At 33.0% G+C, this 115,169-nt stretch overlaps 5 protein-coding genes and 1 non-coding gene across 7 annotated transcripts; 3 read left to right on the forward strand and 3 right to left on the reverse strand.

The window, feature by feature from the left end:
* Positions 1-6,311: 6,311 nt before the first annotated feature.
* Positions 6,312-9,727, reverse strand: LOC132730123 (uncharacterized). The gene is made up of 5 exons (XM_060715978.1): positions 9,488-9,727; positions 9,175-9,355; positions 8,105-8,317; positions 7,010-7,129; positions 6,312-6,616 (listed from the first exon to the last, which is right to left on the reverse strand). Exons 1-5 carry the CDS (start codon positions 9,641-9,643, stop codon positions 6,396-6,398), a joined length of 891 nt encoding a protein of 296 aa, XP_060571961.1. The 5' UTR covers positions 9,644-9,727; the 3' UTR covers positions 6,312-6,395.
* A 5,431-nt stretch (positions 9,728-15,158) lies between these two features.
* On the forward strand, positions 15,159-37,932 carry LOC132730109 (phosphatidylinositol 4,5-bisphosphate 3-kinase catalytic subunit alpha isoform-like). Of its 2 annotated transcripts, none has more exons than XM_060715963.1 (21): positions 15,159-15,418; positions 22,748-22,963; positions 24,145-24,230; positions 24,811-25,017; positions 25,449-25,557; positions 26,725-26,849; positions 27,155-27,319; positions 27,822-27,954; positions 28,335-28,471; positions 29,112-29,209; positions 29,631-29,715; positions 30,299-30,469; positions 30,993-31,096; positions 32,347-32,509; positions 33,014-33,123; positions 33,698-33,816; positions 34,524-34,602; positions 34,981-35,145; positions 35,411-35,528; positions 36,153-36,304; positions 36,793-37,932. In XM_060715963.1, the coding sequence occupies exons 1-21, from the start codon at positions 15,322-15,324 to the stop codon at positions 37,076-37,078; spliced, it is 2,925 nt and encodes a 974-aa protein (XP_060571946.1). In that variant the 5' UTR covers positions 15,159-15,321; the 3' UTR covers positions 37,079-37,932. The 2 variants fall into 2 exon arrangements, with proteins under 2 accessions (XP_060571946.1, XP_060571945.1); XM_060715962.1 differs by lacking the exon at positions 15,159-15,418 and adding an exon at positions 21,065-21,499.
* Positions 37,933-41,409: 3,477 nt separating this feature from the next.
* LOC132730099 (fibropellin-1-like) lies at positions 41,410-58,273 on the forward strand. Its single transcript, XM_060715951.1, has 22 exons — positions 41,410-41,519; positions 42,442-42,675; positions 43,127-43,324; positions 46,035-46,142; positions 47,302-47,415; positions 48,201-48,314; positions 49,431-49,544; positions 49,753-49,866; positions 50,158-50,271; positions 50,872-50,985; positions 51,495-51,608; positions 52,170-52,280; positions 52,601-52,714; positions 53,357-53,470; positions 54,151-54,264; positions 54,524-54,637; positions 54,846-54,959; positions 55,764-55,877; positions 56,250-56,360; positions 56,709-56,897; positions 57,222-57,292; positions 58,172-58,273. Exons 1-22 carry the CDS (start codon positions 41,450-41,452, stop codon positions 58,271-58,273), a joined length of 2,676 nt encoding a protein of 891 aa, XP_060571934.1. The 5' UTR covers positions 41,410-41,449.
* A 10,838-nt stretch (positions 58,274-69,111) lies between these two features.
* LOC132730106 (cation-dependent mannose-6-phosphate receptor-like) lies at positions 69,112-80,664 on the reverse strand. Its single transcript, XM_060715960.1, has 6 exons — positions 80,487-80,664; positions 75,791-75,954; positions 75,177-75,286; positions 72,270-72,409; positions 70,096-70,222; positions 69,112-69,735 (listed from the first exon to the last, which is right to left on the reverse strand). Exons 1-6 carry the CDS (start codon positions 80,633-80,635, stop codon positions 69,610-69,612), a joined length of 816 nt encoding a protein of 271 aa, XP_060571943.1. The 5' UTR covers positions 80,636-80,664; the 3' UTR covers positions 69,112-69,609.
* Positions 80,665-87,203: 6,539 nt separating this feature from the next.
* Positions 87,204-87,276, reverse strand: Trnaa-ggc (transfer RNA alanine (anticodon GGC)). Its single transcript has one exon. It is a non-coding gene; the product is annotated as a tRNA-Ala (tRNA).
* A 6,119-nt stretch (positions 87,277-93,395) lies between these two features.
* On the forward strand, positions 93,396-99,373 carry LOC132730113 (uncharacterized). The gene is made up of 4 exons (XM_060715968.1): positions 93,396-93,886; positions 94,114-94,152; positions 95,039-95,146; positions 95,631-99,373. Exons 1-4 carry the CDS (start codon positions 93,487-93,489, stop codon positions 96,056-96,058), a joined length of 975 nt encoding a protein of 324 aa, XP_060571951.1. The 5' UTR covers positions 93,396-93,486; the 3' UTR covers positions 96,059-99,373.
* The last annotated feature ends 15,796 nt before the right edge of the window (positions 99,374-115,169 follow it).

Consider the following 115,169-nt stretch of genomic DNA (forward strand, 5'->3'; position numbering starts at 1 on the left):
AGAAGTACTCGTTGTTTTAACCATATAGAATATGCATGTATGCTGACAAACTTATTCCTTATTTCTTACTTGACTTGACCATTTTTTCATTATGTTAACACGCGCCTGCTTTATGCAATGATTTAAATTATGTAATTATGCAATTCTTATGCAGATTTATCAGAAATTATTGAAAATAGTGTCTCTAGTTGCGTATTGTCTTCTTTTCCTTATTCGGAGTTGAAAAGGAACAAGGAACTGGTTCCCTATTCCTTATTCGACTTTAACATTTATTCTCAAAAAAGTATGTAGATGCTTTATTTCATGATTTTAATGATTGATCCATGCATTTCTAATGCAGATTTATCAAAAATAATTGCAACTGCTGTCTTTCTTTACGTAATTCTTTCTGTTCCTTATTCGGAGTCGAATGAACCTGAACATTTTTTTTCCAAAATATTTTTATGCTAATGCTTTATTTCATGATTTTTATGATTGATCCTTGCAATTATAATGCAGATTTATCAAAAATAACTGCAACTGGTGTCTTTCTTTACGTAATTTCTTCTGTTCCTTATTCGGAGTTGAATAAGGAATAAGGAACTGGTTCCCTATTCCTTATTCGACTTTAACATTTTTTTCAAAAAAAATTATGTAGATGCTTTATTTCATGGTTTTAATGATTGATCCTTGCAATTCTAATGCAGATTTATCAATAATAATTGCAACTGCTGTCTTTCTTTACGTAATTCTTTCTGTTCCTTATTCGGAGTCGAATGAACCTGAACATTTTTTTTCCAAAATATTTTTATGCTAATGCTTTATTTCATGATTTTTATGATTGATCCTTGCAATTATAATGCAGATTTATCAAAAATAACTGCAACTGGTGTCTTTCTTTACGTAATTTCTTCTGTTCCTTATTCGGAGTTGAATAAGGAATAAGGAACTGGTTCCCTATTCCTTATTCGACTTTAACATTTTTTTCAAAAAAAAATATGAAGATGCTTTATGAAATGATTTTAATGATTGATTCTTGCAATTCTTATGCATATTTATCAAAAATAAATGCCACTGGTGTCTTTCTTTACGTATTTCCTTCTGTTCCTTATTCGGAGTTGAATATGGAATAAGGAACTGGTTCCCTATTCCTTATTCGACTTTAACATTTTTTTCAAAAAGAAATTATGTAAATGCTTTATTTCATGATTTTAATGATTGATTCTTGCAATTTTAATGCAGATTTATCAAAAATAATTGCAACTAGTGTCTTTCTTTACGTATTTTCTTCTGTTCCTTATTCGGAGTTGAATAAGGAATAAGGAACTGGTTCCCTATTCCTTATTCGACTTTAACATTTTTTTCAAAAATATTTTTATGCAGATGCTTTATTTCATGATTTTTATGATTGATCCTTGCAATTCTAATGCAGATTTATCAAAAATAATTGCAACTGGTGTCTTTTCTTTACGTATTTACTTCTGTTCCTTATTCGGAGATGAATAAGGAATAAGGAACTGGTTCCCTATTCCTTATTCGATTTTTTTTTCAAAATAATTTATGCAGATTCTTTATGCAATGATTTGAATGAGGTATAAATTTTATTTTAAATAAATACTAATTCTGCTGTTCCTTATTTAGATTTGAATAAGGAATCAGGAACTAGTTCCCTATTCCTTATTCGAAAAAGGAATAAGGAACTGATTCCTTATTCCTTATTCGAAAAAGGAATAAGGAATAAGGAATAGGGAACTAACTTTATGTACATAAATTTGGTTATCAGCACTGTATCTGGCTTATGCTTTGAAGTATTATGCTTAGTGGACAGAGGATTTAAGCCTGCTTGCGCTGAGCTTGACATAATTGTCAAAATGGATGTTCAGTGTTTGCGTGTGCGTGCGTGCATCCAAATTTGTCCATGCCATACCTTCTTTGTGCATGAAGGAATTTTCAAATAACATGAGTTGAGTTTTTTCTGCACAAATGTTCATCATTAGACTTCGTGTCTTGCACATGAACCAGGTCACAAGGTCAGAGGTCAAGATCGCCTTAAAAGATGCAATGTCAAGACTTTGCCTATCAATACATTTTGAAACTAAACTATGTTATCAAGTCGAAAAAAGGTTAGAGGTATTTTCCATCAAAACATAATGAAACTTAACTATGTTAGTAAATCGAGATCTAGGGTAGAGATATTCGCTATCAATACATTACTTTAACACATCTAGAGTACGATGCTTTATAACTTATTGCTATCTTTATGTAAGTCTTTTATTAGATATTTAGGTACCAAATCTGTTGGAGGTCTGAACTTAAAAATAAATATTATATTCAACTATTATGATTTTTTTTCTATATTTTACAAGTGCAATATTGATAAATCCATGTACTTCTTTTTTAATGAAGTCGCTTTTTTATAAGAATTACAAATTTACAAGACCAAAACGAATGTATATTGTTTGTTTGATTTTCTGCACGACAAAACTATTTTTAATTATATGAATAAAAAAAACTATTTAGAACTTTTACTAAACAACTGAAAAGGTTGGTTTTTTTTTTTTTTTTTTTTTTTTGACCAACCAACGGCGTTGTTGGCGTTTTTTTTATATAAATAACCGAAACAACTAAAAAAATTTAGAGGTTAACATTTTATTATCCGTATATTAATGAAACGATTTACAGTCGTCTTTAATTCTACCATAAACATTCAACATTATTACATATCACTGCATCACTGTATGATGCATTTCCGATGAAAAAATATATCATCATTAAAGGGACTCCACTGAGTTTTTTTTTTTTTTACATAACGAGACTTGAAATCTGGAAATATTTTGATGGGATTTATGTTCCGTTTGATGTAGGGCTTGACAAATAACTTTTGTGCAAAATGTTAGATAATTCGCTGACTCCATTTGACAAGAATAATTATTCTTATCATGAAAATTGACCATAAAATGAAAAGCGTTACGAATATCACAAAATATGATTTTCAATATATTTCATATTAATATATTTCATGATAATCTTTTGCATATCTTCCTGTTTTAAATGCCCGACTGTTTTTTTTTTTGTAAAAAAAATCAAATATATACATAATTTTATGTATGTATTGATGCTTTGGACCTCAGTGGAACTCCTTTAATATATTTTTTCAGTCTTGATTTGATGCTTTGGACCTCAGAGGAGTTTCCTTTAATAATAATATTTGTTTTCAGCTGGAAAGTGAGGAATGTTATATACATTAATTCGTTCAGACGTCATCTAATGGAAATAACATGTCTATTTTACGATAATTTGCCAAGTGGCTGCACACTTATCGCGATACAACCTTTGATGTCAGCTACATTGTATATTGGTTTGAAAAAAAAGAAAATTTGTTGTTTACTTTTTTGTGGGGAGGGGTGTGTTATTGTTTATTTTTTAAATTTACTGTGTCGGTGTGACTTCCTCCTGTCATACACTCTACCCCTTTCGTCCAATAAGAAAACATGCTGTCTGGCTTGTCTTGGAAATAAATTTGATACACGAAAGCACGAATCAAAAATCATACGTTGACACAATATACCTGGCATAAGTGGCATGCTTTGAATGACGTCATTTATGGAGAATTGGGTTTTTAATATGACATCATTTTGCCGTTATGAATGAAGTAGTAAACTCACGCTTCTATAAAAAATGTGATAAATGAAAATATTAGTAATAACAAATAGGCAAGAAACAAAATCAATCACCGGCTAGTCTCAAACAAGAATATCTTGGAAAACTGTTTAGCGGAAACCCGGTAGAGCCCGGTAGTTACCGTCGTTACCCTCCTGTACCGGCAGCCTGTGTAAGATTCTTACAATATACTTTCCATCTTTACTGTTTTCAGAAAGGTAGATTGAATATAAAAATTAATAACCATATTAAACTGATGTGTATCTTTTAAAACTTATATCCAGCGGCAAAAATTCTTGAATTCTAATAAAAAAGAACTTCATAAAGATAACAAAACGTTTATAATCCTTGAAAAAACATATAATTTTAATCTTTATGATTTATTTTATTAAAGTTATGTATTTATTCACACAATTTATTCTTTTTCGCAACCATCTTACATACTTTAATTCTATTTACGTATATTTATTAATTAAAACATATTTTATCTTTATGCGCTTTGTATCTGATTTGTAATGGTATGCATTTTTTTCTATAATGCTAATGGAGATAATAAACGCGAAAAAGAGACCATTTAAGATACTTACATATGTACATGTTTCACGAGTAAACTAAGATTATAGTAAGTAAAAAGGGAAAGGACGAGACGGTCATGAAGGTCTATTTTCACTGGACGAATTAAACCATAACTTACTACGGAAGACATATTGGATCACATTAATCCCTTTGTTATAAGGGCTGATGTGATCGTGTTAAATCGTTCTCATGATTTGCCAAATCGGCATCAAAATTGGCCTACTCGGCATCAAAATCGTCTAATACGGCATTGTCATTGCAAAATTGTTATCGACATGTAGATAAATCTACAGGTTATCGTATACCATAAGTAATTCACATACATTGGCATTAATATAACTTCATTTTAAGATTTGGCTAAAGTGAAGAAACAATAAACAAGGGACGTAATTCTTACAGTAAACATGACACGCCTGAGAAAAGTTACTTTTCTTGCCATTTCAAACGAACAGTGCGAATGGACTGTCAGGTGCTACATATTATGCCATTAAAATAATGAAACATAGAAAAGCTATAAAAGAAAATGCTTCCTTTACAAGTCTTACTTGCTTTTTAGTCCAAAGTTTATCATTATAAGTCTCGTTGCAGGGACACCGTGTTTAAAGGATCCACTGTCCGTTTTGGGATATTTCAAAGAACAAGTAGTTCGAGTAAAGGACTGCAGCATTAGATACTACCCTTTTGGTGACAGTTAACGGGGAAAATACAGTCTTACATATTTGTAATTTAGACAGACGAAACAAGTAGGGCCAAAATACAACATATTAGACCAAGCAAGAGATACGTTTTTTAGGTAATTATGGATAGAAAAGACGTGTTACCACACATATACATATACTTGCAACAAATATATGGTAAGGAAAGATCTTAGACTGGTCGTGGAATTGGTGACGAGACGATGGGGCCATATAAACGTATTTTGGTGCAAATGAAAACGCCTGAGTATTAGATATTAATAGAGCATTTCTGTATAAGTAGGGACGTTCCTGTGCATACAAGCACAGTAGCACTCTTGCATAAGAGAAGGAATCGGCCGTGCGACCACATACATGCATCAAAGATTTTAAGTAGGAATCGACCGTGCGACCACATACACCCATCAAGAACATCTGTGCGACCACATACAGGCATCAATAAATTCCGTGCGACCATAAACGCGAATCAACAACATCCGTGCGACCACATAGAGGCATCAAGTGACAGTGCGACCACATACACGCATCACTGTAGTCCTCTTCTTTATTAATCAGGACAAAGGTCAATCATCCTTTAAAGCTCTACATTTTTAAGCAGGCTTCATTGAATGAATATGTCAAGCCTGCCATTCCACTTAAAGATAAGGTCAGTAGCTTTTTTGCTGCTAGTTATATACATGTATTGATCCTAGATTTGACACTGAATTCGCGATATTTCAATTTTGATCTAAAAGCTGGCTCTGTATTCGAGGTCAGCACGTTGTTCGCGTTTGATATATTTAGAATACCGACCATAAAACCAGGTCTGATATGGATATGTAGTCGAAATTTAAAACAAGCCTCTAAATCGAAAAATGAATTTAGTGCCGGGTCAAAGTTCAAATCTTGTTGGAAAATGAATTTCGATCTACGAGCTCACTTCTTTTAGCTTAAAAGTTTTAATTTTTTGTTATGTCGCACTAACACAGTAGAAGTCATATGGCGATTTTCCAGCTTAAATTGGTGAAAGCAACCCCGGGTGCATTATTTTAGGCACGAACGGGCACCTGATTAGAACGACCGATGTTCTGTAATGTAGCTTCAGACAATACGTAGAGGGACGTCCGTAACCGAGTGGTTAAGGTCGTTGACTTCAAATCACTTGCCCCTCACCGCTGTGGGTTCGAATCCCGATAGGGACTTTGGATTCTTTCATGTGAGGAAGCTATCCAGCTAGCTTACGGAACGTCCTCCACCAGTAAAGCTGGAACGTCGCCAAATGTCCTATACTGTGTCGGTGTGACGTAAAACCCAAGTAAAAAAAACAAAAACAAAAAAAAACAATACGTAGAACATTGTTGTATCATATAACAACTATCAAGACAAAAAATATGTAAGGTTGTTATCAGATTTATTGTCCAACACGTCATGTATATACATGTTCTAGTACTAAGTATACAAAGTTTTGTACTAATGACATATTACTACATTAATCTGGCTTAATAACTACCAAGTACGTGGTCCTTGGTCCCCACCACAGGAACAATAAGTTAATGGACAAATCTTAATGGCTGGGTGCAGGCAGTTGAAGGTGCACCACCCATCCATGTAGGCGAGCCCTGCAAAAACACCTAGAGCTTGGCATCCCCAATTAGGCTGTGCTGTAGGACCATCAGTTTTGACAGGCGCGTTTGTTGTCCCCTTCGAGGTGGTAACGGTCACGCTGTCTGTAAAATCAACGACAGATTACATGATAAAAATGTCAAAGAAAAATCCACATATTGGTAAGGTTTTGATGTTGTTGTTGCTGTTTCTTTATTTGCGGAGGATACTGATACTTCCGGTTGTTAATGAGGTTATTGCTTTACATAAAGCCACTATGTCGAGGTTGTACTGTACACTTTAATTTGTCTTGCCTTTGTTATTATTTTCAATAAATTATATTATTTATTATTGTTTCTTTAATATCTGCAGGCGTGTCGCCTTTATAAAAATGCCGTACGTCTAGCCTCAACAGTGCGTATAGACTAGCCGTACGTACGGCTAGAAGTTTTGGGAAGTAATACGGGTCCGTATGGCTAGTCACTGCCTAAAAATTATATGTCAAATGAAATGTTTACCTGTAGTGGCTGGTACATTGTTACAGTCAGGAATAATTGCGATGTCGGCACAATTGATAAAATTTTCCTGTTTTCCGAATCCCATTCCACAATCATCATCATCGCAACCCCAGTTGTTTCCTTTACAAAAGAAAGTTATTAAATATGTATCAATATATATTGCGTATGATTGGTTTATATGGCGGAATGAAAAGGTTAGGATTATATCTTTGAATTTTATGGCATTTAGCACATGTAGTTTTATTCATGTGCGGATTCAAAGGGATTTGGCTCGATTGTGGAACCCCTCTGAGATATGGATATCACTTACATATTTTAGCAAAAATCACGCAAAAAACTAGTGGCAATAACCCGAGAACACTCTGAAAAACTAAATTGATTAATGTAAAGCCTCTGTGGAAGGTGCATTACCCCCTGTTGAACCCCTCATGTATCACCCCTTGTTTTACCCGTCATGCATTACCCCTTGTTGAATCCCTCTAGTGATATTTTGCTTATTCAACAGAACCGACGTGATTGTGTTTGACCTTAATACTGTTCAAGCGTGTAGATATATCATTTTTTTCATAAAAAGTGACATTGTGATGTAGGTACATGATTCACAACCGTGTGATTGTTCGTTCGGGTCCTCTTTGGCTCACAAACAGTTATTTCCACACGTCATTGGAACTGCTATGTTCCAAGAAGCGGAAATAAGTTCAAATATCATTTTAATAAGCTGAAAAGTACCTGTTCTATCGCGAAAAGTTTCCAAAATAAGCTGAAAAGTGCTTTCTATGCGCTTGTTTTCTCGGGCGATTTTAATTATTTAACGCTAAAACATGCGAAATGTGAAATTACATTTATGATTAATAATCAGACGCGTGTTTCTGTCTCAGATGAAGGTTTGTACATGACTCACTGTTTCATGTATGATGTTAGCATCGCTTAGCTTTTTAACACTTTGTATTTTGCAGGTACAGAATGCTAGGATCTCAAGATGGCACACCATTTAGTTGATGGCCTAACAACACTTACGGCAAACGATACCGCTGTAAAAAGTACTTCCAAAAACTACCATTTAAATAAAATGAGCAAAGGAATTATAATTAAAACCTGCGTTGTACTTCCATTGGAGAATACACTGTGTACACACAATACCCTGAGGCATATCTAGCTGAAACGTGTAAAACTCTTGTTCCACGTTGTTGATGTCATAACGCGTTGCACCGTAGGTCCCTGCGATTGTTAATAGCATCCCTTCTTCTGCACAATCTTCATCATCTGACGTCATATCGTTATTGACACATAATCGGAATTCAAAATAACCTGAAAGGCAGTTTGATTTTCCTTCTTGCATAAGCATGTAAATAATGGTAACGAAAATTGAACAGACGATTTACATTGGTAAGATTGTTTCTGTAGTCAACAATAATAGGGGATAGTGTTCAGTAGCGAACAATGAAATAAGGACGTTTTCCGTAGACAACAATAAAAGGAGAATATTTTCCGTGGTCATAAGTGTAAAGAGGATGTTTTCCTTGAAAAACGTTTTAAAAGGACGTTTAATGTAGTGAACGTTGTCAAAAGAATGTCCTAAGATACATAATTGCTTCCCATGCGGACGCTAGAAACTTTCCGTAAGCTTTTGGGAAAGCTTCTGGTAGTGACGGAATCAAATTGAATGACAAATGACTAAACCACACAGTGGTGAACGGCAAATGACTGGAAGTCAACCAATTGTCTTGGATATTATTTTACGTGAAGTCGGCTGCTTGAGACAATCAACGCTCAGAGGTACTTGAAGTCAGCAATTAATTCGTCAACGGCTGCAGGCAAGACTAATGACTAGAAGCAGGCGAAATTATAACAATCAACGGTGAGGGGCAAGTCACTGGAAGTCGGCGCCTATAACCAAACAACGGTCCGGACAAGTTTCCGGATGTTGGCGACTACATTTGTATTATTAACCAATCAACGGTCCGGGGAAAGTGACTGGAAGTTGGCGAACTTTAACCAATCAACGGCCCTGTGCAAGCGATAACAGGTCGGCGACTTTAATCAACCAAGGTTCAGGGGCAAGTCAGCGATATTATCCATTTACGATGAGGGACAAGTAACTGAAAATCAGCGGCTTTTACCACCGGCCGCAAATGCCAAAAATAAAAAATAAAAGATGCACATACCTTTATGGTAGGCTGTGATTCGTACAGTTATGTCCATCACGTTATCTCGTGTATTATAACACCTGCTGATTGGTCTGTTATATGGCGCGTTCATGCCGCCTGCTTCGTGGTCACGTGGCATTAAATTCTGCACAGGATCCCCGCACAACCCGCACTCGCCGTCATGTTTGTCCCATTGATTCTTTCAAGCAAATGAAAAGTAAAATTTATGTTGAAGTTATATGCAGATATTTATCATAAAGCATAAGATAAATAAATGTCCACTGCTTCAGATTCCGTGATAATAAATAAATACATTTTACATTTTACTTACGCTATATCCACCGCAGTTTAAACCCATATCGTTGTAGTTTTTAGGCGTGCTGAACCCTTCCCTCCACATCGAATTTCTTGCCGGTGGGATCGCAAGATAACCGTGACCCATCACGTACGGCACAAAAACGAGGACAAGAAATGCGAAACGACTCATTTTTTACGAAATGTTATAGAAAATATGACTCGCCAGGCACGACCGTAATCTTTTTATAGTAGGTGGTCAGGTTCTTGCCAGGTATTTGTTTACGACAGGAATGCAAGATTAATTAAAAAGGGTCAATAGCAATATTAATTTGATATACTGATAATATTCTAGCCTTAGTAGCTTAATATGTAAGTTCGTAGATTAATATATCAATAAAGCAGATCGGAAACAAATGTTCTGACCTCTGTTTTAATTTGTCTTCGTACATGAGACTAAAGCCGAAACAAAAAATGCGCGTGCGCAGAAAATTATAAACATCCGATATCACGATTTCGGTTAAACCACACTACGGATACTTTTTTGTTTGGTTTAATGTGAATGTATTTCACTGAGGAGAGGCATATCTGCTACACTGGTACTTCTTTCTCCGTGGGATTTATCATTTCTTACTACAACTGATGACTACGAAAGCGTAATAGTATCAAATTAAACAAAATTTAAAAATGTAAAGGCGCTGTAACGCGAATAAAGGCGTTATAACGCGAAACAAAAGGCGTAATAACGCGAAAAAAAATGCGTAGCAACGAGAATAAAGGCATAGTTACGTAGTTAGTCATTTTTATGATGACCATTGCCAAGTAGGATAGTTTTACTGAACGATATATCTCCGATCCATGATATATAAGCGACTTATTATGTATCAGAAATCTACATTTGTTAAATTCTTTCGAAATGTGAAATATAATATATAATTATGTAGTATCTGTCAGCCATCAAAGTTTGTTTACTTCTAAAATGTCTTCCAGAATCAGATTTTTATCATATTTTTCATAATACTAATCAAGAAAGCCTGAAGCCAGATGATACAGGCGTCAAATGACAACAAAATTACCTGATTATCTTCTTTCGTAGAGCTAATTAAACATCTGCCAAAAGTCAACATCACGTATGGAGTCCTGTTTGGGACATTAAAAGAGTTGCAGGACAAAGAAATACGATATGATCGATGACTAATTTTTCATAATTATGATACCAGTAAACCAATCAAAATCAGCATATCAGTTGTATATATGACAATAGATTATTATTATTATTATTACATTTTGTATTAGATCTATTATTATTATTATTATAAGTTATCATGTAAGAACATGAATTTACAATAAAAGCATGAGTGAATAATGATAATACCACCCGTATCATTTAAGTTATGAACTATAAATACAGAAAAATGATGTTTTTACTCACTTTTCATAATTTTTATGTTTTGATTTGTAAAATACATGTACGTAAGTATGATCGGATCAAAAATGTAACTGATATTTAGGCTGTGTCTTTGGGCACATATGCGCATGCACAGCATGCATACGCACTGTACTTATCTCATTTAAATCAGGTCAAAGTCAGTTAGGATATGATTTTAAAGAGATTGAAACTGTATAGAAGAACAATATTTTTATAATCAAAAACCGGTATATCAGGTGTCCTTCCGTGAGTGTACGCGTATTGGTTTCCCAAATCAAAATATTACAGATGTTTAAACGAAATGCGTAATACCCATGTATGTAAGAAATATGTATGACAATAGTTTGAATGCTGATATACTGGAAAACCCCAGCGTTATCTTTTCGTATATGTATAACATTACAAATTTAAACAAAACGTCGTGAAATAAGATATTCGTAAGATAACGATTTAGGTACAATAAAAAGTAAACAATAAGTATTAACAATAAGTAAAAGTAGCGCATCGTGACTTTGCGCAGAGCGCAATGCGGAAGTACATGGGTTTATATGCCGTGATTGGATAATGCACCGTTATTAATATACCAGTATAAATATATATATATAATGGTCATTCGCGATAAAAGTTATCATATATTAAAAGATGCTAGTATATATTAAGTAAGGATACATTGAGTGAACAGGTGATAGTTTGTTTGCCATATTTTAAGTATACAGTTGTAAGTGTCAAAATGAATATTCTATTCTATATATTATAATGACAATTACTTAGTCTACTGTAAAAATTAGATTTATTATCGACTGAAGGGAACTTAAAGTGATCATGATTATAATGTTGATGATTATGACGGTATTGTTGTTGTTGTTGTTGTTGTTGTTGTTGGTGGTTATGATGATCATTATAAGTACATGTATAACGGTTATGATGGCAACGTTGGGACAATGATGGTGTCTATGATGATGATGATGTGCTTTGTTGTTTGTTTCCATGATTATGATTGTGGTGATGATGATGATGATGATGATAATGATGCTCAGTGTTGTTTATTTCGATGAGGATTTTGTTGATAATAATAATGATGATGATGGTGATGATGATAATGGTTATGATGATGGTTATGATGATGATGATGATGATGATGATGATGATGTGCAGTGATGTTGTTGTATTTTTGGGTTTTTTTCAACGATGATGATTTTGTTTATGGTGGTGATCATAATAATGATGGTGAATATTACCAAACACTTTTGCTTTATTAATTATATACAATCGACCACCTTTAAATTACAATTTTGCCTCAATAAAGGGTCGTATTATTTATAGGTAATTGATTGGTAGAACAAACACAATACCCTGTTTATTGATAATACTTATATATTTCATAATACCATATTTCATTTTGTTTTATGATATATAGATACGACAGGAAAATAAAACAGATGGCAGATCAGAATTTGTTAGATTTGAGAGACTCTGGATTTGAGGACGTAAATGTGGACTTCCTACTTCCAACTGGTTTCTTAGTAACGCTCCCATGTAACAGGCAAGAACTGCTATTTACTTCTAACATACATGTGTATTTTACAGTATATTACGTATTTTACAGTATATTATGTATTTCACAGTATAAATATGTATTTTGCATTATATAAAAGTAGGGCTAAACACAACTTAAGCACCAACTGTCAGCAACTACCAAAATGTTTGTACCTATTAGAATTAATCTCTTAAAATTGCTCTGAAATATTAAGCAGAGCTGTGTGCGGTGTATCACCGCTCGTGTTTTAATATTGCACGTATATGCGTGAATGGCACCTTCTTCTGTAATAAGTCGTTTTGGTATATATAAACGAAAGAAAAAATAGAAGAAACTATAATATAAAGACAATATACTTATACATCTTTTAAATTTAATTTCAATGCTACGTTTAAAAAGGCTGATATGGTAATATTTGTTATCTCAAGGTGTGTAGATAAGTGAAAGTTGATAATTTATATAACAATTATCATTGTTACATTATCATACTAGATAATTTATCTATAACTTGTCTTAAAGTACATCATAATATATAGGATGAACCTTGGGTATTCCCTTGGGTTTCGCATGTCGTTCTAAAATTTTCCGACTGATTTTAAAAGAAAACAGAATACATTCTTTTAATTAGTTTAGTTTAAACATATTTATTTATGCTCGATTGCGTAACAAGTTCTTGCAACTTATATTAATCACTTTCGAGTCCTTTTCCTGGAACCTACCAGTACGGGTGTCATATGAAGAAACATGGTCGTGACCCGAGTAGGGCTCAAACCCATGATCTCTGGGTTGAGAGGCAGACACCTTAACCACTAGGCAACTGCTCCCCTCGGTGTACTAGACATACCATTTAAAGTGACTTCACTGAGTTTGTAAGACATGACGGCACTGGAAATACCATTTGGAGATTTCGTGCTGTTTTTTCAGAATAATTACTTTTATTGTTAAAAAAGACCCCAAAATGAAAAAAGAAACGTTGCAACGTTTTTCAATCAAATCGGGCTAAAAATCGCACAAAAATTGATGTTCAGTTTAATTCTGAGTGTATTTCTTTATTATATCTTGCAGAAATTCCCATTTTAAGTGCTGAACTTGATCTTTGTAAGAATTTCAAATTTTATGTTTCTAGGCTTTTTGACCTCAGTGGAGCTCCTTTGATATACGGTGGTCACAAATTATTAGCTTTGATGATTAGCTTTATCATTAAGCAAAAACCCTGATAACTCTCAGTAATTATAAAACATGATATAATTAACTAAATATATTTTTTGTTATTTTAGCGCATATTTATTTATTATTTATACTCACTTGTAATCACTGTTTGATTAATAGATTCATTCTTAAACATAAAAACAGCTATGTTTTGGGGCATCAGATATATAAATATCTAATTATCAATATTTCAAATAAAATATGAAACATGGATTAAAATGAATCAATAGCAATCAATTTTTAACAATGTTATATGATACAAATATGGACTTTATAACTGGTGAATATGATGTGATATGTACAGATCGAGGCGATAGTCTCGGTCAATATATATCACGTCATATTCACCAACTAAAAAGTACATATCTGTTTTATCATATAATTTATAAATCGCTTTTATATGGATTATCAAATCTGCCATTGAGTGCAACGAAAATCGACACTTTTCAGCTCGTCTTTGTCAATATATATTTTAATTATCTTTCCAATACATATCACATCATTATTCACCAATCAAAAATTCCATATTTGTATAATATCACATATAAAATAGGTTCTTTTCTACAGTTCCCTGCACGTGCCAAACGGTAATGCATGTAAATGCAATTAATGTGTATACTACAGTCGCCATATATGTGATCTTTTAACATCGTCGCTATATCGTTTTCTTGAGTTAAGGTCTAAAAGACCTTTTTTCAGTTGTTTTGCTGTACCGGCCGGTTGAAGAAGATCGAACACGCCATTTCATGGATTTATTACATGTATTAAGACACGAGCGAGCACAACATTATTGCTATGAATAATAAAAATAATGATGATAATAATATAATAATAATAATAATAATAATGATGATGATGATGATGATGATGATGATGATGATGATGATGATGATGATGATGATGTTAATGACGATGATGATGATGATGATGATAATTATAATAATTATAATAATAACAATAACAATAAAGAAAAATAAGAGAGAAAATAGTTCAGAAAAAAAGAGAAAAAGAATATTTTGTTGAATTGAGATGAAATATCATAACATACATAATTATTTAGTATTACATTACTATAAGCGCAATAAAAATTTAACGCCATGTGTAGGCACGTGAATTTCATGAAATATTAAACTTATTTACGCATGTATCTATTACGGAAGTGTTTTGTTTGAATGAATGAATGAATGAATGAATGAATGAATGAATGTACGAACGAATGTGCAAATCAACAAACCATCAAAGAACTCACTTCCTTTTCCGATCAATAGTAAGCTATCACTTTCCATATTAATACAAAAGTAAAACAGGTTTGAAAGCTATTTTCAATTAATTGGCATTCCTAAGTGACATTTTACGGAAGCGTATTGACACCGTTTTTAGAAAGCGCCGTAACAACGTCAACACGCCAAATGCACTCGTCGTTCTGTCGTCTTTGCAAGCGTGTTCCATTTATTTTTTTGTCGATATATCACACATTTTGATTATAAATGAATAAACAATTAATCTATTATTAATATAGTCTTAATCTAACAGATGATCCTTTTTTCTTCTCAGGCGATCGTCACTGTCAGAATTAAAGCCAACATTATGGGATAAAGCCCTGGACTTGCCGGCATCAGAGGGTCTGCGAGATTCCGTGCATTATGTGTTCATAGGTGTGACAAAGGAGGCGGTGGAAGAAGAACTAGATGATAGCATGACAGTAGACGATCTTAAATTTCTCATCAAGCCAATTTTAGAAGTTTCCTTTCCAAAACTTACGAGAGATTTGAACCGACTCCGCCACAAAACAAGTAAGAACTGTAGAACTAGTTTTATTCGCGTTATATTATTTTTCGCAGACATTCGCGTATTAATATAATCGATGGGATTCGTAGATATCGTGAATGACGATAACGCGAATTCATGAATACACAAATAAAGGAAAAGACAAACATTAGCCCCCCCCCCCCCCCCCCCCCAAAAAAAAGCAAAAAAAACAAACAAACGCGAAATTATGACAATGCGAACTTTTTTCGGTTTGTGTCACATGTACCGTCACATTTCGTTTATCTATATGTCCATATTTGTTATAATAGAGAGATCCGGGGTAATGCATGGATGCAACAGTTACCCCGTTCAGGTAAAACATGTTTGGTATAGAACAGCGATGCAGCGATCTTTTTAGGTCTTTTCCGACCGATCGGCTCAATCAATTTGTATGTACGATCCTTTTCTGTTTCCCGTCATTTTGTTTCCCGACATTTTGTTCAAAGACATTTTGTTTCCCGGTAGAATTTAGACTCACACGCATACACATTCAGACATAAACGCTGCTGCGATACACAGTTTATTCATTATTTTATTCAAATTAGACATATTCAGTAAGAAATATGAAGATTTCAATATAATTATTTATGTGACAAAAATATTTTACTCTGGAATGAGCATAGTATATCGTTAACATACAAAACTCCAAAATCTTATAACTGTACTAATTGCTTAAACGTAACAAAGGCAAATATTAGTTTATATGGCCAATTAGTAACTTTATGGAAACTACAACATGACACCAAAAATTAAATTAAACATAAAGGATTTCTGGGGCACACTTGGCTTTTAAGTTTTAACAAACAAGGGGTTAGTGATTTGATGTAATAACACTTTAAATGCATGCATATCTATATAAGTGAAATAAAATATGATCTGAATAATTGTTGTAAATTAACTTCCAGATGTACATGTATATATATGCAAATGTTCTATAATAAATTTAAATATTTATATTCATAGAACACTTGAACACATCATAAACAACTTAAACTGTATGTAAAATAATGTAGGTGTAAAATATAGTTTGTTAACTAGGACAGATTGCAAGCATGATCCGCAAAATTCAGGTAGAAAATAAAAGATGCACAAATTAAAGATACATAATATTATATTTATGTATGAATATCTTTTGATTTTGCTTGGGTTTTATGCCATGTCTACAGTTCAGTTTGAAGAAGATCTCGGGTGCCCTTCCGTGCATTATTTCAGTCATGTGTGGGCATCAAAGTAAAACCACCGACATTATATTACATATAAAATGCTAGACTTCGCACGTGTATAAGATACGTACACGCGTTCAGTATATCTACATGCGCAATACAAATAAAGTCCGGTATTTCCTATATATAGATAATCACTGCAAAATAATCCCTCTTCACAAAGGATAAGCTATAAATATAAAAAAGTACAAAACCAGATGTGCATAATCATTTTGTTATCAAACATGTGACCTTGTCATGTTGCGTGGCACACTTTATGCAGCAGGAAAGAATTCCCCTTACTTTTTTCACATTATACAGGTCACTACCGGGATTTTGAAAGAAACCCGAATAAAATAATGACAAAAAAGTTTATGTTTTTAAAAAAAACATATCAAGTGTTAGGTAGGTATAGTCGTCCTGAAATATGATCCAGCCAATTCTTTATCACTACAGTAGGTTTTAAAACTTCAAAATGTCTTTTTAAAAGTGATTTAGATATGCATACTTCACTTTATTGACAATCATCACCAAAAGTGATGTTTTCACTCTCTACTTATCTCGATGCCCTCATATCTCGATATTATAAAACACACTTAAAAAGTTAATAATGATAAAGCAATAAATATTTCAAAACAATCTAATCGTGTGTTGAGGTGCGTAGATAAATATTAAAATAGTTGTCTTACAGTTTTTTTTAAATTCAGATTTGAATTTGTTGTTTTTTGTTGAATGTTGGCGGTTTTTTTTATTCGTTTGTTTTGTTATTGTTGTTTTGTTGTTGTTTTTTGTGGGAGGGGGGAGTATTTTTTTTTCTTGTTTTGTTTCTTTCGCTGTCTTTTTTGCTGTTTATTTTTGTTTTTATTTGGTCTGGGGATAGAGGCATTGTTGCTTTGCTGCTGCTGCTGCAGTTGTTGTTGTTGTAAACTGCCGATGATGATTCTTCAAATGAATCAGTGAAGATTATTAGTTCATTCAATACTTCTTTAGTAATTGCCAGGAACATGAGTGCTGTAATTCCAGTTGCTATGCAAGACCAGCTCTGCTCTAATAAACCAAAGAATTAAGGAGAGTACTTCTAAAGTTTCGATTTGTGCCAATGACTTTTATTATTTTTTTATCTCTAATGTGATGAGAAAGGATGTACAATTGCTTTAAGAAATTTTAATGAGATTTTGAAGAGTACATATATATGTATATAACCGTTTTCGGATGGCGTAATTTAAAACTGAAAGAGGATTGCAACTTTTGCGTTTTGACAGTTTTGCCCGTATCAATTCCCCCCGTTTTTTTTTCTTGTTGCTTTAAATTTCAATGTTTGGGCAGGTGAAATCTGATGAAATCTATATTCAGCTAGGAAGTGCGACAGATGCTGGTATATATCAAATTAATTCGGGTAAACTCGGGGACTTCCCTTAATCAATAAGGAGATATAATAAAATGCTAAATATTTACCAGACAGCAAAATTAGTTTTACTTTGTTTGAAGAATAACGAAAATTACCTTATACATTGACAGCTGCAGCCTTGTATTTAGATTATGTGAACGTCAGAATTATCCAGTGAAAAACGACGTCACGAATGACAGTTTTATTAAAATTAATAAACGACCCTCCAAGTCATTATTTGTAACGTGAAGATTTTCAAATCTCATAGTTTGAAGGAAATTCTGTAACTATAAGGGATTTCGAAATCTAAAGGACTCGAAGAGACTAAGATTATGATTATACGTGATTATAAAAAAAGTGATTGTAAAAGTAAAAAAAAATGTTATCATTAGATAAATCGTTTCATATAATACTCAAATTGGTAAAAAATAGAATAGTTAAACAATAAGGAAACCCCTCGATACCTCTCATAACTGCAAATCGGCTCTTACTCGGCAGTAATTAGTGTATTAAACCGCTTTTTCATGAAGAAACCAGTGCTGATAGTGAAATTGTGATTTGCATATTTTGATTAGCCATGTCAGGTGTTTCTAAAAAGGCTGATAACACTGTAATAATGTGAGGATACATTCAAATTTATTACATAGATAATACACGTGGAGCTCAGCTCGCAGAGACAAATGAGTACACAGTAACTTTTTGACATCCTTTTAACTCTAAGAAAAATGTCAATTATCAATTGCATGTTATGTGCTATTAATGACTGATTTTGCAGTATCAATCACTATATTTCTACTGCGTTACTAACGCAGTAGGAAGTATTTATGTATATTGTGACCTCTTTTTGTAATGTACGTGGATTATAACTGCCGTTTACGTGTTAATTACTTTTTTGTTCATTTCACAATATTTTACTTTTAAATACACTTTCAAAATTTTCATGAAAATTAGCATGAATCTGGAGGCATGCTGCTTTAAAGCGGCCTTCGGCTTTCATTTTTGGTGGAAAAAAACATTCTGTGTTGTTTCAAACTAAGAATACAGTAATTTTATCTTTGAAAAGTCCATCATAACTCTGTTAAGTCTTCTTCAAAGCAGCGTCCCGAGAGCTATTTATAGCACGCCAGTGACGTTCGTTGTATCGTCCGCTTTGCTAAGTATATGGGTAAGAGTTTGTATTAAGACGACCGTAGGGAGTCAAAGTAAATATTGAGTAATTGAATGATTTTCAAATTTTCTTGAAATCTGATTTTTTTTCGTTACGTTACTGCATTAAAATACCCCGACTTAATCTCAAGTAGACAGTTTTTTACATACACTATTATAGTTCAAGTTTTGTTTAAACAACATTTCACTTGTATACGTGATCTATATTGTGATAGAATAACATTCGTGTAAGACGTTATTTATCAAGCTTTTTTGGGACACCACATGCATTGCTATTAATTAGCTCTATAGCCAATAAACCTGCAATGAAATAAAACTTCCGTTTCTTATCTGGTATTATAATTGTTCCTGGTTTTAAAATATTCATTTTCAGTTGGCCATGGTTCGTTGAAAAAAAAATAACAAAAGAAAAATACGAAAAGGAAACTTCTTTTTACAGTTGACATATTTATTCTTTCCCTCTTGGACTGATAGCTGCAAGTGTTTGCCCAGACTAGTTTACTCATACATGTATGTGCAGTCTGACAAGACTCTATACTGTAGGTCGCTCAAGTTTTGTATAGTTGTTCTTAATTAAGTCAAAGCGAGGTGATTCCATCACATATGCGTCATCTGTATATATAAATAGCAGGACGTAATGATTTGCCAATGAAATTCGACATTACGTGCAATCAATACCAAAGACATTCGACATTTAATACCAAGACATTCGACATTACATGCTTTTGTAAACAAAATATACGCACGTATTGAACAGTTTGACCTGAACGTGATTAATTTAGATTCCGTCTCTGGTTGTAAAAGAATTTAGAATATGTACAGAGTGTCACTATATTTCTCGTGTGAGTACTACATGATCTATCAAATAGACAATAATGGTATACGCTCTATTAGAAAAATGCTGTATACTTAGTTTTTTATTTAAACTTATTTTAATTGGTTCCTGTTATAAGACCAGTAAAGCTTTTTTAAAAAATGGTAAAACTTTTATTACACTAATCTAGATCTTTTTGTGTGTATGTCATGTTACAGTTACCAAAACGTTACTCATTTGCTATAAAACCGAGCTTACTTTTGACTTTTAGTACATGTAAGACATATTGGATATTTTGCAGACGTCACATATGACGTCACTTAACAAATTGACGCAGGAAATGGGTATTTTACTGAATAAGTTCCAATTAATTTTAATTGATTCCGAATATAATGAAATTATCTTTTTGTCCCTATATTTTTAATCAAACAGTTTATCTATAAGATGGTTTGTAATAAGTTCGTACGTATAAATTATTTTAGCGCATGCGCATCTGAACTCTGACCGGGCAATATTTGTAGGTTAACCAATTTTTCTTAACAGCCACAAAAAACAACATCTGACAACATTAATCAAGAACAAAACAATAATAACAGCCCAAAAATAACAACATCAACATAAATCAAGAACATAACAACAACAACAGCAATAAAAAGAATTTTCTTATCAAGTTGCGTAATCCTTCTCGAGTATCGGAACCCCTTAACGTTCAACATAAGCTTTGTGATCAAAATTAAATTGCATTGTCACCAAAAAAATAATAAGAAAGACAAGTAATTTAATGTAGACAAGAACTATTTTCTTCCTTATTCTTATCACGATTACACCATTTGACCTACATTTGGAAATGAAAATGAGTTTTTCTTAAATTAATTAACTGATTGTTTTTTTTCTTCAAGAAGACCAGGAAGACATGAACTACGTTATGACTCGACAATAATCAATCGATATCGTCATCACATTATAACCAATGTTATTTCTTTTTCTTATATACTGATAACATTGATTGTAGAAGTGCAAGAATGATATTATTATTTGCTAAACGCGTAGGATCGTAGCTGCGTTTGTAATTCGCAAATATACAATTTTGATAAATATTTCCATTATAGTATTGGATTCATTTCTTTTTCATTGTATTCGTTTTCCTATTCTCGTATACAGAGCAGACTTATTTTTCTTTTATTCGTAACCATGCAAGTTAACCTAAGTTATGTTTAAAGCATCTTGGATTTTGTCGTCTTACTAAAAAGAGTCATAAACAAAACAAGTGTGAAACATAACTTGAACATAGTTTGTTATGTGCAGTTTTATTTTTTGGTGACAACAACAAAATTGATTTGGAATATCTAGACATAGTGAATTAAACGAAGTCTTCCTAACTCCGCTATGAAATATTGCGTAATGTTACCAGGTAGTTTCACACGCCTGAACTCGTGTAAAGGACCGAGGACGGAATCCGGTATAACTGCAATCGAAGCGTTGTACGAGGATGTTGGTAATGCATTTTCATATTTATTGTTTGGTGTCATGATTTAAATGTTATGTCATGAAAGTTAAGTACCTCTGGCGTTTAAAGTAACGTTTTAATGACATTGTTTTATATTTGATACAATGCGACTTCGACAGTTGATAGCTTGAAAAACGTAATAAGGAAGCAACATTTGCAAAATAATATTTCAAAGAATAAAAAAAACTTGTTTTAAATAAATAATAATTTTGTCCAAACAATCTAAGGAAGTAAAAGGTATTAGACGGCGAGAGAGTATCGGTTTCTTTTTTGTTTTTCTCTGTTTAAACAACAGATTTATTTTTCTAACTTACAAAAAGAAAGATATCCGACATCATAAATTCATAAATGATAACCTTAATGAGAGTGGGGGGCAAACAAAATGGTGATTATGTTACAAGTTGGGCTATGTATGTGTGCACATCTTATCCTATACATACAACCTCTGAAATATGCATCAAAAATCCATTCTTTGCTTCAGTCGCCTAAAGCACTGAGTTTATTTGCTTTTAAACCAGTGACTGCGGTCTGCATTTGCATCTTACAGTCCCAAACGTTGATAAAGTCACGGATCTTCATTCGGCCTTCCCGGGTTCCTGGACTTATAAAAACCGAAAACGATTTAAGAGTAGTTTAAGCATTGATTGTATTGCTGATAGCGAATGTGATTCACATATTTAATACTTATGATGACGATGATAATGATGATGTTGTTGTTGTTATTGTTGTTGTTGATGATGATGATGATGATGATGATGATGATGATGATGATGATAAAGGTGGTGATAGTGAAAATGAACATATCATCATTGAATCACTTTGTTTAAGTTATAACAAATTTATGGTCGGCATAACCATGATTCAATATTCAATTATTTTAGGTATTTTATTCTTTATGTTAATGATTAATTGTTTTTGCGTAATAAATCTTGATCTTTATCGTGTATTTACATGAATCTTTTATTTGTTAAGCAATCAAGATAACATTTTTTTCGGGCCATCTTAAACGACACGTTATAAGTACTGCATAGACTAAAATGATAACAACTTCAACAATTTTATCTGTGCCAAGAGAAGTTTTGTCTTCTGTATTTCTCATCATCATCATCATTATCATCATCATCCCTATTGTTATTATTATCAGGAATAGCAGCATCGTTTTTGATATTAGTTAATTAATTAATTAATTAATTAATTAATTTATCTTTTTTATTATTTTTGTAATTGTTAAAACAGGTCAAATCGCTGGATTTCCTCTTCAAACCCTCGACAATATGTCAAATAAAGATGAAGAATTCAAGACTACTAGAATATTATTAAAGCAGATGTGCCATATACTTGCAAAAGACCGAGAGGAAATGACAACGGACGAGAAAGCGTTCTTCTTTTTCCCGCCAAAACTTGATCGAAACGAAGATCTCCCAACATGCACTGCGAGAAAGATCATGAAAAGTATGTATCTCTATTGTTCAAACATTTATTATTTATGCCATATGGTTACATACTCTAATGTGCATACATGCGACACGCCATAAATAGTATATTCTTACATCGTGACATCATAGTGGAAAATACCCGCTCATGTTCTAATACAGATAAATACGAAAACCGTCGAAAAATCGCGATAGCAACAGCTTCGGGGATATTGTATTATTTTTACGGAATTATCCGATCTTTACCGACTTTAATGGGTTTGCTATCTTCAAGACATTAGTGGATACAGATTGACATACTTCTATACAAGTTTATTACAGATAAATTGTGACAAACAAAAGCTTATCATTTACTTACTTTCTTTGTCACCTTCCGGGTTGAAAATTAGTACATCTTGACCCGTTTTGTTTAAGGTTGATAAATGACTTCGGTATATGCTTGATATCGTTAAATAAAAGAGATATTCTACAAATGTACTAGTGTACCTCATTATTCATTCTTATTGCTGCAAATCAATTTATATGAAGTGAAGAGCACATTAGTTACTTGAGTATATTAACAAAATAATGAAATTATTGAGGAACTCAGCAAGTGTGTATGAAAGCGATAATCTTCGTCAATTTTCGTACAATATTTCTTTAATAAGCGTTCAAGCAACATGCCTCTATATTCATGCTAATTTTCATGAAAAATTTGAAAATGTATTTAATACTAAAATTTTGTGAAGTGAACAAAGAAAGTAATTTACACATTGCAAACGGCACTTACAATCCACGTAAATTACCAAAAGAGGTCAAATTATACATAAATACCTCTTACTGCTTTAGTAACGCAGTAGAATTATGGTGGTTGATACTGCAAAATCAGTCATTAATCGCACATAACATGTAAATAATTAATCAAATATTGAATCTTTTTACATTTCTTAAGATCTTAATACATTCTTCTAAGATTGAATTTCTCAAAATATTTTGGCTCATATGGAGGCGTGCAGCCTTCAGTTGTCAAGATAATTGTTGTTTCAAATTCATCATCTAGCTTTTGTTATATAATATCTTTCTGTATAAAACGTTATCAAATTATCTACGAATTTCAGCAGCCTTTTAATTCAATATCAAGCGCTTTTTTTCCTCTTTTGTTTTCGAAAAGCCTTTTAAATAAATCTGATATGCTTTCATGTGCATGGTTCTCTATTTCAGATCCCGAGTTCAAAATAACAATCAATGTATGGATTCAGGACCCAAGCTTAGACTCAGACAAACAATTCATATGTTACACAGTCAAGGTAAGTGAATTTTTGAATTGATATGTTCACTCTGTTGAGCAAATGCTTTATAGGAGCTCCACTGAAGTCAAAAAGGCCTAAGAAATAACATTTGAAATTCTTACGTAAGTTAAACACTTAAAATGAGAAAATCTGCAAGGGTAAAAATGAATAAAAATATCAGCCAAAATCATCCGTCTCAAGAAGCTTGTTATTTTCAAGAAAAGGAAATCAAATTTAATAAGTGATATACAGTTGTGATTTTCATTTCTAATTAGTTGTTTTTTACGAATTTACAAAAATTGTCAATACAATATTTCACCAGGAGGATATGGGGCATATAAACTTCACAATTAAATTTAATATCGGTTTGTTTTTGTGCGATTTCTAGCCTGATTTGAGTGAAAAGCATTTGAACAATTTGCATCTTTGGCTCGTGTTATTATTTTGGAAAAAAAACGGCGTGAGTTATTGATCTGAACAAAATAGCTAACGAATCATCCGTCCAAATCTAGATTTGGTTCTGTTAACATCTGTAAAGATGTGCTTTTTTAAACCGTTGTCATGGTATGGAGATAAAATAATCCTTGCTGTTTTATAGGTACCCGCACCAGATCCCCCTCACTGTGTAATAGAAGCAGCTCTAAACGCACAGTACAAATCACAAATGGGATCGATAGAGAACGACTTTGATATGGATACAGGTTACAAAGACGATGAAATGAACAAAGAGCGAGGAAAGTATGTGTTGAAAGTATGCGGCAGAGAAGAGTATATGATGCGAGAGTGCTGTATACATACGTATGAGGTAATTTATTTTCTGAAAGTTGATTGGTCTACAATGGGCATATCAAACACCATAAGTATTCCAAATACTGAATAAAACATTCGCATATTCTTATGAAATATTTCTGGAAAGCAAATTGTTGCTGGAGTTCTAAAGTGATTTAGTATGAACATATTATATAATGAATAATGATATTTTGTTCTAGAACACTGTATTGTCTGCTATATATTTATATGTCATATCCGATCATGTATCTAACACTTGCCAAGATCCTCCGTTTCAAACACCTTGTAATTTTAAAGAAAAAGAAATCAAAATTAACATGTGATATAAAGCTGTGATTTTCATTTCTTATTAGTTGTTTTACGGATTTACAAATGTTGGCAATTTAAATATTTCGCCAAGATATGAGGCATATAAACTTCCTAAATCTAATTTTATTTCTTTTTCAGTACGTAAGATATTGCATTGACAAGGAAGAAGTACCTCAGTTACAACTGGCATTAAAGGAAAATATACTCAAGTCGATCCCTGACAACAAATGCGTTATCTTACAAAAAGGTATTAAATATTTCATCAGAGTTCTCTTGCCCTTTCAACCCAACTGTACAATCTTTCTGTACACTTGACTCAAATGATCTTTTCTTAAGATTTTAATTTTGTTTCGTCAGTTCGGTGTTATAGTTTTGTTTGCATTGAAAATAGACTAATTTCAGGAAAAGATTTTCATATAACCTGTAAGCTTTCTACTTAATCCTGGATGCAATTTATGTATTGTAATTTTGTTCGTAAAAACGGAAGAAGAAATAGATATTGTTTAAAACACACTAATAAGAACCGCAAATGTCTTTGATTTAGATCTTCTCGAGTGTTACACTTTAGATGCAAAAAGCTTGTCCATTTGAATTGGAGATGATTCTGCGCCTGCATGGAGAAACGATTTAACGTTAGACATATAGACATGTCATAAGTTTTATAATTCTTTTATGCTATGTAATATTTTCTATTTCAAAAAAAACGTTTTTTTCTAAATCATACTATAAATATCCTGAGTTGCAAAAGAAAGAAAGAAAGTGTGCACGTAGTTACAGGACGATTCTGTATAATTTACAAAATATTGGCATTTGCAGAAATAAATTGACTTCACGATCGTTTATATCTAGTTGAAATGAATTTATTATAATAAGAAAATTGCGGAAATGCAAAATAAAAGGATGATTGTTTCTTTTTGTTAATGCTTATTTGCCTTTATGTCAGGTTCATGCAGTCTCTTACACTTTCATTGATAAATAGATGAGATGAACGTAAAGATACTGATTAATGGTAACGTAACGCGACAGAAAAGGCGTTAAATGTCACAATATTGCAACATTTAATTTTTATCTTTCGCTATTTACACGAAACCAAACTTCTGATAGTTATCGAATTTCAATACAAATGAAACCATCGCATGTTCAATACATTTCTGCCAATTTTGATACCAAATTTGCCACTCTTTTGCTCATTGCTGCATACAGAATTTCCAAAGTAACCAAGTGCACACTTTCCTTTTGCAACTGGGTATAGTTAATATTGCTGAACAGTAAACAATCGGACAGTGTTCTCAGAAAAGCTCTCGCCCTTGCTGATCAAAGCCTCAATATGCTATACTTTGATTCTATGAAGACTTTATCATTATTATTTTTGTATTTGGAGAGGTGAATGATTATTTTCTTTCTCATTAATCAGAGCCCCCTGTAATGAATGCGTGTCCGGCTTCGGAGACTCGTAAAACATCTTGGGATCTACCTGGCGATCATTTGTATTCGATCAAGATTAGATCTTTTCCAGCAAAAGGCACTTTTCAGCCAGGGGTAAGTGTTTATAAGCAATTACAAAAATTCATTTACTTTAGTCAGTAATATTTACATAATCATGAAAAGAAGGAAAATTTTAAACAGTGCAAAATATTTTCTTGAGCTTTACATGGTTGAGAATTAAAAGAGAATCATATTAACTGAAACATGAAAAATGTGGACACACGTCCAACCTTTTGAGCCCTTGAAATTGTTATAATTTTTTAATATGACTTCTTTCCGTTAAGAGGGCAGTCTCACCTTTAAGGTACGAAGAGTTATTGGCAAATGGTTTATATATAGTTTCTGACATTTACTTACAGTCGTATGTACAAGCGCAATTGTTTCATGGAACACAACCACTGAGTAAAGCAATGAAGACGTCGGAGAACGATTTCAACCAGACATGGGAATTTGATATACCAATAGAGAACTTACCTAGATGTGCACGATTATGTTTAGTAGCATGTGCAACTGAGAAAAATAAGGTACTGAATCGTTAATGTAAGAGCCGTAAAAGCCTGTGATTTGGGGTGTGACAGATCTTATTATATTTTTCTGGTCCTTCGGGATCATTTATGCAAGCACGTTAGTGTTAAAGATTAAACACCGCTCAAGCTTTAAAGGGATCACCCCTTTTACAGATTTTTTTTGTACCATTCATTTTAACCCATGTATGATCAAAGCATAAGATCCTTTGAGGTCGCATTAATCTCGATAAACTTAGTCTCTTAAGTTAATCAGCTATGTAAAATAAAATCGATATAATTTGTTATTTGAAACGATCTAATGTTATAACATTTTAGAGTAGCATAGGGTTCACGGTTTGTGAATTTAATCGGTATAATGCCACTTAATAAACTGAATCCTTAAGTACGGGAGAACACGTACATATATTATGTATTTTCATCGTTTATTGCTTAAACACTTGTTTATAAAATCTACTTAGTTTGACTTAGTTTGAAAACTTAATTTATTCTGTTTTAATAGGCTACCGGTATTAACTGGGTTAACATGCAAGTGTTTGACCATAACAGAAAACTCGTAACAGGACGACAGGTTCTCAAAGTCACAAACTTCCCAGAAACTTGCAATCGCACAGAATATCCTATCGGATCTCCAGGTATGTTAATAAGAAATGTTAGATAGCGTTTTAAACGTTAACGTTACATAACGTAATATAACAAAACGATATCATGGCATATCATAACCCAAATATAATATATGTATGAATTCAAGCGTCAGTGTTAGATTCTTCAAGATTTACCCCACGCCTGCTTGCAGCAACTGATTTCATCGGAAAGGCAGTTTTCTTTTGAAGTTGGTGTACTCATCAATAATATGAAAAAGTGGATTAAGATTATTTCTAAATATTAAGATTACACTTTTGGCACATCTTCAAATGTTTTCACTCCCGAACTATCAATAATGTTTTTTCTTTCAAGGAGCACTTTCAATGCAATAAGACTAGTATTCATTTGTGACTTACGTTTCATATTTTAGGTTCGAATCCTGATAGAAATGCGAATGAACTAGTGATTGAGATTATGCCCCCTTGTGAAGATGACGTGTACTATCCAACTAGTTCATATATTGATTCTAAAATGAAGCCTGATGACCAGTACCATGTCCCAACTGAGGTATTTATCTTTTTACTAGTTTGACAAAGAACCCGACAAAGAGTGATTGCGTTCCTTGAACGCCGCCCTTCCATGTTGGTCCTGTTTCTTTTCTCATACTTTTTGCATAGCTTATAAGTCCTTTGTGTAGTTTTGTGCTGAATTTCACAATATTCATCAAACTTTGAAATATATAGAAGACAGAAATTTTTCATCTGTCACAATTTCTTTGTGCACGTAAATGTTAAATATCAAAATACATGTACATGTATTTCAAGAAAAAAAATCAACAATTTCTAATATCCCTTTAATAAATTGATTCAATTTTGAATGATGATATTTTAATAAAGGGTATAAAGCGTTAACATGATAACCATACTGTAAGAAAACACAAATTTAACATCAATTTTTATAAATATTTTGGTCATATTTGGACAGAATTAATTCAAGCATTCAATCTGTAATTCAACGCTTTAACTATTTATTATTTATTTTAATTATGACAAAAAATCAGAAAACACTCCGGTGACACGGAAGTTTAAGTAGGTTTTAGCAAGGAATGCCAGTTAGGTACACAAAATACAAAAATCAGAAAGGGCTCATAGAATTTGTTATCCTAAGTTTAAAACTGAATAAACTATCAAAAGTAATTTATCTTCAGATGCAACTTAAGTCATTTGAAATGATCGATCGAATTGTGCACAAAGATCCTCTGGAACAAATGGGCAACAGCGAAAAAAGGTTTCTCTGGGAACACAGGTAAATGACATAGGTGATATTTTTTCATCATCCGTGCAATCATGTCTTGATTCAACAAAGAGGCACTTCACGTAAATCAGCCTAGTTAATAACGCTGTCACTTATTTAAAATAATACATCGATGTTTTGACTTGAATAATGCTTCAATTGCTATTTCTTTCTACCGAGCCATTTTATCAATAAACCATTAAAATTTGAATAACTTAAGGAATTTCGATGTTTTTGTTAATGTCCGGCATTTCATACCACGTGTGATTTATTTCTACAAAAAGTAAACGTTCGATGCACTCTTTACTATTTCCTGACTCTTTTCTGTTTGATAACCTGGCATTTAGTTACATCTTTAAACTCATGGTGCACAATTCAGATTTTATCATTGTACTTTAATCAAATGAAATTACATGCCTCTTGTCTTATACAGAGAACTGGCAATGGACTATCAACCTAACATTTTGCCAAGAGTTATACAATGTGTGAATTGGTCAGAACGGCATGATGTTTTCAAGGTATATTATATTTTTTATACAATATTTTCTATAAGTTTTACAGATGTTATTTCATTGCAAGGAGATAATTGAAGTTTTTGTTAATTCGGAAAATTGGAGGTACTCAGATGGCACAGAACATGATATTCATTAGTCAAAATTACACAATGGAAGATCAGTGTTAAGCCACAAAACACACAAAGTCAAGTTTGGTCTTCCGTTCAAGAAAATAAACCCTCATAACCAAATAATGACAAGAAAGCAGAAGATAGTTCAGCTATATAAGTAAATATCTGGCCACTGAAGAACGTTTAGAAATTGGAACTTACCACCTATAACAAAAGGCTTTGAGAAAAATAAGTATTTCGGGGCTTAATAAGCTTAATATATATTAGAATTATCAATTTTCAACATGAAAGTTTCATTTATGTTTAATACACCATAATAGGTCGTGCTTGATTTGTGTCACATTGTTGAAATTATGTTCAACAATAACACTTTTTTTAATATACCTATATTATTAAACTATATAACTTGCTGTTAATATGATAACACTTAAGCAGATCCTCTTTAATTATAATAATCACAATTATAATTTAAACAGCTTTACGGTCTGCTCAAAGTGTGGCATAATGAAGACCTCTCTTTGGTGACAGCATTGCAGCTGCTGGGACCAGATTATCCGGACAAAAGAGTTAGAGCTCTCGCTGTTAAAGTACTGGAGAAGAAACTCAGCAATGAGCTTTTTGAGCTATTCATGCCACAACTAGTCCAGGTAGGTTGGTAGACTTTTAAGTCTAAACCGACATTATGGTATGACAATTATTCAGCATTTCACTTGCGGACGAACATCTTAGATAGCACTCAGTGTATTTTAGAATTATGTCAATGACAATCGGGTAGAACTACAGCCTTCGGTATGTAAGCCTGAATGCCTGCTTACGCACGTAACATTTCAAACTCCCTGTCCATATGCGAACCAACAGCGAATTTGTATTGAGAGTAATATCTGAAGTAATTTGTTTACTTTTTTCTGTGCTGATGGTAGCATACTGCAGGCTAACATTGATGACTTTGACATAGTGTTGTTACTGGACAAAAGTATTCTATTTCATTTTTGGTTTTCCTCTCTCATAATTTCAATGATTATATTGTTAGACGAAGCATAAGGAACAGCAACATATTTTAAAGATATCATTCCAACGTATTTACTCAGTCCAGTCCACATTGATGAAATTTTAGTTCTAAATGACCATCATGAAAACGCATGTTATACTTTGTATGTATGTTCTAAACAGGCTGTGAAATTGGAAAGTTATCAATACAGTGACCTTAGTTGTTTCCTGCTGCGACGTGCTCTTTCAAATAGGAGGCTTGGACATAGATATTTCTGGCATCTGAGGTATACAATTGATACAAATAAGAATAAAATTGATACCTGGTCTTCACAGTTTTTGCTCAAATTATCGCTAGAAATGGCTTTATGGCGATGTGATTTACAAACTTCGTAAGATTTTGGGTCATGGTAATTTTTCTGCTGTTTTTACTAAAATCATTAAACGTTTTATTAAAAGAGGTTATGACCCTACTATTTTAAGACATACTGCATGTTTAGTGTTCAACCCTTTTACAGTTGGACACTACGCTTTCCTCTTTTGATTGCATCTGACGGACCAAGTGGGAGACTCTATGATGGATAGTTCGTAAAGCCCTTTGGGACTGAATTGTCTTAATGTTCGTCTTCTGCCTTGCTTCGTCGGGCCCTTGTAGGTGATTTTCTTGTTGCTCTGTCTTCCTTTAGGACATTGAGTACTTTTGTTATGGTCATTGGGTTTACTTTTATATGTTTCTACATGATCATTTTAGTGTTTTACTTATTTAACCTTTTGTAACCATGACAACTGTTAGAATTTCACTTGGCGGGGATTCATTTTATTTACACTGTCTCGTTTATAGGAACATGGTGGGGCTAAGAGCGAGGTTTGGTGCACCATTAACCGGTTTAAACTCCCCAGCAGTCATTATTATGCTGCTGACCGTTCCAAGGCGGCGCCCCACTGTGTTCCTCAGATGTATGTCTTATGTTGTTTCATACTGTTTTGGTGACACTTTTGCTTGTGTCCCTTGTTGTTTTCTCGTCTACGGTAAGTATATTCCCCATTGCCTCTAGTTTTTATTTCTTTGATTACTCCCCATCCCCTCCCCCGGTCTCCTGTCCCCTTCCCCTTTGTGGGCCTATTTTTATTTTCTTTGGAATTCCTAATCAGTTACAAATTAATTATCATTTAATGATTAACCTGTCCGTGCTCTGTCTTTGCCCTGTCCTGTTTTTGTTTGGGGTCCCCCTGGGCTCCTTGCCATTGGTTCTTGTTGCTGGGTCATGTGGGGGTTGCGTTCATTGAACGCCGCCTTTCCTTGTTGATCTTGTTTATCATATTTTGGATGACAAATTGATACTTTTCTTAGAACCATCTTATTAAAAAATTTCAAGAACTGTGCGTTCTAAATACTTTTCAACAGAGTTTTTTTTTAATGTACCTAGACCTATACCTATTTTGAAAATTACCCAAAATATATCTAAATTGAAAGATTTCTAAGCCATATGGTTGAAAAGCAATCAAAAGAACATAAGATATGTGATATTTCTTACAGATCGGAAGTACACAACCCAATGTCTCGGCTCAGGTTTGCTCCACTACTTGAAGCATATTGCCTCTATTGTGGATCATACCTTTTAGATAGTTTGTACAAAGAGGTGAAGTCATTGAATGAGTACCGCACATTTTCCAGGAAGACCAACAGAGATTCAAGCTTAGTGAGTTTTCAATTACATCATTGCATATCTACTCGAATGAGTCAAACAATTCTTTGACTTGACAGTATTTAAGTAGCAAGAGCATATGATGTAGTAAATTATGCTAATTAAAACTAATGTTTAATTGGTTTTACATTTATTTAAGGAAAGATAATTTATGTACTGGTAAACCTTTCCGCGCATTACTTAGTATATAGGCGCTAGCTTACACCTAAGTAGAACTAGAACTGCGTAAACTTCAAATGAAAGCTTCTTCACATGAGAGAATCGTAAGTCTCTGCTTGGATTTTTACCAACACCGGTAGGGGAAAGTGATTTGAAATTGGCGACATTAACCGGTGGTTTAAAATACATTTAATTTATCATATATCTAAAAAAGACTTATTCTTCTACATTGTCCTTAATTAGTTCTGAGATATATGTGTATCATGTTTATAAATTCTTCGAATGGTATAACTTTCTATAACGAGCAATTGATATCATTTGAACAATTTTACCCAACAGGATTTACAACTGAAAACTATGAAGAGCTGGTTAGAAACAGAAGAAACACGAACTGTTCTTGAAAATCAGACGGCAACTCTTGACCAAAATGTAGAACTTGGACAAATAAAGTAAGGATTTTGCTTCCCTTACACAAGAGCAAACCACTATTTTACCTTGTGACGAATTTAAGTCTTGTGAACAGTCTCAGTCAATCCAAGCCTGCTATATTTTAAATTTTGTCCTTTTATTCGATCTTTAGGAATTCCGTTTTTCTGTATTTTTTTGCGTGAGTTTATTTTGATATTAGAGTGTTTTATTATTACAAACTTATTCTTACATACGTCGTTCTGATTTTGGACTGGTGGCATATGTATGTCATTTATGTTGACCAAATTCATAAGGTTTTGTGCATACTGTTGTTCCCCCTTCTGAAACAGTAAGCTTTGAAACATTTTTTTGAAAGATTGTTCTAGCTAGAATTCAAGTTGCTTACAATTAGCATGTTCATACCATTATTACTAGCTATCGACCAACAGGTTTCCACTGGTTGCATTCGAATGCCATAAATGTCCGCTATCGTTCAAACAATTTTCAATTGTCAGCGCATAAGTTTTTCCGCTTGCGCTTATAATTGGGATTTCGAAGATCTTTGCTCCCTTTTATAATCAGATTTTCAATTTCTATTGAATTTTGTTTTTACAGCGTAGAAGACTGCAAAGTGATGTCATCCAAAATGAAACCATTGTGGTTAAGTTGGAAGAACAAAGATCCTAGCTGTAGAAATGGAGGTGATATAAGATACATCATTAAAGACGGTGATGGTAGGTTTGTTGTTAATAATCATAAATAGCCTCAAAGTAAACAACTATCTAATAACATTCGGTATGCAATTTGAGTTGATAAAAGCGGTTGGAAACTCTAATACTGATCGAATAGTTACTGTTTTGATATATGTCAAGATTTTATTTTCCAAAAGATAATGGTATGCCAAACACGCCTGTTTGTTTTCTCGTTTCATTCCAGTATATAAAAGTAAATAAAGAGCAAAGGACATGCAGGTAGTAAAAGGATAAATAATAAAAGTTTCAATGTAAACAATTTCATTGTAGGTAGTCTGTGTTTATGCCCATATTAAATTACATTCATGATTGGCCAGACTTGCTGTCGGTAATATATACCATTTCAATTAAAAATCATAGAGTTACATTACTTGCAGTTCAAATCTATCTGAAAGGTCGCTACTAACGAGTTAAAACCCATTTATCCTTTCTCTGCCCATGTGTCATCAACAGGTTTTGGTAATGTGTTCTAGTCAGTGTCTTGTGATGTAGGTGTGGCTTGGTTTTGTCGGGGACTACTTTTTTTATGAAAGTCACCTTTCCTTGGGGACTACTTTTTATGAAAGTCACTTTTCCTTGTTTATCATTATTCTCGATTTTGTACCATTGCAATTTTACTGCATTACTTAACACTCTAAAATTTTATATGACCATTGTAATACAACGCAAATTTTGGATTGCTATTTCAGACCTTCGCCAGGACATGCTTGTATTGCAGCTGATACGACTGATGGATATGATCTGGAAGTATACATCCCGAGATTACTGGTAAATAGAAAAATATTTGAATTTTGATTTTTTTTATTATTATTATTTTCATTTCCTTATAAAAAATAACTTTAGAATTATTTTAGCTTGTTATCAACTTAATGTTTCTGACGTTATTTAAGATTTATTTTCACTTGTTTTAAAGCATGTATCGAAATTGTTCTGTGCCATTCTTCCGGACATATTCTATACGAAATGGTGCACGTTATTTGATTTTGTTCTGAAATCTTTAAAATTAACATTTAACTGTTTCTTATTATTATGCAATTGCATGTAATCTGCTGGAAAAAGTATATAACTCGTCTTAGTTATATGTGCACTATTTGAATGTGCACTATTTGAAAACAACTTTTAATGTAACTTGTTTGTTTCTTACAGTATAACATCATATGAATGTATGTCAATGGACGACCATTTTGGAATAATAGAAGTTGTGAGCGGAGCTAAAACTGTTTGCGACATAGAGATGCACAAACAAACGGGTGTCATGGCAACAACGAGTATGCATGAATGGGTCTACACAGAGTCAGGAGGAGGAGTAAAGTATGCATTTTGATGTCCTACAACTTGATCTGAATTAGACGTTTTTAAATCATACTAAAATATGCTGAATTGATTTTTTTCCGATCGACTTTTTACGGAAGTTCTTTAAAAAGATACATTTTCAATTATTATCAGTGTTTTTAGATTTCTATTCCAGATACCATATCTCTATGAAACTGCATCTTTCATGATGAAAATATTATATTTATTTATTTTAATGACAATTCATTCAACAGATATTTCTAATATTTTATTGGTATTTCAGGTATTTGGAAGCAGTGAAAAAGTTCACTCATTCGTGTGCTGCGTTTTGTGTCATCACTTACATACTTGGTATTGGAGACAGGCATTCAGATAACATCATGCTTAAAGTGACCGGAGAGGTAACACTCCCTTGCTTTACACCCTTTTTTATCCTTAATTCATCTTTTTGCGATCGGTAGTATTATTAGAACACGTAATGATAGTGCCAAACCTTTAGTAGCCTTATTTTTTTATTTTTTTTTGATAAACGAAAAGTGTCGTGAATAATAAAAGCATGCGACGTAATGTCATCTTTAAATGACATTCTTTTAAAAATCCGTGTCTTCCCTGCTAAGTGCCTTTGCGGTGGACTTTTGCAAGATGTGTTTAACCAAACACAGAACAGCCTTAATTGATTTGTATAACAAATTCAATCATATCGGATTTTTTGAGTCTATAATTTGATATAACAATATCTTAGTATCTTATTCAGTATCATTTAAAATGACAATGCAAATCGATTTATGTGCAACGGATCTTTTTTGCGCATTATGTTTATTTATAGGTTGAAACCGCTTAATTAATACCATGATTAGTACTGTACATTATTTTGAGAGAAATTACTAAATACGGGGATATGCTGACAGAATATCGAACATTGCAGACAATGATCAGACGGCTTACGGTTGTACTGGTCAGTCTACACTGGTCGAATTGGTAGAGTCTAAGCTTCAAATCATACATTTTTTTGTCATTTGTTTTAGTTATTTCACATCGACTTTGGGCATTTTATGAACCACAAGAAGGTAAAATACGGCGTGCAAAGGGAAAGATCGCCATTTGTCTTAACAAAGGATTTCATCTCGGTCGTCACAAAGGGTGAACAGAAAGTCAACAATAATGAGGAATTTAACAAGTAAATTATTTAAAATTTCAACAAGAAATGTTGTTTAATTAGCAATTATAATTCATTTTGTCATAAAAACATGAAACGCACGACTTTAGGTGTTAAAAAATTATATATAAAGGACATAAAATAAACTTTTATTTGTAAAATAATGAATACGTTTAAATTTCAGCACTTGTAAGTTCAAAAATTAAGGCTTTTAAAATAAAAGATTTTAAAGATTGAAGATTTAATTGATCATTCAATATATTTTATATGTACATTGTTTACTAAATATTTTATACAGTCATTTGCAAACTAAACATTTATTTTTTGCAATGTTACAATAGTATCATCTTCTCTAATGGCTACCTCTTGGGCCAATTAATATTGCTCCCTTATAGTGAACGCACGTCGTATCTAGCATAATTAAAGTGTATAATTGTATTGTATATTCATATATAACGAAATGCAACATATGCTTAAGAATACAATCATTTTTCTGTATATTTCAACAGTTTTCTGTTCATCTGCTTGGACGCGTATATGACAATCCGACGGAATGGAACACTTTTCCTTACGTTACTTAGCTTAATGATGCATTGTGAGCTTCCCGAACTACAAGAGGTTACGGATATAGACTATTGTAGAAAATGTTTGGCATTGGACAAAAAGGAACACGTGGCGGCCAATAACTTCCTCATGGCAATTATGGAGTCGTATAAAGGACAGTGGAAGACAAATATTGACTGGTTTTTACATCGTGTGAATAGGGTCTGGCAAGGCATGGGATCTGGAAGCTAGAGGACAGGATTATTTGAATGAACTTTATATTTTGACCACGGCAATAGTGACTAGTGTAAAACGCGTGTCAATTGCTTAGTCTAAAACCGTTTGCTCGAATAAAACCATACAGAAATATTTTTTGTCAATGACTCATACTTTACAGTCTGTGTGAGTCATACAAAAAGTGTTTGTAAATGAACCCATTCAAAAACAGTTGTTTATTTCAATTGCCGCACCAAAAACTGTTTGCCTGTGTAAATAACCCGTACAAATTGTTTGTGCTAATAACCTGTACTAAATATCCGTTTGTGCAAATGTCCCTAAGGAAACCGAGACTTTATTTTGTGCCAGTGGTGTGGGCAGAGTCTTGAAATGAGTGGATTAGCTGCTTGCTATGTGGTCGTGGGAGAAATTAATAAACATATTTCTATCGGCGGTGAGTTTTGGGGATAGTGTGAGCATTGTGATGTTGACATTCATGTATTACTGACATTGTTTTACGTTCGAATTACAAATAACAACCAGGCCAAAGACTGAACTTTATTTTATTGTTGTATCTTTGGTTTAATTTATCAATTAGTATTAAGTGTCATGGTATAGTTCTTCACTTTTTATGACTATATCTGTTATTAAGTATATCAAGTGTTTGAATTCTTCTTCCAAAATCCTCAAATTTAACACTTCCAAATTTGTACCAAGGCAGTTCCATTATATAAAAATAGTAACTAGTGCTCTGCTGAAAAGTGTTTGATCTTATTAATAAAACCAACATTGCAAGGTTATTCTTAGACAGATCAATTTGTAAATTCGAAAATGATAACATTTTTGACAGTTCTTGTATTTGTAAACAAATTGGATGAAAACGTTTTTTATTTGTTTGTTTGTTGTTGTTTTTTTTTTCGATGATGACAGAATTAACAGTATTATTGCTCTTGGAATACATTGTATTCACATTGGTAATCACATCATTTGCTTATATGTAAATATGTTTATGAGGTATGTGTGTAACATACATATGTATATACATATATTTTTATTGAAATCATACCATTCAAGTTCATTTTTAACATGAAATACTAAGATTTAAGTGTACATTACCACGAATACTGCACCATTTCATTTTTATCCTAAAATACTTTGTTAATATTGCCATGTTTATTTTACCATTTAATTACATTTTTAACACAAAAAAATTATTGAATATTTCTATGTGTGTATTTTACTACTTTATTCTATTTTATTTTTTTTTGTTTTGGATTATTTTCTTTGTGCAATCATACAATGTGTCGGCCGAATGCAATCATTTAACATAACTACCTATCATTGTGAGCGGTAATTTGATATGATCTAAGTACATAACATTCAATTGTTTAATTTTAGGAACGAAATTGTACTGCTGAACTGTTGCTTTTAAAAAATATATGTCACACTAGAAAACGTATGGTCAATTTTGGTCCAAAGATCGAAAACTGACATGGAATTTTTGCCAACTAATCAATAGCTTTTTAATATATTAATTATCTTACTTCAAAAATAAAAAGAAAACGTTAAAGGGGGAGTTATGACGTCATTTCTATGAATTCTCTCAATCGATTAGAATAACCAAAAATGCAAAATGATATAAGGGTGTCGCAAGAGTTATGACATCATTTTTTTAATGTATTACCTCTGCATTTAATTAATTCGTATCCAAAAAGTAACGGAACAAAGGTGCTAAATGTGGCTAAAGTAAAATAGATTCTAGTTTTGAGCACGAAATTTCTTTATACTTTCAGGGGAAAAACAGTTTTCTCCATTCATGTTACTTGTGTGAATACATTTAACTTGAGTCCATGACTCATTAAAGTATTTTGTCAACAGTATAGAGAGAGGCAAACCTTTGCATCTTTGCAAGTCTACAAGGTCCTTTACAGTTAAATGCTTAATTTAAATTTTCTTGATGTTAAAACCCCTTTATCGCTAATGGACTGCTACAAAATTGAGAGCAGAACAAAGTCCATCACAAAAAAAAGAGAAGGGTAAAGGTCTTTTTAAATCATTTGACGTCTAGCCTGTTCTTTTACCCTCGTGCCATTTATACCGTGCCACGTGTAAGCTTGCGAAAGATAGAAACGAGTACTGTTTTAGGTTACTCTGTATTACTGGTATTTGTACAATACTTTGACAATTGAGATTCTATTTAGTATTATATTATGAGGGATAGCTGTGATATACAATGTTTTATAAGCATATGAATATATGTATGTTATTTTTAACTGTATTAATAAATAAAAACTAAATTTTTAGAAATATCTTTTTCTTTAGTAATCCTTCAATTCAAACACATTCTGGAAAGAGGAGATCGCTTAAGAACAATGAAACAAACAAAAATGTAATGAAAAGGTAATTGAAAGAAAATCAAACTTGATTAAATTGAGCGTTTTAAAAATGGCAGAGGCGATTTTATTGATTCTATTCTATTGTTCAGAGATAACGTAAAAACAACTTCTATTAAGGCTCCTTCAGACTTAAAGAGACTAGCTTTTATTTTATGTTGGAAAAACAACTCTATGTTGTTTCAAACTAAGTGTTCCCGTCATTTTAAGTTTGCAAAATGCATCATGTCACTACAGCATCCTGAGGACTATTTATAGCGCGTCAGTGACGTTGTTTCTAAAAATAGAAGAATCGTGGACCGTTTAATTAGAGGTATGGAGGGGTTATTACTTATTGTAATGTATTTTATCGCCGGAAAATTTCATGTTCAACTTTTATTCTTTTGATTTGACAATTATATGAAACGATTTATCTAAAAATTTTGTTAAACTTAAAAAGAAATAAAAGTCGCTTTAAGCACTTTACTTTTCTCATGCTAAATGTATTTGCGTACACAAAATGTCGGTTCTAATGTTGCATAAATTTAGAATGATGTGTTCATATGTGCAATCGCTGCACACCTGTGTGTACTTCACGTGACAACAATATAAATTTATCACTTTTCCAAGATAAAATTACTGAAATACTTAGTTTGAAACAATACAGAATTGTTTTTCCAACAAAAATAAAAGCTAAAGGCCGCTTTAATGTTAAATGCCATGTGACTCACAAGCTTGTTTTTAAGCTGTCTGGCTATGTCAGTATTAATGTTAATATGCCTGTTTCTAAGGACGCCACGTGCTCCTTCCGTATTTCAATTAAATCATATACAATGGCTCTTTTTTATGTATGTGCGTTTTACTTACTGGTTCAAATCGATTCAAATTATATATCAAATATAGTAAAATACAAAAAGCACACTTTTGTCATTTCGTGGTATACAGTTTTTACTCTGTCAAATGGGCAAAACATGTTTCAATGACATTAACACGCGCGCAGTAACGGCTGAATATTTACTACAGTATTGAATTCAACAACTTTATATAATTCTTTATTAGCAAGGTTTAGCATTGAAGAGTGCATTTATTTATTAAAAATTAAGATCATTGTTTGCCAAATGAGGTTAAACACCGACCTCACTGAATTAGGATTTTAATTACGTTATATATATATTACTGACCTTTATTATGGAAAACGGTGCCAAAAATCCAGTAATACTGTTATTGGGTTTCGGGTTTGATTGTTCTGTGAACTTATGCATAACATATTATAATCTGATTTTCATATTTAAATGTTACCTCAAACTTGCACAAAATAATCTGTCTCAAATAGAAGAATCTGCTCACCGGGGTAAGTCTCACAATATTATTCTTCTGATAATTTATTTCAAAAAATTAAAATGTATTCTGTAAGAAAGCAAAAGCATTCAATACTTTTTTCATAGAAATGAACTTAATATAGAAATTAACTTTGTTTACATGAAGCTGAATTTTACAAATTCAAACTTACGAAAACTCGTTTCCAACTGACTAAATCACGATATCATCAAGATGAATTCGCGATTTCAAAATGCTAAATATATGAATTTACGATTTTCAACTCAGGATTAAGTGAATTCAAATTCATGAATTCACTATTTCAACTTCACGTGTGTATGCCTATTCTCATTTCTCAACGAGCAATAATTCTTTGGATTGTGTTATAATTTTCTATACTCATTTTAAAAAAATTAATGACACGTGTAAAATCGCTATTTAAACATAATTAATTCATGAATACACGATTTCAACTTCATGAATTCGAGATTTCAACTTCATGAATACGCGATTTCAACATCATGAATACGCGATTTCAACTTCATGAATTCATTATTTCAACTTCACATGCGTATGCCTATTAAAGCCTTACTCGTGATTATTTTGAATGGCTCACAATTCACTGTAATGCATTATATTATGTTTTGAATTTCTAAATTTAGTTGTTGTTTTTTTATCACAGTTTCCAAGATTTCCTGCCATAAAGGGGTAGAAGATCATGGAGTCGGTTGCTAAGACGAGTTGGTCCATCTTTCTTGTGGTTCTTACTATGAATGGATTGGTTACAGGTATGTTAAAAAACTGTCTAAATATTGCCAACAAATTATTCTGTCCGCCCAAACCTCATCGGGTTAATTTGACAAATATTTTTGTACCTTACAGATTGGTGCATTCCATGCCGATTATTTAAAACTATTTTACTTATTCTAATGTAGCAATAATTATAGTATTAATATAATAATAAAACATGTTTTAACAGAATGTTTGATTTTCGTAATAATAACAATAATAATAATAATAATAATAATAATAATAATAATAATAATAATAGCGATAATAATAATATCAACGATGCTTTCTTTTTGCTATTGACTCCCTAATTTACTGAGGAATTACGCACGAGAAAATAGCTTGATGTCCATGAAGATAATATTTTTTTCTATAAAATTCTTACATTTATGGTAAAAGTTGACAAGAATTTCAAGATGAAAGGAAGAATTTCATCGAATGTTTCCTTAAATTTTATAAAAGAATGGTTCCTGATCAGACTGTTGCAAACCCATTATGTTGGTTTTGTCATGGCGCGGCTCAGTTATTACAACTTTAGTAAAGGCCCATTATACCTTTTTTTATTTTGACGTACTTTAATAGTTTCAAAAAAGATATTCATTAAACAATTACCTGAACCATGTTTTTTTTTTTCTGTTGTTGTTTTTTTTTCATAAGTACGATTAATTGGTAGTTATTTAGGTAATGGAAGCCCCCCATACTAAAAACAATTATAAATGCCTAAAACGCCTTATTAAATCATTATAGAACTCATATGCAATTTCTAAAGAATTTTAAAAAATCGTTTCTGAGGAATAGTGTGCCATTAAAGTTCAGTAGAACCTCTGTTAATGAAGACATTATTGTTTAAAGGATGGTCAATAATGTGATAAGAGATAAAGAATGTTTCACTTTTAACTTTATTTATTCTGGTTCTTTAAGCTGTACCAGCATCAAGGAGTCTGGCAGTAGGAAAACCGTCGTCACAGCCAAATTTATGGGGTGGACGGACAGACTGGAACGCAGACAAGGGGAACAACGGCAACAGAGACCAAAATATCTATAACAACCAATGCTTTCATACATTGAATATGTGGGAGCCCTGGTGGATGGTCGACCTGCAGGCGGTGTACACGATCACCCGAGTTGACATCTACAACCGACTCGATTGCTGCAGTAAGTGAATAAATCACAATGACAAGTAAAATAACAATCTTCAGTAGAGCAAAGTGAAAAATATAATAGAATTAAGCCTTCAATGAAAAATATCAGTTAGATATAAGTCATATCACACTTAGTGAAGTATATAGAATTATACATTAAATAGCATAGTATAAGGCCAAAGACAGACGTAATGTATATTTGGCGTTATTTTATCATGATGGTCACTCGCGCATTCGCACTCTTGAAACATAAATGAATTAACATTACTTTGATTATTATCATCATCATTATCAACATCATCATCAATATCATCATCATCATCATAAAGATCATCATTATACCAATCCCCACTATCATCATCATTTTATTTATCACCGCCATCGTCATCATCATCACTACCATCGAACATCGAACTCACTTTTGGAGAAAAAAAATGTGAAAATAAATGTGTTTTCCATTTTAGTTAATAGGGCTAGAAATGTTGAGATAGCTACAGCAACAGTGAATGGTCGATGGTCCAGAGCTGCCTATCATTCTGGGGAGATAGGCAATTCGAAGTCGTTAGCGATAAATAGCGTTAAAGCACGTTACGTTAAACTGACGTTGAAAGGCATTTCCGAGTACCTGCAACTGTGTGAGGTGGAAGTGTATGGATATAACGGTAAGTGGAAGCACTGTGGATGTGTTTTTGTGTTGCTGTTGTTGTTGTTGTTGGTGGTGGTGGTGGTGGTGGTGGTGATGGTGGTTTAAGTGGCGGTGGTGTTTTTATTATGGTATTGATGTTTGATGTTGGTTTTAGTTGTTTGAGGTTATTATTTTCTTTTGATTTTTCTTTCTCTTCCTCTTTAAATTATAGGATGGGGTGGTATGTGGTTGTTGCTTATTTGCGCAATTTGAAAAGCTTGAGGTGATGCAAAGTTTCAAAATATGTATTCAATGTATCATGTCGGCCTTCTTTCTTTCTTTGTTTCTTTATTTTTGTTTGTTTGTTTGTTTATGTATTTACTTTTACAGTTTATGTGCCGTATTTGTGCCTATTTTCCCGTCTTTTCGCTTTTGCGAAAAAAGGTACACAGGGCAAAAAGACGAAAATAAACATGGTGTTATTAAGCCACCATAGTGTTTTTATATCGTAACATGCAGGATATAAAGAACCATGGCAAATGTACGGAATACACAAATGTCCTCGGATTTTGGGTGAGTGTCTCATCAAAAAATATTTTGATAATGGTTTATAGTTAACGTTGAGTAGAAGGTGAATATAACTTGCGATAAATTGCAAATGTGCGGGATCAAAATCGTGCAGTCTGATTAAAATCAGCTCCTAATTAACGTTTAACCTATATTGACTAGATCTGAACTATAGTCAGTTTGGCCCGCTGTGATTAGTAAAATGAAGTAAAAATGTTATATATTAAAATTGGCACGCGTAAACTCAATGTGTAACAATTAAGCTAATCTTTGGCACTTAAAACACAATAAATATAATCCTATGAAAGACAGCGTTATATAAATTTGATTTGTTTCACATTTACACACTCGGCATTTAAGTAATTAATTCGCTCATATAAAGCAGAAAATCCAGTTGGCAAAAGAAAAGATTGGGATTAATGGTTTAAATTCGGCTGTTTTCAAACTTATGTTTGACCTGATCTATTTTGGAATTCGTTCAATCTTTTTAAAAATATTTTTGCTTTGGAATTATTAAACTTTATACCTGGAAACTAAGAGATCAATATTAGCGCTCTAAGAAAGTCCGCTTATGGACCATACCCGCTTATGGATCATTATCTAAATGAATAATTTATTTATGTTGTTGTTGTTGCTGCTGCTGTTGTTGATGTTGCTGTTAACTGTTGTTGATGATGTTTATCTATTTTTGTTTTTTGTTTATTGGTGTTGCTGTTGTTGCTGTTGCTCTTCATTGTTGTTGTTGTTGTTGCTGTTGGTGACGATGATGATGATGATGATGATGATGATGATGATGATGATGATGATTATGATGATTATGATGATTATGATGATTATGATGATGATGTTATAGACCGAAGAACCGTAAGATCAATGCATACGCACAACAATGTAGTTTCAATTCAAAGAAATCACTGCAAACTAAAATCTCAAAAATATGTATACCGTAATCAATTTCTTAAATGTCCTTAATTGAAATACAAAAATATGTGATGATTGAAAACCGTAACAAAACCGTTGCCTGCAGTATCGAGACTGTAAACTCTCTTATTGGTTTAAAGATAGTTTACGCTCATTTTCGAGTAAAATCATTTCATCGCAGAAATTTATTGAAAACTATGAAGTTCTTACTTGAATAAAAAGAATGTACAAACTATGCATAGGAAACTGCATTAAAAAAAGTTGGTTCTTTCTCGAAGAAACTGCCAGTTTTTGTTTTAATGGCAGTATATATATTGTGGTGAAGTTTGAAACATAACATATCTATACTTTATGTGAAGTCGAAATATGTTGATTTTATATTTACAAAAAAAAAATTTGCAATAGGAATTTTCAATTTCAGCATAATACATGTATAACTTTTAACAGCCAGGAAGGTTGAATTCCATTCAAACTTATTTACACTTTATATCAAAATAGCTGATCGAGTGCAAACAAAACAAGAAATATCTTTAAAAAAGATATTTGGCCGGGGTAAAATTGGTTAACTTGTATACCTGTACGTTTTATTTTAGATCTTTTACAATTCATTATGGCAAAAACTATCATTAACATTTTATTTAAAATGGCAAGAACTATCCATGAATGAACAATTTTTCGCTTTTTTAATTTGTTTTTTCGCTGTTTTAATGTGTTTTTGCAACTCTTTTTAATGTGTTTTTGCAACTTTTTTAATGTTTTTTTGCAACTTTTTATAATGTGTTTTTGCAACTTTTTTAATGTGTTTTTGCAACTTTTTTAATGTGTTTTTTCAACTTCTTTAATGTGTTTTTGCAACTTTTTTAATGTGTTTTTGCAACTTTTTCTGATGTGTTTAAGCAACTTTTTAAATGAGTTTTTTTATTTTTTTAAATGAGTTTTTACAACTCTTTTTTAATGTGTTTTGGCAACTTTTTTAAAATGTGTTTTTGCAACTTTTTTTAGTTCGCTCCTGATGTTGGAAGAGAGTTTTTGTTTCGTTTTTGGTATTGCTGTATGATCATGGGTAATTTATGCAGAATATATGACGTATCGTATATAATATGTATTACACTGATTGACCCCGGTGCCCGGTATTTAAGGTCACTTATATTATTGCAATTCTGGAAATAAATGTAGAGTTAGATTCCATTAAATGGATATTAGTTTAATGTTTTCATCTTGAGTTATTTCCTGGTTTATCATTCTTCATTTTTTTCTAGATTATTGTGCCACAAACCCGTGCCAAAACGGCGGTGCATGCACGAGTGGTACAAGCAGCTACACGTGCAGGTGTGCATCTGGATACACTGGTTCGACTTGCAACCAAGGTTAGATTGATTATTAATCTAAAATAAATCAGTCATTCAGAACTAGATAAATCAAAAACACTTATATTTTGACTCTGCGTGATACAAATTGTATATGTCCGCCTGTACGGTGTGCATCAAACGGGCAAGGTGCCATTATATGTAAATGATCAGTAAACAGCTTAATATCACAATACTTTGACATGTTTGCTGTAATTGTGATTAATTCTATAATTTACTATGAAAAATGATGTAAAATTAAGCCACGTGACTAACGGAATAGTTCTAAAAATATCGTTTACACTGTAACGTTCAATTCTAATAAAAAGTAAGGCAGTCTTTTCATAATATATAGGTCGTTTTTTATATAATAACAGTAACATCTTCTATTTAAAGTTATTGGTCAATCGCCGTTATAATTCATTATACTGTTCAAAACGTTATAGTTTATTCATTTCTTGTCTGTATGACGTCAAATTTGGACCAAAATTTGTCACAAAAATATGATAAAATGCGTCGGAGAAAATATATGGAAAACCAGACAACAAATTATGAATTAACTTTAAGAACAAATTAACGTCAAAAAGGTTTCTGATGCGTTGCACCGGGTGCGTGTTACCATGGTTATACAATATCATAGTGAGCATGCGTTTAGAAAAATAATTCAATAAACGTATGTTTAATTTGTAGGAAACAATTAACTTTTGCCGTGCATATGAAAATATTCAAAATTTAATGGAATATGAAGACGTTAGACGCTTAGTCCAATTACTTTTTGAACAACCCTCGTATGTCAAAATTTTTAAATATATTACTAAAATTCAACTCAACATGACAGTGACGGTCAGTTTAATAGATCAAAATTGCGGTATTGTTAGTGTCCTGGTTGGCAAAGAGGGTGTTACACAAACTGATCACAGAGGCTTCTGCCATTGATCAGTACTATCAAACTCCTACGTAGTGGTACCCCTTTGCTTCGCGGCAGCCAATTAGATTAGTGCATAGAGCTTTGGAAGAGATATGTATGTCATTCAATCAATAGTTTTAAGAAATAATTATGCATTTTTGATTCAGTTATTAGTTTAACCACTGTCACACGATTAAAAGATTGTGACACTTATTATTCAAACTGATTATTTAAATTTAATTAAATCTCATAAAATTAAATTAATGTTTCCAGATGTTAACGAATGCGCAAGTAACCCATGTAAAAATGGTGGTGCATGTACAAATGGACGGAACCAATTCACCTGCTCATGCGCGGCAGGATATACCGGAACTACTTGTAGTCAAGGTAAGGTTACACCCCGCACTTAATTTCAAGTTCATGCCGTTAATATGTTCTACAAGCAATACGTCTTATATATTCTGATTTCAAAATACGCAACCTGGAAACACACGTTTTGTTGAGAATATATATACAATAACACTGCAAATCTACAAAAACATAATCCAATCAGCAATAGTAAATCAGTTAAGATAGTCGCCATTCATTCCGTTGAAGCTTAATATACACTGTGGCCCCAGACCCAAAAACAGCACATTACGTCCCTCTGGCAAAATATACCAACAAATATACAGGCTTAAGAAACAATGCCTCTGCTTGAGCAACTCTCTTTACATGCAAAATATCACAAAGGAACAGGTGTTTCGCCTTGTAGGTTTTTTTTCTATTGCCTAAAGTTTGTACCCGCCCCCGTTCCCTTCTCACCCCGCCCTGCCCCTTTAAATGACTTGTTTTACTGAGCATGTTGTTTACAAAAATGGCGGCCTTGACATCTCTAACCATTAGCATTTAAAAGCTGGTCATGTTTTCGAATTTGCTAGTCATCATAATAAAATTCACAAAAACAAGTTTCTGCTAAAGTGCTCTTTAAAGGTAAACAGTCATTTAAATGCAGAATAGTCACTTTATCCGGCCACTCAAAGTTGTGAAGTCAGCCATTGTATTTAAGCGTTGCGTCAAAACCCATAGTGATTTATAATGATAAACTGTCTAAAAAAGCTCCCTTCTTTTGTTATATATAGAAGCTCATTGTAAAAGATGAACCTTTAAACAGCTCTTTGTATCTTTTTTAGATGTGAATGAATGTTCGAGCAACCCATGCAAGAATGGTGCCACGTGCAACAACCTTGTAAACAGATATACGTGCACCTGTGCTTCCGGTTGGACTGGAACGAATTGTGACCAAGGTACAGTGTACATTGTTTTTAAAAATATGTTGCGCAATCGCGTTTCAAGTCAATTTATATTAGGTGGACTTTTACTTGATATATTGGAAATAAACTATTCCCAGCATAAAATTACTATTTGTTTACATGTTTATAGTTACTAATTAAGCGTAGGTTAAGACCGAAATACCGCATCCGTTCTATGTATTTTTACTACATTGTATTGTGTTCCTGGTAAGGGCCGAAAAGTTGCGATTGAGACTGATCACAGAGGCTTACAATCAAATTCCTACGCAGTGGTCCTCTTTTGCGTCGCGGCAGCCAATAAGATCAGTGCATAGAGCTTAGGAAGAGACATGTCTATCATCCAATCAATAGTAATAAGAAATAATTATGTATTATCTAATTTTACCCATGAAATATGGTGCTATATCAGTCAAATATATTTCATATTTTTTTAAAGATAAATATGTAATATAAATATGAAAGTGGGCGGAGTCAAAACTCATATTTATTTTAAGGGACTTCTTTCGCCATTTTGTTTGAAAAATCTGATAAATACAAAACAACTTTTTGCTGAAATTTGTTTTGAAAACTATCTAGAATGATAGAAAATGGTCTCATTAAGAAAATTATTCCGAACACCAATATCATTTATTCAGTCATTAAAGCTGTACAGACGCTTTTAGAATTGTTTTCGTGACGTCACAATGTAGCGCTAAACATCGCGTGCAAAACAAGACAATAATTATATTACTGCGCGCTGTACAATTGCAGTTGCGTAGCAAGCAAAGGGGTTCGTAACCATTTTTTTTTTGATAATGAAATTAAATAAAAAGGTTAGTTTTTCGTTTTTCGTGAAATATGGTATATATTTTCACTCAACATGATAAAATGCCACATATTTTCGTTCGCCGTCCCGGCTCGTGAAAATATGTGGCATTTTATCATGCTTCGTGAAAATATATTCCATATTTCACTCAAACAAAAAAATATCCTCTTTTTAATTAAGTTACATGTATTAGTATAACCACTGTTTCAAGATTAAGAGATTGTTACACTGATTATTTACACACTGATTATTTACACACAGATCATTTAAATTTAAAACTCATAAATCCTAATTTATGTTTCCAGATGTTAACGAATGCGCAAGTAACCCATGTAAAAATGGTGGTGCATGTACAAATGGACGGAACCAATTCACCTGCTCATGCGCGGCAGGATATACCGGAACTACTTGTAATCAAGGTAAAGTAGCACTCCGCACTTCATTTCAAGTTCCTGCCGTCAATGTCCTATAAGCAATAAATCTGATAAATCTGATTCCAAAATACACAACATGGTAAAAGGAAACGTACCAAACAATCAAATCTGCAATAGTCAGGCTTATGTTATAAGAATTTGTTGTTTCGTTGGAAAAGATGAACCATTAAACAGCTCTTTGTACCTTTTTTAGATGTGAATGAATGTTCGAGCAACCCATGCAAGAATGGCGCCACGTGCAACAACCTTGTGAACAGATATACGTGCACCTGTGCTTCCGGTTGGACTGGAACGAATTGTGACCAAGGTACAGTGTACATTGCTATTAAAAAGTCTGTTTCGCAATACTTAAACTATATTAAACATGTTCCCAGGGTAAAAGTAGTGATCGCGTTTCAAGTAAATTAATTCAAAAGTATCGGTTTTGGTCAAATTTTTCAGTTACAAAAATAGGTCAGTAAGATTCAAAATATTTTATTGGATTAAGGTAGCATTAGTGTTCTAGTCTTTTATCAAATTATATCAAGATCTCAATAGAAATTACAAAACACTCAATGTTTCCAGTTGTAATAAAACTTAATAAACTAAATGTTTTCAGATGTTGACGAATGCGCCAGTAGCCCTTGTCAAAATGGCGGAGCGTGTACAAATGGACAAAACAGATTTACATGCGCATGCGCGTCAGGATATACCGGAACTACTTGCAATCAAGGTAAAACTTAGATACTGGTGTGAGAAATTATTTCTGTTTAATATGCCCGTAAGAATAAGACTGGAAAAGGAATTGGAGCATCGCACTAAATACCTTATTCCGGTATATACCGGACAAGGCGGTTGAATGATTACATCCTAAATTCTCGCCCTTTTACCAAACGGAATGAACTTTTAACCGTCCAGTTCATCTCATATACTCAAATGAATGAAAAATGTAAGAATCGGCGAAAGAAAGGCCATCTTTGTCTAATTTGTGATCATGATTTCTGCAACGTTTGCCACAAATACAGTTTTTGTGAAGATATTCTTTAGATAAATCTGTCTAACTCTTTTTTGTATTTAATTTTTTATTACAAATATCAAATGAAAACACTTCATTGAATTTCATTCTCTGTATAGAGCTACGACTAAATTAAGAAAAAGCGTCAAGCCTTTAGTTTTGTTTCCCTTTTCTTTAGCAGTTTTTTTTTTATTGCGTATGTAATTAACATTGTCGAATTAATAACCATGGAAAGAAATCAGAAGCATGGGTACAACATTTTCAGAAATCTATGTCCCTGGTAAAAGTAACCATTATTTCTTAATGAATATTCCTCAGATTTCAATGAATGTGCTAGCAATCCGTGCCTGAACGGTGGAGCATGCGCAAATGAATTCAACAAGTTCACCTGCACATGCGCAGCGGGTTATACCGGAACCACATGCAGTCAAGGTAAGCACGTATTTTATTTAGATGTTTATTTTTTTTATTTAATTAATTATCTTTTCATTTATTTATTTATTTATTTTAATTATTCATTTATTTATTTATTTATTTAATTATTTATCCTATTATTTACATGGATAAAAATGGAAATTTGAAAAAAAAAATGTATTTTGAGATTTCTTCTCTGGGCAAGAGCTTTGTGTCAGCTCAGAAATTCAATACCTTAGATGTTAGGGAAATCAGTTAAAGGCTTTTCATTGATGAAAAACATTTTACGTTTTTCCGGAATGTTCAGTCTACATCGTATATTTGCTCCCTGTTTTTTTATGTATATATATATTTTTTTATGTATATACATTTGTATATATATATATATATATATATATATATATATATATATATATATATATATATATATATATATATATATATATATATATATATATATATATTTCACTTGAGTGAAATATTTACCTTTTATTCTGTAAGCATTTACAATATGTTTCTAAAATTAGATATCAATGAATGTGCGAGCAACCCTTGCAAAAACAGCGCTGTGTGTACCGATCAGGTGAACGGATACACGTGCACGTGTACGTCTGGGTGGCAAGGAACGCATTGTGATCAAGGTACGTGAACGCTTGAATGCTTTGCGTTGTATCAGATCAGTGTGAATTCAATGTACGTTAATTTTTGAATGCTGACCTACATTTTTTTTTGATTTTGCCTTTTAAGAAATTTCCGAAGCTTCCAGTTTCCCGCTTCTTTTCCCTGTCGTCAACTAAAGTCAGCCAATCATAACCTTAAACATCCATCATATATAGAAATGCCGAACTTTCATTGGCAAATGATAAAATTATGTTTATGACTCGATTTGATGTTTGTGGCAACATTTTGACGTGTTATGAAGAATTTAGTGGCTAAATGAAATTAAATATTGAATGCATTTAACACTGTTAAGCAGCTTAACAGTCTACTATTTACGTTTAGCCTAGTTTCGTACGATTTTTAAAGCCACGTGCGTAATGCTTCCATCGTGTCGCTTTTTTAAACTTTCATAGTCACGTTTCTTTGACCGCGTGCTTTAAACTTCCATCAGCGCTTGCCAGGCTAAACAAAAAAGAGATGTTCAAATGCACTTTCTACATTTATTTCACAAAATATTATCCTTCACAATGCATTTTTGTCAGATGTGAATGAGTGTGCCAGTAATCCATGTGTAAATGGTGCGTGTACAAATGGACGTGACAGGTTCACATGCTCGTGCGATCCTGGATATACCGGAACTACATGCAATCAAGGTATTTACCATGTGCTTATTTTTGTTGTTGTTTTCACGTGTTTTCAAAAACTGCGTTAACGATTTAGAAACAAAGAAACCTTCTTTTATGCACGAGAAAAGCCATTAAGTGCATATGGACCAAAAATGAAGGACATAATAACTTACGTTTCTTTATGAATAAATGATTTCATTATTGCCTAACAACACAACTAGAGCTTAATAAATTTTAAACATATGGTACACAGGAACAACAACATAGATAATAACAACAACAGAAGATTATCCAAATAAAACATTAGGGGACGTAACTGATGGTTCGTTTACAAATGCCTATTTCAGATATAAACGAATGCGCGAGTAACCCGTGCCAGAACGGAGCGGTATGCAACGATGCTGTGAACGGGTACACGTGTTCGTGTGCTGGCGGATGGACTGGCACACACTGCGGTCAAGGTACGGTTAAAAGTCACACAATTCTTTTATTTATTACATGCCATATGTTATTACAGGGGTTTTTACTTAATTGTTTTTATGAAATGAATCAAAAACTATTTGCATAATTCCAAATACATCAGTAATATTTTTTTTAATTTTTGTTATAAAAAGGTGACTTGATACTTGTGCCTCAAATGCATTTGGTCGTATTGCACAAGCAAGTCAAGTCAAGTCGAATAATTTATTGGCAAAAACATATACATGTTCATTACATGCATTGAAACACTATTTATCGGCTGATTAAAGTGCTACCGGAAGTTTGTTTTGCCATATTGTATCTGAATATAGTATATTCTCGTGTTATATTGCTCTGTACCTTGGAAGGAAATAAATGTCATAAGTATTGTCTCGTATTCTATTATTTATATTAGAAATGTGTGTTTATGAAAATCTACAGAGACTTTATTACATAAACCAATATCTAATTATTATAACATTTTAAAATTGAAATTAACATCTGTGTCGTTGTGTAATAATTTCTTTCTCTATTGTATTCCGAAAAATGCCATAATACTATTGACTGCGAATCCAAACAATATATTTGAATTGGAGAAAAAAGTTTTTAAGAAGTAAATGTGTACAAAATCACTTAATTTCCAGACATTGATGAATGCGCAAGCTCTCCGTGCAAAAATGGTGCCGCTTGTACCAACGGACAAAACAGATACACTTGCACGTGCACAGGAGGTTGGACTGGGACAGATTGCGATATAGGTAAGGGGTGTCGTAATCAGCTAGTTTTTTGTGAAATTCTTTCCTTATACAGTTGTGTTTTGAAAAAGTTAAACTTTCATATAATTATTTTATATAATTATTAATCTTCTCTGTTTGTTTTTTACGCTTACATTATCTTTGATCATTAAATGTTACAAATAAATGCATTTTATTTCATTTTTTTATTATTTTTTTTAATAAATCATTAATTGTTACATTCAAATCATTTTCAGTAAACTTATTTAGATTGAATGTTACATTGGAATCATTTTTAGAACACTTATTCCACAGCTATTTCGCACATTTTATTATATTGCCTTTACACATTTGGAGAATAGCCTTTATATTTTTACTATTCTTCTTAACTATTGAGGTATGTATGGTGGCTGATTTACGCCATGTCGTGTTTTCGCTTTTTTTCGTTACAAAAACAAAATGCGAAAATACGAAGATACAAAACGAAAAAAGACAAAAACCACAATAATAAAACGACAAAAAATTTGGAAAAGTGATGATTAAAAGCAAAAAGCAAAAGGGACGGTAAATTGGGCTTTTTTGTTAAAAATTTGTCTTCACTTTTCGTTTTTCGTCTTTTTTGCGAAAAAACGATTTTGGAATAAATCATCCCCATAGGTATGAGTGATACAAGTTTCTTTACGTTATCCTATCCTCTTTTGTAGATATCAACGAATGTGCAAGTAACCCGTGCCAGAATGGTGCCACGTGCAACAATGAACAAAACAGATACACGTGTACATGTGCCGGCGGTTATACCGGCACGAACTGTGACCAGGGTATGTAATGACATTTTTTCCATAAATAATCTGAAACTAATTATCAATTAAATAAGTACCATGACATATTTTCTTTCCACTTTTCGGATAAAAAGCAGAGATATTGCCATGACCCATTCGTCTGGGTAGGCGTTTGTTAACCTTTTAATATATTCGAATGTTAAGATAATCAATTCAAATAGAAAGTTATTGATTATTCATTGTGTAAAACAAACATATCAATCTATATTTCAATGATATATTTATTAACTTCTTTTAGACATTGACGAATGCGCGAGCTCTCCGTGCATGAATGGGGCAGCGTGTAACAACCTCTTGAATGCATACACTTGTTCTTGCACTGGTGGCTGGCAGGGGACAAACTGTGATCAAGGTAAGACTTTGAAAATATTAAGACAGTTTAAAACGTATTTCTTTTTAAAAAAATCTGTCATTTTCTGAGTCTTTTTAAAAGAAATAAAGCGTTTATGTAACCATGAGTAATTTTTCATCAAAAACGCTTATTTGAATATAACTGTGTATAGAAATTGGTTGAAAATGTAAAATATGTTCTGACTACTTTAATATTGTATAACAAATAGATATCGATGAGTGCCTGAGCAACCCGTGCCAAAATGGTGCCACGTGCAACAATAACCAGAACAGCTACTCGTGCACGTGCGCTGGTGGATGGACCGGAACAGACTGTGATGAAGGTCAGTTTATTAGCACTTACGTGTGTATACGTGTGTTAAATGCATAAAATCGCAAATCCAACCCATTGCTGATTCTTGTCGCTTGAGTTGCTAGCAACGCCTTCCAGCCTCATCTTTAAAGGCACATTATGTCGAATTGTCTTTTTCCTTTTGTAGAATGGATAATTATGTATTTTGTATAAACGGAGTTCTTTTAACCTAGCTGAATAGCTTCCTCATTTGAATCCACGGACGGAGTGGCAAGTGATTTGAAATCGGTGTCATTATCCACTCGGCCACGGACGATCCTATGTTGTGTTTTTATTACTTTGTGAAATTGTGTGTCCTCCCTTATCTATATCATTGGAAGAAAATTTAAGATTCCAGTTTTAATTTTTAATATACGGTGAACACTGTGTGTACGACCACCTTTAGAAATTAGGAAAATACTAAGTTCTTTGTTGACAAGCTTTATTCAATCATTAAAAGAAACAAAATTTATATACATTTTACCATAATTGAGCAATATTTGAACCAAGAAAATTTGTATTTGTGAAATTTTGTGATATCTTTATTTAAGGGATGGTCTTTGACACTTTACTTTTACATGTTTTACTGGACGTTTGCAATGTAAGGAAAAATACAATCAGAAATGAAAAAACCAAACATTATTTTTCCATTGCTTTATTATTTTGTAACATTGTTGTTTTTTTTTTAAATAATTTGATTGCAGAAATTTGTTACAATTTTATGTATATGTCAAATTGTATATCATTTATACATGTTTATTATTCAGAAATGCTTTTTCTTATGTTTTGATATCAGATATCGACGAATGTGCCAGTTCCCCGTGCCAGAATGGCGCCACGTGCACAGATTTTGTAAATTACTACACCTGTGCATGTACAGGTGGTTGGCAAGGCGCTAACTGCGATCAAGGTTCGTAAAGATCATCTACACAGCTTTTCATTTTTTTCATATTTTCTCAATAATATTTAGATCATTAGAATGTTGACCCCCAAAGAGACTGCCACTTTTGGCAAGGGAGATAGAAATTGTAAAAAATCGTGAACTATATTTAAAGAACTATTTTTTTCAGAAACTGGTTTAACAAGTCGTCTAACATAACATATTTGTAAGGAGTAATTTGACAATGCCATAATAGTTTATTGGTGCCTTATGTAAATCTTTAAAGCGATTGTTACAAAATACTGTGGCAGAACTTCAAAATCAATAAGTATTAAATCTTTCGAAGAAAGCATATGTGTAAAATGTTTTTAGACAAACACTTACATTTTTTTTACTTTACAGATATCGACGAGTGTGCGAGCAGTCCGTGCATTAATGGCACGTGCTCTAATCTTCAGAATGCATATTCTTGCACGTGTTTCCCAAAATACACTGCAAGAAATTGTGATTACTGTAAGTGTGAAAATAAAAAAAAATACGCATTTTTTTTTAAAAAGAGATCATTTCATAATATATTGTAGTATAATTAATGATAAGCAAAACATTTTGGATTTAAGTTTTCCTAACTTACACTGTAAAATACTGAAAAATGAACAAAGACACTTTCCAATCAAAAAATGCGAAAACAGACGACTCGTAGTCAGAGCTATGTAAATATTCATGCTAGTTTTACATGGAAACTTTGGTCAAGATACAGTGTTGCATATACCGTCAATATTTTAGTATATTGTCTTCTTTTAAGTTTTGTTAATTTAATGTCTTATGATAACTTGATAACTTGAAATTTAACAAAACTTGCAGTGATCGGGACACCAATGGATGGCAACTGGGGCTTGTGGCAGTCATGGCAGGGCTGTAGCGTAACATGTGGCTCAGGTGTGCAGAGGCGGTATCGAGCCTGTGACGACCCTCCACCGGATTACGGTGGCGCTCCTTGTGTCGGGGATTCCTTCGAGTCGAATGTTTGCTCTGGTTCGGGCTCTTGTACAGGTAGTAATTTATTCTGATTAACAGTTTCCTTCACCAGTATGGATACTTTAAAGGCGGCTTTATCTTGTTACTTACTTACTAAATGTTTATCATGATATCGATGGAAAATTCCTGAATGTAAAAGGCAAGGCAGTCTAAGAAATTCAACATGTTAATGGATATTGAATTGTATTGTTTAGTGTAGTTAAAACATTTCTAAATACTAAACTTTATGTAATAATCAATCTTTATTCCATAATTATTTTATCACTTATTATGATTACAAACAACAAAATACATTGGTAATTTGATAAATTTACACGTGTGTTATTTCAACTCTTTAAGCTAAGATTGACGGAAACTGGGGGGGGGGTCACGCTGTTCATGAGCCAAAAGTTGGCCAAAAAATGTACAAGGTCAGACAAAGAACAACCCCGCCCCCAGGGCGGGGGGTAAAAATGCCCGGAGACGCCTCCGTGTTGCCACCTGCACACAGCCAAAGTAATCAAACTTCTTCCCCGGAGAAATTTTCATCAAGGAAAACCGTAACCAAGCGGAAATCATTCCCCTTACAAAAAAATTACAGAAAAATTTTAGATTGCCAAAATCGACACCCCGGAACAATCAAACCTTTTTTAAAAGTTTGAAAAATTGATTTATTTTTCCAAATTTTTACTTTCGGTCTTTGGTTGTACCCTTCCCCTTTTTTTTTTTCAGTTAAGTATTATGGGTAAAACCAAACTGCTCAATTAGATCATTTTTAAAGGAAGGTTTTATCAGATTGATGGGTTATCGGTTGTTGGAAGTCATTTCTCTCGACTATACTGCGAAAACGTAACCATGCATGTACATAAAAAAGCTAGTATATATTTTTTTATATTTCTATAAATTTGAAATATGTATACTTATCTTATTTTTCTCCTAGCACCTGTATGCATGTCATTCCATTTCGTTTAACATGTAATTGATAAAATGTTTTTGTCAGAGTTGCCGGTATGTGCCTTGACTTTTACAATAAACTTGAAACTTGTATTTGAAAATTGTAAGATGTCTTAATTATTTCACTAAATTAATCTTTGTTGAAAATTCATTTATCTATCAGAGATGCTTTCATCTGAGCAGCAAAAGCAACAAAAATATGTTTATCTTTAAGGCCTTAAAACATTTTAATCTGACAAAGGAACTTATCCGATTAATTGACAGGATCGCGGATAATTATTAAAGATGGCGTTGCACAATTACAATTCTGTATTTAGAGAAAATTGTAAAATTTTGGATTTTCTTTTAAATTTCAGGCCTGTCCTAACGGTTATTTCACCTGCGCTACTGGTTCCGTGACCTGCATTCAGGACATGTTTGTGTGTGATTGTTTCGGTGACTGTGACGATTCTGTGTGAACTTCCCTGTGGGGCCGGGTTGCCACAAAATTGCGAGAAAAGGCTGGTTTAAAAGGAAATAAAGACATTTTATTACAAACTTTTAAGGCGTTCAAATGGTTTTGTTTTGTTTCGGAAATTTTTAATTTTTATTGCATTTTTTTTAAGAAAATATTTTTTTTGGAGATTCAAAATTTCTAAGGGTTAAAAAAAATTTTTGTAAACAGTTTGGAAAGGTTTACTTAAGTTTTTAAACACGTATAAACCTGAAAAACCCCTTTGAAAATAAATTACTTTTTTGTACATTTTTTTATTATTCGGCAACAAAAATTTGAAAACGGGGCTTTTTATTTGCCCAAAAAACATCCGGAAAATTTCTTTTTTTTTTTTTTTTCCCCCCTTTGTTTTTTTTTGGCTTTTCTTCGATATTACGTTTAGAAAATTTTTTCCTTGCTGCCTTTTCCTTTTTTTCCTTTGTACTTCGACGTTATAAGACAATAAATTGAAAGACAGCAAAGTGTTCGGAATGATAATACTATACATGTATTTTGTAAACTATGGAAAGCCATTATAGAATAAATCATATTCATGATATTTTTTTTAATTTATGCCACATATAAACATTTGAGCTTTGTTTATTTCAGGTATGACTAGTACTCTGTATGTGTTGGTAGTGTTTGTAGCAGTCTGGAGACAGATACTAAATCTATAGAGAAACGAGAAACCCATTCCGGAAACTACATTATGGCTAAATAAACATTACTTATATATTCTTCATCATTATTTAAACATATTTAAACTTTAAAAAAAAAAGAAAAAAAAACCAAACATTATTTCAGGTCATATTTGGAACTATCACTCATCTATAGTACTAACATAAATGTGTGCTTAATATGCTGGTTACGAAATGAAATATTTTATATATTTTCTCCAATTTCTTGGTTTCTTCTAACATTTTATAGCACATATCCATTAAATCGTTGCAATTTCTGCCAGTATTTATCATTCTTTTAACAATACATTTACATAGTTTCCTGATTTGTATAAGTTCCAGAATAAATATTTGTTAAAATAAGTAATTGCTTCCCTTGCATAAGCATGTATTGACTTTGACCAGAAGAAAAAACAACAACAGACCATCATCAGTATCATCAGTGCTTGGCAGTAAGGAAAGGGACACAACTCTGTAAAAACTTGACTCAGTATTATGAGATCTTTGTCCATTATCTAAAATAAATACAGAGAACAAAAGTGTGAAATTTCAACCTATTTCCTTCAGTTGTTTAAAACAAAGTAGGACAGCGACACGGACATCGGCACTGGGGCGAGCAATTGCAACTTTTTTGCCCTTTCCGTCAGTATAGATAATAGCTGAGGGCGTTCCGTACAATACATCCTATTCCTCGAATAGCTGAGCAAAACTCGAGGCACTGTTGCAACAAATTATGTAATATTAAACAAATTTGGTAATTTTATTTCCAAAATTTGCATATTTTCTTCTTCATTTTTGCAAGTTCGTTGCAATGGCATGAAAAAAACATCAACCTACAAAAAGCTTATAATTCTTTGAAAAACTCATTTAAATAATGAAAGTTGTAAAAACCTATTGTAACAAAGCGTTATTGAACACATTATCTATTACATGCCAATTCCTCACGGGAAACATGGGCTTCTCATTTGCATTTATCACAGCCTTTTTAAATAGAAAGTTAGGGAGACCCTGGTTTACTTAAATGTCTATTATGCATACATAAACTACTTCATTAGAAAGTAAAAACATGTTTTTTATAACGGTTAAATTATGATTTCAGAAAATGTTACATTAGCGATTATATATTAGCAAGAAATGTGAAAGAATTTGTCATAAAAGAAGCCATATGTAAACAAAGTAGTATAATTTCGACTTTCATACACAATTCTTATTCACTAGCAGTACTGTTTGTCAAAACGCAACACATGGAATAGATGGTTAAGGTAATTGACCAATGCGTAACCTTTTGGTTACTATAAAAGTACACCAAAACTAAAAAAAAACTTTTGAGAAATAAAAATGAAAGAATTTCTGAGGCATAATGAGCCTTTAAACTTATTTTTAATTTAGCATGGTTGTAATACAATACGTAAGAATGCACTATCTAATTAAGTCATAGAGGCTTTTATAAATGATAAACTCACGAAACTTCAACGGACGAGACAAATTATCACATTATCTCAATCAAGACAAATTTCATTTCATTGGTTCATGAGCGCATTTGAGGTAAAAGAAATAAGGTTATTTTAACCACTCTTGAATCAAAACTCCAATTCTCCTGTCATAGGAGGAAACATGTAAATGGTCACAGTAGAGCTCAAACCTATCACCCCTTCCAGTCAGGCAGACACATGGCCACATCAGAGACGTCTATGTATTAGTAGTATACCTCCCTAGCCATCTGCCATTCATTATACACTGTAGCTATATTTTCTTTTTATCAAAGGGACATTATGCTCATTTTTTTCATTATCAAGTTGAGCTTAATTTCAAAAGAATGACAATTAAAATGATGAAAAATGGTTTTTGGGAAAATGGTTAGGATAAAATATAAATCTGCCTAAATGTATGAGCCGCGCCATGACAAAACTAACGTAATGCGTTTGCAACCAGCATGGATCCAGACCAGCCTGCGCATCCGCGCAGTCTGATCAGGATCCATGTTGTTCGCTTACAAACTATAACAAGTAGAGAAACTGATAGCGAACAACATGGATCCTGATCAGACTGCGCGGATGCACAGGCTGGTCTAGATACATGCTGGTCGCAAACACATTACGTTGGTTCTGTCATGACGCGACTCATATAAAGAGTGGACAGTCTTTTTTTATAATTTGAACAACTTTCGCATGCGAGTTATTTATCCTTCACATGAATAAAATGAAAGGAATTATGTCAAAATGTTTATATACCATGATATACTACATTCGTTACTTCTTTATTAGTCATACTTTCTACCTACATGTAATTACTTGCTTTTAATTGGGGGGAAAAAAAAACAACAAAAAAACAAAGACACTTAACATTATAATCATAAAATTTATTTCCCTTTAAATCACAAATAGCAACAGAAAGAAATAAAATTTGAAAAGAAGAATTTAGGACACATTCTATCATTCACACAAGTTTACAATATATATCATCTATAAGAATAAATTATAATAAATATACAACTATAATTTCTGATTACATGTCTAATGGAATGGAAAAACAAGAGGGCCATGATGGTCACTCACCTGTATATAGGCCCCTAAGGTAGGGCCAATTTTAACCCAAGGGCTTTTATTTGAACAATTTTGGTAGACATCCATTAGAAGATTTTTCATGATAAATATCTAAGCTTTAGGGCTTTGGGGATTTTAAAAGAAGATTTTTTTAAGTTTTTACTATACGCATATATGGAAAAACAATAATCCCCCCTCCGGGCCAATTTGAACCCAGGGATTTTATTTTAACAAGCTTGGTAAACACTCATTAGAAGATATCTAATGATTGGTATCTAAACTAGCTTTTTGGGTTTTTAAAAAAAAATTACTATACACATTGTGAAAATCAATGACCCCCGGGATGGGGCCAATTTTAACCCCAGGGCTCTTATTTATAGACACTCATTAGAAGATGTTTCATGCTAAATATTTTAGCTCTAGCTCTGGATTGTTAAAAGAAGATTTTTTAACTTTTTACTACATACATAAGGGAAAAACAATGTCCCCCCCGCCCCTTGGCGGGGCCAATTTTGACCCTAGGGCTTTTATTTGAAAACACTTGGTAGACACTCAATAGAAGATGTTTCATGCTTAATATCTAAGCTCTAGCTATTTTGGGTTTTTTAAAAGAGGATTTTTTAAGTTTTCATTACATACATATAGGGGAAATAATGACCCCCTTGGACAGGGCCAATTTTGACGGTAGGGCTTTTATTTGAATAAACTTGGTAGACAATCACTAGAAGGTGCTTCATGCTATACTATATATCTAAGCTCTAACTATTTGGGGTTTTTAAAAGAATTTTTTTTTAAGTTTTTACTGTATAAAAATAAGGAAAATCAATAACACCACAAGGTGGGACCTATTCTGACCCAAAGGCTATTATTTGAACAAACTTGGTAGACTCCGACTAGATGATGTTTCATGCCAAATATAAAAGCTCTAGCTATTAAGATTTTTTTAAAGAAGATTTTTTTAATTTTTTCTTTCGATTGCGATGGAAACCAAAGTTCGGCATGGAATTAAATTCTTTGAACAATTTCTAAAATTCACTACCAAAGGAACATTCCTGTGAAGTTTAAAAGAACTTGGCTTTGCTGTGTATGAGGAGATGTCATTTAAAGTAAAAGTTTACGAACAGACGGACGACCAACCGACGCCGGATGAAAAGCGATCACAAAAGCTCACCATGTCACTTTGTGACAGGTGAGCTAAAATGTCCCCAAACAGAAAGGATAAATATTTAGCTAATATATACAACAGAGCTAAGAATTATAACCTGTTTCATATTTAAGAATTTAAATATTCACATGTGCCAAAAAACATAGCAGAAAAATTCAAATTGGTTTATTTTCAAATATTTTCAACATCTTGGTCTCAAGCAAATTTAAACTACCTAATACTGTACAACCTAAAAATCAACAATTTGGACTACCTGGCAATGGTAAATATGCACAAATTTCTACTTTTCAGTTCTGTTAAATCTAAAAGGATTGATACTTAATGTGAACATTTATTTTCACTAAGGAAAACCTACTTCCATTCTTAAATTTCAATTCCTCCCGAAAATTTCTGACTTTACAGTAGATTATGTACTTAAAATTCCATCAATTGAATCTTAAATGATTTATTCTTAACAAACAATGAGTTCTTAAAATGTTCTATCAAACCCCACAACTTATATATCATTCATTTAAGTGATTCTATCATACTATATAACTAAATTGTTTATATTTTGCAACCAGTCTCTTGGCCTTGAATTCTTCCATGCAATAAATATGACTTGAGCAAAATGACTTTACAAGAGCTGTCAGTAGGACAGAATGATCAACTATTCTCAGTGCTTGGATAATGTAAAATTTTGTAGTTTAAAACAAAGGCCATAATTCTGTCAAAACTTCAAGTCAGAGTTACAGGACTTGGACATTGACTTCCTATTCTGCTTGAAGTTTCAAGCCATTCCCTTCAGTAGATTTGGAGATACCAACTTGCATACAAAAACTTAACCTGCCAAAGTGTGACGCCATATCCTGGGTTAGTACAATAGCTTTCTCTATTCTTCAAATAATCCGAGCTAAAAATCATATAATAAATGATTTACTTTTTTAAGATGGTTATAACTTCTTTTCAACCAATACCCATCCACCAATACAAACAGAGCTCCCAACATTTGAAAAGCTACATGCACATAAAGCACTATTAGTAATTGCACAGTTATTATCGTATTCCGGTTTTAAAACCACCGTTTCCAATCTACTCTAAGATTTAAAAAAATTAACAGGTCATATAACCAAGTTAGTACGAGCTGGAAATTTAATAAAACCCCAGCCAGGAGTACTGAATTATATACTGGTATGTATTACACTGCATTCATGCTTTCTTTGATTCAACCTAAGCCTCATGGTGGAATCTAAATCTACCCATGCGACCAGTGCAGACCGAAGTCAGCCAGAACACCCATACTTACTGATCATGGTCTGCACTGTTTTCTCATCAGACAGTACATAATTTGAAAATTTTCTCTGCCAACAAGCATTCAAAACAGCAAAAATAAATATGTTCACTATGTATAAAGAAAATGTCAGATTTAAATCTTTGAGAAGCCCTTTATATCAAAATTAGAAAATGAAGACCTGGCAAGCAAAATAATATGATACAGATATGCATTATACAAGTTTAACAAAATATTTTGGAATGATTAAACATATTCAATCAATCAGTGATTTCTTTTCAAATTTAATGACGTAATACCCATACATACTTACAAACATGTATTCTTTCTAAAAAATTATACACGACCCATGCACTTTGAGTCTTATAATGCCTCCTCTACCAATATACAGTGTATATCTTATTTGTTTAAAAAATTTAAAAACATTAATAATGCTCTTAACTGTCTATATCATGATTGAAACTTTTATAATGATTTTCATACATATTTTGCTAAAAACTTTTCAATCACACATGCTAATATGGAAAAAAATTATGACTTAGTACTTAATTCTGCCCATGGACACATAATAAGAAATACATAAAGGGAAGTAATCAAAACAAGAAACATAATTAACATAATTATCTCCCTTATATATATACAATATATAAATGCCCTGATTAAAGCTATGTACATGCATGCTGACCTTGCTCTATATGTGTGGCACAGACAAGTCTCTATTACTACCATGAGTACTACAAAGTTAAAGGGAGACCACTGACTTTTTTTTTAGATTTATGTGTTTGGACCAACACTTGTGTGCAGAATTTCAAATCATTTACTCAGTCTATTTTTCCAAAACTTTCATTTAAAATTTAAAAAAACAGACCCCAAAGGTAAAAGTGTGAAATGCTTTTAACTCAAATCGGGCTAAGAATCACACAAACAAGAGCTGTCAAAGGAGACAGCGAAGCTCGACTTATAAAATACTGGACGCAGTAAGGAGGACAAATTTATGAAAGATTAAATCAATTATGTATAATTATGTATTAAGTTATAGTAAAAAAATAACATTTGTTAAAATAAATTCCAAGATCAAGGGAAATAATTCTAGAAATAGTCATGCTAGAGTTATGGACCTTGTCACACAAAATTTGTGTAATGATAAGAAATATATATTTGAAGTTTGAAGTAGATACCTTAAAAAGTAAAGAAGTTATTATATTTCTTAAAGAAAATCCTAAGTTCAAAGAGAGATAAATGTGTAAATATTGCTTCAAGAGTTATGAACATTGTCACATTAAATGTAATTGATGATAAGGAATAAGTATTTGAAGTTTGAGGTAGATACCTTTAAAAATAAAAAAATATTATAAAAAATAACATTTTTCTAGTAAAAAAATCTAAGTTTATGGGGAGATAATTCTTGCAATATTGGTGCTAGAGTTATGAACCTTGTCACATAAGATGTGGATGATGATAACGTAAATATATTTGAAGTATGAAGTTGATCCCTTTAGAAATAAATAAGTAACAGTAAAAAATAATATTTTGTATGGAAAATTCTAAGTTCAAAGGGAGATAAATCTGAAAATATTGGTGATAGAGTTATGAACCTTGTCACATAAGATGGGGATGATGATAACGTAAATATATTTGAAGTATGAGGTTGATCCCTTAAGAAATTAAGAAGAAACAGTAAGAAATAGTATTTTTTGAGGAAAATTCTAAGTTCAAGGGGAGATAAATCTGAAAATATTGGTGCTAGAGTTATGAACCTTGTCACATAAGATGGGGATGATGATAAGGTACATATATTTGAAGTATGAGGTTGATCCCTTAAGAAATAATGAAGTTACAGTAAAAAATAGTATTTTTTAAGGAAAATTCTAAGTTCAAGGGGAGATAAATCTGAAAATATTGGTGCTAGAGTTATGAACCTTGTCACATAAGATGTGGTTGATGATAAGGAACATATATTTGAAGTTTGAAGTTGATACCTTAAGAAATGACAAAGTTATAATGAAAAATATTTTACTGCACCAAAACTTTAATCTAAAATCTGGACGCGGACGCGGACGCCGACGCCGACGCCGGGGCGAGTAGGACAGCTCTCCATATACTTCGTATAGTCGAGCTAAAAATGATTTTCAGTTTAATTCTCAGTACATTTTTTTTCCCTTTTAAGTGGCCAAGTTAATTTCTGAAAGAATTTCAAAGTTTACATTTAAATTTCTGGAACTCTGAAAGAGTTCATTTTAATCAACAGTACATGATTTCTTATATAAGAAGCTTAATGGACATAATGTTAATATATCTAAACAGAAAAAAAATGAGTATTTATTTTACAATAGTAGACTACACAAATTAATTTTTCATACAATAAGTTGTCATTTATGCCTTTTTACAAACAAAATTGTTTGATACAACAGAAATCTCAAATTCAAACATCAGTAATAGATGTTGTTCGGAACTCGGCAAATATCGGTTTTTCCTAGCTTTAATCCGTAGGTAGAAACAAACTTTTACCATTATAGGTTCATGGTGCACTACCCGTCACTCACAATATATTTGTCAACCTGTTGCACGTATTTTCAAAGCTATAACTGTAAAAGTTTGTTTGTACCTACTGTACAGATTGGTTAGCTAGGAAAAACTCAAATATTCTTAATTCCAGAGTAAGTCTATTATAGTCAAACAGGTACATTGTATTTTAGAAGTAGACTTTTGCAGCCAATACACTTATAGTTTTTTACACTTTAAAGCAAACCTGAATTGACAAAAATTTCTATATATATTTGTTTAAAAAAAAAAATTAAACAAGAATATCCTCTACATAAAAGGTGATCTCAGCAAAAAATCTAAGTGCAAATGAAAAAAAAGAAATGCATAAAGAATAGTCTCCCTTTTGGTCACTATGTAAACAGTCTAAAAAAAACCCCTATAAAACCACCATTAAACTTAAACCTGTTTTCAGAGCCCAGTAAAGCTTAGTTAAATAATAACTATGCACAAAGAAAAGAAATAGTGAGTTAAAACTTTAAAGGGAATCTATTGCCTACTGAAATAGTGAGTAAGAAATACAATATTCCTTACAAGTTTCAGATATTAATAAATAAGTATCCAAAGTTGCAGGGGATTTAATCCTTACAAGTTTCAGATATAAACAAACAAGTTTTCAAAGTTTCAAACAATGTGTTGAATTTTACAATCAAATGATTATGTCATGGAATATACAGTTAACAAAATAGTGTCATAGACATCTCCCAACCAAAAATGATGAAAAATGGCAAAAAATGCCAACTGGAGCTTATTAGAAAATTTTTTAAAAACCGCATAATAGTATAAATCCTTTACAAAGCATAGTATAGGACACCATTTTTGAATGAAATTGGTATGATATCAGGACTTCCATTAGTGAAAATTTGGAAATCCTGTTTTTGACATTCAAAATATAATGCTTTTCCTTCTTTACCTATATAATAAGACTTCCAATGTCAGACACTTTCAGTCTCTCACTTCCAAATTTTGAAACCTAATGGATGCCCTGTGATATCAGCTTTAGAAGTGTCATGTATGACATCATTTTCCATGTATGATCTTATGGCGCAATATTTTTTGTGATTCGTAATATACAAGAATCATTATACTGAAGTTTTCCGAAACAACACTAATCTACAAAATAAGCATTCATTCAATAAAAAAATCTCCTTATGTTTTCTAAAAACAGAAATCATTTATTCAATAAAAAATCTCATTATGTTCTCTAAAAACAGAAATAATGCCGGACATTTATGAATATTCATTTCAAAAATTTGCTGGAATAAAAGTTATTTTCCTTGTCATAAAAGTTTTTTAACATGCATTTAATGATTCCTATATAACCATTCAAATTTTTCAAACAAATAACAATGGCATTTTCAATTACCCCAAGCACCCCTCCCCACTACCCACTTTCCAACCCCTTATAGCAGTTCAAAATTCCATATTGTTACAAAATATGCCATAAATTATGCCAACTCCCCACCCTTCAAAATTTTCTGACATCAAATATTTAATATTATGTAAAAGTCACAGCTCTATTCAATATTTTCAGATATGACAAATGCCTAAAATTTCTGACTAAAATTGTTTTGGTGAAACACTCAGTGAATTGCTTAGAATCAAACAAAGTAAATCATTTATGGGCATAGTCTCCAGGATTTATTCTATCATTTACAATCTAATATCAGAGAAGTATGGAATGCCAGACTATTCATTATTTTTATCATTGAAATTTGCATTGTCCCTGATTCTGTATATGGCATACCTTCTTGGTCACAGACAGCTTAATTCATTCAATTTCACACAACAATTCAAAATGCTTAACAAGACAATATTACATATAAACATCATGATAAAATGTAACATAGAGCAAAAAGGCAAAAACAGTAATGAAGGAATGTATTATTTTCATCTGTGTTTGTTGTATCACTGACTGCCTCAGAAACATGTTTCACAATACAACTCTCTTCTCATCAACGTTTATTTTTTCGAAGGAGTTTGGTTTTACAATGTACTTTTCATCAACACTTTAAAAGTCATATGGCGACTTTTCAGCATTGCTGGTGGAGGAAAACTTCTGGTGCCCCTCTGTGCATTATTTCAGACAAGAACAATGTTAACCCCTATCATTACATGAATCAATTAACCTACCTTACTAATTTTAATTTCATTTTACAACAAATGTTGTTTTTTTTCACATGCTTTTTACAACCCAGTCCATTATTCCACTATTTTTGTATCAAAAATGTTTGCAAAATTTTACATGGAAACATAACAGTGCACTCTTAATATTTTTTCCTGAAATTTGTACATGTTTATGTAACAGACCCTATAACAAGTAAAGAAACTGCTAGCGAACAGCATGGATTCTGATCAGACTGCGCAGATGCGCAGGCTGGTCTGGATCCATGCTGGTCGCAAACGCATTACGTTGGTTTAGTCATGACGCGGCTCAAATAAAGTATCAGTCACTTAAAACATAAAGGAGGCAATAACTCTTGTTTTCAAACATTTGTGACTTCATTCTTAGACAATAATTATAAGTACAACCTCTGCAGACTAACACTAAGTGAGACAACAACTTTTTTTAATGCTGATGGGTGTTGCTCTTGTGATGCTTATTTATCAACAAACACTTCTTTGGGATTGGGAAAAATTTGCTGGTAAGAATTGATGCTAATGTTTTAACCCTTTAACTTCTGGATGCAAAAGTGATAAGCCTTTGCCAGGTCAGTCAGTATATAAGTGCAGTCTGACCAGGCTCTATACTGTTACGTGATTTGATTTTCAATTTTTATCTTTATATTGCCATAATTGATAACGAACAGTTGCAAATATGGATGTTTGACTAGTCCATTTCTGAAATGTTGTAGATAAACACATGGTAAAGGGTCAAAGAGATTTTAGCTCTACAGAAGGCCATTTTGCAGAGGCTACACTGTACATTATAACTATATTTGGAATGGTATAAAAAAAAACCATCATATTTTGTATGTGTTCAATTACAATTACTTATTATCTTTATCAACCAGCCACTGAGCACATTTTGAGTTCAATAATGTATCTATGTATCTATCTTTTCTTTGTTCAATCACATGCTAAATATTACACAAAAAAACACTGACACTTTATATTGGTGACACGTTACATTGGTAGTAAATGTTCATCAGTTGGCGCAGTATCATTCTCGCCAAGCTGATCATCACCGATTCCTTTATAAGTCCTCGGTTGTCTGGATTTCCGAGATCTACATACTAAATCACAGCCATCCTGGAAAAAAAAAGAATTAAAGCTGTATTATGACTAACAGACCTCAACATTAATTTCAATGACTTGATCAAGAAACAGATTCTTAAATCAAAGCTTTTTTATGTGACACGGTTGAGTAACTTTGTTGTTGGGTTGGTAAGGATTTGAGCCTCATTGGCGATGTAAAAATCATTTGGCGACTTTCAAGCTTTATCGTTGGAAGAGAGCCTCAGGTGCCCCTCTGTATAGGAGGGCCTCAGGTGTATAAATTTCGGCCAGTATAAATTTTAATTTTCCCAAATATATGATAAATGATCTTGTCCAAATGGAAAATACCAGTAACTGATAACAAAACACCCTAAAGTATATCTGTATACATACTGCTTGAAGATTCCCAAAGTCTTCCCAGAAACTCAAGTTTGGTATCTGCTCTAAACCCTTTGCTTGCAAGATAAATCTGTTATACAAACAGCCTGCCAGTAAGTACACGGCTACAACACTAAAAAACCTGAAAATAATTATTTAAAAGCATATGGTTTAATAAACATACAGTGATACTTTTACTAATTTTTCTTTAGGTAAAACCAATGCATTTTCTTTTCAGGGTGGGGGGAGGTGGTGTGAAGAAGGGTTTAAGTTACATCAACATTGCATTATAAAGGTCATATGGTGACAGCTTTACCTGAGGAGGAACCTCAGGTGTCATTCTGTGCATTATTTCAGGCATGATCAAGCAGGCACCTGGGTAGAACCATCTTTGTTTTGTAAGCTACAGTGTAGCTGTAGAGCTTCTTCACACAGTAGCTGGTGTGATCAATACATGTCGTTTAAAATGGAAAATTATCACCAGTAATCATAAGAGTTGGGAAAAAATTAACAAATCTTTTCAAACATACTTTTTCAAGTTTGGTTTCAGATGTTAATACACATTTAAAAATCGTGATTTTTTCAAAAGCCATAAATTCAACTTTCTTTCTCAATTCCTTACATGAAAAATTTAAATTTCCCTATGATTAAGATTCTTTCCAAATGCAAATATCAGAATGAAGATTACAATCAAAAAAGGCCTTGCCTATACATGTACTAAGTATATGTTTTATAGGTAACAAGAAATGTTTAGACATGAAACGATAATATGTATGTATTAAAGGGACTCCACTGAGTTTATTTGACATGATGAGACTTAAAATATTTTACGATTTACAAGATTTATGAACAATTTGATGAAAGTCTGGACAAATAACCTGTGTGCAAAATTCTAGACCGTTCGCTAATTATGTTTTTCCAAATAAATTATTACGTCTGTGAAAAATTGCTCCGAGTAAAAAGCATTTAAATGTTTTTTTAAATCTAATCTGGCCAAGAAAACTTTCAATAATTAACATGAGTACCATAGTGAGGGCTATATCTCAATAGTTGCTTTAAGGCTCATATCCCAATATGACTAACCTGTTAGTGTATACATGTTTTATTTTAGTTTGTGTTGGAAGCTATATGCTTATTGAAACACTTTCAAATCCGTTCCTGGAACCAACCAGTACTAAGCAAAGATTATAAATATAAAGTTTCTTCTTCACGGATACAACATCTTGCCCCTCACAAACCAGTTGATACAGTACAGATAAAGAGGAATATGCTAATTCCTGCGAGTAACCAGTAATTACAAAAAGCGTGACTCCGAGTGGATTATAAATTTGCACATACTGTAGATATGTCATTCCATCATATATAGTAGATGATCTTACATGGATATACTGAGTTTATTTAATAAGTTGAGTACAAGTTATCATATACAAGGCTGGGCCGAAAAGTATGAACAATGATTTAAGTTTATACAGAATTTATTTCAGTTTCATTGCATTGAAAGTTATTGCTTATAAACACATTCAGGAATCCATTCATGGAAGTAACCAGTACTGAAAAATGTGTGTAAAAATTCTTGTTCCAGGAAACAAAAGTCTGCCGCCACACAAACAATAATTCATGACCACACTTAACTGATTTCAGCTGCTGAAATAAGTTTTAAAAATAGGCAGCCCTAAAAACAAATATGGACTCCCAAAATCTCAATCATGGGGGTCAAAGGGCCTGCAGCCTGAAATTCCTAGGAAAAGCCCTGCTTTGGTATGATTTTGACCAAGATACCATCGTACTTACAAAATTAATCTACATTTGTACTGATTTAAGACAACTGTGTGTAGCTTTTATATGCTTGAGACCCATTTATAGAGGATATTTAATAAGTGTAGGTTCAAAATTTTTTTTAGAACAAGTTAAATATTATTTCATTCAACAAGTTTAATAAATTCAGTAATGAATCATACACTAATATAATATTCTATTTATCCAAAAATAAAAACTGTTTTAAGTGCAAAAGAATCATTTTTCATTGATGCACCTATAGTGTAATACTAACATTTAACGCATCATTACACTGTGTTTGTATAACGTTATTGACATCAAGTCGAATCATATGTACTGCCTTGCAAAATCATTTTTTAGGACTCGCAGCATCTGCACAGGTATACAATCAAATTAAATACATTTGTACTTACACTATTAACAAAACTGAGCCCACACTTAACCCAACCGTGATGAAAGGCTGTTTCTTACACACGACTGCCGTGTTGATTTCAAACAGATAGTAACAGCTTTCTGTTTTATTGTTCTCCTCACCTAACACTCTCGCTATCTCCTGTAAAATGAAAAATGAAAAAAAACCCACTATTTTTTAGCTTTCATGGCCTTGACTTTAACATGGAGTTAAATATAGATGGAGAAGAAACTGTGACACCACATAGTTAAATACAGTATCGGTGGAATTGTGTTTGCACAAGTTATCATGTGTCGCGGGATTTTGCGAGATTTGATGTATCCTGGGTAAACGTAACCAATATGCCGCCATATTGAATTCCCTGAGGTACATCAACAAGAAAGTCGAAGCATTTTATACTTATATAAGAAGCAATAGTTATTTATTCTAAAACTACAACATACACTTTTCCACACAAATATTTCTCAGGTGAAAATCCTTGTTGGCAATGTAAACAATAATTCACGGACATCGCCAAAGTTTTAATGAAAGCACAAAAATCGAAGACTAGCCGGAAAACCTGATTATCACCGAAGTGTGCAGAGGATTGTGGGTCTGAATCTGACTATGGTATACTTTCGGAGCTTCCTATCCGTTGTATATAATATATATGTGACTTTAATAACAAGAATATCTGTAGCTTATTTTCATAGACAACAAAATAAATACAGGTCAGGGTGTTCACAAGCCATGAAATCTTGAGGGTCATTTTGATTAAGTTTTACCAACTAAAAGGTGAAAGTCCCATGATTTAAACAAAATTTGACCCTTCAGTTAAAATCAGGCCTATTGGAAATTTGAAGGGTCAAAGAGTCATTTCAAGGATCACTCTGATTTCAATTTTTAAACAAGATTGCATTTGAGAAAAATGCTATGCCACCGCATGGTTCAAATTTCATAGCTGTACATCAAAGGACAAGAAAGTAGGTCACATCATCAAAATCTAGGTCAAAGTTCAATTTTACAACTAAAACTGTGCACACTGTCAAAATGTCATTGCTGTACATCAAAGGACAAGAAAGTAGGTCACTGTCCCCCTGGGCAAGGCATAATTTTGACCCAAGGGTTTAATAACAATCTTCAAACAGGTCCACCAAACAATATTTCAAGTCAAATATCTAAGCTATAGCTTTCTCCCATTCAGAAAACATTTGTTTTATTTTCTGTTTTTACTACGTGTACATAATGAGAATCACTGCCCCTCGGCAGGGCCAATTTTTGACATTTGAACAACTCTGGTAGAGGACCTATAGATGATATTATATATCAAACATCAAAGCTCTATGCCTTGAACCTTCAGACAAAATTTTTTTTTTTTCACTATATGTACATAATGAAAATCAATGACCCCCGGGGCGGAACCAATTTTGACCCCAGGGCTATAATTTGAACAATCTTGCTAGAGGTTCACTACACAATGTTTCATGCAAAATATCTTAATTTTATCCTTTGTAAATTTAGAGAAGATGATTTTTTAAGTTTTAACTATATACATATAAAATAAACCTATGGCTCCCAGGGGCGGGGCTAATTTTGACACAAGAGGCAAAATTTGAACAACTTTGGTAGAGTACCTTTAGATGATATTATTTAACAAATATTAAAGCTATAAGCCTTGTACCTTCAGACAATAAGACTTTTTTATTTTTTACTATATGTATATATTGAAATCAATGACCCCCAAAGCGGGGCAATTTTGACCCCAGGGCTATAATTTGAACAATCTTGCTAGAGGTTTACAACACAATGTTTCATGCAAAATATCTAACCTCTAGCATTTGTCAATTGCTAGAAGAATTTTTTGTAAGTTTTTACTATATACATATAAGGAAAACCAATGACCCCTGGGGCGGGGCCGATTTTGACCCCAGGGCTATAATTTGAACAGTCTGGGTAGAGGTCTACCAGACAATGCCTTATGCAAAATATCTAAGCTCTAGGCCTTTTGGGTCTTTACAAGAAGGTGTTTTAAGTTTTTACTATATGTACATACAGTATAGCGAAAATCAATGACCCCGGGGCGGGGCCGATTTTGACCCAAGAGCTATAATTTGAACAATCTTGGTAAGGGTCTACCAGATGATGCCTTATGCAAAATATCTAAGCTCTAGGCCTTTTGGGTTTTTACAAGAAGGTATTTTAAGTTTTTACTATATGTACATAGTGAAAATCAATGACCCCCGGGGCGGGGCCAATTTTGACCCCAGGGCTATAATTTGAACGATCTTGGTAGAGGTCTACCAGACAATGCCTTATGCAAAATATCTAAGCTCTAGGCCTTTTGGGTTTTTACAAGAAGGTATTTTAAGTTTTTACTATATGTACATAGTGAAAATCAATGACCCCCGGGGCAGGGCCAATTTTGACCCCAGGGCTATAATTTGAACAATCTTGGTAAAGGTCTACCAGACAATGCCTTATGCAAAATATCTAAGCTCTAGGCCTTTAGAGTCTTTACAAGAAGATTTTTTAAATTTATTCTTATAATTCTGCATGGAATGAAATTCTTTGAACAACTTTGGAAGCTCTTCACCCAAGGAACAATCCTGCCAAGTTTGGTTGAAATTGGTTTTTCACAAGAAGATTTTTTAAGTTCACTATATAATCTATATAACACACACACACACAAACACAGGTGAATCGCTATATGCCACCGCATCGCAGATGCTGCGGTGGCATAAAAACATAATAGAACAATTGTTAAATGCAATTTTTGTTGATCAAATGCCTTCAATTATTGGAACTCACTATGACACCATATGTAGACTTGATGTCTGTAAAAATTATATTTGTATCCCAGAATTTAACTAGTTTTTCAACAGATGCATCAATTCTGGGAGAGAAAAAAAACAAGAAAAGTTTAACTTACATCGGGTGCCGACTGATCGCATATAAACATGATTCTTGCACGCCTATTTTCACCCTTACAATGCGAACCGTAAGGGTCACCATTGTTATATTCAAGCAACACCCAATCAGCTGAAAGTTATAAAAAACAGCTAATATCAAACATTGTATAATCTCTTTTCTTGTGTTATCCAACTGCCCCGCAGCCCATTCTGCTCTAAAACCAAGCTTTTTTTTCCTTATATACATTTATTTACTTCAGGTACTTAAACAGAGGTATTCCCAGTGCCTTAACATCATGTTTTTCTCCCATTGAGAACAGAAGCATAAAATTTCAAGTGGTCAATCTATATATCAATGTTGTTTATTTCTTTGAATCCCTCTTTGACACAAAATATGTTATGAACACTGTACAGGTAAGGAATGAAAATAGTTAAAAGATATTCAGTTCACTCATTTGTCTTCCCACAAACCAGCTTTCATAGTTACCAATTTCTCGGCATGCAACCAGCTACATGTACTAAATCCCGCCCAAAAAACCCACTTAATTTCTGAATCAATTTTGAGCGATAAATTACAATTAGGCTCATTGCCATGAATCAACTGTCACAATTCTGCAAAATCTTGATGACTTACGTCCCGACATGATGTCGGCATTCGAAATTCTCCCGACAACTTTTGTTGCCTTATCTGTTTTGTTGATTTGTAAGACACCAACATCCTTGCCCGAATCTGTAGAATCTATTGCTTGAGTACATATACCAATATCATATATATAATAATCATCGGAGGCTTCAAATCTATAAATAGAAACATATTTTCATTTTATTAAAGTGAACTAGTCTACAATGAATAAGCACATACTCCATACTGGTAAGTATTTGTCATTTTCACTCTTGGTCCAATAATCCTTTAAAGATTACTTAATCAAAATTCAAAAGTCATGTATTTATACTGTGCTCCTCTTAGTTCATGGTACTTACTGCTTTGAAACCAGAAAGAAAACAACAAATAAATCTTAATATGGTACAAAAATTGTCATAAGCTATAACCAGGCTGGTGAAAATGCCCTATCGGGCTTATGACATAACAAGAGCTGTCGGTAGGACAGCAATACTCGACTATTCTTAGTGCTTGATAGTAAAAAAAATGCTTGATACAATTACCTCCTCCTGTTTACAGGTTGGGGTAATGATGGTGAACAAGTGTGCAAAGTTTCAAAGCCATATGTCAATGGACTTTGAAAATATTTGAACTATTACAAAAACTTTAACGTAAATTCTAAGTCGAAAAAGGGGCATAATTCTGTCAAAATGCTTGATACAGTTACCTCCTCCTGTTTACAGGTTGGGGTCATGATGGTGAACAAGTGTTCAAAGTTTCAAAGCCATATGTCAATGGACTTTGAAAATATTTGAACTATTACAAAAACTTTAACATAAGTGGTTACGCCGACGCAGACGCCGACGCTCGGGTGACTACAATAGCTCTACTTATTCTTATCGAATAGTCGAGCTAAAAAATCATATTTCTAGAAAAATAATAAATATATTTCTTTTAAACTTTGTTTGTTTATTGAGAGTAATATTTGACATAAACTGAAAGAAAAATATTTGGCTACTGTCACTTCAGTGAGAATTATTTCCCTTTTTTCATGTTTTCATAACACATAATTTTTGAAGTCCTTAAAAATTATGTTACATATGCAAAGTGTAAAGCAAAAAAGGTTAAATAACTTCTTTATGCTCTTATTCATTGCGCCAACACCTGTCAGCATACATTGCATTCAGTTTTCAGAGAAAACTTCCAAACATAATGTTCAGTGTCAAAGCATTGTCAAAATATAAATGCCAAAAACAGAATATTTAATCCAAATATATAGAATAAAGGTACTGGCACAATAAACTAGAGCAAAATGAATTTGTTGGACACATTTCTAGTAAGAATTTTTAATTACAACATAATTTTTATGAACTTCAAATATTTTGTTTCCAGAAAATGGGGAAAAAGGGAAATAATTCTAAGACAATGAAAGATAACCAAAATATTTTTATTTTGATTTGTATCATACATTGTATGTAAACTCTTAATAAACAAAACAAGTGAGAGTGAAACATATTTTTAGAAATATGATATTTTATGTTTAAGCCCGATCAGGCATTTTCACCAGCCTGATAACATTAAGGTATTTTCTGCTGTATGGCACAAGAAAACAACAATATATTCAGTCAAAGTCAAATTTATTTTAATGGACCAAACATAGACCATATGTCGGCCATTTTGAAAACAGTATGTCATCATTTAAATCGCGGTATTGGTGTTACATTTCAGTTTTTTCATGTTTCAATTAAAATCAGGGTTCCCACTCTTAGATATTTTGAAAATTTAAGGACTTTTCCAGGACTTATCAAGGACCATTTTTTATTTTAAGGACTTTTTAGAAGATTAAATTTCAAGCAATTTGATTTTTTTTTGTCCTATAAATATGTTCATGGCAATGTTTAGAACAACATTTAATAACACCAATATAATACATGTAGTTCATGACATAAATCTAACTCTATCTAAGAAATACATTAAGTGTCTAAAAATAATGAAACTTTGTGACAGCAACTGTTTTTGCAGGTTGTCTGCAATTTTCATGTAATTTTGCTGTTTTTAATGCTTCCAAGAGGTCACTTTTTTACCAGATATTCATAGTACTTTAATAAGTAACCTGACATTTGACCTCTGTCCACTAAGGCTTCATAGAATGGCAAAAGCATGTCACACTGAACGGTATATAAAAACTGCCTGCAGGTGTTTCTACATTCAAAATTTCACAACTTTCATTATTAAATGTTGTATTCTGCTTTAGCCAGTGCCACAGGGGGTGCACTTTCCAGTACCATATATGAACTAAATCAAACCCTAGTCTACAATATTTTCAATTTTGCTGTTTTGGATGTTATTTAGAGATTCTTATTTGTATTTCAATGACAAATCTTTTGATTTGATCTTACAAAATATGGCAGCAGCACGAAATACCCAAATATACCCAAACACAATTATAGCAATATTCATTTTGGTTTGTATACTAATAGATTTTAATGAGAAAATGATATTTACAAAATAATATGACTTAGCCAGCTATAACTGTCATTCATTCCATTGAAATTGGCAGTTCAGATGTTGTAAGAAAAAAAATTGTGACATTAATGATTTGCTTAAATCTAACTGGTTCATTAATGAATACTCCAATAGGCAAATGTACTTGCAAGATATGATAATATTTGTTGTCTATATTTAAATTTGTAGGATATAATTTTGTTGAAATTTCATACAAGCTCATTATCATTTGTTTTGTTTTTCTATTTAATAGCTTTAATGGAGTATACTGTATTTGAGCATATTTTGGTTCAAATATGTATATTTGGGTATGTTTGATTACATCTAAGTGAAAGTGTATATTGTATTCATGATTAAAACAGCACTTTTTTTAGTATTACACATTTATTTTTAGTATATTTTGGCTATCTTTGGGTATTTAATGCGACCCAAATATGGTGTCGCCAATTGGCTGTGCTCTGCCTTGACAATAAATAGTTCATGTATGTAATACTATTGTAACGTATTGTTAAAATAAACTTTATTTTATATTGATTTACCTTTGGCTTTTAGCATGGTTGTGAGCAATTAGGATAAAAAAATTGCCCAAGGAAACAACCAGACCTGTGAGCTTTCATCTTTTTCATGTGCTTTGAGCATGGGCCAATCATTGAATCAAGCAAACTTGAGGTCGATTTTTGACTGTCTTATCAGATTTTCCAAACAAAACAGCCATTATAAGTAACCAGAAAATAAATGTTAAATCTCATAAATGTCAACCTTGGCCTCCAAAAACACTTGTAAATCGAAAAATCATCAACATTCAAGATGTGGAAGTCAATATACTGTGCTAAGACCGCCATTTTGGTTGTTTGATTTACCTCCCCTTTTCCAGACTAATTCCCGTACCTTCCCGGCCTTTTTTATGTATCAACACTAATTCCCGGACTTTTCAGACCGGGAGCTCCTGTTTTCAATTTCACAGACATTTCCCGTTTTCCCGGACAGCGTGGGAACCCTGTAAAATTTTCACATGTTATTTTGCTTGATTTCAAATATTAAAATTATCCTTACTTTGTAACTCAAAAATTTATTTTTTTCAACCAACGAGAACATTTAGAAAATGATGACTGTTTCAGACATATCATATGCACAGATTTAATGGAAAAGAGTCAACTCCGCCCTATACCAACTTGGCACGGGTATTTTTGTGTAAATAAAAGATGTTGTTGATTAATACATGTACTAGTATATCCTCATTTTGTCTCGTTCTGCCTCTTCACTTGTTTGTATTATAATTTTGTAACAATAAATGTAATATAAAGCACTGTTTGCTCTTTGTTATATTTATAAACTCTTGCTGTCTCCACCAATTGACAGTCCCTTTATGAACTACATAAAAAACTGAGGTTAATCGAGTAAAAACAAGAGTTGTTTTCCTTAGTTTCTCTTCGCTTGCAAAAGAATGCAAATTTAGCCGTGTTTAAATTGCTAGTTTGGGGCAATTAAAATTTTGAATGTCCGATTTTGTATATTTCAACACATTGTTTGACACTGAAGGTATTTAAAATTACGGTTAAACCTACCACGAGTCAGAAATACAGTGAGATACTCAATCAGTTATCTTTACGATAAGAAAAGCCTGTCTGCTGCAAGTTCTGAAACTGCCAATCCGTGCATTATAAATAATTACAATAAATAGTGATAACACAAACCTAAATATTAATAATTGAAAAGTGGGCTGAGTTGACCCGAGCCAAGTTGGAATAGGGCCGAGCTGACTCGGGGGCCGAGTACGTTTTAGGGCCGAGCTGACCCAGATTCAGATTTAATGGACTATTATTGCATTTTTCTAGAAATTTGTAAAATGTTGTTCTGTTTAACGTAAAAATCTAGAGCTTTATAATATTTTGCACAAAAACTTTATAGTATAGGTGTATGAACAAAATATGTCAATTCTAACCAATTTTAAAACTGGTCATTACCGTGAAATAAATGATGATGCGGAATTACTGATGTTGAGTATATCATATGTCAAAATACTATTAAAAATATTGTTAAAATACCTTCTTTCTTTCTTTTTTTTTACAATCTATTTGAAATATTCTATTCTAATATAACTTTATGAATATATACACTAATTTCTTTCTTTAATATTTCTGTAAACATACCCCTATTTAATGTAAACCATGGAAAAAATCATGTTAATTTTAAATATCCGAATACTATTCCACTTTATACATACCGTTTTCCTCGAAGCAATTCAATTTGTCCTTCTCCCTTTTTCTCTGACGTACTAAGATGTCTCATAAATCTACATTTCTGGTTATCATTGCTGGCAACCAGCACTGCAAAAGAGATCAAACAGAGAAAAATTGAAAAAAATCGTAACATTTTGGTTCCGTGTTGTTTTACGGTTTATCATGTGATTTTACTTCCGTAAAATTTACTGTAGGTTAACACACACTAAATATTCACTTGGTCCAATTTTGTGTATGGTCATTGGTCAATATATCGATCTGAGCCAGTGATTTTTTTACAAACTCATCAGTGTGGGTCCTAGGACTCGCTGGGCTATAAATCTATGAGTCCCAAAATTTAGCAGAAAAATCCAAGTATGAAGGCTTAATATTGCTTTAGTGATATGAAAGGTATATTAACAATGGAATGAAGAAAAAATGAATTTGATTTCTACATTAATTACAATGCTTCTGATACTGAAACTATTCAAAACTGTCAAATAGTTTAATAAGTTTATTTCCATTAGTTTGAGATTAATCAAAAGTTATTACCAAATTCCTGTAAGACAGGACTCCCAACTCAGAAAAAGTATGCATCCAAAAGATGCACATTTTTTGAAACTTTGCATCCACAGCAAATTTAATGAGTCCTGGACTCAGGATGCAGAGGTAAAAAAATCACTGTGAGCAAGAACATATCTCAGAATCTAGCTTTGGCACATCAACATATTTTGAGCATGGATAATAGATGCCCGTTTTTCTAAGTCAACATATACTCAACATCACTAATTCCGCGTCATCACTTATTTCACGGTAGTGGCATAAAAATTGGTCAGAATTGACATATTTTATTCATACACCTAAACAACAAAGTTTTTGTGCAAAATATTTTAAATCTCTAGATTTTTTTTATGTAACAAAGAACAACATTTTACAAATTTCTGCAAAAAGCAACAATAGGCCATTAAATTAGTGCGTATGTCTGAAATAATCATCACTTTTTATGCTTTTGTTTGTTAAAAAAATAAATTTTGAGTTACAAAGTACGGATAATTTAAATATTTAAAATCAAGCAAAATAGCATGTAGAAATTTTAACTGAAACATGATGACATACTTTTTTCAAACAGGCCGACATAATTATGGTCTACATTTGGTTCATTAAAATTGACTTTGACTGATTATATTGTTGTTTACTTGTGCCACACAGCAGAAAATACCTATATGTTATAGCTTATAACAATTTTTTTGTACCATAAGTTTCAGTTGTTGTTATCTTTCTTGGTTCAACGCGTTAAGTACTGTGAACTAAGAGGAGCACAGTAGCTATATATAATATGAAATTAGGCAAAGCCTATGAACGGGGAAGTCGTTAAAAAATTCCTTTCATTCTTTCCGTTTTAAAATTGTCATTCGGTATTACAGCACCGCTTCCGTTTTCACTCGGAACACTCGACGTTTATTATTTATCCGAAAAGTTGAGATTTGTTCCGTTATCGGAATACCCCGCCTTTTATCATTGAGTTACATTGTAAATGGCGGCGCCCGACTAGAACTGACACTGAAAATTTCATTGATAGGTATAGAATTCTATATATTTTTTAATTGTTTCTATTTGATTTTCATTTAAATATACACATGTAGTCTATAGCCGGGCAAGCCAAAGCCCGGACCCGCTTCGCGGGCCCGGTCTTTGACTTCCCCGTATTAGATAAAGATATTTCATCGAACGACATATGAGCCGCGTCACGACAAAACCAACATAAAGGGTTTGCGACCAGCATGGATCCAGACCTGCCTGCGCATCCGCGCAGTCTGATCAGGATACATACTGTTCGCTTACAAACCCTATAACACGTAGAGAAAATGATAGCGAACAGCATGGATCCTGATCAGACTGCGCGGATGCGCAGGCTGGTCTGGATCCATGCTGGTCGCAAACCCATTATGTTGGTTTTGTCGTGAAGCGGCTCATATAAAGATATGCAAGCCAGACCTAAATGTAAATATAACAACCCAAGGTACACAATGTCTTTTTAGCTTGCTATTTATATCATTTAGCGTTATAATTAAACAGCCAAAAAAGAGAGAACGTATCCATGGATAAATTAATGAACTCATTGAATACAATTAGATTTACTGTCAAGAATTGTTCGACTGGAGTGCTCAAGTTTGAACCTCCCTTCTTAAGGGTCGTGGGTGTGGGGGATTCGCAGTACTCCCAGACAAAAAAAAAAGAAGAAAAAAAAGAGAAAGTAACTGTTATCACGGGGGAGGAAGTGTAACATGAAGAATGGAGTTCTTATGATAACTTGTTCAGGAGTTATTGTGATAAATGTCACGGAGTTCGTCGGAAAAAATTTGTATATACTACAAAATCACTCGTCAAAAATGGTTATTTTCATCGTTCAAAAATGAGTTGTAGGTGCTTAATTAAACATTAATGATTAAGCTTGTCTTACATCTTGTATTATGTGTCAAAACTAATTCACAGGCCATTTTTCATCGCTTCTTGCTTCAAATCTGGTAGTTTTGAGTAAAATTTCCAAATTACTTGCCAGTTCACAAGTTTTGACCAGTTTATTTCTGGTCTCCATCTTTGCCATACATAATTACCTAATTATAATGCAAAATTGCAAACCCCCGGCTTACAGATTTATACCCGATTTTTCAAATGTCCCGGAGTTCTGGTGATATCTCTGAAGATGTCACAGAGTTCTTATGATAACTTTTGTTATTACCAGTGTGTTTCTAAACAGTGTGCGCTAAATCACGGCATGTTTTGGCGTTTATTATCATTTAATAAGATTGTAAATCATTATGAAATGCAGTACGATCATCCTTTGCACAAAAAAATGTGGATAAAACGTTGGTCCTAAGTGTCTGTGTGATAGGCTATCATCTACAGTAAAAGTTGAACCAGCGGCCACTGATATTCAATAGTATAATAGCTTAAACCACGAAACAAAAATGTCTCAAGACGTACACGTTGTTCTCAGTTTCACATGTTTTAAGCAACCACCTTTCTTAAGCAGACAATATATAGGCATGTTTCCTTTAGTTTAATAATATTTCATTGTATAAATATACACACAATATACAATTTCATAATTTTACAGACATAATCAAGTGTACATACAAAAGGGTTGGGCCAAAAGTTCTAACAACATTATCGTGGGCCCTTCCCTAAAAGGGCTAAGTAATTTGTATCATTTTATACCATAATAAATAAGTGTATAACCAGCATAATTTCCACACCTATGTCTTAAAAAGGTACGATACATGATAAAAACTCAACTGCGGTTGGCTCTAACTACTGATCTCTCGAAAAAGTTTGGACTGTCTCTCCAGGTTCGAGCGAACTAAGTTTGACTATATATTTTTGTTATCAATTACATCAAAAGTAGCAGTTTCCTCTACTAAGATTACATTAGGGGAAATACTCATCAAACGTCGACAGAAAAATATACATGAAAATACCATATATGAGTATTTCAAAGCGCATGTTATCACCTACATAAATGCCCTACTGGTTTCATAGCAGTTGCCGGCCCCAAATCGCACTTTTTAACAAATAAAATAAAAATCTGTCTACCGAAGAGTGCAAACTTTGACAGAACAAAGTTACGTACCTGTCCAGCATTACTATGTTTTAATGTTGCTCTTTTATTTTACATTTTAATGGAATAAAGGCCTGAGATGTAACACCTTTGCTTACATTTATTCAAAATTTCATAACAGTTTTTCGGACCTTTTTTATTTTGAATATAATTCAGTACCAATAAGCAATTTTCAAATAGATATAACTTCCCAAACTTTTCCTTGTCGTGTGCAAATATATTGTTTAAAAGTTTACCTAGAATGTGATTTCTGTTATTATGCATGGGCATTCAAACTAGAATTCCCCAGGTGTTGCTTGCAAGTGTCGCAAGTTCGCTAATGTAACTTAAAAACAACAGACAAAATTTTGAAACATATTAATCGCTGTACTATTATAACTGCCGTTTTACATAGAAATCTGATTGATGCAGTAACAAAGATGCTTAACTGAGAAAAAATAGACTGTATGCCTGGATGAAAATGATAAAGGGCCAGAATACTGCTAGGAGCCGGAAACTACTGGGAAACCAGTACATAAATCCTTTTTCCAGTCTAAGAAATCTGCTTCAAACAAAAAAAAAATACTATGAAAAAGAAACAGGGATAAGAAATAATATCTCTTGAACTAAAATTCACTCAAAACCAACATTATATATCCTATTTTTTGCGCAAAGGTTGAGCGTACTACATTTCATAATGATTTACAATCTCATAAAACGCTTAAACGTGCCGTGATTTAGCGCAAGAAACACACTGGCAATAACAAAAGTTATCATAAGACATCTTCAGAGTTATCACAAGAACTCCGAGACATTTGATAAACCGGGTATAAATCTGTAAGCCGGTGCTTTATGTTTGTAATTTTGCATTATAATTAGGTAATGTACGGTAAAACGAGCGAACGGCATTTCCGAGATAGAGCGGAAGGCCGATTTAAACGGCTAATTGTAAGTATTGTTTATGTTTTTGTCTTGTCATTCATTTAAGTTGTATTTTTTCGAAAAACGGAAAATGTAGTTCCGTGTAGGATTGATTTAGGCTTCCAATGATCTAATCTGTTACAAAAACAAAATTATATCAAGCCCGGGAGAACATTTCTCCCTGACGAAGCGAACGATGATTTGTAGAATATTGAACTTCCCAACCATAGAAATGCCTCCCCTTCAGATTTCTTGAAAAAGTGCATTAGTAAAATATCAACCCGTAACAAGAACTTGTCCTTTGTGCAAAATAAATTACTCCCGAAGGATTTCTTAAATTTGTAAATCGATATTTTTCGAAAGTAGTGGAGCCAAAGGGCAAGAGATGGAGCAAAAGGTTCGATGTTGAGCGCATGACGTATTAGGACCATTGAATTATACACATGTATGCATGGCATAATACAGGATGCCACTTTTTCGAGGTCAATCATGATTTTTGGCACGGTTATGTACATTAAAAAACGTGTGTCCGTGCAAATTCGACAAAATCGAATATTTTCAGTTCTACCGCGAACAAATTTATGATATTGGATTGGTCGATAGCACTTGTCTCCCATGGCGTCATTGGTACATTTACTATCCGATTTTGACTTCAAGCTCAATATTGTAAATGCTTACGAACAATTTAATTTCTCATCAAATAGAAATAAAGGGATTATTTTTTCAATATAGCATTATTTGATAAAAAGTGTAATTATTAAATAACACTAGTAGCTACACTACATCAGAATGGCTGTCAGACAGGTCTTGAAACAAAATGAAGGTCCTTAAAACGTCCAGGCCACAAAACAACAATAGCAGTTTATGTCCTGATTATGAGCTGACAGGTATTCTGAAGTAGGGATTGACTCAGATTCAGGACTTTGTTAATCAACTTTAAATTAATATAACTTATATAACTTGAATATGAGTCAAACCATGTAGGTACTTTTTTTTCTAAAAACACACCAGTAAGACTCTATTTAGATAAAAACAGAACCAGTCAATTTGTAATGTTTTCTCTTATTTTGTAGATATACCACTTTTAGTGAGATGACGCCTGCAAATAACCTGAGATTAAACATTATAAAGCCCAATTACATGTAGATGTGCCTTATTTTATAATACATTACCTGTCCCATATGAGCCAACACAATGTTGGACATATTAAGGCCAATAAGGAAAACTAACAGTTCCCTCAATACAACCCCATATGAGCCATACAATATGGACACACTCAGACCGTGTAACAAAATATACAGTCATATGAGCTAATCTCAGGTTATATGTGAAGAATGATATAGAAGGGAACAAGTCCAAACAAGTACAAGTAAAATAGTTTCCTGCGGGAAACATTTTTAATGATATAAAGATATTTCATTTAACTATTTTCAACATTGTTTGGGGAAAAATAAATAAACGTTTGTATCAGGAATATAGTTGAAAATAATCGATCAATAGAAGAAGGTCTATGGAGACTGGTGACCGTTGAAGACCGGAGACCGGAGAGAATGTCGAACATAAAACAATTACGATATTTCTTTTTAAGAAAATGATTAAATACCATTGTATGAATAATTCCGTGCAAAAATAAAGATAACACACAAGATTACACAAAAAAATATCTCTATTTATTATGGCAGATGCCACTACGAATGTTTTAATTGTGTAGATTTTCACTATAAATAATTTATTGTTTGTAAAATTTGAGATAGATATTAAAGAAACATTGATAATATTTTTTTTCAAACACATCATGCAAGATTTTCTACCTTGAACGGTAAAATAATTATAGAAAATTGGAAATATCACGTAATAGTTTTATGTTCTTAATCAGATGTAATTCGAGGTAAATCCGTAACGTACCGGCAAACGGTATTTAGCTAGGTTTTCGAAATGGTCAATTAACCAATCATGTACGGTTAATAGATCACATGCTCCTCCATATACCGAAAACAGGTCACGTGCTCCTCCATGCATCAAAAATTAAACGCGTACCAATACCCTGCGGGCTCCGGCCCGCAGGGAATAAAGCAGGCCATCAATTAAACGGCACACATTTTAATTTGTACTGTTCTATATCATTTGCTGAGTCTCACGTTCTTTGTTTAAATGTAATTTTTGTAAACTTTTATATATATATATATCACACGAAAAATCGGCACGCCGCAGCCGGGACTCGAACCTCGGGTCTCTGGATTGCCGGTCTAGTATGCTAACCACTACACCACAGCGGCCGTTGCTTTTTCTTCGTGCTAATTGGTGTTATATATTTAAGCTATTTCCCAGCCAACATTTTATATCGGCCCGACATCAAACCGACATGGTTTTCTATGACGGCCCGATGTCGGCTTTAACCTCGGCTGCAAATAGGAATGATGTTGGCCCGACATCGGCAGAACAATATCGGGGCGACATCTTAACGATATAGGCCCGATATTTCTTGCCGACATCGGGCCTACATCAAAACAATAGCGGTGCGATGTCAGCCAACAGAATCCTATATCGACCAGGTATCATCCTCATGCTAGCATGTTGATGACATCTAGCAGCAAGCACTTGGCACAACCTGCAAAAGCACAAAATAAAAGATAATTATTTTACAAAATTAGATAATAAAGACATATATTTTAACTTAAATGTGCAAATGACAATCACTACCATGATATGCATGCCGCGAAATCATGTGACAAATATTTTCAAACATAATTTTACATCTAAAAAAGAGACAAGCAGATAAATTGTGTTTTTCCAATAATTTTAAGTGTAAAAATCAAATTATTAACAGCGTTTACAGATTTGTTGAATCATCATTACATTAATAAACCATGCTTTTCATCACCTTCCTTTGTTAGCTTTTCTTTTTGGCGCTTAATCTGTTAATTGTAGGACTGCAGTGAATATTTTCAAGCTTTTCGTTTAAAGAGTGATTTTTATGTAGTCAAAACATAAATATTGAATTTAATAACAAACCACATATCATTTCCAAACTCAACTATGATTATTTTAGAAATTCATATCAAAATGTAGAATTATTTGCTGCATGATTTTCAATTCAACAGAAAACGCAATATCGTACCGATGTCAATCCGATATACAAAATACTTGCATTGATAGGTCATGTAGGCCCGACGCAGACCCGATGTATCTTTTTTGATCTAACATGAAATTTGGTTAATATTGTTCTAGTTATTGAAATCATACACAGGACAATTTATTCACATTGTTAAGTAAACAATGGCATTGCAATTACAATTTTTCAAAATACTCAATATGTCGGCACTGCAGCGGACCGACGTCGGCCAATAGTCGGCATATTTTGCCGACATGCCGACATTAATCCTATATCGGCCCGATATGGTCATGCTGGCTGGGTTATAGCTTTATTGTGACGTCATCACTTTTATTACCATAGCGGCGAGCTATTTATAGCTTCTTTTACCGCAGTTGGCTGACTCAGTCACTATTATTAATTTTCTTATGGCAAACACATTTATTGTTTTATAAGACCATTCCCGCCCAAGAATGAATATATATATATATATATGAACATATATTTATATTTGGAAATAAAGCCAAATCGCCAATAAAAATTTGCTCTAAGAGTGGGTCGTTGATAAACAGAAGATCAAGTACACAAATTTTATATGACATTTATTAAATATCAAAATTGGACTGAAAAAGGCTACCGTATCATTTAGGCATCTTATCAAAATTCAAAATTGACCGTGGCAACCGATGTCTGTGGCACCGTTAAGCTGCTAGTGCTTTGTGACGGCCTTGGCAACAACATTTCACTGACTGAAGAAGAATTTCTTAGTAAATTTAATTAAAACAATAAAATGCGTCTGTGGCTTTCCATATTTTAACAAAACAAAATTCAAAATTGGACCGATATAGGCAGAATATACCTTTCGGAAATCATTTCTTATTTTTCTAAATTGCTAAATTGTCTGTGGCTTAGCGGCAGCTGGATCGATATGCGAGTGATGGCAACATATGAGGCGGTTATCTCGATATATCTGAGACATCTGGAAGAACTACATGACGAGATGAAGAAGACCACGACCAAGCCCCAAAAATGTCGCACTCTCAAAGTAGGCATTTAGGGGGGAGGTCAAAGAAGACATCTTCGAAGACCGAAGACGTGGAGGAATTCTTCTAGACCCACCAGATGAAGGAAGCAGTCCATGGTCCATGGCGGAGCTGAAAACTGGAAGGAGTGAACTTGTCTGTCCGTTTTGCTTGTCTGAGGCACCGAACCAAAAACACCGGTCTGAAGCACCATTGCTTGTCCGTGCGTCTATATGTCAGGAAAACCTTACCCGCCCGCTTCTTGATCCTTTATTTTAGGCAGCAACACGTTCTTTAACTAAACAACATAATGTACACAATGGTCTCATTGGCCTCCCGTGTATTATTTCATTAATAAATCTAAAAACATTTGCATTTTATTTGGGCTCATTCAGTGAATTACTGAATTTCAATCAAATAGGTCACCACTTTAGAATTATAACATACTCAGGGCTGGGAATCAAAACTGCGTCGTATCCTACAAAATGTAAACAAACGCCGCCATCTTGGAACGAAAAACGTATGTTTTTGTTAATAACTCTTTTTGTTGGAAATGACTGAAAACCAGATATATGTATTAACACGCTACACTTTTTTCCGCTTTGTTTGGTATATGTTGCTTGCACAACTATTTTGTAAAACAAAAGTTATAGCGAACTTGCAACTCGAAGCGGAGCAGAATTTTTATGAAAATGTGTGGATACGACGCAGTTCATATTGCTTTATTCATCGTTTTTTCCTTCAAATCAATTGTATACTCGTTTCAGAGTCCACCATAAACATCAAAATATGATTTTGCATCATTTACTAAAATTTCATTAAAAAGAGATGTTTATTTCTCAAGGAAATAATGATTTTTACGAAATGATACGACGCAGTTGAAAATATAATATGATACGACGCAGTTGTATTTTCATTGCAGGCTGCAAATTGGTTCAGCTATTAAATTATGTGCTAGGTATGCTAAAAACGTCCAACAACATTTCTTGTTTACAACTTAAGTCAAAAGCAGAGGTCACTCATTGGTTCCACAAAAAATGGAAAATGTAATAAAAATTCTATTTAGGCTTCACTTTTCGGTCGCATTTTTAGTTCCTGTCATAAGCATCTACAAATTCCGAAAAGCTGTGTCAAATGCAATATACATTGAAACACGTGATCGCACACCCATATGACAACGTGTTCTAGTGTTGCCTTAGCATGCTTATAAACTTGTTCCCGTGAGTTCGAAATTGGGGTGGTTACTTTTTTCATTTACAGAATTTTTATACAAAATTCAATATTCCAGGGTAACCTCTCCTGGACCCTGTATCAATCAGGAATGACCATTTTGTTGTTGTTTTTTTAAGATAAAGAATAACAAATTTTGTAAAGGGCTCTTGCTATCTGAAGAGAAGTATGCACAAATTGCATGCCTACCTTTGTTACTTATAATTAGCAACAACTTCCGTAAATTCCGTTATTATGTCTTTTACGTGCCGATTCATTGTATTCATTTTGTTAATAATCGGTGAGATCAGATGAGCTTTATTATTTGAAACTGAACATTAAATTTAAAATCATATTATAGATCGTTAAGCTACGATATATTTTTACAAGTAGGGTACTGTATGCGTTCCGTTCAGTCATTTTATGTTCAGCGCCGCAGAAATTTACCCCGATTTTGTCGTATTGCATTTCTTTATCGCCGATGAGAACAGGTCTACGAAATGTATTTTCTATTTTCGCACTAAAGTATCATTCTTCTCCATTAAAAAACTTTAAATTTTCAAATCGAGTTACAAATGATAAAACTACAAATTTATTTTGTGAAGAAGGTGTCCGTTTTGCAAAGGTATTTTACGCTTTGCATCGATAAATTTGATACAGATGTATGCACGACAGGATGTACTCTCCTGCGCATCGGTCGAGTGTTCCACTATCGCTCACTGTCTGAAGTAACGTGTATTCAGTGAGCTGCGAATGGAGCGTAGACAGGATGTTTCAATAGTATTGAAGAAGTTTTCACTATATTTAGGTCAGATTAATGCATCGAATTTTCCACAGACTAGAGACATGGCATCTAAACATACCTTCAAACTAACATGTGATTTTTATTTGAAAATGAATTGCTTGAAAAATCAAACAAAATTTTTCAGAAAATGACTTCAAATTTGCCTGAAATAATGCACAAAGGCGCACCTCAGGTCTTCGCCCCAAGTACAGCTAATGTGTAGACTGAAAGTTTGAAAAAAAACCTAAACAAGAGGGCCATGATGGCCCTGAGGTCGCTCACCTGTATAAAGGCACCCGGAGCGGGGCCAGTTTAAACCCCAGGGCTTTTATTTGAACAAACTTGGAAGACACCCATTAGAAGATGTTTCACAATGTAAAGTTTTTACTACACACACATATAATGAAAAAAAAACGATCTACCCCCCCCCCTCCTTCTGCCCCCCCCCCCTGCAGGGCCAATTTTAACCCAAGGACTTTTATTTGAACAAACTTGGTAGACACCTATAAGAAGATGTTTCATGCCAAATATCTGAGCTCTAGCTCTTAGGGTTTTTTTTTAAAGAAGATATTTAAAGTTTTTTCTTTCGTTTGCCATGGCAACCAGAGTTCTGCATGGAATTAAATTCTTTGAACAATTTTTAAAGGTGACCACCAAAGGAACATTCCTGTGAAGTTTGGATGAAATTGGCTTAGCGGTTTATGAGGAGATGTCATTTAAAGTAAAAGTTTACGGACGGACGGACGACGGACGGACGCCGGACGAAAAGCGATCACAAAAGCTCATCCTGTCACTTTGTGACAGGTGAGCTAAAACACAGTCATTACCCAGAACATGCTGAACCACAGTTTACTTAGATCGTAGCTAACCAAAATAATTTCAGGTTCAAAGACTTCTATATTTTTTGCCAAAAAATAGGGATAATATTGAACATACAGGAAAATACAAGAAATTATTTAAAAAAAAATATGATAAATTAAGTAACATGTTCATGTTTAACTGTAAAGTAGCTTCCGCAATGTAAACTTTCAAATTAAATGTTATATTGGACATGACACAATGTATTCTGAATAATCAAAAGCAACAGAACATCGCTGTACACCAAAAATAACCTGGGTTTTTTATCTAGCGCAAGTGATTATTCCATCAAATAGACATATATTGCCAAAATTATGCCTGTTGAAAAGACTGTCAAAAATACAACATCATATTATATTTTCAACTGCGTCGTATCATTTCGTAAAAATCATTATTTCCTTGAGAAATAAACATCTCTTTTAATGAAATTTTAGTAAATGATGCAAAATCATATTTTGAAGTTTATGGTAGACCCTGAAACGAGTATACAATTGATTTGAAGGAAAAAACGATGAATAAAGCAATATGAACTGCGTCGTATCCACACATTTTCATAAAAATTCTGCTCCGCTTCGAGTTGCAAGTTCGCTATAACTTTTGTTTTACAAAATAGTTGTGCAAGCAACATATACCGAACGAAGCGGAAAATAGTGTAGCATGTTAATACATATATCTGGTTTTCAGTCATTTCCAACAAAAATAGTTATAATCAAAAACATACGTTTTTTGTTCCAAGATGGCGGCGTCTGTTTACATTTTGTAGGATACGACGCAGTTTTGATTCCCAGCCCTGATACTTCAAGGGCATGACTGGTGACATGTCCGGGTCCGTACTCGACAGCGAAAGCTGCTTTTTGTGCCCTTACGGGCGGATGGACCCTCATTAAACACTAACAACATACATACATGAGAGCCTATACAATTCAATATGTATATATATAGTACCCTGTCTTGCGAGTACAAGCACATGTTACTTCCGATCACTGTATCCTTCTTGCGAGCCTATACATGTATATTTTATACAAAATAAAATTCGCTCATTCAAAATCGACATATAAATTAATAGGTTTACCTATTCAGAGTATTTAAGATACATGAAACAAGACGTGAAAAATAATATTTAAGTGATGAAAAAATGCACAAAACCTTACAAATATCTTTTCTAGTTTACCCTAGTTTGTCCAAATATGATATTCTATATGTTGGATCGAATTGGTGCTGAGGGCATATGTCCCATTAGAGGACGAACATTAAAAAAAATCAAAATACAAATGTAGTATAAACAAACCATTACGTTTATTGGAAAATGCGAGGGAGTTCTTTTAAACACGTACGTGTTTCTAAAAATAGATACATTATAAATAACTTCCCGTCATAGTTATGGCTTAATTCAGTTTTGCGGTAGAAAACAATTTAGAGAACGATTTTAATAGGGGGAAAAAACATAAAAAACATTGTATGTAGAGTTATTGTAATAGTCACATAAAAGAAGAAAGGGCAGACACATAAAACATACATAATTATGTTACTCCGACCCCTAGCTGAATATTACGGATTTAAAATGAACAGCAGAAGTAATTCTAAACGAAAAGATGCAGACGAAATTATTTACAGACAATGTCACAGATATAAAGGATCTAAATTTGTTGTCGTGATAAGTGTGCTCGTGCCATTGTGTGCAGTTCTCACGTGCCTTGACTTATTTATGGGTCACGTCATATATCAGGATATATGTTACACTCTGCCACTTATATCAAATGCTCACATTAAAGAATTAGAAGTATTTTGCGATGATCTGTCATTAAGTCCAGATGAGGATTTTGAAACATTCGACTCGGGAAGTAAAACTCGACTTAATGTGTCGGTGAATACAGAAGGAAAATATATTTGCAGAAGTAAAAAATTCGGGGATCTTGCTAAAAAGTTAAGTAAATTAAGTAGATTGCATTTTAGAATTAATTTCTTTAAAATACAATGAATATCTTAATCCTATATTACTTATTTATTTATTTATTACAAAATGTGCAATGCGGCATTATACAAAGAAGTGGCAAAAACATGATATTTTATTTTTTGAAATGTGATGTAAGTGAAACATAAGATAACACATTATAAACAAGTTTTAACAGTATCAACTTTCTATTTATACAGGTTATTGAAAGAAATCTAAGACATCATTATGCAAAAGGTAATTATACATTCAGTACACACAATTCACATTTTCCTTTGATTATTATTACCACGAAACTCATCTGTATTATTACACAAATGTTCAAGTGACTTAATTATTTCTTTTCCTATACTTTCATTTTCCCTTCCTACTTTCATTTTCGATGATGAATAATTTATGTTAATGAACCATTCATGCATTGCATATGAAGTAAACTTGTGTATTTTTTTTTTTTTTTTTTTGGTATTTATACAATGTATACTCATATTTATATTTGGATTTTCTAAACTTATGTCATACATTTAAATAAGCTTTAAAGCAGCATGCCTACAGATTCATGCTTATTTTTAAGACAATTTGAAAATGTACTTTGTACATGAACACGTGTAAAATATTGTGAAGTGAACAAGAAAAGGAATTTACCCATTGCAAACAACACTAAAAATGTACGTAAATAACTAAAACGAGTACAAAATAATTATTTAAAAATAGCCCTTAATTACTGCATTTATCTAGTCAAACAATAGAAATATGGTGATGAATTCTGCAAAAATCAGTCATTAATCGCACAACATGTGTAAATTATTACTTGAACGATTTACTTTTCTTAAAATGTAAGTACATTTTTCTTGGTTTGACTTTCTTGAAATTATTTCATATAGGATATTTAATATCCTAGGCATGATTTAGATAATCGTACCAGTCGCGGTATCTTCGGTAATCGTATGTAGTATAATATACGGAATGTGTACCGTGGGTTCAGACGATGCAGTCGCTGTAAATGGCAAGCTACTTTCGTTTTGAAAAGTACATCAATTACATTTTCATAAGCACTTCTATGAACATTATAAACATTTATGACTATATAAGGAATCCTAATTTTCAAATTTTCTCTTAAAAATAGGTAAAGAACAAATACCATACATGTCGTGTGGAAATAGAAGTTTGGCGCCTAAATCCGGTTACAATACAGTGGCTTTAACAACAATATCAAAAACTGAGAAGATAAATGGTAATGTATTTTAGTAAATTATATTACTAAATATTACGCACCAGGCAACTGTGGCCTTGGCTACTATCCCATGTAAAAGCAAGGACCTGTAAATATTCTACACCCCCCTCGGTAAAGTGTATCCCGGCGCCCCAACCCCTGCCCCCCCCCCCCCCAAGAAAAAAAGACCACATTATGGGAAAAAAACACCACAATGCCCCGGGGTTTTAATTGATTTGTGCATAAATTAACATACGTATGTATGTAGTAACTATTCATGGTTATTATTCAAGTATATATCTAGATCTATATAAATATATGCCACATTCAACTCAATTAAAAAAAATAGCATGTTTTTTGATTGCCTGATGTTCCGATTAGATCTAATATTGATTAATGGAATACAAATGTATGTCACATTTATGCAGTTAACACGTTAATTACGCCATAAAACAAATAACGACAACAGAAATGTTCAATTCACATTTTTTTCTCTAAATTACAGATGATGACAATGAAGCGGTTCTTCATTGGGAACACGAAAACAAAACTGGGAATAGTTCTGACGATTTAGTACGGATGTATAATAACGCCGAGATAACGGTGCAAACAGGACAGACGTACGTGATCTATGCGTCAGTAAATATCAATATTAGCCTTCAAAAGGAACACGATCACGTGCAAAAAGACAGAAGACGATTTTTTACACTTAAAGTTTGCAAAAGGACACACGGATACGAACAAATATTATTAGGAGAAACAAAACAGTTTAACAGAGATTGTGAATCCGATATTGTTTCAACTGTAAGGGTAATGGGTCATATACTTTTAAGAAAAAATGAGGTCATTTACACCAAAGTGTCACGTGCTGATGACGTAATGCATATGTCTAGGGGAAATACGTTCGGTATGTTTCCGTTAAGTTCAAGCTAGATCAATGACAACCCTTTAAAGGAAATAACAAACTAACAAAGGTGGCCACATTAATTAGTATACATGTATTGAAATACATGTAGTTTTAATTATTATAATATCTTAGATGAGCTGTCATTTCACATAAACCACAAGTACTTGTATATGCATGAATTAGAATGCACCTTGTGACCTAGAGTAAGTTTAATATGATTAATTTGAAATAAATGAAGGCGAATATAGGCTTTTTTTCTTTTTTTTTCTTTTTTTTTTAAGTTGCGGCTTTATATAAATTATATATTAAACAGAACATAACCGAAACGCAGCTAAATATCGTATGGCGGACCACATTTATATTTAGACATATTTCTAATTTATGCATTTCAATTGGAGAACACGAATGCTTAAACTAAAACATGGGTTGGTTGTCCTCATTCATGTGCTGCCAGGAACCCTAATCCAGTTCTTGTTTTATAAGTGACAAGACAGTGCAATTTATAGTCAGTTACGTTGATTAAAGTACTGTTATATTAATTTTGCTTTGGAAAGATTGTCAAAGGTCCCTCGCGTTCCATAGTGCAATTTGAATTTACAATGAAACACACTTTACAACAATGATTTTTTATTCTCCCCGAAGGGAGGGAGGCAAATAGTCGCGTACGTCCATCTAACCGCATTTTCTTGTCTGTTACATATCTCTGAAACTACAAGAGGTTTCAACAAGGAACTGTGTAGGTAAAACAGATCTCATTTAGTAGAAGTGCAATGAATAAGAACCGTGACTCTGCCTTGCCTTATTTTGGAGTTATTGCTTTTTTTCATTTTTACACTTTGAACTTGGTCGTTTGACGAAAAATATTTTGAAGAATATGACAATTTTAGTCAATGTAGCAAAGTTTCTTTGAATCATTTTAAAATGACTGTTTATTTTGTGGGATTTTTAGTCATGCCGGGCGACACTGTAACGGTCAAATGCCGACTCTCCAGCTTTACTAGTGTCCCTTGGTGCATTATTTATAAGCGCAAGCTGGCGCTTGAGAGCCACCGGCCTTACAGCTTCTTTTCATTAAATAATCTAAAGTCCTTGACGGGATTCGAACCTAAATCGATGAGGGGCAAGAAATTTTATATGTAGCTTTTATAATTTGCACATATATTTGTAAATCTTTACTCATTTTCATATATAAATGTATGTCCACAGACATCCCGGTACAGATTGTTATCTTTCACCTGTTCTGTTTATTTGTATCACAGTCAACGTACACGTGCCGTATATAATATATTCTTGTTTACATGCCTTAGAAACGAAAAAATGTTTACTTATCTAAAAGGGGAAAACATTTTGATACATTAATTTAAAAAAAGGTTTTAAAGCATGTTAGATTATTGTGACCTGAAGAAGGTAGTTGTGAACAAAAGTAGCAATATTCAACAATGCAGTATTTTGAATTCGCTATAATTGTATACTAATTGCCGAAAAGCAACAGAACAAAAAATGGTTCAGATTATTGGCCAATGAGTTTCTTTTTGGAAAATATTTAAGTAAACAGAAAAAAGAAAGGTTCGATAAAAACATTTCAAAAGCACTTTGGGCCTTTCAGATGACATATTAGTACTGTTGCCTAGGCTATGTGAAGTATGTACTCAACGGCATAAGAAACACTATATATATGTTTAGTTTTTGATATCTTATTGATATTTTAAGCAATACATTGTATTATGAAATAGATATTTTATTTATTCACACGGTATTGAGTAAAATGCCTTATATTTTACTAAATAATTTACGAATTATCTTAACTGTGACACTGGACTAGAGCACTCTTAGCCGTTTTTTGCACGAAATTCAGGTGCTTTAATAATAATGAAGTTGAATAAATTTTACATACTATGCAAAAATAGAAAATATCACAAATAAAGTTAAAAAAATAGAACTAACTGATTAGACTTAAAAACATACTTAATACTTACAATATGTCAAATTGTATATATTGTATTTTGTTTTAAGTGCATTTTTTTATCAATTTTGATATTTTAATTATCTCTATTATGTTTTAAATGATTTTATTCATATAAATTTTTTTGGGGGAATTAAAGAGAGGTCTGGGGTTGGGGTTTCTGACCTGGCTACTGGCCGTACACCTGTCAATCGTACTAACAAATTTTGCCACTATTTATGAATTGGTAATTTTATTTTATACAACATTCAATATGTACATCCTATCTGTCAAAAATGAGCAAAAGATCTAAAAAATTTACTGTCCGGACCTCCATCAAATATTCATCCATTAAAAGAACACCAAAAAAAACAACAACAACAAACAGTCCTTCACGTCCAGGAATCTTGTAGGAGTCGCTTTAAAAATAACGGAAAATAATAAATACAATGTAATACCGTGTACGCTGAAAATAGCAATTTTCGGTTTCGTTAAACACATCACTGATAAGACACGTCACTGATAAGACATTGCAGACATGTGGTTGTTAAAACAATGAATAATTTATACTATTTTTAGAAGTTATGTCCATGACGTGTGGAATGTTGCAGAGTTTCTAAAAGTATTTTGATGTGTATGGCGTGCGGAATTTTGAATATTTTGATGTGTATGGCGTGCGGAATTTTGAATATTTTGATGTGTATGGCGTGCGGAATTTTGAATATTTTGATGTGTATGGCGTGCGGAACGTTGCAAAATTTCGAAAAAAAATTTTTTTATATAATATATAAATATTATATTTATATTCTAAGTGCTTATCATATAAATATTAATGTTTTACAACATAAATATTTTACCATATAAATATTTATGTTGTAAAACATTAATATTTATGCCGTAAAATTAAGCATGTATATTATATAAAATCATTTTTTGTTCTATATTTTATTTACATTTGAAACGCATAAATTTTTATGATAAAAAATTATGTGGTATAAAACGCAAAGTGAAAAAAATATGTTCAATAATGACATTGTAACATTTGCTTTGTGTTCTGCGAAATTTTTATACATATATTGTACGCATATTAGATATTTATTGCGAATAATTATTGTTTTCTCTAGGTTATCTAAAATAACAAGAAATATTACTTTTGTCCGCACTATATTTGATGGCCCCTCGTATTAACACAAAATTTGCTTATTATTCAAGTGTAAGCTTTTTTCTTTGACATTCTTGGACAAATATCTTATATTTCAGGATATTTTGAACATATTTTGTAAATGCATTTTAGACTGTGTATTAATATCAGCTATATTATAAACAAATACATATTGCGCATGCTCATTAACACGTGTTTATCCAGTATTTTTAGGTGAATAAATTTACATCTTGAGTATACACAGGTTTGTGTTATAACACTTTTTTGTGAAGTCTACTTTATTATTGGAACTCCCAACAACATAATCGTCTGTAATAAGGTCTCAACTGAGGCTTTTTGCCTCGAAGGACTTGAAATATTTGTTCGAGACATTTGGTGTACATCTGTTCACAACTTGAGTGCAAAATATCAGATCATCCGCTCAGAATATTTCCAGAATAATCATTTTAAACTGACCAAAAAAAAAAATGTTTAGACGTTTTAACTCAAATTATGATAGTCATTTGTCAAACATAAATTTTCTATTTAATTCTAAGTATATTTATTATTACCTTTTTGCATGTTTCCGTTTTATATGCACCTATTGAGCTATGTAAGATGTTTTATGTGGCCTGTGTGGAGCCCCTTCTAAAAAAGTAAAGAAAAGAATGAAACTCATCTTCTATAGTTTTACATACACAACATTGTCTTCATTTCTCAGTACATGTTTTTTTTGCCATATAGACCTGTTTCTATTTTTAGTCTATATGCTGACAGTCGCAATCTTGCTTATGCAATGCTAAATTACACAACATGAATCATCAAAAAGTATTCTAAAAGAAATTTATAAATTTTAACTATTCAAAACCTATACTCTGCATGAACCAAGCACAGTAAAATGTTAATATGGAACCGTAATGACAGCAAATAAGTTACTGTAGAACCATATTTAAGTTGCGCTGTCGAAACCTTGCTGTTCGAAAATTAGACTTAAAGGGACTTCACTGATGTTTTTTTTTACATGATGGGACTGAAAATTATTTTTTCCAGATAAATAAACCATTTGATGGAGGTTTAGACCACCAATCTTTGTGCAGAATTTCAGATCATTCGCGTACTTCGTTTTTCCAGAATAATTATTCAAGTTATATAACATGACCCAAAATGAACAGCGTTTAAACGCTTTTCACTCGAATTGGGCTAAGAAAGGCATTCAAGTACGACTTCCAATTTATTTCAAAGAATATGTCTTAAATATCTTTGCATATATATTATTTTTAAAGTGCCTCAGCTCATTTATGTAGTAAGAAATTCAAATATTACAATTTTAGGCTTTTAAACCTCAGTGGAGTCCCTTTAAGCGCGAATAAAACTAGTTCTACAGTATCCTAACTAAGAATCCCAGTATCTTTACTATTCATGAATAAGAAAGCTGTTTTGTTTCCTTGCGAACAACAACGAACGTTTTATCAATGTGCATGTTAATTATTCTTCTCCAACATTAAAGGTCTGACAGGTCGTTGAAGGAGATCTCGTCGCAAAATAAAATAATAATAATAATAATAATAATAATAATGATAATAATAATAATAAGATAAAATGAAAAATAATAATAAAATGCCTTTAACTTTCATGGATTTGATTCAAAAAGAAAATTGACAAATGAATAATAATAATAATAATAAGATAAAATGAAAAATAATAATAAAATGCCTTTAACTTTCATGGATTTGATTCAAAAAGAAAATTGACAAATGAATTGTTGCCAAGTCGTACAAACTCTACTTTAACGGCTCAAAATATCGTTTTCCGTGCCTTACCCGTGCCTTAAATAAAGTATGATGACAACGCTTACCAGTTTATATTTAGTTGATAAGTCGCCATCTTGCAATAGGAGTGGCGATACGACAACATTGATATGTGAACTAGGACTTTTTGAACGCAAATATTCTTTATTGAGGGAACATGATACATGTAAATGTTTATTCCATTACAAGTAACTTATTTCTGAATTTTAATACCCTTATAGCCATACTTTGAAATTGCTTTGTAAATAAATAATTAATAACGTAAAGAAAGTATCACTTTCACCGTAGACAAAGAGACGTATTGTCGTTTGCAAGAAAGTTTCCCAGCAAACTGATTGTTGGTATAACTTTAATTTATGATTCAAATTTTCGCTTAAAAGTTTAAGTTTTCGTTTTAAAAAAGGTTAACATTTGTGAGATATAAAAATGCCACGTGTGAAAGTAAACGTGTCTGGAGTGAAATATGAATTTGATCGTGAAATTTTGAATTCGTGGAAATATCACACACTGACAAAAATGTGTTACGATACAGGCGGGAATAAAAATCCTATCGAGCTGGTTGTTGACCGTCCGTCGGACTGTTTTGCCGCCATTTTGAACTATTATCAGACGAACGAGTTACATATGCCACCGAACGTGTGCCCCAGTGCGTTCAGGACAGAGCTGAAGTTTTGGAGCGTGGCACCAACGGATCTTGAACCGTGTTGCTTATACAGGTACGTTAAAATACACCAAATAATAAATAAACAATCACAGGCGGCCATATATCCTGAAAGAAATTTTTATATAACAAATTCATTGTGTTGAAGGATTCCTTTGTCGAAGAACGTAACGTAAGAACGGTAACGAGGTTTTGCCGAGTTTCCGCTTTACAGTAGAACACGAGTGCTAGATACTGTCGTCTGTGACTGCATTTAAAGTTTGATTCTTTTTCTTGCATATCATATTGTAGAGCCGTTATATGTCGCGCTTGGCGATAAATGTCGCACTTTCCGCTAAATGTCGCGCTATTGCCGCTTGATGTCGCAACCGCCGCTAAATGAACATATTTTGACGTTAACTGTCGCAATGATGACGTTTTAATGTCGCACCATTTTTCCTTACCTTTTACGTTTATTGTGTGTCATGAAAAAAAGTGTTTCTTCGATGTACATATCGCATTGATATCTATCTTGAGAAAATATATAGCAAATGAAAGTTTAAAGTCATATGATACAGTCATAAAGACGTGGACTGTGTATTAGAATTTGTTAAAACTCCTAAGCCACGCTGCGCATCCGTGCAGACTGAATCGGCTCTGTACTTATGGCTGACTAAGAAATTTTACCTTGATATTCCCTGATTGATAGAAAGTTCTAAACAATGGAAGCTTGAAAAGTGCATTTTACAAATTCAGCAGGTTAAGATTAGGCTTGCAAATATGTGCAGTCCCATCAGTGTTAGAATTGTCGGCTGCTCAAGTTTAAACTATTTTTTTCTTGCCAGTCCACCACATTACATTTTCTAATACAAGCTTGATAAGACGAATATTGAAACTAAATGCGTACTTTGGCAAAAATGCCCCCGGGTTAATATTTGCAAACAAAGTGTGAAATATATCTCGCATATTTAATGCATATGAAACGTTTTTAAAACGTTTGTGTTTTGCAAAAGTAAGGTTTTTCTTTAATATACATAAACTGAAGGGCAGAAAAAACGTTAAACTCAAAATTTTCCAAGAAATTAAATATGATCTTTTCAAAATTTCTCAGCGAACTTATAAGGACGAAAACTGAAACCCCGCTTGGTTTGCATTACTTTTGTTGTATATTAACTAATTCAAGACATACCTTCGCAAATTAGCCACCTTATCAATAACAATAAGGAAATGGCATATTTTTATATTCTACCCTTTGAATAATGGGTGGAAAGATATTTGTCCCTTTCTCGTAGGAGAAGGGGAATCTTGTGATGCGTGTATGTGGTCGCACGGTCACTTTCCTTACAACATGTCCTCGATGCATGTATGTGGTCGCATGGTCGAAAACTTCTACGTTTCCATTTTTGTTTAGTACCGATCCGTCGTGTGTAACATCTAACTGTCTTTATAACACTTTCAACTCCTAATAATGAGTTTTTAAAAGCCTAACTTGGACATTTTTTAGTTCTGTTTAGGAGTTTTAAAAGTTTATAATGATTTTTTCACTTTTAATTAGTAGGTATAAAAGCCTTTCACACTCAAAATAGGAGAAATAAAAAGAAAGAAACCTTGTAAGAACTTTCTTACTCACAGTTACAACTTATTAGGAATTTTTACTCATAATTAGGAGAATTAAAATATTATAATGAGTTAAGAAAAAAGCCTTAATTAGCTTCAAAAGCCTAAATATATATTAAAGACCTAATTTGAACTTTGTAACTTTCAATTAGAACAAATAAGAATTATTTTTCTCCTAATAAGAATTTAAAACTCTTAGTTAGGACATGCAAACATCACACCAACACTGTATGGTATGGTGGCTGAATCAGTACACTTTGCGCGTTGCGTTGTCGATAGCGACAACATATTGTGGCTGATTTGGTACGCTTTTAAGCGTCGCGTTGGCGCAAGCGACCCGTTGTCGTCCTATCATATATATGAGAGCAGTGTAGGAGCACATTTGTCTCGGAGCACATTTGTCTTACGTAAGACCGATGCGGTCGCATTTGTCCCACATGAGACAAATGGGACCTCAAATGTCTACCCCAAAAAAACTAATTTGTGTGACGAATGTGCTCCGATCAAGTTTTTTAAGGGACACGCAAGCACATTTGTCTTATGTGTTTTTAAGGGACAAGAAAGCACATTTGTCTTATGTGTTTTTAAGGGACAAGAAAGCACATTTGTATCATGTCATCATTATGAATTATTTGTCACATAATTATTTCCCTGCGGAAGAAATTCTTTTTTTAGAATCGAAGTTCGCCGTTTTACCTCATGTCAAGTGTAATCATGAATAGGATAACTTATGCTTTCTTTATGAAAACCTAAAGTGAACTATTAATTATAATATCTCTAATTTAAGAAATTGATTGGCTTAACCTGAAGGCGTACACCGAAACATACTAAATCCCGTTCACGATGGTTCAATGGTGACAGCGCGATGGCATGATGGTACGTTTTTGATGATAACGCGATGCTGAAAAGACAATGGTACGAATGTGAAACAACGATTGTACGATGGTAAACAGCGAAGGTTCGATCATGAAAACGTGATGGTAGTATGGTGAAAGACGATGTTACGATAGAAAAATACGATGGTACGATATGATAAAACTGCGATGGCATGATGATGAAAACGCGATATTATTTTCCCTATCGTGTCATCGCATCATCGTGATTTCACCATCGTGCCATCGTGTTTTAATCATCGTACTATCGTACAATCTCAATTTCACCTTTGTACCATTGTGCATAGCTGTTCAGGGATACAAAAATGTTTCTTATGTCCAAACGGAACACCGTAATAGGTTGATATTTAATGATACAATATCTGGCGTTTCGCATCTCGCCGAAATCTCGCGTCTCGCTTCGCATCTCGTTCGTCGACGCCAGGCAAGAAATTGATTCCAGGTCATATACCGCTAAGAAGAATTCCTATTATAGTCTACCTAAAAATCACTCAAAGGCCAACTATGCCTTAGAAATGCTTTTATTTGCATTCATCAAAAGCTTTTTATTTTTGGTATAATTGTATAGCTCCAAAACGTTACTCATTGGCACCTGAAGCATTTTTTCATCTGCTGTTTTTTTTGCATCTGTACAGATGAAGTGATTTAGAATTTTGTATTGAAGGCAAAGTACTACTTTGTTTACATTTTGCTACTTTTATGACGCATTATTTCACATTTATCGCTAATTTCTTTGGGTTAAAAGCAACTAACTTCATCAGAAATCATTATTTGAATATTGATAAATTCATACTTGCCCTATCTAAAGAAGTAAAAAATTATTCATTTCTGAAATCTCGTGGTACGGGATACTTCGAGATCTCGTGTTACAATACCGTGCCTCGCTTCGTGTCTCAGCGAAATGTCGCGTCTCGCCCGATTCTGAGTGGCCCGATATTCCATAATTATGGCATTACCCGGATTTTTTTAGGAACTCATGCACGTTTAAGTGCTTTTTCAATGGCGGATCTGAAAGCCGCAATTCTTGGAAAATGACGATTTTTTTAGGATTTAACTCAATACAGGATTGGATCAGTACCTCTAGAAGCTTGCAGAAATCATAATCACAAAATAGACAAATATCGTTTTTTTTCGCCGATTTTTACATTGTTCATTCATTATCATACATAACTCGGTGTGAAAAGATGAATTAGACCTATTTAAGTTCATTCCGTTGGGTAAAAAGGCATTTTATGATTCAAGCGCCTTGTCCGGTATATACCGGAATACGGTATTTAGTGTGGTGCCCAAGTCCTTTTTTTAGTCTCACTCATTTTTTTGTACATATATTTCTGATGATAACAAAATACGTATGTAATTGTCTTCTTATTTCTTTCATAGATCATTTAAGGGCCTCCGTGGCCGAGTGATTAAAAAAAACCACTAGCCCCTAACCGCTGTAGGTTCGACACATACACAGGGCGTCGAACTATTCATGCGAGGATCCCGGTCAGAGTCCAAATGCGGAATGCATATCCGCGAGCGCACGTAATAGCTATCGCGTGAGCACGTAATAGTATCGCGTGGCCACGTTAAAGCTATCGTGCGTGCACGAAATAAATTAGAAAATTATATGTCCCCTTTATGCCACCGTAGATACTACCTTGTTTTTGCTAAGAATATTTCTAGTGCCATAAATCATTTATAAAACTTTGAAAAAAGCATTGAAAATAAAAATATCACAATTATTAACGGTAAGAATATACTTGCTGCATAAGTGTTTAGGTTCTGGATGCGGCTTGTGAATTTTCCATGTGATTGCAGAACGGAATATTCTTAATTCAATATTGACTCGATGCAGATCAGGACGTTTTTTTTATGACTAAACGGTTTATAAATGACAGAACACACAGACAGATGGCTGGTAAAAGGTATGCAGAATGGGCTATTATTACCTTATTAAATTTATGGAATATGAGAGGCAATGTGCTTTTGGTGCTTTCTTTGTGTGTTCGACAATCTGTCTCATTCGTTTGTCGCATTAATGTTTACGACACTGTGTCACTTCGTGAGGAATATGTTGTCCGAGGACAATGTGTGCTCCTACTAGAGGCAGGAGTAAAGGAGCGATATGATTATTGTCTATAAGCTTTAACCAGATGGCTTTGGTGTTACGAGTGAGGATGTTGTCTGTTGTTTGAATGTTGTTGGTTCAATTCAAAATAGCAATTAACACCACTTTAACGAAAAAAGAAGAACTCAAAGAAATGTTGATGCTTATTTTATTCAAAGTTTTACAGGATACAGTCTTCTTGTAAAATGTTCACGCTATTCTTTATTAACTAATTAATTTATTCCCAAGAAACAGTATAGTTTTGCAGTAACTTGTGTATCCGACAAGACTCTTACTGCCATCTTAAGCTTTTAAATAGATAAAGAAAGATATACTGTACCTGTATCGCTGCTTTAATCTGGCCGAAGTCCAATGGTTGTCTTCTTTTCAAACCTAATCTCTTTAAGTGTCCTTTCAGTTGACGAAAACTGAAACAAAATGTCGCAATATCTGTACTGAAAATACATTTTATTTTTATATCACGAATTTTTTTTTTAATTTGCCACAAGACATGATCGTTGAATATGTACGCAGAAGACAAACAAGGGCCTATGTGGGTCTCGGATGAAGCCGGATAAATGTAACGTGACGTTGACTTTAAACTTTGTTATCATTAATTGAATATAAGTATTGAAAATGTATGGTTTATACATTTTGATCAATGTATCACGAAAATCATGAATATCTTCAGGCGGTAGCTGTTTGTTTGTTTTTTTCATTTCTCATGATAATTATTTATTTTCCTCTTACAAATACCTTAAAAATAATATCATGTCATGTGTTAAAATTAACAAATATTCACCACTGTTATGTATACTCATGTGTTATATTTATATGTAACTTGAGTTAATGTTCTGTACTTTTCTGATAATGTACTACATTTATGTACAAATCAAAGTAACATAACGTTTTTCTTCTGTTCTGTTATGTTATTTAATTGATTACAGAGGCAAATCTGAGAATTCAATCATAATCTATAACAATAAAATCTGAAAGTAATTGTAATTAAGTAAATTACTGATCAATCCCCAGGTCTGGCACTGGAACCTATGCTCGGATTATAGCGCCGAATTTACAATTTTTGCAGTAATAATTAATCTTCCATAGTAAAATAATATTCTTTGGCTTTAAATTCCCAATCGGACCAGGTCAAGGCAAACATTTCTCACTTTAAGGCATACACATTCTAATAGTCTCGGAAATAGAATTATCTTATCTATATGTATGAGCTCTTGATGCATCATTTTCTGGCTCAGTATTTTCTTTAATTTTCCTTTTATTTTCATTTTGTTTTATAATTTACTTTCTAATACCTGAACGTATTGTGATTTTTTCATTCTTCCATATCCAAGCAAGAATAATTGAAAAAAAAAAAAAAACACATGACAGCTACACCAAAAGACAATTTTGTACCGTTCTAAAGATTTGTATGTTGTAATTGAGGTTGTACACCGTGGTGGTTGTGGTGATAGTTTTCACTTCCGATCATGACAGTAAGCCACATTGAATTCACAAGAGCACAGTTCAACCACCGCATTTTCCTGGGCAGGCTGTCAAGCAGTTTACCAGTACTAGTTGCCTTCACTTTTCGCAAGGAACTGAAACTTCTGCAGAGCAGAGACCAGTGTCAATGACCGTAGAAAGGATTTTCATGATCAATCACAACGAAAGTGACCTGCACCCGTCGGGGGAATCCAACCCGATCGCCCGATTCACAATCCAACGCTGTACCTGTTTTGAGCTAACACCACACTTCAGTGAAATTATATATATTTATATAATAATGCTTTAATATAAAACAAGTTTCAAACATCGAGAATATGTAAAATATGTACTGCAAATATTTTATATATTATATGTAATCATTAAATATATGCATTCATTTCTTATTGAAAATTTGACTTAGACTTTACAGAAAATAAATTTTTTATTACCTCCCTTTATTTACATGAAATGTTAAATTCGGTAACATCTTTACAAATAATGCTTTTTGGAACTTACAATATTCATTTGAGCATCATATTTATGATATAAAACCTTAAAAAATTTGTGTTATAGATATCTAGACAAGATGAATTAAGCACAGTGCATAAAGGTTTTATAATGATTGAATCTTAATACACAACACTTATTAAATAGTCTGTGCTGAGATCAAATCCCGTTTTAAGCCTCGCTATATTTAAAATGTCTCGATACGTATAGCCTCTCACATAATATTCATCCATTGTTGATAAAGATGTACAATGCGCATGTCCACCGGAAGGCGATGGCACGATGGTGAAAACGCGATGGTACGATGGTGAAAACGCGATGGTACGATGGTGAAATCACGATGGTGAAATCGCGATGGTACGATGGTGAAAGCGCGATGGCACGATGGTGAAAACACGATAGCGCGATGGTGCGATGGTACGATGGTGAAAACGCGATGGTACGATGGTGAAATCACGATGGTACGATGGTGAAAACGCGATGTAACATCGCGTTTTCACCATCGTACTATCGCGCCATCGCGATTTCACCATCGTACCATCGTGATTTCACCATCGTACCATCGTGTTTTCACCATCGTACCATCGTGCCATCGCGTTTTCACCATCGTACCATCGTGCATCGCGGGTACAGAATAAATAAAATGTCACGATTGTCCAAACGTGTTAAAACGGAACACCGTAGTTTGGCGCTAACGACAAGACGAAAGTCCGACAACGCGCCGTTTGGCGCTTTGTCGTGTTGTCGCTAGCGCCAAATCAGCCACCATAACAACACAACCTATATCGTTTTGTCGTCTTAGCGAAACACGCCAAGCGGCGTCTTGTTTCAGCGAAGCACGCCAAACGGCGCGTTGTTGTACTGCGCGATGTCGCCCTGTCGCTTGGTTTATAAGCCAATCCTTCGACTTGAGCCGAGCGACAATGCAATGTGACGTCGCGACAACCGCTGCAGACACGTGGTTTAGCATGCACGTTGCGACCCAAGACGAGCCATTCCGATTGGGCTGTATCGATTGCGTTGAACTTCACATCAACCCGCTTAGGGTTCCTTCAATAAACTTTGCGCTTTAACAGACTTGGTGTTTCTCTTGCCAAATGGGAATTGGCAACGATGACGTTCGTCGCCAGTGGTTTTATAGTTCTTCCAAGAAGTCCTAGTCAACGGGATTCGACCAAGTGTGAGGCAGTAGCATGCACTAGCCATGTTATAAATTGCAAATTCTATAAAGGATGGTGAGTTCATGTTGACTAAATTTGTGACTTACTTAAATCAATGCGTTTTTTACAATTTTGTATTGCCAAAAAAACTAAATTAGAAAAATTTGGTTTTCTTACCAAATTATGAATATCAAACCTATTTTATGGTATCATATATTATTAGTATTTTTTATCATATAAAGAGGATTTGAGAATCATAAGCACATTTGTTTTTTTCCCTAAGATTTTGCAAATTTTGACCAAAAAATGGCTTTAACTAGTTCATACATTTAAAATAGTGTAAAAGTGTATTTTTTAAAAAAAGAAAAAGAAATGAATTTACTATAGATTACACATTTTTTTTAAAATGGTCTGATATTGCGCACCTTAAAATAAATTGACATTAAGCACAATTAACACGTTAAAATAGTATAATTAATATTGCATTTTTAAATGGCATATTTTATAATTTACACATTTATTTTTGCATGCAGCATGTTTTCAATAAGATGACATTTTTATAATTCACACATTTTGGAAAGGACATTTATTTAGTTATTGTACATTTCAAAATAAATAACATTTACACATTTTTTTTTCGGATTATTCTCATTTTAAAATAAGATGGCATTTTACACATACAAAAATGTTGTTGTTTTTTTTCGGATACAAATCATTTCTAAATAAAATGAAATTTATACATTTTACAAGAGCTACAAGGATTTGACAAATCTTTTAAAAAATTGTTATTCTTTTTAAAAAATTGTTATTCTTTTTAAAAAATTTTAATAGGTAGGTCTAGTCACACGTGTTGTTTTGTCCAAGTATGAATCATTTCTATAATGTTCGATGTTTAATTTTATATCAGAAACTGTGCACATGGTCCAAATTTCAAAGCTGTATATCAAAGAACAAGGAAGTATGTCATTTCGTCAAAATCTAGGCCAGCTGATATCAAAGTTCCATTTCACATATAAATCTGTGTACATGGTCCAAATTTCATAGATGTATACTTAAAAGGACAAGAAAGTAGGACACTTCGTTAAATTATCTAAGTCAGCTGATATCAAGTTCAAAAAAAGAGGTCATTTTATCAAAATCTAGGTCCGATGATATCGAAATTCAATTTTTCATCTAAAACTGTATATGGTCCAAATTTCAAGCTTGTATTAAAAGGCAGAGTAGTCAGTTAAATTACCTAAGTCAGTCTATCAAGTTCAAGTAGGTTTTGAATCAGTTTAGGGTAGCTTGCTATCAAAGTTCAATTTCATCTAAAACTGTGCATTGGGTTCACTTCATTTTTGGGTATAATAGATTTCATTAATCTTTAATTTTGCATTCACTTATTTTTTGATATGAAACTGTCTGTGTCCATGTTCACACTTTGTAATAAGAAGGTGTATGTTATCAGCTAGTGTTTAGCAGAATTCATGCGTTTGTTTTATCATTAGCAAATGGCTGTGCACGTTATTGACAAAAAAGAAATGATAAGAAAGAATAAAAATAAAGTTTTTGACCGGCTCCCCTTGATATAACTCAATATAACAATCGAAGTTATCAGACAATCTTCCATTTGCTCTTAAATATGACATTACAAAGGTATACAAAGTTACAACTACGTCTTTGAAATATCCATTTCAATCGATACTCCTAAAAAAGTTTACAAACTTTTTTCATTTGAAGACAATCGATCCATTATTCCTAATTTCTACAAAAAAGTGAAAAACGTGCCTTTTAGCTTTTACGTAGATTCATATAGTCTATGAATGAATCCATAACATATTTTTTCTTTGTTATTTTTCTTAATGTGTTTATTATCCTTCTCTAATAAATTATTTTAACTCATGTACAATGTTTCAGTAAGTAATTGGGGTAATTCTTCTCAAACCGAAATGAAAATCGATTAACACGTGCTTTACCTTTTTAGCCTAATTTACGGGTATGAAGTATTTGTTGTTTATTATTTGTGTGTTGTGGAAACTGGTCGTTTTACAGTGGAGATACTCCTGCGATGGTGGAGTGTTGATATGTTTATTAGTTACATAATGAGCTGTGTCCGACAAACACTTTAGTGGATGTTGCGTGACAGCATGAATCTAGACAGCCTTGGTCGCATCCTCTCGTTTTCTTATGTTTTCGTTCTTACTGTAATGAGTTGTAAGCGACAGCATGAGATCTACTGCCATTTTTTTTTTTTTTTAGATGCGCAGTTGGTCTGGATCCATGCTGGTCGCAGACAGTTGTTTCTGTGTGACGGTCATCATTCATGTGTTAAAATTTTTTATGCTCAATTTTTTTTTATATTGAAATTTTTTTTGTTCTTTGTATTTGATTTCACAATTTTATTATTCTTTTAATCTTGTTTATGGATTTTTGTTTTGTTACTTGACAGTGATAAGGAAGCGCAGGTTTGTTTTTCGCTCTTTTATTTCATTTCATTATTTCTTTTTATTTTTCTGAAGAGGAGCGTTTTTTTTTTTAATGGAACCAGAATTTTATTTACAACATCAAATTTCTGGTACACTGTAAAGTTTAAAGTAATATTGTATTCACATAATATTTATTTAAAATTTTTTTGTGATACTACTTTAAATCGGTGTAGGAGTTTTGTGGGTTCTTATAATTGGAACTCTGTCGGGTGTTTTATGTATTGACTGGGTTTTTATCTTTATTTTGTTTTAATACATTTTGTAAGTTTAATTGTTCAATTTTGTTTGTGGGAAGAAGATTTGTTCTTTTTTTATGCTTGAGATATTCCGTTTTTTTTTATTTACAAAATTTGTTACGAAAATTAATTTTATTTGTTGTGAATTTTTCATATTCTTTATAATTTGTTTCATATTCATTTTAGTGCCGTTTGTATTATTTGTCCGCAAACTAGTCACAGATCATATTATGTTTTTGTTCGTTGAATCTAGCCCTTTTTTTTGAATAGATCGTTTTTTTTGTTCGTTGGAACGTTTACTATAATGTACTTTCTTTTAGGTACATTACTGTGTTTTATTTTTTTTTTTTCATGTTCCAACGACCTTTTGTGTGAAATTTTTCTTTATACAGATGAAGCTATCGAAGGTACGCGCGGGAAAGTTGCTAGTCGTAGCTGATGTGGCTCTATCAAGCTTTGGTTTTATGAAGGGAAATCCTGGAAGGACTCATTTGGAAATTGACTGGCCAGAGTCCTACTTTAAGTTGTTTTTTTTATTTAATTCGGCGGGCGATTTTCACCGTGCGGTGGTTGGGTGTCGAGTGCGCTGTGGCGTTAGACTTCTTGGTTGTTTTTTTCCGTTTTCCTTGTTGTTGTTTTACATCATGTTTTTTTGGTACAGGTATGAGTATGGTGGGTACGAGCTGTCTTTTTTAGTTTGAGTTTATTTCGTGTCTCAGAATGTTTCGCGTTTAAACGGACGGTTTTTCTTTTGTTTTTATCTTAAGCTTAATCTATTTCTTGAGAAAGGATTATGATTTTATCCCTGAAGCGGTCGATTGGGCGACGATTACCTTTCAACGTTGGTTTTTACTACTTCCGTGCGGCGTTGGTGGCGGCGCGATGTTGGGTGTGCGGAGTGTCTATCCCGCGATGTGTGTTAATGTCCTTACTTCTTTACAGTTACTTTGTTTCAGAGAGGCAACAAGGAGAAGTAATTTGCGAGCTGATTTAACGTTGATTGTTTATAACTGTGGATAAGTTCTTTCAAGTCTGAGCATTTTGATGTTCAAGTCAAAGTCATTTTCCGGGGACTTCATTTATTAACACATGAGGCTGTGATGACGAACAGTTTTAGAAGAAATATAATTTTTATTAACATTTTCAATAAATGTAAACATAATATTTATCGCTATTTTAGATACTAATAATTTACTGTTGAAAAATCGTTTTGTGTTTCATTAATTATTCGATACTGGGAATTGGGGGGGGGGTCACGACTTTCAAAATCCGAGATGACGGAACTCGCGTAGCGATGTGAGTATTGGAGTTGACGTAGCAATTACATTGATTAATTTATCTTTTTTATTTTTAAATACATGGTTTTTAAGGAAAAAATACTTTTCGGACATGAATTTAACATTATTTTTTTTTTTTCTTCTGTTTTGATTTTAAACTTTACTTTTATATTTTTCTTACGATTTCATGTGGTTTTGTCTTTGCGGGTCCTTTAAATGATGCTCTTTAGGGACTTGCCTATACAAAGTTATGGTTTTTCAAATTGACCAGAAGGACACAAAAATTTCTTGACTTAGAACAATTGATATGATTAAGTCCTTAAGGTGAATTCAAACGGTTATCTCGGCTATTTTCATAATATTTATTATTGGGTTTGAACGGATATGCCCGGATTTTGAGGAGTCAAGTATAATTGTATTATGAATTATGAAGTTGTTTTTTATGTATCATCATTGACCATTTGAGAGATGTGATTTTCTATTTAGTTAAGTTCTTCAGATTTATTGCATTACAAAATAACTTTGACTTCTCAGTCATGCTGTTTCAAATTTGTATTTGTAGAATACTTTTCATAACTACGTTGGGTAATCAGGTAGAGTTTTTACCGTTGAAACCTGATATTTTATGACGTGATTTAACTTATGTAAAAGGTTGACAAGTTATGGTTATATCTGAGCTGTATGTTATGTTAACATACTTGAATTCAGCGTTTTGGCCGCGTCAGACAAAACCAACATAGTGGGTTTGCGACCAGCATGGATTACGATCAGCCTGCGCCTCCGCGCAGTCTGATCAGGATTCATGCTGTTCGCTATCAGTTTCTTCACTTGTAATAGGGTTTGTAAGCGAACAGCATGGATCCTGATCAGACTGCGCGGAGGCGCAGGCTAGTCTGGATCCATGCTGGTCGCAAACCTATTATGTTGGTTTTGTCATGGCGCGGCTGAAATTTTTATTTCTTCTTAGAATAATATTATCTTCTTAAAATATCATGGGACACAAAAAAACCTATGCGGTGGACAATGATGTTGCTTGTCATACAAGTAATATTAAATTTTCCTTTTATCATTATGTTGTTGTTGTCGTCTGCGCCTCGGATTCGCGTTCAATCTATTAAATTAAATGGCAAAATTCTCATCTATTCCCCGTAACCGCCGTTTTGTATGACATCCGGCATTTTGAACTCAGATTGGCTTATCTGCAGACAAGATCAAAAGAGCACGATTTATCAATAATAAAATGGAACTATTTCCCGTGCACAAAGAGTTATGTCTCAAAACTGTCATTAGACCTTTGCCTTGCCTCCTTAAATTTAATGGTGAAGTCGGCATGCAGCTTAATTTTGATGGTTCTTTTAAACTAAAAGTCCCAACTGGGCAAAATTCGTCGTTTTGTTCAATCTTCCTAGTCTATTCCTCCCGTTGAATGTGGCTGTTCTCTCTATATTGAAGCTAAGCTTGGTATGAAAAAGAAGATAACCGCGAGAAATTATCTTTCAAAGAATTTTTTTCACTGGTTTATATAGGATAAAGAGTATTTAATCGTTCATGAGACTATTTTTCAAGTGATTTTTTAACACAGGGTCCTAGTTCGTTTTTTCCGATGCTTCTGGCTTGTCATTTGATGACAGACAGGCGGAATGGCAAATTAATTGTATTCTAGGCTCATTGATAATAAAAATAAACACTTTATTCTTGCAAAAGTAAGGGTTGGACAATTAATTATTAATCACTTTTTAAATGGAATGAAAATACAGGTTATCTTACTTGTGAAATTCAAAACAAGACAGTTTCTGCATAGTTTTTTTATCTTACATGAATTATTGACAAAAACACCATCTATTTACATACAAAAGGGTCAAGATGGCCCT

The sequence above is a fragment of the Ruditapes philippinarum genome, unplaced genomic scaffold (genome assembly GCF_026571515.1).
Source record: "Ruditapes philippinarum isolate M1 unplaced genomic scaffold, ASM2657151v2 ctg1882_1_1_1_1, whole genome shotgun sequence".
Taxonomy (NCBI): domain Eukaryota; kingdom Metazoa; phylum Mollusca; class Bivalvia; order Venerida; family Veneridae; genus Ruditapes; species Ruditapes philippinarum.

Coding starts and splice junctions, on each gene's coding strand:
- LOC132730123 (XM_060715978.1), bottom strand. CDS start 9,643: ATGAGTCGTTTCGCATTTCTTGTCCTCGTTTTTGTGCCGTACGTGATG. Junction 7,130..8,104: donor CCAATGGAAGTACAACGCAG/GTTTTAATTATA, acceptor TCTTTTGTAAAG/GAAACAACTGGGGTTGCGAT. Junction 6,617..7,009: donor CAATGTACCAGCCACTACAG/GTAAACATTTCA, acceptor TTGATTTTACAG/ACAGCGTGACCGTTACCACC.
- LOC132730109 (XM_060715962.1), top strand. CDS start 21,391: ATGAAATATTGCGTAATGTTACCAGGTAGTTTCACACGCCTGAACTCG. Junction 30,470..30,992: donor TCATGCCACAACTAGTCCAG/GTAGGTTGGTAG, acceptor TGTTCTAAACAG/GCTGTGAAATTGGAAAGTTA. Junction 32,510..33,013: donor CCAACAGAGATTCAAGCTTA/GTGAGTTTTCAA, acceptor TTTACCCAACAG/GATTTACAACTGAAAACTAT.
- LOC132730099 (XM_060715951.1), top strand. CDS start 41,450: ATGGAGTCGGTTGCTAAGACGAGTTGGTCCATCTTTCTTGTGGTTCTT. Junction 49,545..49,752: donor CGGAACTACTTGTAATCAAG/GTAAAGTAGCAC, acceptor TACCTTTTTTAG/ATGTGAATGAATGTTCGAGC. Junction 56,898..57,221: donor TGGTTCGGGCTCTTGTACAG/GTAGTAATTTAT, acceptor CAACTCTTTAAG/CTAAGATTGACGGAAACTGG.
- LOC132730106 (XM_060715960.1), bottom strand. CDS start 80,635: ATGTTACGATTTTTTTCAATTTTTCTCTGTTTGATCTCTTTTGCAGTG. Junction 75,955..80,486: donor GAATTGCTTCGAGGAAAACG/GTATGTATAAAG, acceptor TTCTATTTATAG/ATTTGAAGCCTCCGATGATT. Junction 69,736..70,095: donor ACTTTGGGAATCTTCAAGCA/GTATGTATACAG, acceptor TTTTTTTTCCAG/GATGGCTGTGATTTAGTATG.
- LOC132730113 (XM_060715968.1), top strand. CDS start 93,487: ATGTTACTCCGACCCCTAGCTGAATATTACGGATTTAAAATGAACAGC. Junction 94,153..95,038: donor AAGACATCATTATGCAAAAG/GTAATTATACAT, acceptor TCTTAAAAATAG/GTAAAGAACAAATACCATAC. Junction 95,147..95,630: donor AAAAACTGAGAAGATAAATG/GTAATGTATTTT, acceptor TCTAAATTACAG/ATGATGACAATGAAGCGGTT.